At 33.2% G+C, this 106,932-nt stretch overlaps 1 protein-coding gene and 1 non-coding gene across 2 annotated transcripts; both read left to right on the forward strand.

Moving 5' to 3' along the window:
* The first annotated feature begins 4,468 nt into the window (after positions 1 to 4,468).
* On the forward strand, positions 4,469 to 87,179 carry LOC114328766 (probable citrate synthase 2, mitochondrial). Its single transcript, XM_028277727.2, has 7 exons — positions 4,469 to 4,666; positions 52,973 to 53,134; positions 57,497 to 57,883; positions 67,060 to 67,392; positions 73,180 to 73,383; positions 82,134 to 82,238; positions 86,330 to 87,179. The coding sequence occupies exons 1-7, from the start codon at positions 4,619 to 4,621 to the stop codon at positions 86,492 to 86,494; spliced, it is 1,404 nt and encodes a 467-aa protein (XP_028133528.1). The 5' UTR covers positions 4,469 to 4,618; the 3' UTR covers positions 86,495 to 87,179.
* On the forward strand, positions 72,451 to 72,589 carry LOC114328772 (small nucleolar RNA SNORA16B/SNORA16A family). Its single transcript, XR_003652220.1, has one exon. It is a non-coding gene; the product is annotated as a small nucleolar RNA SNORA16B/SNORA16A family (small nucleolar RNA).
* Positions 87,180 to 106,932: the final 19,753 nt, after the last annotated feature.

Raw genomic sequence — 106,932 nt, forward strand, 5'->3', positions numbered from 1 at the left:
AAAATCTGTATCTTAATGAAAATCTGTATCATAATGAAGTTCATTATGATACAGGTAGTAACATAATAATTGATATATTATAGTATGAGAATAGAAAAATATCTATCAGATGAGCCCACGAACAAGTTGATAGCATTAAAAACATGCTTCAAAAATTTTTCAAAATTTATCTTTTATTTTTCCAAAAAATGTTATCGTTTTTTTTTAATAACTCGGTAAATTTTAAGATATCAGATTCGCTTAAAAACCATTTGAAAGCTAAAACTAAGGGATTTTAAACCACGTTGAATATAATCTTTAAAACCCCTTACTTTTTTAAAAATAAAAGATTAAATTGCCCCGGTTACATGGTTCTCGAACCAAAATTTAAGCTGTAAACGTTTCTATCTCGGTTCTTTTGTACCCTACAGAAATAATAAAAACGGTAAAATATTTGGTACAGAAATTTTTTTTGGAGTTATTAGAAGAAAATGAAAATTACGATAATTTGAAAAATTTTGATTTTTTAAAATTATATCTTTTTCTTAAAAATATGCATTCTAAACCAGTCAAAATTGTTGAAATCATTACTTATGCTAATATAAAGAAACTCTTGCAAGAATTTCTATAAATTTTAATTTTTGTGGAAATGGTGTATGTTTTATTTTTCACTTTTTCCAAAAAAATTCGAAAGGGTTTCCTCTTTTTCATCATAACTTGCTTAATTTTGATGCTATTAACTTCTGGAGCTCACTTGATAAGTATTTCGAAGTACTTTGACAAGTGCTTAGTAGGTATATTTTATAAAATGCATCATTTTCCCGTTATTTAAGCTTGAATACTTAGATTTTCGTACTCGTCGAAAAAAATATACCTTCAATTACCCATAACTCACTTTGAATTAACATTAGTGTAGTTCTTTAAATGAGAAGTGTATTCAAATTTTTATTATCTTTAATAGTGGTAATGATAATTTTGGTAATGAAAAACAGCTTTAAAACATGCATTTTTACGAAAAAATTTAATCTTTGATCTTTAATAACTCAAAAAGTATTGATTTATATTAATAACTTTATATAACAAATTTTGCTTAGAATTTGTCCCTCTATCGATTTGTGGTATTATTTTTAACGAAATAATTTTCACCCCCGAGAAGGGGTGTCATCCACCCCCAGGGTAAAAACGCAAGTTGGCATCATGTCACCTTTGTTCCTTGAGGTATCCTCTAACTACTCACCAATTTTCATGAAAATCGATGGAGGTTCAACGAAATCGGAGGTGAAAACCTTCAGTGACTGCACTACTTACTACTTGTGATTTTTCTATTCCACTATATTGCCTAAAAATGAAACAAAATTGAATTAATCAGACTTTATATAAAGAAAAAATATAAATGTGGGAAAACAAAGGAGTTTTTGACTACTAGACAAATAAACCACCTTGAACGGACGTACGGAGATAAAGATAAAATAAACGAGCATGAAACATACATCAAAAACAGAGACTTCGGGAAATCCCAGATATGCAAACATCCCTGGGACAACGAAAACAGAGTACAATGGAAAGATGCATCAATAATAATGAAAGAAACAGACATGAAAAAATGAAAATTCAAAGTAGGCCTCATTCTACTCTACGAACAAAAATTTGTAGAAAACCTATTAGCAGTATGCAAACTTTGCAAAAAAATTTGATTGCCAATACTAAAAGAACAACAAGAACATACCGGACAATAGGGCTTTTCATCGATTGTCATTTGTTTCCAGCTTCTGTCATGTGTCACATAATATTAATATAGCTACGTCATACGTCTTTGGTTTGTATCATTGATAGATACCAATAACGTATGACGTAGATATATTAATATTATGTGACACATGACAGAAGCTCGAAACAAATGACTGTGAATGAAAAGCCCTATTAAAGGCAGTCGAATAACAAATAATCAACAATCTCACACTTGACACAATACATATGCAACACACCATACACGAACTAACACACATACAAAAATTAATAAACGTATTAATTACAACGACTACAGAAAGAAGTACCAGTTAAGAAGATATGGGAAACGAAGGTGCAGGGGAAAACAAGTAGAGGAAGACCTAGAGAGACGTGGAACGAAGTGAGGGCAAGGATTCTTGACAAAAAAGGAATATCATGGAACGAAGCAAAGGCTATGGCACAGGACAGGAAGCAATGGAATAGATTTGTGCACTGTTAACAGAGCACAAGTCATACCTACACCCGAGAGGATAGAAGGTCTAAAGATTATATATACAGGGTGTTTGGTAAAGAATGGGCCATAGCTTAACTTTAGATTCCTGAGCATAAAGTACAAAAGTTGATAATAACCGAAATACAGGGTGTCAAAGTTAAACTTTTATTTTATTTATTTTTGAATATTTCCTGACAGGCATGGGACAACAACACGAAATTTGGTAAGTGGTGCTAGCTGGTATTGTACAATCTACTAAATTATGTTAAACAAACGTTCCTGGCTACTACCAGAGGCGTACGACGGGGGAACATAAATGGTTGACCCTTCACAAATTCTACTATTTGCTTGGAACTATTTGATTGGAATTGCTATTTTAGTGCAATTTTTTTATTCTCCAATACTTTTTATGTAAAAAAACATACTCTTTATATTCGTAACGATAAAGCCATTAGTTTTCGAGATATTTGAAGCTAAAAACGAAGGAGCATAATACATTAATCAAAATAAGCGTGCCTTTTCATTTTTAACTTCAAATATCTCGAAAACTCATGGCTTTATGGTTACGAATGAAGATGAGTATATTATTTGCATAGAAAGTGTTGGAGAATCTAAAAATTATGCTAAAATAGCAGTTTCATCAGTGGCGTAGAATATGGGAAGGGGCGACCATTCACTTTCCCCTGTAGTACCATAAGGATATGTCAAATAGTTTTATAGTATCGGGCACACAAAATTCTTAAAGTTTTAAATAAAGACTAAATTATTAAAAAAAAGAATACTTTAAAATATGTAATTTGACATATCCGTGTGATACTTGGCAGAAAGTGTAGGCACTGCACACCCTACTAAATTATGTTGAATAATCGTTTTTGGCTAATACCAGAGGCGTACGACAGTACGACAGTAATGTGTCTTTAGGTCGGTACCATTTTTGGTTCATTATATTGTATAATAATTATACAAGACAAATGTTTTAAAGTCTCTAAATTCTACTAAATGAATACATTGTTAATACTTTATATTATGCTTGTTTTTATTTATATCATATGAGGATAATAATTACGTGATTCATAAGTTAATTAAGGTCGAATTATTTACGTGTACCGAGGACGTATCTTTCACGTGAATACTAATATATACATTCCCTAAAAGATACGTTAATCAACACGTATTTGCAACGTGAATTTCCCGAAACATTTTATTGCTATTTAAGGTAAATAACACGTCTATTGAAGACGAGTTATTCACGTAATTTAAAGACGTATTTTCAATGTGACAAATGTACCCAAAATTCACGTAATTAACACGTTGGTCTGTTTGCTGGGATGATACAGCTCAATTATATACCCTTTTTCTAAAACATTGAATTTTACTAGGTGGCTCTAATAATATGATCACCCACTGTATATTTATAAAAGTAGAACATTTGTTAAATGTATAAAAGGGAAAACCCTGTAGTTGGTTGGCTGTATATGGTAGGAGCAGTGATTTGGGAGAGAGGGGATATGACATAAGAGATGCTCTCGTGTTTACTAAATGGGACCACTTGATTTGACACTTTTGGGAAAGACAATATGGCGGCGGGCAGGTTTTTTATGTTATACGTGGAAACGTGGAATATATGTTGTTAACTAATTATTAAAATTATTAATTATAGGTATATATATTTATATAATATAATACAATTTTATAATTATATACTTTATATAGAACAGAATATACTGCTAAAGAGTTGTTCCGCCATATTGCCTTCCCCATTTAGCCCGTGAAAGCGATCCCATCTACTTCACCTCATGTCACATCCCCTCCCTCCCACATCACTGGGTAGGAGGTAGGGCACCACACTAATTCTGCCCAGGGGCCCCTGCCTTAAATCCGGCTCTGCTTAAAAGTAGAAAAAAGTCTAAAATTATTCTTACTTAATATTTTATTCTCTGATAATTTTAACTGTACTATATGCACTATATAATTTTAACTACTAATGACTAATTTTTATGATTGATGTGATGTTAAAATATCGGCAAGCTCTTAATCTTCAGAGAGGCATATTGAATTACTTACAACATTTTTACCGAACATGGGTAGGGACCAGTGATGTGCTCCGTTATCACTGGTAGGGAGTAGGTAGGGACAGTTTTGCGTATTCTGACAAAGTTCCGTGTCAGGCTGTAAGAGGAGTTGCATACTTCGTGGTTTCCAACGGGTAAAAGCATGAAAATCATCGATTCTCGATTCGGCATTCTTCCTTATCGCATTCGTCATTCGACATCATCGATCATGTGATCAAAATCTTCTACCGAGTGGTCTAAGCACCGATTTAGATTTTTGAACAGTTTTAGTTGGAGTTCCAATTGGGACGAATCTGTCGTTGGTGTTAGTTTTGTGAAAAAGGTGAAAATACAAAAATTACGAAAAATGGCATTGTTCCGTCGACTAACACCTACAAAATTATCAGAAACACCAGTAAGTTGCTAAGTTTTATACATTCTAACCTAACCTTACTTTATATTATTAGTATAATAATTACTGTTATCAAGTTGGCTAATTTTAATACATTTAAAATATAGGTAACCTTTAGAATGTTTTAGTTAACAATTATTCTAAAAGCTATTTTGTAGTCAGGCTTTATTCAATTTAATACAGAAATACTATCGAAATATTTTATACAGATAATATAAAATCTGTTACGTAAACTGTGTAGTAATATTTTTAAATTTCGCGTTTATAGTTCACATACCTAAGGGATTTATCAGCATTTTAAATTTAATTAAGTATACACATTTCTTTGACCCTATCGCCTTATATTTTGTGAGATTCGTACTAATGACCCCGTCCGACGATTACATAACCAAAAATATATTGAAGTTCATTTGCAATTTTTTAAATGATTTGTGATAATCATTGTGGGCATGTTTCAACTAACATTTTAATTTATATGGATGAAGTATGGTAAATTATCAATTTAAATCAAATTTCATGTTAAAATATTTTGGTTTTTCCATGGAAAGCATGCAAAGCATGTTGTAGAGGTCAGTTAACAGGGTCGAACTAGGACAAATCAGATATTATGTCAAGAGATAAGAGAAAAGTAATGTAGGAAATCAAATATTGAAAATGGAAATATTTCGGTTAAAGCTTTTTTTTTCAATTATATTTCACTCTAATTTTGCTTGCCATACTACTTTGATAATTCTTCCTTTTTTGGTGTTCTATTTTCTCCCTTTTTATCATCAAGATTGTTTTTCTTTTGTTTTATTGTATTCAATTCAATGCATAGGAATGTTGATGCAATAATTTGATCCAGGGAAAAGTAATATTTCATGTCTATCTGGTTCCAAAGATTTGCATCTCAGTTCTTATATCCTATCCCCTATCCCTTGTTTATGTCATTACCTTTTTTAAAATTTGGTAATGCTAATTTTTAAACAATTTTCACAGTGTGGTTGAAACATTTCAGAAATGTTGCACTTCTATGTGATATTTATTTTTAATCTGATTAAGAGTGTGTTAAGTATATGATTAACTTTAGTACATTTTAAAAGTGAGATCTTGTTTGTGGTTATTCTTGTCAGATCTTTCAAACTCTGTAGTTATTCTTCTTTTAGTACTGTATTTGCTTAGCAGGTGTTAGCTACCATATTGGCAATAATCACCATATTACTTAACTGTAACCTGGAAAGAAAAATTTGTTATTTGGCTTCAAATTTAAGTGAATTGTGGGAACGATAATTGACTGAAATAGATGAGGATTGAAAAGGCAGGATCAATCTACTTTGGACCATACATCAAGTTATGGTGCATGGAACAAGAGGTCCAGGCAGAAGAAGAATATCCTGGCTTCATAACCTATGAAATGACCACTACTGAACTTTTTAGGGCAGCAGTCAACAAAGTCAGAATAGCCATGTTAGTGTCCAACATTCGTAACGGATAGGCACCATAAGAAGGAAAGAAAAAGATTAGGTTGCTTGTGCATATCACTGGCTCAGATTTTTAAGACACAATATTCCTTATATGCTGTACCATCTTTAGATTTTTAAACATAGCATCTGTTGTAATGCACAAAGATACCAAAATCCTAGCTCCTATTCTTCTTTTCAAACATTAGAATCAGTAGGTTTTACATTGCAACCGGCTTTGCCATTCTGTGAATTATCATAAATAAATCCTCCTTCAGTATTCCACGGCAGGTAACAGCGGTAATCCTCTACAAGTACATGCCTAATACTACCTTTTATAGCCGATTCAATGCACTGAAGATTGCCAACGTTGTCAAGAAGATTCTCATTTAGTTTGTATTGGACGTACCCTTCCTACACTGCATCTCATGTCTGAAATATGGTATAGCTATGTTACACCAAAAGATTTTTGATGAATCTTTACAAAATATTCATACTTAAACCTTCCTTGTTCAGTTATAGAGTTAAGGCTGAATTTGTAGTGAATTTTGTGCAATTGTTTCAACTAATTCCTCCAGATGATGTAATGAAACTACATCCAAAGCTAAGATTTGGATGTAGTTGTAGTCAGTGCTTTGCAGAGGAAATCAGAGATTGAGGTCTCAGATCTTGGTCATACTCATACATTGTATATCTTAATAAGTGGGCCAGGTAAACTTTTTGTATTCCCCACTATCATTGCGTTGTCTTACTATAACAGAGTCAGTGGACTGATGATTATTCAATATTTTTTTAGCAATATCTTCATTTCTGGAGCTCTTCTCAGTAGCTAAGCGGGCTAAATTTCAACAATTTATGATGTGCACATCAGACATCTCACTAACTGAAACTAAACTGAAAAACACTACAACTAAAAGTGAAAAAGCTTTAGAAATACTTTGACAAGGTCAACTAAAAATAATTACTAAGATTACTAACATTAACTTACAGTTATCAGAACTTACAGATGCCTGTGGTATTCACCAATTTTTTGAACTATAGAATTTTTCAGTACGATTTCAAAAGAAGCTTTGCAAATTTTTTTAGATATGCTAAAAAAACTAATATCTACTTAGATAACCTTCACAAAACCATCAATAACAAAGCCATAAAATAATAGTAGAACAGAACATTTAAATACATATTACTTAAGTATAATATGTTGTAAATTGCGATATCCTATAATTATGATATCAAACTTGATTATTTTTCGTTTTCTATATTTTCAAATGGTATAACTGTAAGTAGCTGATACTATCGTAATTTTCAAATGATGAGATAGTGATTGTTATCTAGGTATGTATCTAAGAACCTTGAATTGGTATACATTTATATCAAGTATGATAAATAAATATTCAACTTTTTTTTTCTTTATGGAAGCTATTTGAATTAATTAATTTATTTTACATGTTTCATTTATTCATGATATCCTTCCAGAACCCTGGAATCATTTACCAGCTTTATACAGATCTAGTAGATGGGTACCATACTTTTGTGGAGTCAGTTCTTAGTCTCCAAAATGTGTTTGCTGCTTACTATCTAGTGCCTTGCAGTCATGTGATTGACTGTTTCAGATTCTATGCCAGAATCGGTAGCTTAAGTCTTCATGAAATAGCCTCTCTTGACCTGCACATGTACATTAAGAAAGACTTTTCTGGACTGCTTCAGTCTCCTTAGAAACCTCATAGCTGGTTAATTGTTTGTGCATGTTGTGCTAGATTGCTGCATAAAAATCTTCATTTTTTCCTGAACATTTCTACAACTGACCCGACCTCTCTGAAGACTTAGACCTGTCTGTGTACAAGTGATAAACCTGCAGTGTGGGTTGTGTGTTGTTTCTACCCATTCTTCTCATGGACAGATGTCCATTGGAAAAGCACTTTAGGCTTGTATCTGGGTACCACATGGTCAGAAATGGTCAACCATTCCGTATCCCTAATTACATTTATTATGCTGTTACTATCATGATCTAACCTGTACATTGCTCAGCTTCTGTCGTAATCTATATTTATTCTAGTCACGATTGAAAAGCTACTGTGAAAATCTTCCTCTCATTCGTTCTTATATAGGTCAAATAATTCTATTTGAAATTAAGTCTCATGTGAATCAGTTTAAGTGACTATCACAGGTGTTTCACAGACACTTTGATCAAAATTCAGTGTTACTTATCGCCAAAATGTATGATAAATGAGTGCTGACAGTGCCAGCTTATTTCTTAACTAAATCTTTGAAATAAGCTAAGATGCCACAAGAAAAGAGTGTGACAAGAATAGTCTTCATAGTTTGAGCGTTTTAATCGGACAATCGTTTTCAGCATTCAAATACTCTATATGTTTGATTTTTTATTTCTATCTATCTATCTATCTATCTTTGTGGCCCATTTTGTTCCCAGACCCCCCCCCCTCATGTCATTATGGATCCTAGAATGAAGATGAAAGGTAAATATTTCAAAAAATATATCCATATAGAATATGTTCAAATTAAAACAGGGGCCTAATACGCACCTGTCGCAATTTACCTGATTGTAATTTCAAATTATCCTTCATGAATTACCTTTTTTTACTGTTATGGTATAATTATTGTTCAATGCCGTAATTTACCAGAATTGATTGCATGGTCAGCATATGCTCCTCTATATTTGTAATTTTTTGCATTTTAATCAATAAAAGAATATGAGATGCATAATATTAGAAAGTAACTTTTAAGAAACTAAGTTTTCAATCTAATAGCACATAAAACAATATTAAATTACTCTACATCCCACCAGTAGCCCAGTCGGGATAGCATTTGACCTTGCATTAGGAGCTGCCCCAAATTTTATTTTTCTAATCTTTAGGGAGAGTTAATATTAGTATAAATTTAAAATCTCGACTGAATTCCGCCGTTGCGTTAGCCGCCATCTTGATTTTAAACGAGAACCGTTTTTGCTTAATATCTCCGCCATTTTAAATTTTTTGACAAAGCGTAGAAACTGAAATTGTTTAAAATGCGATTTTCTATAGTTTCATTTCTTATAATTTTTTTCGTGCGGTCGATATTTTCCGAGTTATGAGGGGAAAATAGTGACAGTTGTAGCATAATTATTGAATTATTGAATTATCTCGTTTATTGTTAGTTTTACAACAAATATATACCTATACAAAAATGAAGAGAATTAAATTTTGTACAATTTTAATGCCGTACATTTTTTTGATAAAATCAATATTTAAGGTAGTACGTATGTGGTAAAGGTGCGAGCGTAAGACCTGATTGATTTTGTAGCAATGGTTTTTGTTCAATATCTCCGCCATTTTCAACTTTCCGACAAAAAGTGTAAGAACTGAAATTGTTGCAATTACGATTTACTACAATTTTTCGAGAGAACCAGTGGCGGGTCTACAAGGGGGAAATGGAAAAATTCCCCCCAACAGGGTCCAAAATTAAAAAAAAAATTGTTGAAACATCACGATATATTAGCTGACATAAAACTTAAAATATTGACAGACAAATTCAACCAATCAAACCCGCTAGTTAATAAAATTAAGTGAACTTAATGCATATACTTAATGTCTTTTTATGTCTTTTATATACTTAGTTTGGTTGATGTTTCATTGGAAGTTTCAAGAATTGTATAAAATATAATTCTCTTTATTTTTGTTTATGTTCAATTATGTCGTAAAGTTAATAATAAATGAGACAATTCAATAATTATGCTTCCCCTCCGCTTCCAATATTTCCCCCCTTAACTCGTAGAATATTGATCGCATAAAAAAATTGTGCCAAAGAAATTGTAGGAAATTGCATTTCCAACAATTTTCTTTCCCACCATTTAGGTTGAAAAGTTGAAAATGGCGGAGATATTAAGCAACAACAGTTCTCATTTAAAATCAATATACGGCTAATGCAACCGCGGAATTCAGTCGAGATTTTAAATTTACACTACTATTGATCTCTGCTAAAGGATAGAATTATAAAATTTGGGGCAGCTCGGAAACAAAATTCAATTCAATAATTATGCTTCCCCCACCACTTTTTATTATTTTCCCATGTAACTCGGAAAATATCAACCGCATGAAAAAAATTGTTAAAAAGAAATTGTAGGAAATTTTATTTTGAACAATTTTAGTTGAAAATGGCGTAGACATTGAACAAAAACAATTGCTATAAAATCAATCCGGTCTTACGCTCGCGCCATTTCCGCATACGTACTACCTTAAATATTAATTTTAGCAAAAAAATGAAAGAGGTCAAAATTGTGTAGAATTTAATTATCTTCATTTTTGTATAGGTACATATTTGTTGTAAAACTAATAATAAACGGGATAATTCAATAATGATGCTCCAACTCTCACTATTTTCCCCTCATAACTTGGAAAATATCGACCGCACACAAAAAATTATAATTAATGAAATTATAGAAAATCGCATTTTCAACAATTTCAGTTTCTACACTTTTTGTCAAAAAATTGAAAATTGCGGAGATATTGAGCAAAAACGGTTCTCGTTTAAAATCAAGATGACGGCTAACGCAACGGTGGAATTCAGTCGAGATTTTAAATTTATACTAATATTGACCCTCCCTAAAGATTAGAAAAATAAAATTTGGGGCAGCTCCTAATGCAAGGTTAGGCCTGTTATTCGTCTAACCCGACTGGACTACAGATTGAAATTAATGGGATTAAAAACGGTTATTCATTTTTTACTTTAAGAAACTTTTTAAATAATTTTCTGTTATTGTACTGACTTTCTGTGTTATTTGTTATAAATTATTTTATTTGACTTATCAGTTCAATCTTCATGGTAAATCTTTTACTTCTTCCATTTTTTTTTTGTAAATGCAATAATATAATTTAGGCAGGTAATATAATTTGTCCGTTTATCACTGATTCAAATTTTTTTGTAAATGTCTGTCAGTCTTTTTTATTCTTATGTACTTCAGAACAGCCGTTTTCTTCTTATTAAATCATTGAATCTTATTGAATCAATAGGGAACTTTCATAAAAATTATATTTCAGAAATATTACTGATAAACTTTATTTAATGCTGTTAAAAGAACCCCAGTTTACAAAAAAAACTCATATTTTATTATTATGAAATAAATATAAGCAATTAAAAACTTCAGAATTTAATTCTTTCAACGGTCGGAATCGGTTGTGACGTCAGACAGTTTGTTCGTCGTCCCTATAAACGGGCGAAAGCGATAAGTATTGCAACGGTACATTATGTGATAAAATAATAAGGAATCATAAATTCGTAAAGAATTAGTATTAAAAACATAAGATTCTTTGTAATACTATGGTAAATACCTATTATATTGTATATTGCATTAACATAATGCATTATATTAGGTATTATATAATTCTTCTTCTTCTTTTTCTTCTTTTTATATAGACATTACTCTGTCTGTTTTTCAATGTGCCTCCATTAAGTTGTCATTCCATCTTTTTCGTGGTCTTCCCACTGATCGTCTTCCTATTGGGAAACCGTCTCTCGCCGTCCTTACTACTCTATTTGCTGTCATTCGGCTTATGTGGTCGTTCCATTCTACTCTTCTGTTTTTCACCCAGTTATTAATGTTTTCCACCAATGTGTTGTATTATATAATTGCAATATATTATTATTGCATTGTGTAGCACAATGAACAAGTGAACATAAAATTAGTAAGGTAAGCTTTCAAGGTTTGGTCACTTCGAGCAGAGAGCAGCAGGCTCTCCGATGATGACTCCAATAAGAGTCGAAAATCGTCGATTCAGAGTGCTGGTTTGCGCTCCCTGTTCTAAGTGAAAAATAATGATTGTTTTGCCTTCGCATTGCAACTGAATAAAAATGGTATACATTTTTATTTTAGTTTATATTAGTATTACTCCTATAGAGTAACTAGGTTCATTTTCCGTTGGAACTTTACCAAGCTGCAGACGGGGGTTGTGAATTGCAACTTTTTAGAATTCCCTCCCTTTGTCTTCACTGCAGCATCCATCTGCCTTGCAAATTTTAGAAGCCTTGGAGGTGTTACCATGGAAATGGACCAATAAGTTTTCAATTTAAAAATCTTTTAGTAATATTTTTAATATTTTTCAATATTATTAATGTTGCTATTAGGATTTAAAGCTTTACCTTTCAATTGCCAAATGACGCTAGTCACCTAATCCATTCACGTCAGTTGCAATGTGGGGATAAGCTTTCAAGGTTTGGTCACTTCGAGCAGAGAGCAGCAGGCCTACGCCTCTCCGATGATGACTCCAATAAGAGTCGAAAATCGCCGATTCAGAATGCTGGACTGCGCTCCCTGTTCTAAGTGAAAAATAATGATTGTTTTGCCTTCGCATTGCAACTGAATAAAAATGGTATTCTCCTTTTCATGAACATTTTTCAGTGCGTCACAAATTATAGAAAAAAAGGTAAGTCCGTGATAATACACATTTATGACATTTATTCTAACGTGACATTTTAGTTAAATCTGACAGTTGTCAAATTTTATTTTCAATTTGGAATAAAACCAAATCAATTGTGTCTATTGCATTTATAAAATGGTATTTTCTTTCATTTGTATAGTCTTATAAATTGTACAGATTATATTGATAATATTATTATTTTATTTAATAAATAATTCTTTTTTGATTATGGCGCCATCTATCGACAACTAGAATAATCACCGAACTAGAATAATTACCGAAGTATTCCCAGACGTGCCTTTTTTTCTGTCACATACAATTTAATGCGTTAGAGAGAAATCGAAAAACTGTGACGCACTGAAAGATGATCATGAGAAAAAGAATATACATTTTTATTTTAGTTTATATTAGTATGGGCCATTCCACGAACATACGCCTGTTTTGGATTACTTCGACAACGAATATTTTACTGTGCAGCATAAGAAGTACGAAAGTAAACGGCGCTAATAATTATTCCAATAAACAACAATGTAATTTGCAATTTACTTTCGTTCTTATTTTGCACAGTAAAATATTCGTTGTCGAAGTAATCCAAAACAGGCGTATGTTCGTGGAATAGAGTATACTACTCCTATAGAGTAACTAGGTCCATTTTCCGTTGGAACTGTACCAAGCTGCAGACGGGGGTTGTGAATTGCAACTTTTTAGAATTCCCTCCATTTGTCTTCACTGCAGCATCCATCTGGCTTGCAAATTTTAGAAGCCTTGGAGGTGTTACCAGGAAAATGGACCAATAAGTTTTGAATTTAAAAATCTTTTAGTAATATTTTTAATATTTTTCAATATTATTAATGTTGCTATTAGGATTGAAAACTTTACCTTTCAATTGCCAGATGACGCTAGTCACCTAATTCATTCACGTCAGTTGCAATGTGGGGATAAGCTTTCAAGGTTTGGTCACTTCGAGCAGAGAGCAGCAGGCCTACGCCTCTCCGATGATGACTCCAATAAGAGTCGAAAATCGTCGATTCAGAGTGCTGGACTGCGCTCCCTGTTCTAAGTGAAAAATAATACAGTTTTGCCTTCGCATTGCAACTGAATAAAAATGGTATACATTTTTATTATAGTTTAATAAAATAAGTACTTATTGAACTGATATGTAGATGAAAATAGAGTCTGATTTTATACTCACATTAAAATGATCCTCACATGTCTTCTGTGAAATATCTTTCTCATTTCTTTTGCATGCCTTTAACCATTTTAAACGACGTTTTTGATCTTGAGTTATACGAATAAGTAGTATTCAGGTCGTTTTATAAGTGGTATTGGAACACATGGAAACGATGCAATATTTATTTGTAATATTGATTTTGTGTTGCTTCCATTATTATTAAAGCACAGATAAAAAGAAATTATACATGAAAAAAATCTAACCTTCAAAACACAATGTTTTTAAATCAACGAACTGTCAATCTTAAATACAAACAATCTTCCAGTATTGCCATTTCTTTGTTCTCTTGTTCTGGAAAGAGCAGCGTGACGTCACATAGCGTGCTGCGCTTTTCGTGTTGGATAGCTGGCGATCACAACTTTAAATATTCATTGTAAATAGTGCTTTTCATCGATTGTCATTTGTTTCGAGCTTCTGTCATATGTTGTAAAATTCTGTGTATAATATTAATATACACGGATTATACGACATATGACAGAAGCTCGAAACAAATGACTGTGAATGAGAAGCCCTATTAAATATTGCGATTTGAGGGTTGATATTTGGTATGTGTTGTTTCTATATGTAGAGAAATATAATAAATAAATAAAAAAAATTGGCAAGTTCCCTATTGAATCATTCCTTTTTCATATCTTAAGGGTACGCAATTACGGGAATTAGCTAAATTATTTTTTCATTGCTGCGTACATCGTGCACTATCTCTAATTTGGTTTTTTACAAAACGCGCTATACTGATTGCCTTTTAGCAATCGGTGATACTCAACAAAAATAACTTGCGGAACCATCTTTTAACATTTTGCATAGAATTTTTCTTTTTTTGACTACGATAAAAATTTTTTTCTTTGAGTTTTTCAGATTTTGGCCTCATTCAGATTTTGTAGCTAAAAACAAAGGCAAGGAATAGAGTAAAAGAGGAAAATATAATGATAGTTATACCCTTTTTTTATTAAAAGAAAAACAATTTTAGTATAAAGCTTAAAGACTTTTCACCTGTTGACAGTCATATACAAACATTGTTGATATTAAAATATGTTCTGAAAAAACAGCCAATTTCTTAGAACGAAACAACTGTAGTATTTACAATGAAATTCTCACAGCCCAGAAAAATTAATTGTATGAAAATCAAATATGTACTTAATATATATTTTTTTAAATAAATAATGTTACGTGGTAGACAATTTTGGAAACGAGGCAAAATCGGTTAAGAGATAATTTGAGACATTTTCTATTACAAAAAATTCCATAGGTATTTAAACAAAGACGTTTGTTCGGAAATACAATGCATACGCTCTACACCTACGGTATGGTACAGCAACAAAATAATAATATGTATTATTATTTCTTGTTGGGTTTTTTGCTTCAAACTAGAGATACCCTGAGGACAGATCAAATACTAGGGACACCTAGTAGGTGTTGCTGCAAGCCACGTGTCTCCTTAATACAACGCTGTATACGTATACGAATTGCGTGTACCTATCTGTTATTGTTACTTATTTACAAAAAAGCATTTCCTTGTTGTTAACGTCACACACGCTCGCGATTTATAATCAAAAACAAATCTAAATGATGGAACTATTCGATTGATTTCTCTAGGGTAGGAAGGATATCGTTGAAACAATGTTAGTATGTTTCAAGGAAGTATTAATAGTCCAGGGCGCATCTGGTTTGGGATGGACGTTGAGAGGTGACTCAAATTTTTTTTCAGAAATTGCTTGAAAATAACTAAAATAATAATATTTGAGTTATCCTCCCACTCAAAATGATCCGGAACATTGTTTAAATAATCAAAATGTCAAAATATGAAGGAAAAATTCGATTTTTTTATTGGTTTTTTGAATATAATATGTAACTTTAAAACTATTCATTTCTGAGAAAAGTTGTACTGACATAAAAGTTGCGTAATAAAATTTCCTACAATATAGAATTAGTTACAAATTTAAAAATAGTCACCCTTGTTGCAAAATAGCAATAATTGCGAAAAAAAAACATAAAAAAACAAGTATTCGCATTTTTCGTTTTTCAACCATTTATGCTAGGTACACTTAGGACCTTCATATTTTACCCAGAAAAACTTTATGATATAGTAAAACAACACTGTAAATTTCATTAAGATCGGCTTAATAGATTTTGCAAAATAAATTTTGCAATCCAGCTTTCGCAAAAAAAATTCATTTTTTTAAAATGTTGCAGGACTGAAAATAAAGCAGATAGCAAGTTGAATTTTTTTTGCTTATAGAAGTGTACTGTACCTTTTATTATTACCACGGCGTAAGGAAATTTTTTAAATAAACATTAATTTTTGGTGCTACGCGCAGGACAGCGGTGTTCGATTCACACAAGTTGATTGTCACCAAAATTTCTTCCAATCTTTATCTAATATTATATTATTTTCTTACTCTATATTTTGTTGTATTTTAATATTTTAATTCTACAAAAATCAAACTAATTTTACTATTGTTTGTGAAATATTGTTTAAATAATTGCATATGTTTAAAAATAATAAACTTGTATTCTCTAAGTTAAAATATATGAACAAAGAAAGTTTTTGCTAAAAAAAGTGTTATTTCAAAGGATAGAGTATGTGTTTTTATTTTGCAATAAACAAATTTATTTATTTATATCGAAATGTAATAAAAATTAAAATGTATCAATCATTATCAAAGATCATTGTAATGCCCAATCAGAGCAAACTATCCGCTTTCCTGCGCGTAGCACCAAAAATTAATGTTTATTTAAAAAAAATCTGCTTGTTTACTGGCGCATTGATACCTCTATATGGAAGGTTGTCACTCCATATTTTGCGCTGTCGGTCGATACCGATTGGTGATTTATCTCCTGCTATTTTGACGTCACGTGTCTCCCCCATTCTCCCCATTATTATATTCTTTTTTTTTCTCTTTAATGTTAATTCGTTTATACACTGCATGTTACATTGTCTTCTAATGTCTTCACTCCTCTTTCGATCTTTCAGCGTATTTCCTGTAATTCTTCTAAGTACTCTCATCTCTGCCGTTTCTAGTAGTCTCTGTGTTGTGGCTGTATCGGGTCTTGTTTCTAATGCATATGTCATTATAGGTCTTACACTGGCTTATACAGTCCCTGGCCATATTATTATGACCAGCTATGAATTTTTACAAAAATCAACTGTTTCACTAAGTCCGTTTTGTTTAAAATATGATTTTTAAATTTAATGTTGTTATTAGGTCTGGATCCCGCGTATGAAAAAACAGTTGATTAATAGCAAGCTGAAAATGTGTTAATAGCTTAAGGGTGTCTAGTCGGATAAACTTTGATATATGGGAACACTGTAACAGGGGCAGTTTTAATTGTGGAACAGGTTAAAAATTTGGAACGGTCAGATCACGAAAACGGCACATTTATTTTGTCCGACAGAACAGACTTAAATTCTCATGCAAAAATCAGACCGCTATTTATCACCTGTCATAATTCCTGTCATTTGACATATTCTACATGTTCCACTCATTAAAACGCCCATTTGGTGATAAATAGCAGTCTGATTTTTGCATGAAAGTTTAATCTCTGTTCGGAGAGTTTAAGTCTATTCTGTCGGACAAAATACATGTGCCGTTTTCGTGGTCTGACCGTTCCAAATTTTTAACCTGTTCCACAATTAAAACTTCCCCTGTTCCAGTGTTTCCATATATCAAAGTTTGTCCGACTAGACACCCTTAAGCTATTAACAAATTTTCAGCTTGCTATTAATCAACTTTTTTTTCATACGCGGGATCCAGACCTATATGCAATGTTAATGTTATTCATTAACTATAATATATTTAATAATAAACAGCAATAAACTATTTGAAAATATTACATATTTATATTTTTTAAATATTTTGTTCAACTTCTTACCTTAATCAGATAGAAAATTATTTGGGAGCTTTTAAAACGAGAAATTTCCGATGAAAAGGTCACTAACGAAATTGTTTTGATTAAAGAACTAATGTATCGTTGAAAACACAATGACAAATTGAAGCAAAAAAAATTTAACTGCATTCAAGGTATGCCAAGACGAGTGCTAGCGGTAATCAAAGTTAGAGGGGGCTCAGCAAAATATTAAAAAAATACAAATATATGATATCTTCTAATGGTTTATTGCTGTTTATTATTAAATGTATTATATTTAATAATAAACACTAATAAAATATTTAAAAATATCACATATTTTTGTTTTTTCAATATTTTGCTGAGCCCCCTCTAACTTTGATTACCGCTAGTACCCCTCTTGGCATACTTTGAATGCAGTTAAATTTTTTTGCTTCAATTTGTCATTGTGCTTACAACGATATATTAGTCCTTTAATCAAAACAATTTCATTAGTGACCTTTTCGTCGGAAAGTTCTCGTTTTAAAAGCTCCCAAATATTTTCCATCTGATTAAGGTCAGAAGTTGAACAAAATATTAAAAAAATATAAATATGTAATATTTTCAAATATTTTATTGCTGTTTATTATTAAATATATTATATAGGTCTGGATCCCGCGTATGAAAAAAAAGTTGATTAATAGCAAGCTGAAAATTTTTTAATAACTTACGGGTGTCTAGTCGGATATACTTTGATATATGGGAACACTGGAACAGGGGCAGTTTTAATTGTGGAACAGGTTAAAAATTTGGAACGGTCACACCACGAAAACGGCGCATTTATTTTGTCCGACAGAACAGACTTAAACTCTCCGAACAGAGATTAAACTCTCATGCAAAAATCAGACTGCTATTTATCACCTGTCATAATTCCTGTCATTTGACATATTCTACATGTTCCACTCATTAAAACGCCCATTTGCTGATAAACAGCAGTCTGATTTTTGCATGAGAGTTTAATATCTGTTCGAAGAGTTTAAGTCTGTTCTGTCGGACAAAATACATGTGCCGTTTTCGTGGTCTGACCGTTCCAAATTTTTAACCTGTTCCACAATTAAAACTTCCCCTGTTCCAGTGTTCCCATATATCAAAGTTTGTCCGACTAGACACCCTTAAGCTATTAACAAATTTTCAGCTTGCTATTAATCAACTTTTTTTTCATACGCGGGATCCAGACCTAATAGTTAATGCATAACATTAACATTGCATAACAGAATTAAATTTAAAAATCATATTTTAAACAAAACGTACCTAGTGGAATAGTTGATTTTTGTAAAAATTCATAGGTGGTCATAATAATATGGCTAGGGACTGTAAATGCTTGACTTCATCTCAGTGTTAATATGTCGGTTTCGCCATAGTGTTATTAAGACATCCTGCCAGTCTATTTGAGTTTTGTACTTTATTTCTCACCTCTTTATTGAGGTCTCCGTAGCTTGACGATGTAATTCCAAGTTATTTTATTTCCATTACTTGTTCAATACTGATACCATCAATTCCTATTTTACATCTGATTGGTTCTTTACTGATTTTATTATTGTTTTAGTTTTCTGGGATGGAATTGTCATATTTTTTGTTCTTTTGCTCTTATGTTAAATCTGTGGACGAATCTTTGCAGACTATCTTCATCTTGGGCTATCAACGTTGCGTATTATGCGTAACAAAGTATTTTTAATGATTTGTTTCCCATTCTGTATCCTCTTAAAAAAAATCAAGACAATGACAATAATTATCCTTACGTGGACCAAGGAGGTAGGTAAGAGGTAGGCAAAATATATTTACCATTGACCAACTATTTACAGTTAAACAAATACTAGCCAAAGCATGGGAATATGACATGGACGTTTACAATCTCTTTGTAGATTTTAAACAAGCCTATGATTCAATATATAGAACAATTCTACCTAATATATTGGAAGAATTTGGCATACCATCAAAATTAATACGACTAGTGCAAATGACAATGAAAGAAACAGAAGCACAGGTATGTATTCAAGGACAGATCACTGATGCGTTTACGATAACGCAAGGACTGAAACAAGGCGACGGACTGGCTCCAACGCTTTTTATTAATCTTGTTCTTGAATATGTAATTAGACGGTTGACGGTGAGCGGAAATAACATACTTACAAACAAAACTACTCAATTAGCAGCATACGCAGATGATATAAACATAATGATCAGAACAATGAATGCAGCGGAAGAAACCTACGTTGAGTTGAAACAAAGTGCAGAAGCAGTAGGGCTAGCAATAAATACAAATAAAACAAAACTACTCATACAAACCAGATCAAATAGACCGGCGCAACAACACTTTATTGACGATATAGAACATGTGAATAGATTCACGTACCTAGGAATGGATCTGGTCGCAAGCAATGAAGAAGAACCGGAAATAAATAGAAGGCTTGTGCTGGCAAATAAAGCCTATTTCGCGATGGGCCACATATTCAAATCGCGAGACGTACACCGGAAAACTCCGGGTCTATAAAACAATAATCAGGCCGATAGTAAGTGATGGCTGTGAAACATGGGTGGTGACACAGAAATCTGCCAATGCATTAGATGTGTTTGAAAGAAAAATATTACGTAGGATACTGGGCCCAATAAGTGAAAATAACAACTGACGAATTAGGTATAATAGAGAAATATACGAGCAATATAGCGAACCAACTCTAGCACAATACACTATACTGCAGAGATTACGGTAGGCAGGGCACGTGGTCCACATGCATGAGAATAGAATCCCCAGAAAATTGCTAAATGCAAGAATTCAGGGAAAAAGACCTGTTGGAAGACCAAAAAGAGATGGGAAGACGAAGTCGATGAGGATGCCAGGAACTTCCTGGGAACGCGTTCATGGAAAAGAACAGCGGTAAATCGAAATGATTGGAGAAGCTTGTTGAAGGAGTCCAAGGCTCGATTTGGGCTGTAGTGCCATTGGATGGATGGATGGATGGACCAAGGGTGACTTCAGATGGTAATAATCCGATCGTATGCATGAAAGATACGAAGGCCTCGTTGCTCAGAGTTTTCTTTTGAAGCCCAAAACGGAATTTAACCTTCAAAGACAAGTTCACAGATTTATTGCAAGAGGAAAGTAATTTAACATAATGATTTTAACTCAGAAAACTAGAATAATAGTAATCAGTAAAGAACCAATCAGATGCAAACTTAAAGTCGATGGAGTTAGCATTGAACAAGCAATGGAAATAAAGTACCTATACTTTATTTCACGTTACGAATGGAACGTTGGGCTTATGCAGATCAGTGTTGCCAAACCTCTCAGGCACCATAAGAAATACGTAGCCCTATCTCTGCAATGTTCCGTTCTTAACGTGAAATGGTCTATAGTCTATAGAACTATGCAGCTATGTAGACATCTAAAAAGAAGTAAGAGATCAAGTACAAAGAGCAAATAGATTAGCAGGATGCGTTAATAATACTATATAGCGTAATCGACACATTAACTTTGCGATGAAATCAGACCAGCAAATAAGGCCAGTATAATGACGTACGCATCAGAAACAAAACATTTATTAATGTTTTGCGCATTGAGAACGATTTCGGAAGTGGAAATCAAAATAAACTTATTTTAAAGTAAAATTGTGGCTTATTCCCAATAAAGTAAATAATAAAATCATGTTGTCCAAATTTGATTGTTTTATCATATTTTTCAAATGCTACAAAAGATGACAGGTCAAATAAAAATAATAAGTTTGGCAACAATGTTAGTCTCTCCCCTCAAATTCCTCCCACTATTAAATTTTGGAGTAGGTATTTCAGGCAACTAATATTGCTATGTCGTTTTAAATATATGTCTCTCTCATTTCCTACCGTTGTAAGTGCATACCCACCTTAAATTTTTGCCTTTAGGGGCACAAAATAAAATCAGATACGTTCCCTTCAAAAAACCAATAGTAATAGTAGGGGAGCAAAGTATGCTAAATGTGCAGTCACTCGAGCGCTTTGGGGACCTATTGGGTTGTGAAGAGTAGGTCCTAAAACCAAAAAAAGTTTAGTAGTTTTTCATTTTAGTGGGGACTTTCCATTTTTAATTTAATTTTCCATTTCCAACAATCTTTTTTTAGATTATACCGCCATCTATCCATAATTCGAAGAAAATTACTTATCGAATAAAAGTTACTTATTTTTACGAACGGAATCCAAATCTGCAATAAAAAATGGGGGCTTCCATTTAAGATTTTAAAGTAACCCCCCACCACACCTCCGTGGGGTCGTGTTTGGTGTTATTCGATAGATTTTTAAAAAATATTGAACACGTATTTTTTAGTTTTTCGATCTAACGTTCATTTCGCGAATTATTCGCTTTTTTTTGTGAAACTTTTTTACTCGCCCATTTCCTTACACCCCGCTCAAATCGTTAGATTTTTGAAATATACACTGTTTTGTATGTCCTTAACTTACCATATCTTAATCTGACAATTTCGAGTACTTTTAAGGATAATTTTTTTTTTCGGGCCACCCTTAACGAACTCCCCTGTGTTAAGAGCCAATATATGGTAGAGGTACATCTGTAGGGCACCAGGTTTCTCCCCATATGATAATATGACGCGCTCGAGTAACTGCAAAAATCCCCGCCTACCATAAGAGACAACGTAACCAAAAATATAAAAAAATTATTGCGGACAAAATGTGTTGCAAATCAACGCGTTCTCGCCTCCAGCTCAAAATTAAAAGGATTATTATTGTGCTGCTGATAAACTTCACGATAAAATGACTGAATAACGAAACACTATTAATTGTGATGACATTGATAAGAACTCATGTGATTCAAGCTGTGGTTTTAGACGTGAAGGCTATTTGGAAAATTCTCTTTATCCCTACAATAGATTTATACATCAGAAACGGAGCTTCCTTTTAAGTTTCAATGTCGTAAGTTTTCTGCTAAACCAGCTTCTCTATGACAATCAACAAGATTCCAGACAAACAGGACAATATCAAATTCAAGCTGAAGATCAGATTGATATTGTCACCCAATTAGTTTCGTTAATACAAAGTGATAATTACCTAAATCTCATAGCATAGTCGACATTCGTCAAATGTGGACAATTTGACTATCTTTAGTAGTATTATCTATCTATATTATATACTATATACATAGATTGAATGACATCCTAGTACCCGACCGCTAATCTTTTTCAAGATTATTTATATCGCGTATTAATACCAGGTATTATACTGCTTAGTCGGTCTTGACGGTCCAGTTAGCTGGGGCTCAGTCGATCGACAAGTTTAGTGGATTTGCGATTTGCGGTCGCTGGTTCGAGCCTCAGCTAGGTCATGAAATTTATAAAAGGCCAACGCCGTAGTATAAAACTCAATAGAGTCTACGGCTTGGTCTGGAATAAACTGGCGTCTGATCGACCTATGGAGGAGCGGTACGGGAAGGGATAAGGGCTTCCGGCTTGGTGATACTCCTCCATAGATCCCTACCGAAGGGCGTTGACGCCTAAGAACGGTGTATACATACATTATACTGCTTAGTTCCGCAATATCCCAGCAGTCGGGGAATAATGTACAACTTATTTAGATAAATTTGTTGAATGATACCTTTGCGAACGTACTTTTGTAACTTTGTACCACCGATGTGGTACAAAAATCACTAAAATTGAAATGGGAATACGCTGGACATGTAGCTAGGAGCGATCTTAACAAATGGCACAGAACAATTCTAACCTGGAGACCATACGAACACAAAAGACCCAGAGGCAGACCTCCTATGAGATGGACAGATGATCTGAATCGAACTGCCGGGAAAAATTGGCTACAAGTAGCGTACAACAAAAAACAATCGAAAGAAAGACTTGAAGAGGCTTATGTTCAGATGTGGACGTGAATGGCTAGACGAAGAAGAAGAAGACCTTTGCGAATATGTTATTTGGGATATACACATAATTTAGTGTTTCCTTTTTTAGAAAGTTGCAAAATATATTCTGATTAACATAAATTTACGAGTCACGTTGTAAAAAAATTCCGCAATACACATATACCTACAGAATACATAAGCGAGAATTAGTAAAACTCATTTCGGATTTAGGAGTAGCTTTGAACAAAACATACCCGACCGACGTGTAATCAGTATGGATTACCTCTTTGCTTCCACGCTCTTGGTATTGACATTCAAGTTGTCAACAAGCATGCCAGCAATAGTGTTTAACCCAGCCTGAGAGACTTGCACACCCCTTGAAAATGACACTCGGGTGATACAATTTATTGGGGAGAGGAGGATTAACTCCCTTGAGCGGGAATCACTCCACCCCGCCCCAATGTTCCAGACTATTCACTTCCCCCCGATAGCACTCTGATGCGATATAGTGGCTCTCTATCAGCAAAGTGCTTATCGTGTGGGAGTCCTGGGTATTTCGTGTGTGTTCGCACGAAATCCTACCCCTGCCAGCTACAATACAGGCCAGCGTGAGGCTCTCTATTTCTGCTATCTCTAGTGACTTATCATCGATCTGTATTGATTGCTTCGGGCCCCAAGTCCCCGCTCCGGGCTAAGTCCAGTTCGGTGACTAGGCGCTCGAGTAGAGGTCGCCAAGTTCTTGAAAATTTCAAGATCTTGTCTTGATTTCAAGACAAGAAGTAATTTTAGATTTCAAGACAAGACAAGAAATTGTATGTCAATACCAAGATTTCTTGTCAAGAAAACAAGAAATCTTGAAATATCTTGACTAATAATCAAAACTCTAAAACGTATTTATTTGTAAAAAAGATAATATATTTTAACTTAGCATAACATATTTTAATTTATTAAATACGGCTGATTTATATGATTACATACGCAAACATTTTTTAATATCTGTAAATGCAGTCTGGTTTTTGCTAAAACGATTTACAAAAATGTAAATTAAAAACAATAGGTAAATGATAAGTTTTTATCTAAGATACTTACCTAATCCTGTTGAAAATAAAATTGCAAACTAGATTTTATTTTAAATAACAAATAGCACATTTTTAAATCGGAATTGATAAGCCATGAATTAAAGCAGGTAACACTTCTTATGGAGTCAACGTCACTTGTTATCAGTGGTGTCATGGCAAAATTAGCAGTGCGGGAACGCAGTGCCGGAACGCACTGCTAATTTTTGTTTACAAAACCTAAATTCTCTATTATTTTTTTTTCTTTTCTTAACCAGTGCGGGAACGGCGTTCCCACGCGTTCCCACACCATGACACCACTGCTTGTTATTGAAAATAACTTGGCTGCTCTTGAAAATAGCCTTTCCGCAGGTACAGATGTTGCTGGCGTTCCGAGAAAATCCTTGGCCATTTTCGATAATGACGGGTAGATATTTTTGTGTCTTCTCCACCAATCAACTATATTCTCAGACCTAGACATACGTCTTTTGACCTAGGCTCATTTAAGTATTTTTCAATTCCATACTTCCAAGATTGTAAGTTATCATTATCAGCTTTCTTAAATAGACAGGTAATATCTAAATCAAATTCGTTATCTTCTTTTTTAGGGCTAATTGATGGCTCTGGTATTGGATTCTGTGGATCATTCTGGGATATATTAATGCAGTTAGCTTTAAATATTTCTTCAACTTTTTTTACTACTTCTGATTGTAAAAGCTTTCCCCAAGATGAAGAGGAAAATGCCTCTACTTTATGTCGAGGATCCAAAATAAGTACTATACAGTATATCCAATTAGTTTTGTTGTATATCCAATGTGTTTCACTATTTTATCTCTCGCAGTTTGAATGTAGTAAATTAATTGCTCATCGGTAGCGTCTCTATCAATTTTATTATCAAGTCCATGAGCCCACATTTTCAGTGTGTCTGAAATTAAGTTTATTCCAATTACCAACAATGGGAGTGTGCAATATTTTTCCCCTTCGAATATTGAAGAAAGTTTTTTAAAGCTTCTCAGATAATGACAAAATTTACTGACCAGAACTCATTCTTTATTCTTTATCTAATATCTTGCAATGATTTAAATTTGCAAAATACACTTAGACCCCATTTTAGCATCTTGAAAGCTAAATGCCACCTTTGTAGGCACATCTAATTTTGGCATAGTCATCTTACAATTTATGGTCTCGCAAGCACTGTAATTTTAACTTGCATTTATTCTGAGTTTTTTATTTCTTTTACAAGGTATTTAGAGACAGCAGACAGCTAAGGAAGTCCAGGTAGAGAAAGCTTTGGAAATCCTGGACCGTTAAGTTTAGAATATGTTCGAAACATACAAAGTGTTTATTTTCTTGGCACACAACGCAATAAAAGGTCGCCGGGGAATCACCGGACTGGGTAATCAAGAAATTTCAAGATCTTGAAATTTTTTGAGTCAAGACAAGATATACGATGTCAAGACAAGATTTTTTTAAATTTCTTGATTTTTTCTCAAGACAAGACAAGAAGTTGTTATCAAGACAAGAATTCTTGTCTTGCCGACCTCTACGCTCGATGATGTGGGCCTCTCTAGTCCGTTTTTTTTTTTTGGTTTTGTTAGTATTTTTTGTGGCTTGCGACTTTCGTTAATAGTTTTGTTAATATTTTTGGTGGCCGAAGCAGTTTTTTGTAGATTTTTTTTAAAGGGCTATAGATCGTGTAAAGCTTTTCGCAGCGAATAATGGGAAGAAAAGCGATTTCCTTCCCTTACGATTTATTTCTGATTGCAATAATTATTGGTGTTTTTATAGTCTTTTTTTTACGTATGCCGTTGGTATTGTTTGTTTAAAACAAAGGTTATCTTGATTACGTCATCCAACTTTGATATTTATATCGTTTAAATAGAATCGCTTTACTATTGTGGATTATAATATAAATAAGGTTGTATAATATATTATGGTTATGTAGCGTTTATTGCACATCAACTTTATATTTTCAAAAATAATTTTACCAAAGTTCGGCTGATTTATATCATTACATACGCAAACATTTTTTAATATATGTAAATGCAGTCTGGTTCAGTCACTTTTGAGATTTTTTCATTGATAATAACTTTTATTTTGATATGTACTTTGTGTGGTGTACGAAATATTTTTATTTGTGTTAAACTTATCCTGTGGTATTGTATGACGCTATAGAGAGATCGTTATCATTTTTATAAATTGAAATGTTTTTATATTTTGAAGGATAAATTAGAATTACGAATTACTGATCTATGTGCACCCACAAAAGACGGTGATGTTCACGAAACTACAATTATAGAAAGAATCATTGAAATAAATGATACTGTGACAAACTTGGAGAGAGAAAGACTTTTAAATAAATTTTCCAGTTAATGGACTGGATATCTTACTTACCGCCATTTACATATTTTGAATGGAACTGCTAAATTATTTGAAAATTCCGAAGTGGATACGAAACATAGCGCCATCTATCTTAGATGGCAGAAAAAGACCTCACTGTGTGTCTAATCTAAACTACCTATAGGAATATCTCCAATGTTTTAGCGGTTGTTAAAACCATGTAGATTTAGGAATTCTGTAATTATTTCCCTAGAGAAACTGGATAAGAAGAAAAGCGGCCTCATGATGATGAATAAAAAATAATTAAGTATATAATGAACTCCTGTAAGTAGAAGAAGAGATACAGACCTCGAAGATCGTGTAAGATGAAGAGAAGAGGCAGTTGACAGAAGAAACCTGATCGAATCCAGTGAAAACTATAAGAAACTATAAAACTATAAACTATAAATTTTGAATCGTTTGAAAACTATGTAAAATAATTGTTTTCGGAAAAAACTTTTTCTTTGGATTACATATACCGTTGCCAAAAAAAAGTATGATTAAAATTTATTCACCAATGATAGTGTAGACATTTGAAGAAACGAACAACATGAATTTCAATATCCAAGACAATAACGGACAAACTAATTTCATCCTCCCGAGAATGAAGTTTACTGCCCGACGCGTAGCGGAGGTCAGTAATCATTCAAGGGAGGAAAAGACAATTTACTCCCATGTTATACATATGATTTTTCCACCTTCCTCAAATAAGTCATTTTTTCATTTTTAAATAATTTATTTATGTAACTAACTGACAAAATTTATTAGAGAACTAAAACTAACAAGTGGGTACATTATAGCCGTCAACTGTCAAGTATAAGTCAAATTATTAATGTAAACATTGTTAAATCAAAATAACAATTTACTGTTTTTTACAATTCTACAAAATACAACGTGTTCTATAAATAAACGTTAAAGTGTATAGATACTTGCGTAATAGATAATAGAATATTGTACAGGGCGTCAATAAGTTATTTCGTCAATGACATTCCATGACGTCACTTTTACTTTTCCTCCTTAGAGAGGAAAAGTACTTTTACTCCCTAGAGAGGAAAAGTACGACTTTGCTCCCTTAAATCAGGTTAGGAAAAGTATACTTTCGGTAGAGGTAGGTCGAAAACATTTTTCTTTAAATCTTTTTATCACCGTGATATTAAAAAATATCGTAAAACTGAAAATCCAAATAAAATGGTGTTGTTTATCGCACACCACAAAAGTATATTAAACATTAAACACGTTGCATAAATTCGTTTCTCATCACTGTAGTCATAAACAATTTTCCGGATTTCGAGTATGTATATCCCAATGAATGACTGATTTATGCAAATCGAAAAATATGTTTTAGTACATAATAAAACCCGTGTTTTACAACCGTACTGGTATAATTCGGATGTGCTTTTCAATATAATATTCAGATGTAGCACTAGAAAATTTCAAATGTAGCACTAGAAAAGACAGTCAGATATACATACTGAGTTATATAATAAGGCTTTTCAACAACAGTCATTTGTTTCGAGCTTCCGTCATGTTTCGTATAATCCGTGTATATTAATATTATACACGGATTATACAACATATGACAGAAGCTCGAAACCAATGACAATGAAATTTATCGAGGAATTATGATATACACAATATTATACGTTTATAAAAATCTTACCAAGTCATGTTCGGTCACTATTCACTGTTCGCGTTTTGATCAACCACATATGATGGTTACACACTCGGATTAACTGTTTTTAACGAGTTCGTGATTTGTCACGTGAAATTAGCGTCGTATATTATTTGCGCAGAGAAAAGCGTTTGTTCAGCGGTAATTGAACCCAAAGAAAGGTTAGAGTTATTAGTTGCACCCAAAGAAAGATACAACTGATATATAGATGTTTTTGCCTTCAAGCAAAGAAGACAGTGACGGAAAACCGGCGCCGTGGTCGACAATTAAATGAGTCTATACGCACTCCTGTTGCTTTTGCGGGTCAATAGTAGAAGCGTTTGAATCCAAAGAAAGGCTCACGCTCTTAGATTGATGTATCCTCAGCGGCGGATGACAATCAGTAGAGGCTGAGATCGATTCGCGCGTTGACATCTCCCAGCATTGTCTCTATTGGTAGGGATGACCTAGGTACTCACTGTTAATCAGTAGTAGGATATTAGTAAGGGTAGGCTTAAGAATTATTTAAAACTAGGGATTGTATTTATGGGTTTCATACACTAAAAATAAAATATTATTTTTTACATGTGAAAAATTGAACACATATGATACTTCGCCATTACCAAAAACTTCGACTGAAGTAGCGATTACCTCCTGCTCAATTGCCCCAGAAAATTTGGGCCCTACATCAAACGAAGTGAGGGTAACCAGATATGGTGAAACTGTAACGTCTGTACCCAGATTGGGCGGTTACAAACGGCGTCTGACCCAGAGTGGGCGGCCGAAACTCAAGCCAAGAAATGGCATGAAGGAAGGCAACGGGATACCACCTTCATTACTTATTATCCCAAGAGAATCACAATGACGTCATTTAATTATAAAATTTCCGGAGTTATAAACAGTTCCCCAATCGGATCTCCGGGGGGAACACAGTTAAATGATAAAAGCCTAACCCAATTGAACTTACGAAGTAAAATGAAGATCGGAACATGGAACGTGCAAAGTTTGTATGAAGCTGGGAAGCTGACTAACGTAATCCAAGAAGTAAAGAGATTGAAGATAGATGTCTTGGGGATAGCAGAAACATGGTGGCCAGATGTAGGAAGGTGTGCTGTCGAAGGGGCCGTTATGTACTATTCTGGAAACCAGGATAAAAACCATAGAAAGGGAGTAGGTATAATAATCACGAGCAAATTATCTGCATCAGTAATACAGTTCTTCCCACTCTCAGACCGTATGGCCTTACTCAAACTGAAAGCCAGTCCAGTCAATATCAACATAATTCAGGTTTATGCCTTAACATCGGACTCAACAGAAGAAGATATAGAAATGTTCTACGCAGAACTTAAAGCAACTGCTTAGTAACGTGAAGAGACATGAAGTAAACCTCATAATGGGCGACTTTAATGCCAAGATAGGGAGAGGTAGAGACGACGAATTAATAGGCCCGTACGGCCTGGGAGATAGAAATGACCGAGGCGAACGACTATATCAATTTTGCCAAGAGGAAGATATGAAAATATCTAATACCTGGTTCAAGCTACCACCTAGACGCTTATATACATGGAAAGCCCCAGCGGACCGCCCCGAGAGTATAGTTCGAAACCAGATCGATTACATAATGGTTAACAAAAGATTTGGATCATCAATAACTAGAACTTGTACATACCCTGGCGCTGATGTTCCATCAGACCATGTTCTTCTCTTAGCAGAAATAAAAATAAAAATCACTAATATGAGGAGACCTAAACCAGAACCAACAATAGACTATGCTAAACTTAAATATGAGAATACCAGAAGAGAATTAAGTATGAAATTAAACAAAGAATACAAAAGTAGAACTAGAAAGAGAAGTTAATTTGGATAACACATGGAGAGCCATAGAGGAAACAATGACGGATACAGTTAAAAAAAGAATTAGGTTATAAACAAAAAATACAAAAGAAAAGTTGGATGACTGACGAAATCCTGGCAATGTTCGAAGAAAGAAGAAAACATAAAAACCAAGGGAACCGAGACAAATATCGAGAACAACAACAACGCATAAGAAGAGAGATAAGAACGGCAAAAAATAAGTGGCTAAAGAAACAGTGTGAGGAAATGAAACAGTTACAAAAACAACATGATGACCACAACCTACATAAGAAACTAAAGGAGGTAGCTGGAATATACAGAAAAAAGAAATTTTCTAACTGAAAATGAACAAGGAAAAATGGCACAAGATGGTAGAGAGAGGAAACTCATATGGGAAAAATACATCAAAAATCTCTTTTCAGACGAGAGGCCTGAGATAGAAGTGGTTCAGGAACAAGTGATAGATATTAACAACCTATCTGGTCCCGAGATCACAATTGAAGAAATTACTAGAGCAATAAATACCTCGAAAGACGGGAAAGCAGTTGGACCTGATAAAATTCCTGTTGAGTTACTCAGATTGTTAGATGAAGAGGGAATTACGATACTCCAAAGATTTTTCAACCAAATCTATAAAAAAGGAAAATTCCCTGTCCAATGGCTTGTATCTACCTTTATCCCTTTGCCAAAAAAGAACAACGCAACAAAGTGTCAAGAGCACCGACTGATAAGTCTGATGAGCCATTCTTTAAAAATATTCCTCAAAGTTCTTCACTACAGAATCACCACAAAATGCGATAAGGTTATTGGTTGCTCACAATTTGGATTTCGAAAAGGCCTGGGTACCAGGGAAGCACTAGTTGCAACCCAAGTGCTAGCTCAGAACTGCTACGATCAAAGGAAAGATGTAATGATGTGCTTTATAGATTATGAAAAAGCCTTCGATCGAGTACAACATCATAAACTCGTACATATACTAAAACAACTCGACACAGATCAAAAAGACATTCGTTGCATAGAGGCTCTTTACTGGAATCAAACAGCTGTTGTCAAGGTGGATAATGAAACAACGCAAGCTCAAAAAATTCTCAGAGGTGTAAGACAGGGATGCATTCTCTCCGCACTACTGTTCAATCTATATTCAGAAAGTATCTTCCAGGAAGCTCTTGAAGAATGCGAAAGCGGCATCAAAGTGAATGGTACCTGGGTCAATAATATACGATATGCGGATGATTCGGTCTTAATAGCAGACAATATAGAAGACCTCCAAAACCTTCTTAATAAAATTGGAGAGCATAGCGAGAACATGGGACTTAGCATCAACATAAAAAAGACAAAGTTCCTTATAATCAGCCGTCAATTACGTCAACATCAAAATGCAAGACTAGCATATAACAACCAAGATGTAGAGCGCGTAAGAAAGTTTAAGTACATGGGAACCTGGCTATGTGAAGACTGGATGTCGGATATGGAAATTAAATGTCGGATAGAAAGACTTTGACCTAAACCTAAGATTAAGATTCACAAAATGCTATATATGGTCGGTGCTCGTATATGGCATGGAAGGATGGACTTTAAAAATAAACACAATGAATAAGCTAGAAGCATTTGAGATGTGGATCTATCGACGAATCCTTAAAGTTCCCTGGACTGCAAGAATAACAAATGAAGAAATCCTGAGAAGAATTGGTACAGAACGACAACTGATGTGCACAATTAAACAGAGAAAAACGGCATACCTGAAACACATAATTAGAAATGAAAGATATCAGTTTCTGCAAACTTTAATTGAAGGAAAGATCGAAGGAAGAAGGGGAGTGGGCAGGAAGAAAATGTCATGGCTCCGTAATGTCAAACAATGGACAGGACTAAAAAACATAGGAGACCTAATACATACTGCAAGGGATAGAGAAAAATGGTCAAACGTGATCGCGAGCATCCATTAGTGGATTGCATAAGAAGAAGAAGAATCAAACGAATAAAAACCAAAGTAATGACATCGATTACACATAGCAGAATTGTAAAACGAGGTTTGGGATGTGCATTCAACTGACGATCATTATGATGATGCATGTAAAATTAGTTATTAAGAGTCAAAATACAGACTGTTTAGTTGTAGATTAGATATACGGCCTATAAATGGCAACACTGCTTCCCCGCTGCCCAACTTGCCGGTGCAAGTATGCACTTAATTCGCGCCAATTCATACAGTTCAGTTTTTTTCAATAAAATCTATGGAATTACTTCTACATGTAAACAATCTAAATAATTATTACAATGTTTTCAAAATTATCTAATATTCCCCGTAACCGTGAGTCATCACTGTCATCACAATGATCTAAACTGATCTTATTTTGTTATAATTTTTATATATATCTAATATTTCGTTAATACCTTTAATGATAATACCTAAGTTCAAAGTTAGTATGTATAAGATTTTTCTTCATTCATTATTTTTTGTGTAATCATATTCTAATCTAAGCGATGTTAACAAGGTTAATTCATTTCTACAGATTCTGATAAAAATATGAAATGTAACAAGTAAACAAGAAAGCTCAAACAAAATCCCCGCTTTTTAACATTCAATTAACCACAAATAAAAACAAAAAAAATACATAAATTTATATAGCCTGAAGTAAAACAAAACAACAATTCCCTGATTTAAAATTAATCAAGTTTGGATTTGGAGATTTTTAATGTTTTATTTTTAGATAGGCGTGTGAAGTGGGAATATTTTAGAATTTAGTTAGATGATAGCTAAAATACGTCTGTTAGCTGTTACGTCATAATCAAGCCTGAAATTTAAATTCTGATTTAATTCATATTAATATATTATAATATTATGCTGTTTGATAACTAACCGAAATGTTAATGAACCGTTTATGGTTTTACCTCATAATTTTTTGTATATTATAGTAGGTACCTACATCTATAAACTGTCGCAAGTTTTTCCAGTTTTTGAAGTTTTTTTTATATTGTTATTGAGAAAGTCAGTCATGTTACTTCACTGATTTAAATGTAAACCTGAAAGCCAAATTGGAAACTAACAAAGGCACTATACTAGACTCGGAATTCGGCTAGGTAATTTAACCGAAAATAACAAAATTCAGTTTGGTAACTATCGATATGGAAAGATCAATGGAATCTTTACTGCTTAACAAACCCCACAAGATACACCACTTTACAACCAGTGATTCCACAAAGTACCTGGTTTAAGAGTTTTAAAGCTCAACGTAAATATATAACTACTATAAATCGACTACTTTTTGGGCATGCTTGCTATCCAAGTCATTTATATAAAATAAATGTGATTGAAGACGATAATTGCAAACATTGCGGAAAGAAGGGTGATCTTGATCATATCTTTTTTGAATGTACTAAGTTTCAACAGCATTCAAACTCTCTCTATAAAAATTTAATTAAACTTGATATGCATGCACCATTCAATATCCAGTCTCTGCTGGCTACAGGCTCACAACAAATATACAATATCATTATAGATTTCTTGTCAGATACACGCACGATTCTATAAGATTTGTACGCGGGCATGATATTTTTTATGATTTAAGTTCAGATTTGCATCGTTTTTTATCATAAATGTTTTATCACGTTATCAGAGATCCATTATTGTTTTTATTGTATTATTATTGTATTGTAATTTTTATTGTATTATTGTTTCTGTTTAATTTTGTATTAGGTATAGGATTGTATATTCTTTATTGCAACTGGCTGAATGACTAATGTCTATGCCATTAAATAAAAAAAAACATTGTGTTGCCAAACAAAAGGTAAAGTTATTAGCTTACTAAACTTTATTCTTTCTTATGTCGTCTCTACAAACAATTACGTTCGGATAAAACGCAGGGATACCACGAAGGATAGTTGAGTAAGAGGAACAAATCAGGGGCAAGAAGACATAAATATAATTAATCTAATAGCATATTTGCAAATAACACTAAAGGTAGCATTCCGCACCGAACGACCGAGACATGCGACATATAGGCGAGACCGATCGTGGTTTGTCTATGTCTTCTGCCAATACATTTATATCAAGATCGTTCTGCAGTCCAAGACAGAGACACAACAAACGACTATTGCAAAGCAGTACAAGCAGTAGTGAAGTCGGTCACTGCGCGCCATTTCTGTTTTAACACTGATTTGTACATGGTTTCTTGAGCTTGGTTTCTTGCACATGGTCTAATCCTATTCATGTATTGGTATGAGATAGGCAGGTCATATGTCGTCTGTCTTCTTTATACTCTCTTATACTTCTTACGGAGCCTATCCGTTCCGGATGTTGGCGATCAGCATGGCTATCCTAACTTTGCTTGCTGCTATTCGGAATAGTCCGGTTGTATATGCATTGAACCACTTTCTCAGATTTAGAAGATATTTCCAAGATATTTTTCTTCTCCCTGGTCCCCTCTATCCGAATACCTTGCCCTGAAGAATAAGTTGTAATAAGCTATATCTCTGTCCATTCTTCATAACATGGCCAAGATATTCCAATTTGCGCTCCTTGGTTGTGTTAATAATCTCATATTCCGTGCCCACTACCAACATTGGTCACACGATCCACCCATCATCATCATCATCAGTAGCTCCCTTTTTGGGTCCTGGCTTGTTCTAGGATTTTCCGCCATTCTGTTCTGTTCCTTGCTTTGTTCTTCCAGTGGGTAATCTCAAATGTTTCAGATCTTGTTCCACTTGTTCCATGTATCTAAGTTTGGGTCTTCCCTTTCCCCTTGACCTTACTGGTGTTTGCCTCATTATATGTTTTGGTGTTTCGGTCTCCAACATCCGTTGAACATGGCCTATCCAGCACAGACGTCCGATCTTTATGGATGTTATGACGTCGGGTTCGTTGTATGCTGCGTATAGTTCAAATTATATAAGATATTATCTTCTGCGCCATACGTCATTTTCTTTCACCCCCTTATATATGTGTCTGAGGATTTTTCGTTCAAACGTACCTAATAAGTTCTCATCGTTTTTCGACAGTGTCCATGTCTCTGATCCATATAATAACGACCGGTTTTATCAGGGTTTTGTATATTTTGCATTTGGTTTTTCTCGTGATGTTGTTAGATCTTAGATGTTTAATTAGTCCATTATATGTTTTATTAGCCATTATGTATTCTTCTCTTAACTTCTTCGCTGACATTGTTATCTGCGGTAACTAGTGAACCTAGATATGTAAAAAATTTTACGCTTTCGATGTTATAGTCTCCTATTGTTAGATTCGGTAGGTTTCTTTGGCCTGTCGATTTGCTGGCCTTCATGTATTTGGTTTTTATTTCATTAATATTAATATTTCGATCCATTTCGTATCCATAATATGTATGTGTATCTGTAACACCACTTCTCGAAGACCTTGAGTTCACTTCAGAAACTTCAGAAAGTGTCCAGGCCTCTACTTCGTATAATAACGTAGAAAATACATAACCTCTGATGATTGAGTTTTTGGTACCAAGTGGTAAATTGTGACTTCTGAAAAGAGACTTCGTCATTAGGAATGCGGTGTTTTATTTCAATAGATTGGTTCCATTTTGGTTGTTTATGTTGGTACCAAGGTATGTGCAGCTGTCCACCCTGTCAATTGGTTGTTGGTTAAATATAGTTGTAGGTTAAGTATGCTCTATTATATTCTCATGCTATTTAAAACACATCCGTCTCCTTTAGAACTCATGGAGAAACGATACGTATTTATAATTTTTTGTGATAACAAAAGTCGTGGTCTCAGAAGAGTTATATATTGATATTCAAATTCAGACCCTTCTTTCGCTAGCATTGTTTGAGTTGTCATGCTTCTTTTTGTCAAAAGCCTATTCTTAGTCTAGAAAACACAAACCTGCTGGTCTAAGTTGGTTCCGACACTTTTGCTGATGTGAGTGAAACTGAATACAAATTTTCGGAGCATTAACTATCTCTTCTTAGTCAAAGTATTAAGGGTCGATTGTTCAATTGGAGATTATCTTCAGATTAAAAATAATCTTCAATTAAACTTAATATTGCGTTGTCCAATGCAAGTTTAACACTTAACCATCTGTTAACAAGAGATTATCTTAATCGCTCAAAAACGAAGGACTAACGGTGTTCACTAAAGATTTGTAACCTTACTTTCTTGTTTTAAATTAATTAAATATTTTCAAGAAAATTCCAAATTGGAACAACCATAGTTATTGCACTAGCTAGATATGTATGTATGTATTTTGAATTGTTCTTTCTATAAATTTTCAGTCGTAGATAAGATTTGTAGTAATAATGCAGTAATAATCTATTACAATTTCGTGTCTCTAATAATAATGGCTATTTCTCTTTTATTTTGATGACAGAGATATGACAGAGGACGAATATTTCTTAGCTGTTTTTAATATAATTTTTTTGACTTCAAAAAATGTGTTTATTAAAAGATTTATATTATTATAACCCAGTGATATGCACATATAGCCAGTACAAAAATAAATTAGATCTCTCAGTGACTCAGCATATAGTACTTATGTTTTCTACAAATTTATGCATGATAATTATTAATTATTTATAAATACATATTTTCAGAATTTTTTTTCGTTATGTGTAAAAATCAGGTAAAAACAAATTGGAAAAACTTATGAAATTTTTGTGAAGGAATAGGAATTATTTTTATAAGCTAAAAAATTAACATTACTATTTAAACATGTTTATTTACGCAAAGTTAGCAGTTGTACTTATAATACTTTCTTCCATTTTAAATATGTTTAATAATGTAAATTAAAATCTCTGTCAGTAGTAGTTGACATGTACTAAACACTACATGTCAAGAATCATTAACTTTATAACACAGAACACATTTTTATGTACAATTTTCATGTTTGTTCCAAGTCGTTAATTAATAACTGGCAACGTTGTCGCCGCTTCAGTACTCGGGTTTAATAAATCCGAAAGTTAACTAACATTGAACAACCTCTTAAAAAATAATCTTTAGATTAAATTTAATTGTGGTTTACTTAATCCATGAGTTAACTACTGATTGAACAACTGGCCCTTAGAGTAATTCTAGGAAGCCTCTATTTGTCTTTGGTTTATCTGAGAAGCTTTTCCTTTGGTTTATCTTTAAAAAATCGCACTCCTTGTCTTTGTTTCTGACTATAATTTCCATCTCAACTGCATATTATACCTAATAAACATTTATGTCTATTCCTATACCTACTTAAGACTTGTTTGATCACTTGGTCTCAAGGTTCATTCTTACACTAGTTTAAATAAATCTGATAGTACGATCTGAAAATTTATTTATTGTGGTTTATAAAAAACATTAAAACCTATGAATAAAAAATATGTGACCTCATATTTGAATTTTTTCCTCAAAACATTTTTAATCAAAATCAACCGGTTTTATGACACCTACTAACAAGATCTTTTTGGAGTCATTAAAATGTTAATCTTAAATTTTATATTCAATTTGAGACTCCAAAAATAGTGTTAATAGTATTTTATATGCTGTGTGTACTTATCTTGTTATATACTCGTGATATAACTCACCTAATTTGTACTATTTATGAAGCTTGGTCATAGTGTACACGTACACTTTAGATAGACTATATAAAAACATTTTTTGGTGAAAGAACAAACTGACAAGAAATGTCCTGCAAAATATATATTTTTGAATATTTTAAATATATTGTAATGCTTTTAGTCTAGGTTTAGACTCAGGGGTGGGCAAATACTTTTAAGCGCGGGCCAAAATGAAATTTCCAAAATGTCTCCCGGGCCGGAGGACTATAACGCGTAAGTACACTGCACCCGCGAATGTTTTGGTGGAGTTTTTTCCCTGTTCAAGAAATTTTTTTGACAAAAATACTATCATTACTAGTATGATTTTAAAGCATTTGGACAAAGAAATTTGACTGCTAATAATAGATAATAGTAATAATAAATTATTGTCTTACTTGGGTGTACACTTCGCGTCAAAAAAAACTGGTACAACTCTTATAACCGAAAATCGTGTTTTTCAAGTTGTGTAAGTTGATCTTATCACAAGTGTCATTCTAATTTCTAGGGCAACGTTGACAGTTCAACGAAAATATTATATCAAACTAGGTAAAAACGGGGCTGTGCGACAGACCGCATTTTTTAATATACTAAAAACTAAAACAATTGTAATTTTCCGTCATCTCAATTAAGTATCCATACATTGATTCGTGTTTTATTATAATTTATGAAAATATTTCAATTCAAAAATATTGATAGATAATAGATCTTGACATGACTTTAAATTATTATGTTTAATGTCAAATCGAGAGGTGTGATTGGTCTCTCGTAAATTGAAGGACAAAACTGCATTAAGTTTGTGTAGAATAATAAATAAAAAACACTGGAATGAACAAATGTGGAATTTAAATATATGTATTACAGTTCGAAATATACATTTTAAACGTTATTTTTTTGTATTTAGATTTAGTGCAATTCCGTTATCTGTGATGGCAACAACGACGTGATTCACGAACAATAATTGTCAGTCTGAACACAGGTTTACATTGGGAAAAAAAAGTGTACCAGTTTTATATGACGCGAAGTGTACATGCAAACAATAATTTATGCCCGCTAATAGTACATTGTTTACCGGGTAGGAAAAGCTTAACATTCCTGGACGACTGTGAAGATTGCTACAGCAACACAGAGTCCAGGAATGTGGCTTTTCCTACGAGGTAAACATACTATTTTTCCGCAAATCGTTTAAAATTCGACAGATATTGATTGATTTAAAAAAAAACGCGATAATTTTATTCCCAAATAAATGGTGCTTTGAAATTCCTAATAAAATTACTTGGGTTACTATGGAAACGTATTGAGGTTGAATTGTCAAACTTGACGCTTATAAATTTAATTGCTGGTGTTCTCGAAAGTAAAATGATAAGTGATGATGAAATTTCCATTCCTGGGACTCCTCCAGAGCTGGTTGAGGCAGTGAATACTGCTTCATTAGAATTATTGCCAAAGAAATCAAGAGAAAAGTACGAAAATGCATACAGACGTTTTATGGATTATCGCATGAGTAAAAATACGAGTTCTTTCTCAGAAAATGTTGTAATGGCATACTTCCTAGACCTTTGTTTAAAGATGAAATCTTCAACATTATGGGCCAATTATTCAATGCTGAAGTCAACCCTTGCACTTAAACACAATGTAGATATATCTACATACTCAAAACTTCGTTCTTTATTGAAACGGCAAGCTCAAGGTTATAGGGCAAAGAAATCTAAGATTTTAACGAAGGAAGAAATTGAAAAATTTATCCAGGAAGCTCCAGATAAAGAAAATTTAATGATTAAGGTAATTTACAAGGTTTTAATAGCAATGTGTTTTCTATCATTTATGTAGAACACTAACAACTGTACGGAAATATCATTTCCTTACAGTAAGGAAATGACATTTCCTTACAGTAAGGAAGTCCGGACTTTTTCTTCAAGAAATTTTGACAGGAATGTCAAAATTTCCTGGCGATTTACGGAAAAATATATTACATATTTTTTAAAGAAATATGGTCCATTATACATATATTATATTATATTAAGTTATAACAAATCCAGATAAAAAAGAAGATATTTAACAAGTGGGCACAATGAAAAAACTTTTCTAGTCTAGATTACGAAAGATTTAAATCCGAAATCAGAAATTCGATCAAGTAGAGAGCAATCAAGATTAGCCTTTTTGAAGATGTAACCAAAGAATAACCTTGAGTAACCAAAGACTCGATCTGGAAATCCGTTATCGGATGGTAAAATCTTATATCCACTCTATTCTTCTTTATAGTGCCGAAGCTTGGCCTGTTAATGTGGACTTAATGAGAAAGCTGGAAGCTGTTGCGACGTGGTTTTTTAGGAGAATTTTGAAAATACCGATCATATTATGAACTATATGGTGTTGTACAGAATAGGAAGAGATAGAGAACTTTTGACCACCATTAAAAGGAAAAAGGCAGCATATTGGGGACATATACTTAAAAATGATTAGTACGAGTTGTTGCAGCTGATTATGAGGGGTAGAATAGAAGGAAAAACCGGTCCTGGTAGTCGATAAATAATATCCTGATTGAAAAACATTCGCGACTGGACCGGGTTAAACACACAGACGCTTCACTCAACGAAAAAGGTACGTAATATCAATAAAAATGTTAATTCAGACAACAAACGCAATACTTAAAATTTGTCCAATTCTTGGTTTTATTGGAACAACAAAGCGATGTTTATCAATTCATTATTTTCGTTAGTTGAGCCAATGTATTACGTTTATTGAATGGATGAACATTCATTATGTATACCATAATATCAGTTTATTGGTATTACGAATTTTGTTCACTTAGTCAACGAACACTATTTATTGATATTACGAACTTTGTTCACTGAGCCAACGAACACTATTTATTGAAACAACAACGTCGTTAATTGACCGACGAAGACTATTCGTTGTGTCAATAACAGTGTTATTTCTCCTAACGTATTTCGTTTATTTCTACAATTATTTCCGTTTATTGTTACAATTAATTCCGTTCATTCCCACAATAAATACGGTTTTTCTTACAAGCAATTCTATTCATTCTTACAATCAGTTTCGTTCATTCCTACTATGAACGTATTTTATATCGATAATTACTGAATGCATTAGCCCGATGTATGGTATTAATTGATTAATAATAATTTTTTAAATTCCCCTTTTTTTGTCCTTAACCTAATTGACTTTACACTGTGTGATTTCTCATATGATTTCACTTATACAGTGCACTGGAATGAGTGTTACACTCCCCCCACCCCCTTATTAACTTATTTATTTTTAGCACGTAAGCAAAACGCTCGGACAGGTCGATTTTTAAAATAATCAAAGTATATTATAACATCAATGTTTCGAGCTTTACACGATCCCTCTTCAGGTGACAGGCGTAATTTTGATTTTTTTAAATGGGAAAGTACGTCATGTGACAGCTCATTTTAAAGCGTTTGAAATAGTGATTCCAAAAATGTATAACACTTTAATCCTTTTTGAGAGCGCAGGTGCAAAATTTCGATCGAATTCTTTTTAAACGCATTAATTTTTTTGAAATCCTGAGAAAACTAATAAGTATTTTTGAAAAATTTAAACGCAGAATAAAAGATTACATTATTACCGAGGGCAGAAAGTGCCTTAGAATAAACAAAAAGTTTCTTTTGAATGGTATATTTGAAATTAAAAATCATACTAAATTTTCGCTTTTTCACCACTGTAACTTATTAAAATAATCATTATAGAAGTTCTCAGGGACTTCAGACCCTCGATAATACTGTAATATTTTATTCTGCGTTTAAATTTTCAAAATATTTTACGATAAGAGACACACGAAAACTTCCTTCTACTACGGACTACACTTGGAAACGAAATATCCGGCACTTCGGTACAGGTAACAGCATTGTTTAACAAAGAATTCTTTTTTAAACATAGAGAAGCTAGGGGTATCACGATAAGGAAAAGCCGTTACATTTTAAATGGTCAAGCAAAACATTTATTGTCTCAACAACTACGATTATTGTCACAATGAAGGCATTGATTGTGGGTATTAAACGCAGTAGTAGATTGAATAATGTATTTGTTGTCTCAACAATCAGTTTACATCTTTACAATAATCATATATTACTCTATATTAACAACATTTGTACATTGTTTTAATGAAATCTGTACGTTGTTACGATAAACCAAGGTAATTGCTTGTCATGTACGAAATCAAGAAAGTGAGTTGCTGCCACAATTAACATTATTTATTAAATATACGAAACTAAGTTATTGGCTGAATAAATTGAGTGTTATTGATTAATGTACTCTAGTTATCTTCACAATTATTATTCAATCACTGTGACAATAACCAAATACATTCGTCAGTGTTCAAAAGTTCGTTGAAACAACAAATTAAATTGTTGTTACAACGAAATACTATTCAATAATCACTGTTAATCAATATTACGAACTAAATTTTTTTGAGTGTTTTAAGAACAGCAGAAGATAGAGACGAATTCGCAATGGTTATAGCCAACCTTTATTAGTGGAGTCGGCACTAAAAGAAGAAGAATATTAAAATATTGGTCATTAAATCAGTCAGTTAGTGAAAGATTTTATTTTGCTATTTCTTTATAGCTTAACGATTTCTACAAATTAATTTAAAATGATGTTATACGCACACTAATACTAAGAGAATAACAAAAATTGCCTGTTGGATTTTTCAATGGGCCGGATAAAATAAACAAAAGGGCCGGATCCGTTTTGCCCACCCCCTAGACGATTTAACTGTGTACTTTATCGATGACATTTGACCTTAAGATAAAGACGGTTTTAAAAGTCTTGGACTGGAATTATTTTTTCTGGAAGTTTCACCCTTAATTTCGGGAGACATTTTTCAAAGGCAATGCGGAAAGCACACCAGTCAGTTTTTCTGGATCATACACTTGAGGATTATCTTCACTCCAAATACGACAGTTTTGTATATTGACTTAGTCCAGCAAAAGTGAGCTTCACCGCTAAACATAATTCGCTTATAAAAAGCGTCATCAACGTCAATCTCGCTTTCAGCCCATTCATCGAATCTAAGCCTTGTTAGCTGATCGTGTAGCTTCAATTCTTGCACGAGTTGGATTTCGTAAGCAAGCAAACCAAGATCTTTCCGCAAAATCTTCCATAAAGTTGATGGACACATATCCAACGGCTGTGCACTATGGCGGATAGACCGTTTCGGATCTTCCTCTATGCTACGCTCTTCAGCAGCAACAACTACTTCTGTAGGCACTGTGGCACTTAAGGTAAATGTGGTGCGTAAATAACGTTCCATGGTTAATCGAATTATTTGCTCTGGAAGTGGACGTAGCGCGATACGTGTATCGAACACAACCATGATTTTCAAAATAAATTTGCACAATTTGGAAGCTTTGTTCAGGCGTCAGTCTATTCATGCTGAAATGCCAAACCAAACTAAACATAGATCACTTGACAGCTGCTGTCAAAATGGTCGCCACTTAAAAAAAGTGTTGCCAACTTATATTTCTATACCTCTAAAAAACACCCATTGCCCATTGCAAATCTAAAAGTGTCATTACACGCAATTGTTTACCTTGGTTAAGTACTCCATTGTAATTGTTTATGTAGTTCATGTAGTAGGTCTTCTTCTTCAAGTGCCGTCTCCTAATCGGAGGTTGGATATCATCATCACTATCTTTACTCTATCCACCGCTGCTCTAAAGAGTTCTATAGAACTGCATCTAAACCAGTCCCTTAAATTCTTTAACCATGACACTCTCCTTCTTCCTATACTCCTTCCGCCTCTTATCTTTCCCTGTATTATCAGTCTTAGCATTTCATATCGCGGTCCCCTCATTACGTGTCCCAGATATTGTAACTTTCTTATTTTTATTGTGTTTATTATTTCGCATTCTTTACCCATTTCTCGCAGTACTTCCGTGTTCGTTTTCCTCTGTGTCCATGCTATTCTAAGCATTCTTCTGTAACACCACATTTCAAATGACTGTAGCTTATTTATGTGTTCTTGCTTTAATGTCCAGCTTTCAAGTCCATATTATAGTATCGAGAACACGTAGCATCTCAAAGCTCTTGCTCTCAGTTCTAAGCTAAGATCTTTGTTGCAGAGAACTGTTTTCATTTTTACAAACGCATTTCTTGCTATTTCTATCCTGGTCCCTATTTCTGTTGTTTGATCATTTTTCTGTGAAATCCAGGTTCCTATTGTTTGTTTTGTTCAGTAGTAGTTGGAGTTGTTCAGCAGAGCTTGCTATAATCACGGTGTCATCTGCATATCTTATGTTGTTAATAGATCTTCCGTTAATTATTATTCCTTCACTTTGAGATAGCAATGCTTCTTCAAAAATGGCTTCACTATATGCATTAAAGAGTAATGGAGACATAATACATCCCTGCCGAACTCCTCTCCTGATTTCAATTTCTGGACTGGGTTCGTTATCTATTACAATTTGTGCTCTTTGATTCCAGTAAAGGTTTGTTATTATTCGTAAGTCCCTTTTGTCTATGTTTTTTGTCTTTAGAATTTGGACTAATTTTTCATGTCTTACTTTGTCAAAAGCCTTCTCAAAATCAACGTAACAAACATGCACATCCACATTCATGTCCATGCATCTTTGAGCTAACACATTAAAAGCAAATAACGCCTCTCTGGTTCCTAGTCCGTTTCTGAACCCAAACTGACTATCATCTATTCCTTCTTCTAGTTTTTTGTTTATACGACCATGTATTATTTTCAAGAATAATTTGAGAATGTGACTTATTAATGATATTGTTCTGTATTCACTGCAATCTTTAGCGTTTGTATTTTTAGGGATAGCACAAAAGGTTGAGAGTAACCATTGTTTTGGTATGTTTCCTGTTATGTACACTGTGTTAAACAAGTCTACGATAATGTCTAAGGTTTCATGATTTATACATTTTAAGCTTTCTACTGGGATTTGGTCTGGACCTACTGCTTTACCATTTTTGCTGTTTTTTTAATGCCGATTTAATTTCTTCTTTTAATATCTTCAAAACCGTATCATCTTCTACTTCGACTTCCATCTGCTCTGTTCTATTGTCTTTGAACAATTCATTTATGTATTCTGTCCATCTCTTTAATTTTTCGTTAGTACTCAACACAAGTTTCCCATCTATATCTTTTAGTATTCCCGGTTTTCTTTTTCTGTTGATCTGCGTTAATTCCTTAATTTTTTTATGTGTGTTAAAATTATCATGTCTTTTCTGGTGTTCTTCTATTTCTGCGCATTGTTCTTTTAACCACTGTTCTTTAGCCTGTTTAATTTTGGATTTTATTTGTTTATCCACATTTTTGTACATCTGATTATCTTTGTTTTTATGCTGACGTCTTTCTTCCATTAAATCTAAGATTTCCTCCGTCATCCATTGTTTCTTTTTGTATCTGGTTGGTGTAAGAATTTCTTTTTGTCATTTGTCTATTTCTGTCTGTATTAATAACCATTTTGTCTCTGTTTCAGTATTTTGCTGGATTTGTTCTTTAACATTCATTAAACGGTTATTAATTTCATCTGTCAGGCGTTGTTTTATGAGTGGGTTTCTTAGTATGTAGTATTTCTTTTTATGTAGTAGGTAGTCAAGTAAAATATTTTTTTTGTTGATTCCAAGGTTGCTGTTTGATTTAGATGTAAAGTAGTTTTCAATAGTAAACAGAATGGATGCTTAATATGATGCTTACGATTGATAACATATCTCACACTCAAATATTTACAAATGAGATAACGAATAGAATTTATCATACCACTTTCAATTTTTTTTAGATACACATCTAAAAAACAATTCTATTCAATGTTAAATCTTGATTACAAAATAAAGCATAGTAATACCTTTGAGTTGTTTGAACTTTTAATAGGTAGTTAAATGGAACAATCCTTTGTAATCATAAAAAAAAACATTAACAATAACATTTGCAGCTAACACAATCACATACATATTCATTTTTACGTTTGGACATCTGTATGATTTAGCTGAAAGTGAACGAAAGTGAATTGAATGAATACGGAACAGGGTACGTACATAGTGATAACCTCCTCCTCATTCCTTGAGCCTGTAGAGAACACAGCTTCATGTAAAGATTTTCCCACCAGAGTCTTCATTTGGTCTACCCATCGTGTTGGAGATCTTCCTCCTGGTCTTCTGCCTTCTACCTTTCCTTCTACTACCAATAGTTGCTGTCTCCATTGGTTGCGATCTTGTGCCAGATGGACAGCTTCATGTAGAGATTTTCCCACCATGCTTCATCTGGTCTACCCATCGTGTCGGAGATCTTCCTCCTGGTCTTCGACCTTCTATCTTTCCTTCTACTACCAATAATTCCATGGTCCCCGTTCTTCTGATTATGTGGTTGAAGTAGAGTTCTTCTGTAGAGCATCATTTCGAAAGCTTCGCTCTTAAAAAAATACTTATCGATTTTTTGAAAGTCCATGTTTCAGCTGCGTATGTAGCAATGGGAAAATATTTGCATTGACCCCTCTAAGCCTAGTATTCCTTGGTATTGTTTGGTCTTTCGATATTTTAATTTATTTATTGCGGTTCGGCCCCTTCACTGGGCATATAACATCCCAATGAGTCTGACTCTTTTTCTCTCTGTTGAAGTTGTTCTGGAGCTATTTTCTTGTGGCATTTTTGCAATTAATTAGTTTTGATGGGAAATAAGCCACAATTTTACTAAAAAAATGATTTTATTAACGTTTCGACGCCCAAATCGGGTGTCGTTGTCAAAATACAAAAATTATTAATTTAATAAATTGTTACATTAATAATTTTTGTATTTTGACAACGACACCCGATTTGGCGTCAATTTCTCTGTTGAAGGTGTTAATACTATCTTTACAAGTGAAGTTAATCGTTTAATTGAATTCCCAAATGGATGACCGACGATTGACAATCGAGTCTTTCGATTTTTGGTGATACTGTTTGTCTTCATTACTATTGCGCAGGTCTTTGTACATTATTGTCTGTTTTTCTTGGATTAAGAGTTGTCCTAATTCCAATATCCTTAAGTTTTGCGGAATATGTGGTGTGGGATAACAAAGTGGTTTATATAGACTAACTAAAATATAGAACCTTGTGGAACTCACATTTCTAGGATAAATAGTTCCGTAGAAGATGTGATCTGTAATGGCCTTCCTTGAAGTGAATCAACTTCAATGGCCATTTAAACTCCTTCGTCCAATTTCAATGTTTATAACGAAGATTACAAAGTGAAAATAAAGGTGCATACTTAAATTATTCGTTTTGTTAAAAAAATATAAAACGTGCAACAACAACTAATAAACAACACATTCAGTTTTTTATACAACTGTAATTTAATAGAATTTACATTCTCATCATGTAGCTGTTTACCTTGTAAAGTACTTATTCGACTGAATCGAATAAAAATAATTCCACTTCATTTTAAAAATTATTCCAAATTGTCTACAAATAATTTTGATACGACTACCATTGGTACCATTCAAATTTCGGATAAAACCGCAATGAAAAAACAAATTAGTCTTGTCTTATCTAAAATTGATATACTGAAAATTTACCGAAAGTAGTCATGAATCAGAACGTTTGTTAGATAATTGTGGGCACAGTATCACCTAATTTCATGTTGGTCTACAACATTAACATAATAATATATTGACTTAAAACATGAATCTCAAGGTAAAACTTCGAATGATTGACTTTAGTTAAAATACCATAACAAATAAATAAAAATAAAATAAAAATCACTTATTTGAAACTTTTAGACCAGGAAATTGGAGGGGTCTGGTATTGTCTTCGCATAGATAGACGAGGTTTATTAAATATCGGTGATCAGTGAGCCTCAAAGACTTGTTACTTTAAAATTTAATACCACCGGGTCATTTGAAAAGAAAATTATTTATTTTTTTTATAATATCGATTCACAACGTTCTTCGACGTCTTCCGATTTCTAATCTCTATCTCGTTATGTCATTCCATAGATCGTCCTCCAGTTCTCTGTCCCTGATTTCTCTATCAACTCCAACTCCAACTTCTTCCTGGTCTGCGCCTACCTCTTGGTTGTCATTCGAGAATTGTCTTGGTATGCTATTCTCCGGAATTCTCCTTACGTGTCCACACCAGCTGAGTTTTTCGTCCTGATGTCGTCAACAATAGTATGTGTAACCCCCATGATTTCTCGAACTCTCTCGTTTGTTATTCTGTCGCATCTAGATATTCCCGCCGAACGGCGCCAGAAGTCCATTTCTGTTGCTCTAAGCATTTTCTCTGTTCTGTCTTTTGGGGCCAAACTTCGCATCCATGTGTGGTGGCTTTTTATTGTAGTGTTGTGTATTCTTTTATTTTCCTTATGTGTTTTCCTTTTTGTTTTCCTTGTGTTTTTATCCCACAGTCACAGTACGCTGTTCAGTAAGTATATGCATTTCTTTCCCTGTATATTTCGTTTCCTAATGGCTGCATCTAATTTTCCGTCCTGAGTGATCTTTACTCCCAGATATTTGTAGTCTTCACATTTCTTTTTCCTCTACTAGGAGGCTATGTTGGTCTCCTCCGATACTCATGTAATCAGTTTTTTTCCATATTCACTTCTAAACCCCCACTCTGTAAACTCTTATAGTTTTCACATCATGTAACTACGATCTTCAGATCCCTGTGCGATGATCACCTGGTCATCGGCAAAGCACAAGGTTGTGTGTACAAAGTGTACAAAGTTGAGTCCGTTAGTGGTATGCCCATATTCGTACATTTTTTCTTCCATATGTTGAGTGCTGCTTCGAGGTATATTTCGACGGCGGGTGAACTTTCGACACCAAATAGTGTTTTTACCTGGGGTAATCGAAGGGTCAAATTTTATTATAGGAAATTTTTAACACCGCGCCTAAAGCAGGTAGATACCCTTGTAATTACTTGGGTATTCACTATATTATCGTCTAATGTATTTGCTGATACCAAATACATTAGACGATAATACATACAACTCTTGACATTTCCCTTTAATATTGTGGAATCAAGCAAAATAGCGCCATCTAGTGGTATGGGTTGTAACCAGAAACTATGCATTTAAAAGGAAGGTATTTTTATAGAATTAAATCAAAATACAAATTTAGTTGTGATATTTTCTTTAATTTCATATTCTTACTTTTTAATTTACATAATTTTTCCTTTTTGCTATCGTTAATTTTATTTACATACGCTTTTATTAAAAGATCAAAATATTTATCTATAAAAGTTTTGTGACAATTTGTAGGTAAGTACCTACATACATTTTGGAGAGTTTCTTGTAAGTAACATTTTAATAAAATTTTATCTGAAGCTCCCTTTATAAGTTAACCTAAATTTCACACTATCAGATATGTATCCTTAGCCCTAATAATAGAAAATAAATTTCCTATAGTCTGGGGTTAGCCTTCTTGTAAAAAGAAATTGCAGCTAAACGCCCTCTCACCGGTTGAATGGAGGCAAAGTAATACACTTTTTACTTAATTTTGTTGCCATCCTAGGTATTTGCTGAGAATCCATTTTACCGAACCTATTTTATAAGACATTTTGTGTAAAAATACAAACACAATTTACCAAGATTAGCTCATTAATTATCCAAAAATTAACAAAATTAGATTTGTATGTTTACGTTGAGAAAACGTAGTTCAACTCAAGTCGGCAGAGGCGCTAGTGGCAACGTGCTTCCAGTTTTCTGTAGGAGTTGGATGTATTATCGTCTAATGTATTTGCTGATACTTCGCTATCAGTTGTCACCTGTTCATGTCAATTTCTAATCTTACATTAACAAATTTCTAATGAACCCCTAGAAAGTATTGCCTAATTTAAGTGTAATTGGTTTTAAATTTGTTTATTTATATAATATACGTAATTCTAATCGCTTATTCCTTCCCATAAAGGTGTACCTCTAAATAAGCACTAAATAATAAGTTTTATTGATAAATTTTTCATACCTGTAGAAGGGGGATTAGCCATCATGTGAAATTATAGTTACATAATAAAAAAAACTGTCTCAGTTGGTAAAGAAGAAAGTGCTTCTTCAGGATAAGTGTTATTTTCATATCTTCAAAAGGTGACATATAGCTCTTAAAGAGTGATCCTTATAATGATACAAGTGAGTACTACTAGTCTTATTCCAAAGTAGGTAGATTTATGTATTATCTGATATATTTCCCGTTTGAGCTCAAAATACAATAGAATAATAAAGTTATTTATTTACTGAAGACAAATGTGTGCTAAAGGACAAATCTTGTGACATTGGTTTAGAGTTTAGATTAAGGTGGTAGGCTCAAAATATTGGGCCAATGCTATTTAAATGCATTTATTTTCTTCGAATCCTGAGAAAACTATTTTAAAACAAAAAATTTAAAAATTAAAATTTAAGAAAAAAAAATATTTTTGAAAAATTTTAAACACAGAATGAAAGATTACATTATTACCATTCTTTTGAATGAAATATTTGAAATTAAGTCACACTAAATTTTCTCTCTTTTTTTTTTCACAATAATGTAATCTTTCATTTAGCGTTTAAATTTTTTAAAAATACTTCTAATTTTCTCAATATTTTGCGCCTACCTAAGGTATTAAGATAGGTCATTAATGTTTATTGGGTAAACTTACATGTTTGCAGGACATATTATGTAAAAAATTCACTATACACCATATACTATACACGTGAACTTCGGTGAATCATTCGGAAAAGTCTAGGAAAATTAGTATAGTCTCTTCTACGAGGTTATTCAAAATCTGCAATAAAATATGGGGGTTCATATTAAAGATTTAAAAGTTCCCCCACCCCATCCCCAGGGGGTAGGTTGTCACCATGTTTGGTGTCATTCAATAGTTTTTTGAAAAATATCGAATGCGTGTTTTTCATTTAGAAGTGTATTTCTCGAGATATTACACCGATTTCATAATTTTCCTAGGGGATAAGGATAAATCGTTTTTTTACGATTATAGCGCCATGTGTCAATAATTCTAAAAAATGTCTCGAATAATACTTACTTATTTTTGTATAAGGAATCCAAATCTACAATAAAAAAATGGCGGTTCCCATTTAAAATTGGAATGGGGAGTCGTGTTTGGTGTGATTCGATAGATTTTTGAAAAAACACTTGTTTTCATATTTTCGATCCGATGTTTAATACGTTCTTTGGCGGTAAAATATTGCAAAACCTCTAAATTTTAAAGAACTGCTTGGATTGACATAAAATTTGGCATACATATAGCTAATAAGTCAAAGAAAAAAAGTGATATTGTGCCGATGTGTGCTTTTGCCCTAGGGGTGACTTTCACCCCCTTTTGTGGGTGAAAAATATATGTTCGAAATAAGTCCGGAAATGGATAAAATGCCTAATTCTAAGCAACTTTTGTTCTATAAAGTTTTTTCATTAAGTTAATACTTTTCGAGTTATTTGCGAGTGAATATGTTAATTTTTCTATAAAATAACTACGTTTTCAAACGGTTTTTCGCAAATAATTCAAAAAGTAAGTATTTGGTGGAAAAAAAATTCTTATCAAAAATATAGCACGTAAAAAAGTGAAAAACTTGGTGAATATATTAGGTCACTGTATCTAGTAGAAGCAGAGTTATAGCTAATGAAAAATAGGTTCATATTCGTCAAATTCCAAATCGTATATTTTAACGTGCCATAACCAAAAAACGAAGCACTTTTTTGGGGAAAACTCATTTTGACTTTTTTTAAAGTGTTTAAAAAAATGCTTATTTTTGATTTTAAAAAAATTTTTAGCATCAAAAGTAAACAAGTTACGCTCAAAATAAAGTTGGTCCCTTTTTTTTGGTAAGAAATCGGGAAAACCACCCCCTAATTAGCATTTCAAATGAACTTAATTGTTATCACTTCACAAGTTTTTTACTCACGTATGTATTGATCATACGATCTGTAAGTTTCATCGGTTTAAAGTCCTTATTTTTGAAAGAGCTGTAGTTAAGAGGGCTTGAACGAATCACTTATCACGAGTGTATGCAAATTTAGAAACACTGAATCTTGACCAATTTTTGTCTTACAGAAAAACAAAAAATTACAAAATATTCAGAAAAGTAAAGCCGACTTTTTTATTGTTTAAGACTTTTGGTATCTTTGACAATTTTTAAGTTATTTTGAAAAAAAAGCATTTTTTTCAAAATTAAAATTTATAAGATTTTACTTTAAAACCAATTTTTTTTTTTAAATAAGCACTTTGCATCGATGAAACTTACAGATCATATAAACACAACATAAGTAAAGTAACTTGTAAAGCGGTAACGATTAATTTCATTTAAGTTGCTAATTAGGGGGTGATCTTCCTGATTTTTTTGCCAAAACAAAAGGGACCAACTTTATTTTGAGCGTAACTTGCTTACATTTGATGATAGAAATTTTTTTTATAAAAACAAAAATAAAGATTTTTTTAAACACTTTAAAAAAGTTGTAATGTGTTTTCCCCAATAATGCTTCATTATTTGGATTGCTTTCCCTAGGTATAGGGACCTAATATATACACCATTTTTTTCACTTTTTTATAGGCTATAGTTTTGCTAAGAATATTTTTTTCGACAAAATGCTTACGTTTTGAGTTATTTGCGAAAAACGGTGTAAAAACGTAGTTATTTTGTTGAAAAATGAACATATTCACTTGCAAATACTCGAAAAGTATTGATTTGGTGAAAAAACTCTATAGAACAAAAGTTGCTTAAAATTAGTCAGTTTATCCATTTCGGAACTTATCTTGAACATATATTTTTTCACCCCCGAGATGGGGTGAAATTCACCCCCAGGGCAAAAGCACACATCGGCACCATATCACTTTTTTTCTATGACATGTTAGCTATGCGTATGCCAAATTTCATGTCAATCCAAGCGGTTCTTTAAAATTTACAGCAAAAACCGTGAAAGAATGGACTAGTTCGTTTCGCTAAATATTCGACCGTCCCGCTACCTTTGACACACCCTGTATGTATAACATCGTTTTTTAAGACAACATCTACAAATTTACATTGATAGACATATTAGATGCACCATATTAAATTACGAAATTTATCTAATTTACCTCTATTTGTTTCAGAAACTAAAATCTCAAGTTGCAGTCGTCCTCAGACAGCTAAGTGATAGTTCAACGGACCTCAAAGCTGTACTCGCAGCTAAAATACCAAAGGAACAAGAACGGGTCAAGAATTTCCGTAAACAACATGGAGGTTCTAAAGTCGGTGAAGTTACCGTTGACATGGTAAGTACAAAGATAGTTCTTTCATAGTTTAGAGCAGCGGTTCTCAATCTTTTTTGGCGACGGAACCCTTTTGGAAAGCAAAATACTTGACGGAACCCTACAATAAAACAATAGTTTTTACAAGTGTATTTTTTATTAATAAGCATAATCAAATTCCAATGTAACAGTTACTTATTACTTACTTACATATATGTAACAAGTATAATAATATAATATAATATTAAAATAAAAAAATCTAACTAATGGGAGGTATGAAACTGTTTTTTTATTTTTCATCAATTGGTTGATATCAGTTTTAATAGATGACATTTGAAGTCTCATATTAGGTTCGGCGTCCAGTTTATTGCGGTATTTTGTTTTCGTGGCTGCATATGTTGAGAATCTTGTTTCGCACAAATATGTTGTTGGGAACGGTAGAAGAATATTCAGAGCCATTTTGGCAAGCATTGGATATTCATCACGGATTCTGCACCAAAAATCTTTCGAGAGGCGTCGTTTTAAACAATGACTCCATAAATGTGTCTGATGACATTTCTAAAAGGGATTCGTATATCTCGTTTGACATATTTTCGGGCTTTTGTAAGTTGGGTTTATGAATCGATGAATTCAGTTTCATTTTTGTGTTCTGTTCTTCGGGAAAATACTTCTCAAAAGATGCACGCATGGAAGTGAGATATTTGACCAATTCTTCAAATACATCATCTCAGAACATTTCTGAGTCCGTATCGCTAACAAACTGAGTGATGTAAAGCTTTCTATTTCTCTCTTTCTGACGCTAATAATTAAAAAATCTAATTTTCTTTTGAAGGCAGTTATTTTGTTACAGACCTGGAACACTTTTGTCTGTTTACCTTGCAATAATAAATTTAAATCGTTCAGTTTTTGAAAGATATCCGCCGTAAAAGACATTCGGAACAACCAAGTTTTATCATACAAACGGTCTTTCAAATTGAAATAACTATCTGAAAGAAACATTTGTAACTCGGTTCTAAGTTCAAATAGCCTTGTTAAAGTTTTACCCCGAGACAGCCATCGCACTTCTGTATGGAGCATCAGTTATATTTGCTGCCATAATCTTCACACAAAAATGAAAACAATCGGGATTGTAGTGGTCGTGATTTGATAAAATTAATTCTTTTTACTGCTTCATCCATAACTAATTTTAGATTTGACGGCATTTGCTTCATCGCAAGTGCTTGTCTATGCAGGATACTATGGCTAGAGCTATAATTAGGAGCTTTATTTTTTATTCGTGACACTAGTCCTGCTGTATTACCTGTCATTGCCTTGGTCCCATCTGTGCAAATGTCTGTACATTGCCCCCTTTCCAACTGAGATTATTTTCCTCAAAAAACATAATTATTTTATTAAAAATTTCCTCTCCGGTTGTGTTTGTGGGCAGCGGTGAACACATAAGCATGTTTTCATCAAAAGAACTTTCATATGGATATCTCACGATAACCAGCAAGGTAGCCAGACCAGCGAGATCAGTAGACTCATCTATTTGCAAGGCGAATCGTGTTTTTTGTAGTAGGTAGTTCTTGTTTGACGTAGCTGGCCAGATCATGAATACGCAGTGAAACAGTATCGTTCGATAGTGGTATTTACAGTAGAAAGATGCTTTGCAGATTTTTCATCGAGCATACATTTTGTTATGTCTAACACACATGGTTTTATTAAATTCTCAGCGATATTGTGCTCTTCACCTGCTTGTACAATGCGATAGCTAACTAAATATGATACCTCTGTGACCTTTTCATTAAAAGTTTGGGTTACATGCATCATTGTTTTTTGACTTTCCAATAACTGTTCTTTTTTACGTATAAAAAATTATTTATTCTTGTTTTTAGAATCGGGGTGTACAGTTTCTAAATGTCGGCGCAACTTGGCAGGTGCCATGGATCTATTATCATCATATTTCCTCTTTTTCGCCTTTGAAACCGTGGAACTTGACGTCGTTGCATAATCGTCTTGACTGGTAATTGCTGTATACTCCGCGCGTACTACTTTCGAACATTCGGCTTCGGTAGAAGATGTTGTTGCATCACGTTTAACGCCTTTAAGCCAACGTTCCATTCTTCTTTATTAAAAACCACAAAATAACGTACGATCACAAACAACAAAAGTACAAAATTGATACAATCAGAATACAGCAGTAGAAAAATAAACACTTTTTTTCTAGCAGGTCGCTCCCAACCCTAATTGTCGACTGACTACTGAATAAAGACTAAGTCACACCAAAGAATGCCCCAACCAACTTGTTGGGGTATCCTTTGGTCACACTAAGTCGTGTATCGGCGGTGACAGGCTAGTAAAATTGTATGAGGCAACAGGAGGCAACTAAGTTCGACCTGTGGTTCGACTACGCCTCGTGAATCGTGCTATGCCGCGTCAGAAAAGTCGACCAGAGAGAGGTGTTTTGATTTTTTTTTCTAAATTCTCGCGGAACCCCTAAAGGGGTATCGCGGAACCCTAGGGTTCCGCGGAACACACTTTGAGTATCGCTGGTTTAGAGGAATAGTTTAGTTTTTGATTTATTCGCTATCGAAAGTGTTAGTTTTATAATGGTTTTATATCTAAAAAATCAACGTTTTTCGATGGTATACTCATTTACGATTCACTCAATTTTTGCCTTAGTACAGATTTTATCAAACTAAGTTCTTGGGAATTAAATTACCTACAATTTCATATTTAAACATTTTTTCGTATCTCTGATGCTAATCTTTCTATTCTGAAGAAAATGGCATTTTTTACCAAATTGCAAACATTCGTTATTCGCTTTAAACTTTAGTCTTTTAAAAACTGATCATTCTAAGCCAGTCAAACTTCTAGAATCTGTTAATAATACATAAATAAAGAAGAATCAATAAGGCAAGTGGCTAAAAACACCGCTAACTTACATTATTATGCTTTCAATAGGATTTCTGCTTTTTTTTTTTTTCAAAAAAATATATTGATTTTTTAACCGTAACTTTTTTATTTTATATCTTAGAAAGTTCGTTAAAAAAGAATTTTGTAGGTTTTTACAAGATCTATTTATAACGCTATTGATATTAAATCATTTTAAAATGCTCAGTCACAAAAAGAGGTGGCATTGAAAGGGTTGGTAAAGGTGGTTTTTGCATGATATTACAAATTTTAATTGTCAATAGCTCACTCAATTTCTGCCGTAAAAAAATTTTTGCAAACCAAGTTCTTGGGAATTAAATAAGCTACAATTTCATATTTAAATATTTTTTCGTATCTCTGATGCTAATTTTTCTATTCTGAAGAAAAGAGCATTTTTTACCAAACTACAAAAACTTGTTATTCGCTTTTAACTCCATTTTTTTTAAACTAATCATTCTAAGCCGATTAAACTTCTAGAACTATTAACAATACATAAATCAAGAAAACCAAATCAGGTCATGACAAATTTTAATTGGGGTGGTGATTAGGGGGTTGTTTACGTCCCGTCCTTTGACTTTGAAACTACAATATTTATCATTTGACGAAGAAGAGCCAACATATAATAAAGTATAGCTCGATTACTATTGGTCTTAAAGAAAATAAAAAAAAACGGTTTTGTTTATTTTTTCAAAAGGTACATTTTTGTTAAGTAAAGTTGTTTTGATAAAACGAAAATTTTGAGTTATTAGCAGAATACTGATAAAAACATTGATTTTTTCGATATAAAACGTAACACTTTCGATAGCGAATAAATCGAAAACTATTAATTTTATCAAAAAAATGTATAGAACGTTTTTTGCTTATAATGAATGTTTTTACCAACTCTTGCGGTCAAAATATAATAAAAATTTCCACCCCCCAGATGGGGTGGCAACCACCCCCATGGTAAAAGCGCCTTTTGGCATGATATAGATTTTGATCTCTGGACTATTCACTACTTATTCTCAAATTTTCAAACAAATCGATCCATTCTGTAAAAATTGCGAGGTTTTGTCCTATTTTAAGCTTCATTACCTGGACTAAAAATACAAAAATTTGAATATCTAATCAAGTAAATTCTATTTTTTCTTCAATTTCTTCCTATAAAATTCGTGAAATATTGGTTTTTGCTTTAACTTAGCAAGAGAGTTCATTTCATTATTATACTCCTTACATTGTTAAAAATACTTATCTGAGGTTCAATTATCATGCAAGTAATTGCTTTTGCAATTGAGGTTTACTCGCAATTACATAATTGACAAAAATAAAAAAACATTACTTTAAAATATACTGTTAACAACGCATTTCAACCACATTGAAGTATTTCATTGTCACCTTATTCAAAATTTATCTCCTTTGATGTCAAATAACTAACTGTGATATATGAATTTAATTTTACACTTCTTTAATGTTATGTTCTCTGTTCCATTACAGATGTATGGTGGTATGAGAGGAATCAAAGCCTTAGTAACGGAAACCTCAGTCCTCGATCCCGACGAAGGCATCAGGTTCAGAGGCCTTTCCATCCCAGAATGCCAAAACGTTCTCCCCAAAGCACCAGGCGGCAGCGAACCACTCCCAGAAGGTCTCTTCTGGCTCTTGCTCACCGGCGACGTACCTACCGAAGCTCAAGTTAAAGCACTATCCAAAGAATGGGCCGAAAGGGCTGAACTGCCTTCACACGTCGTTCAAGTCTTGAACTCACTGCCGACGTCAGTACATCCCATGTCACAGCTTTCCGCAGCTATTACCGTGATGAACAGCGAAAGTAAATATGCCAAAGCTTATGCCAGTGGAGTACACAAGTCAAAATACTGGGAGGTAAGTCGAATATTAATGTTTCTCTAGAAATATTGTAGTTAAGTATTTATTTCCTATTCAGTATCATCCCGACTGAATTACATTTTCTTTTTGAATGTCTGCAACTTATCGCTTCTTTTGTTTAGAACTTTTGCTTTAAAAGTTTTTCAATAGACGGTTTAATTCCACTACCACTACACCAATAATTGCTACTTTCAAACCACTCCTACCACTTTCAAAAGTTCGCAGGGAGATGGACTGGCCCCCAACATTGCTTAACCTGTCACTGGATTATGCGGTTAGGCAAATGCAAACTGGACGAGGAAACCTACTACTGATCAACCGAACGGTTGAACTGGCTGCTTGTGCCGATGATATTAATATTATGAGTAGAACATCAACGGGAGCACAGGAAACATACGCAGAGTTAAAAACGCAAACAAAAAGGCTAGGTGTGGAAATTAACACAGAAAAAACAAAAATAATGATACAGACGAGAAAAAATATAATACACATAATACATATACGTACAGAATTTATTTCGGCGAAGCGATGACGGTCGCGAATTCAATGCTTTTCCCCATCCAAAAAGTGCACAACATCGCTAAAGAAGTTTTCACTTCAAAAATCCTATAATTCACAATAGTATTTACTTTGAAACAATATCGCTAAACAATTTGAAAATAAATGACCTAAAAACTCAGACTATTGATAGTACAGTAGAGCGTCGATTATCCGAACATCGATCAACCGAACGACCGGTTATCCGAACTCCCGACTCCCGCGCCTCGCACTCGAGTTCCCAGCAAGCGTTAGTAATTAACCCTTAAAATATCTTCAATTTTCTTCAATATTGTATCCAAAAATATGTTGTTGCAAAGACTGCACTTTTTTGTTTAATTGCTAGTTGTCATTATCAAGATATAAATAAATATGTAGGTATATAAATAGGGCTTTTATTCACTTGTGGATAAAAATGTATGACTATATCAATTTAGTTCGATTATCCGAACAAATCGGTTTTCCGAACACCGATGTCCCCCAATTAGTTCGGATAATCGACGCTATACTGTAATTTAGAGCATGAATATAATATTCGACGTACCTCTAATGTCTAATTGCACCAATAAATAAAAGATTTTTAGAAAAATCGTTAAAATTTCCGTTTTTTTAATTGACAGTCTTTTGACAATTATTATATTTTAAAATAAACGGGCAATCCGAATCAATCGTTTATTTGTTGGTGCAACTGGACATCAGACTGTCTAAGGTACCTAAACAAAAAGATTGCCTAAGTTAGACCAAGGCATTTAGCACAAAATAAATTGATTTGTAAATACTAGCAACTATTTAAATAGAGACTTACAACTTTTTGTATTGTGTTCAGATGACGTTAGGAAAAAAGTCTACTATGCTAAAATGGGTGTAAATGCATAATTGCACTTTAAAATGCATAAAATGAATCCAAAAGTGCATAAACTTGTCAAAATAAGTATTTAAGGGTCAGATTTTGTTATTCAGTTTGGGGTCACTGAACATGAATACGCAATCAGAACCGACCACCCGATGCTCCTGGTGCCCAGAGTTACTGCTAAGGTACGTCATCTGGAGTTTCGAATGTTTTCTGCACACAATTGATGCAAACAGATTAGTCGGAGGTTTTTGGGATCGCTGAACACGAATACGTCATCAAAACTGGTCCCCGGAGAACCTGGTGCCCAGGGCCACTGCTGAGGTACGTCATCATCTGGAGGTTCTAGGGTTTTCGGCACTAAATTGATACAAACAGATTACTCGGGAGTTTTTTGGAGTTGCTGAACACGAATATGACATCAGAACCGACTATCGGAGAACCTAGTGCCCAGAGTGCTTGATATGCACGTCATCTTCTGTAATTTCGAGTGTTTCCGATACTAAATTAACGCAAATAGATTACGGGGGGGGGGGGTTTGGGGTTGGTGAATACGAATATGCCATCAAAACCGACCTCCGAAAACCAAAAACCCTCAAAATTCCAAAATATCACGTACATATCAGTCTCGCTGGGCACTAGCTGCTCCGAGAATCGGTTTTGATATTATATTCGTGTTCAGAAACCTCACAACCCCTCAAGTAATCTGTTGGTATCAATTTAATGCCGAAAACTCTCAAAACTCCAGGAGATGACGTGCCTTAGCAGTGACCCTAGACACCAGCTGCTCCAGGAGTTGATTCTGATGACGTATTCGTGTTCAGCGATCCCAAAAACACCAGAGTAATCTGTTTACATCAATTGAGTGCCGAAAACACTCGAAACACCATAAGTTGACGTGCCTTGGCAGTGACAGTGGGCACCAGGTGCTCCAGGGCTCAGTTCCGATGCAGTATTAGAGTTCACTAACCCCAAAAACACCTTGTTTAATCTGTTTGCATCAATTTAGTGCCGAAATCCCTCGAAACTCCAGAAGATGACGTGACCCTAGACACCAGGTGTTCCGGGTGTCGGATCGGGTGGCGTACTCGTTTTCAGCAACCCCAAAAACCGCTCGAGTAATCTATTTGCATAAATTTAATGCCGAAAATCCTCGAAACTCCAAAAAGATGACGTGCTTTAGCACAGGGGTTCCCAAACTGGGGGGCGCGCCCCCCCTGGGGGGCGTGAGGACATATCAGGGGGGGGCGCGAGACAAGTTGAACATTAAATTAAATTTAGTTATTTTTCTAAAATTCAAAATTAACCGCTTGTTAAACTGTATCTGGTAACGCAGAGTAAGCAAAAGATATCTCAAATACCTCTTTTTGACAATACTGTGAAACGCCGCCTTGATGATATATGACCGAAGACATACAAAACCAGGTAGTTGATGCAGTAAAATAATCGCCATTTTTTGCTATTCAGCTAGACGAGAGTACTAACATTTATTATCATATTCATAACACAATGTTATCAGTTAATTGTTTATGTTCGGTATATTCAAAACGAAAGAATGAAAGACGAGCTACTCTTTTCTACAGAGTTGGAGACTGGAGACCACGACAAAAGCTATTAATGTTATGAAAGCAGTGTGAGAGTTTTTTGACAAACATGAACTATCTTGGCAAAAACTGATCAGTTAATGTACAGATGGCGCAACTTCAATGCTTTGTTTTCGTTCAGGCTATTTGTAATTAGTAATAGAGAAAAATGCTGATGTGATTGGGATACATTGTTTTATACATCGACAAGCCTTGTCAGCAAAAACCCTTACAAATGAACTTATGGCTGTCTTAAAGTTGTGTATTAAATTAGTGAAGTACATAAAAAACAGTGCGTTGAATACTCGACTGTTTTAAACTCTTTGTGAAAATTTAGAAAGTGATCACAAAACACTGCTACTTCATACAGAAGTACGATGGCTATTAAAAGGAAACATGTTGGCAAGATTATTTGACCTTTAAGATGAAGTAATCACCTTGGAACGTCAAAAGCAAAATGAGCTAAACATGGCCTTCAAAAAACATTGTACCCAAGTAATATTGGCCTATTTGTCAGACATATTTGACTCGTTGAATAGCCTTCACCTAAAACTGCAGGGTGGAAACTCAAATATAGTAGCTATATGGAGATGGTGGTCCAACTCTGAATCAAATATAAACAAAACCTGCCTTGATCTTTTTTATCAAATATAGTAGTTACTCATTGTGATGGAGGCTTAATTACTGAACTTTGGAGGCCTAAAATATCAGCAAACCCCTGAAATTATTCAAATTTCTCTAAAGTAGAGCCAATCTCAGAAGAAACACGCTTCAAGGACATTTATGAAGGACCAAGTTTAAAAATCCAAATATCAAACCATTTGGAGAGCCTAATTGAAGAGTTCCGAAATACTTCCCAAACACTTGTGACAATTTTATTTACAGAATCCATTCCATGTCAACTGATCCAATCGGGCGTATACTAGTTCGCTCCGGCGGTCAGATTTTAATACCCCACAGAAAAGGGGCATAGGTAAGTTCGCTCCGGCCATATATTTCTTAGAAAATACAGTTGAATAATGTCTTTACTGGGTACACAATGAATAATAATGAATAGCCAGGGTCAGCTTAAATAGATAATGTTGCCTTCATAAAGCAGATACTTTGATACATTTTATTAATAAAATTTTTAATAAATATTTCTCAAACTTTGTATTGGGCAGATTGTAATTGCGCGCAAAGGTCAAAAAGGAGAGAGACATAACCCTTCGGTCCAAACCTAACTTACGGGTATTAGAGTGAGAGAACCGCAGTAGGTATTTGACCGCTGCGCGCAATCACAACCCACCCTTTCTAATACGACAATACTATCATTGTTTAAAAGAATGAGTCTTTTTAAACAATGCTACCAATGCTGGTTATTAGCGCGCTTATCACTGTATTTATATAAATAGGTAACCACCAATATTTTATATAATTTCTAATATAAAATACAAAAGTCACAGTACCAATTTTCCTGATATTAATTTTCCTAGAATAGAATAGATAAATACTTAATCCGCTTAACTACGGGAGCGAACTAGGTTATGGTTTTCGGAGCGAACTAGTATGTAATTAAGAGGGTTTTTTGACCATGGGAGCGAACTAGTGTGCTCCGATCCAATCCATAGACTCCCTGCCTGAATCACTTCAAGAAGATGCTTTGCAAATAAATCCAAATGATTTTTTGAATGATTCCTCTGCCAAATACTTTGTTATAATGGACAAACCTTCATTTTAGTTAAAATATTTCAAAGTGTATTTTAGTGTATCACGGGAAGCTCTTCATTTATATTTGCCTTTTTCAGCACTTTTGTGCGATTTGTGCGATTTTCAACACTTGTGGCAATTAAAACAAAGTATCGGAATAAACTTGATGTTGCTAGTGACTTGTGCTGTGAGCTTACTAAAACTCAGCCACGAATAGGCATACTAGTAAATAAAATGAAAGCACATCCATCTCACTAACCAACCTAATCTATTTTTCTTGTATTAATAATTTTTGTATTTTATGGAAACTGATATTATTGTATCTTATGGCAGAATAAATAAATGTTTTGTTTTCAAGCTAATACTTATTTGTTTTGATTTTGTTACTATTTAGGCGCATACAATTTATTGAAAAGGGGAGGCGCGAGAAGCTTTCATTTCAACAAAAGGGGGCGTGGTACAAAAAAGTTTGGGAACCCCTGCTTTAGCACGTCTTTTTCTTGGCATCATCCTGAACACAACGCAATAGGTTGCATGTTGCTAGGTGCTGTATTAGAAATCTATTTATTCCGGTGTTTTTAGTGCTAAATACCCTGGTCTAAATGGATTAGATCGTTTAGTAATGACTTGTTAATGATAATATCTAGGATACTTTCAATAATTTATGATAAGATAAGATCAATAATGATAAGATAATTATTTGTCCGTCAATTTTAGTTCTTTTTAAAGATGTTTAATCATTAATGATTAATTTTGCGGTTTATGTTTAGAAAGTTGTGTAGTTCTACGTCTGCTTATGAGAAATTGACGATGACGCAATTTTTAGACAATAGAGTCACACAATCACCATAACTGAAAATTATGTAAATAAATAATTTATTTTTATTTACTTCAAAATAATACTCCAAACAAAACACAATATCAAGGATCTTTGGCTTGTTTGTGGTTCTTTGTTACTTACGATGTTGTTTCTTGGGTTACTTTTTCACTTGTTATTGAATGTGCCATATATTTTGCGTTAAACAATTTCTTTAGCCTAACTTCGACTCTATTTATTCTGATGTTCACTGCAAAGGTGGGACACAAGCTTTTTGCATTTTGTTTACTATTTTGTTTCACATCACTCGGCACAGTTTTCTGGTCCACAAGAAGTGTTACCCACCACCTTGTCTCTTTTCATCTTGTGTAAAAATTTATCTTCTCTTCGCTATTTAAAAAAGTGTATATTTTTTTGTTTGTGACCTATGATTTCTGTTTTAGTCTTAGGAGCATGCTGACCTGTGATTTATATTTCCAACTATCCTCCCTCCTTAGGGAGATTTTCCTAATGGTCGAGAGCTGGTGAATTTATTTTGAATTTTTTCTTTTTCAAGTACTACTCTCGCTAATCCAGTTCTTGTTACATAATCATATCAGAAACAAGACAAACCAGAACTACAGCTGCATCTTTACTTATCTAACATTTTAGTTCACTATACAATGATATGTAACAAAAATACAGGTCATAAATTAAAGTACATATTCTGGGACCAAAATTAGTTCGAATTAACCTAACTTACCTTAGTACAAATATGCACATAAAAAAAGTTACAGCCCTTTGAAGTTACAAAATGAAAATCGATTTTCTCGAATATATCGAAAACTAATATTAGAGATTTTTTTATTGAAATTTGACATGTGGCATTCTTATTGCAGGAACATCTTGAAGAAAAATTATAGTGAAATTTGTGCACCCCCTAAAAATTTTAAGGGTTTTATTCCCTTAACCTCCCCCAAACTTTTGTGTACGTGCCAATTAAATTATTATTGTGGTACCATTAGTTAAATTCAATATTTTCAAAACTTTTTTGCCTCTTAGTATTTTTTCGATAAGGCAGTTTTTATCGAGATGCGGCTTCTTTTTTAATATGTTTACATAAAAAAATTATGGGGGTTTTGTGCCTTTAAACCCCCCAAATGTTTGTGTACGTTCCAATTAAAGTATTACTGCGGTACCATTAGTTAAACACAGTATTTTTAAAACTTTTTTGCCTCTGTATTTTTTCGATAAGGCACCTTTTATCGAGATGTGGCTTCTTTTTTAACATGGTTCAAAGTATACCTAAAAATGGAAATCATAAATAAATTTTCATATTATTATCAAGTCTCCATAATCGTACTTAACCATATACAAATATGTGGTGGATTTGACAAATATTCAAAATATCTCGATAAAAACTGACTTTTCGAAAAAGTACTAAGACGCAAAAAAGTTTTTAAAACATTGTGTTTAACTAATGGTACTCCAATAATAATTAAATTGGAACGTACACAAAAGTTTGGGGGGGTTTAAAGGAACAAAACCCCTATAACATTTTTAAGGAGTGTCCAAATTTCACTATAATTTTTTCTTAAGATGCTACTGCCATAAGAATGCCACAGGTCCAATTTCAATAAAAATTCTCTAATAGTTTTCGATATATTGGAAATAATCGATTTTAATTTGGTAACTTCAAAAGGGCTGTAACTTTTTTATGTGCATATTTGTACTAAGGTAAGTTACGTTCAGTCGAACTATGTCGAATGCTGCCTACAGTCGAATATGTGATTAAATTTATGACCTGTATTTTCACACCCTGTATATTTCGCTAATAATACTTATCGCAAGTGATACGTCGAGCTTAGTCAGTCCATTTTCTCATATATTTTATTCAACATTTATAAAATTGTGGGAAATCATCTTACAAATACAAAAAAATAATTGTCTAAATGTGAAAATGGAACCCACACCTTTACACGAATCTTCTATGTTTTCAGGAAAAGACAGTAAAATTATGTAAGAAATGGATTTGCAGTTTAAGGTCATGACATCCAAGATTTTTTAACTTGTTTTGTAAGATTAAACCGATAACATTCATTATTACTAAACAGTCATTATATTATTCATCTTCGCTGCTTGAGCATCTTCAAGTTGAAATCTTAAAGTCATTTTATGAGTATCTGGCCCAACTAAAACCGTTTCTTTAGTGCACATGTAATAAGCTAGTAAAACCTTCACGAGCATATTTAAAACATGTACCATCTTTTGTCAAGGCTTTTACAAATTGTTTTAAAAACAGTTAAATTAAATACATCATCATCATTCAGTCCCAATCTTCCACTACTGATCATATATTTACACCATATACTTCCAACCCATTGTCATATGCGGCCTCATATCACCTCAGATATTTTTCTTAATTTTTGAATTCATTTGTCTAAGTCTAAAATATTACACGTCCAATATTTTATCTTGCTTGGTGTCACTATCAATCTAAATTTAGTAGCTGAAGACATACGTTGATTTCATTTCCCAGATATTCATATACATTCACCAGTTCTGTTTCTTTTCCGTTGATGTTAATATGCTGGTTGTGTACTAAAGTCATCATGTTAGTCCTAGATATGTTTATATATGTATTTAAATCAACGTTTTCAGTTGTTTCAATGGGTTCATATACTATCTCTTTTGGTTTTCCCAAATATTCAGCTCTAATGACTGCGAAACAATAGTTCTATAGATATTTCTCATTTAGTTTAATCCTCTTTATTTTCCAGTTTAGGTTTTTAAACGCTAGTTACTTAATCACATGGAACAGTTAAGTTAGATTCTATAAATACGGTTAAAACTCAATTGTAAGACTAAAAAACTAGGTTATTTTGACTAAAACAAAACAAGTGTAGGTATCTAGTTCCTAAACTTTCCAACCTAATAACTTTTTGCACTTTCTTATCAATATAATAGATACCACTCCAAAAACAGAAGAATTAAGCTAAATTGTTTAGGAAATTGGTCGGTATTATCTTTGTAATTCCGTCTGCTCTAAATCAACTGTGTTTTACAAATTTCTTCTTCTGACTCCTCAAATTCTTCTTATATTCTATTCTAGTGTAATGACCATACAATATTGATGACCCAAAGTAATGCTCTTGTATAGTATTTTTACTACAAAAGCGATATTACGTAGGTCAAAATTTTTGACGTAAGAGAACTGTCAAAACATTAGAATGTGACTTTTCATTATTGCCATGGTTATAATAAGCATGGCAATAATGAAAAGTCACATTCTAATGTTTTGACAGTTCTCTTACTTCAAAAATGTTGACCTACGTAATATCGCTTTTGTAGTAAAAATACTATAATCTCTACAAACAGTTTTCCTTTTTTTTATATTATTAATATAATTTCATTTTGTTTTATACCATACTCTGTATTAGAGTACAAAAATGATAACGATTCAGATTGGTAATCTGAGATGCATTGTTGGAATATTTTCCTAAGCGTCGCCCGTTTGGTATTTGCGTACCTGGGTTAACAGATTACTTGATTCATTGTCGACACTCATTTCACTCATTTAATATGTATTTGCTTATTTAAATTCTTAAGCATTTTGTGGGATCTTAAGACAAAGTGAGGTGGTTTGGTGTTTATGAATGTTTATGAATGAGCTTATATTATGTACCGGATGTTATTATATTATAAAATTTAATTTCAGTACACATATGAAGATGCCATGGACCTCATCGCAAAACTCCCCGTAGTAGCAGCCACCATCTACAGAAACTCATTCAGGGACGGTTCCGGAATCGGCGCCATTGACACATCCAAAGATTGGAGTTATAACTTCACAACTATGTTGGGATATGATGATCCTAAATTCATCGAATTAATGAGATTGTACCTGACCATCCACAGCGACCACGAAGGTGGCAATGTTTCTGCTCACACTGTACATTTAGTAGGCTCAGCCCTCAGCGATCCCTACCTCTCATTCTCTGCTGGTATGAATGGATTAGCTGGTCCTCTTCACGGATTGGCCAACCAAGAGGTAAGTCAATACAAAGTAACTATCTAGAATAGAAGACAGTTACAGTTTGCATCTCAATACGAGACATTCACTTCAATCTGAAACACTGCGTATTTCTATTGGGCGATACCAATTGCAAAGACTGCAATTCAACATATATTGGGCAAACACACCAGTATCGACTTAGAAGGGTTGTTGCAAACAAAGTGTACAAACACTACAGCCCAGCTAAGCATTCTGTGGAAAATAGCCATTATTTTGATTTTGAAAAAAGCAAACTACAACAAAAGATGTATATTGGAAATTATTCGCATAAAAAAAGATCAAAAATATATTAATGATAAGACCGATACAAAAGCTCTCTCCAAGATATATCACAACTGAATAAATTGAGTTGTTCGTAAATGCACTATTGGCAGATACTTTAAATACGACCTTGAACCTTTCCTAGTTTCAAGTGTCTGCCATATGGAGATGGAGGTAATGTAAAAATATCACTTTTGAATTCCATCGCAAACAGTGCAAACATAAATATAAATTGTAATAAGTAGTGTAATAATTATTGAACTATTATGATAAGAAAGAGTGAAAAGCTTCAAAGATATTTTAAAGATGAAGCGTCTAAGCAGAAAAAGTGAGGAAGATTAATAGAGGCATGTAAGATTAAAATTTGACAGGATAGAGATAGCTGCAGAGAACGGTTGAAAAACTATTGGAATATTTATTTGAAGTGATGTACTTATATAAGATATCTACATACATATAATAAATTGGATTAGTGTTTAAGGTATTTACCGCGTCCTAGTTTCTACACAAACAAATGCATTCTTAGCAACTGCTATAAATGGCAATCTTTGATATTCATTAACACTCTCTAATATTTTCATCGTTAGTAAATGATCAACAGTGCTGAATGTCTTTCTAAGAGCGTAGGCGCAAAATTTCGGGCCAATGCTTTTTAAATGCATTAAATTTTTTCTAGTCCTGAGAAAACTAATAAATATTTTTTTTAAATTTAAACGCAGAATGAAAGATTACGTTAATGCCGAGGGCCGAAAGTCCCTGAAAACTTCTATAATGTTTATTTTAATAATAGGCCTGGATCCCGCGTACCAAAAAAAAGTTTATTAATAGCAAGCTGAAAATTTGTTAATAGCTTAACGGTGGCTAGTCGGATATTTTTGCATGTATTATATAAAGTTTGCTAATGAATAAACTTAAAAACAATCTGCTAGTTTTCACACTTGTCAGGATGACACGTTCCACAATTAAAACTTCCCCTGTTCCAGTGTTCCCATACATCAAAGTTTTTACGATTAGACACCGTTAAACCGGTTAAACTATTAACAAATTTTCAGCTTGCTCTTAATCAACTTTTTTTTTGGTACGCGGAATCCAGGCCTATAAGTTACAGGAGTGAAAAAGAAGAGAAAATCGAGTGTGATTTTTAATTTCATATATATCTCATTCAAAAGAAACTTTTTGTTTACTCTAAGGGACTTTCGGCCCTCGGTAATACGGTAAATCTTTCATTCTGCGTTTAAATTGTTCAAAAATATTTATTAGTTTTTACAGGATTCGAAAAAAATGAAGAATGCATTTATTATCGGTCTATGAATTGATCTTCGGTCGATGATCTTTTGGTACATTGTATCAATAAAGTGTCCTCTCTCTCTCTCCTCCTCTCTCTCTCTCTCCTCTCTCTCTCTCTCTCTCTCTCTCTCTCTCTCTCTCTCTCTCTCTCTCTCTCTCTCTCTCTCTCTCTTTCTCTCTCTTTTCCTGATTGGTTCAAATCAAATTTTACGGCTAGCCTGGTGGTTAATATTTGAGCGAATAACGTGCAGAAAAAATTTAAGACACTTTATCAGATAATAGTGTTATTTTCTCCTCAGGAACTAAGGCTGTGGTCGCCAATAGACGCTGTAGGCTGCGTACAACGTCACGCCGTAGGAAAATTGTTCATTTTCATGATTTTTAATAAACTTTGAAGGACAAAAACTATCTTACAACCGTAAATGAGTAGTGAAAAAAGAGTAATTCGAAGAAATTACTGGGTGAATTGAAGTGACCACTGACTTCATAGGCGTAACCAGGGGGGGTTTTGGGGGTTATAACCCCCCCCCCATTGGGATGTACTTTGAGCTCTATACGCTTAACACCATACCCTTCAGAGACCTTCCAGTAGTTGTAACCCCCCCCCCCCCCTTAGGATCATCCTGGTTACGCCTATGACTGACTTAGCCGTAGCCGGTGGTATCCAATAGACTCCGTAGGCTGCGTACAACGTGTATTGGAGACCAGCGACTAACATTTTTGTTTTGAAATATAAAAATGATTTATCAAGGCATGAGGACATGGATTTCTGGGGCAACATAACATGAGTTTAACATGCCCTTGAATTTCCCACTATCTACATTCTAATAATAATTGTTTGATATTTTGACTGATATCTCGAATTGTTCACAAACTGTGACTTGTCGAGATTGAAACTAGCACGTGAAGATAACGTTAAACTTAGCCTACTTTATCTCTAAAATTGCCAATGTCATGAACACTAGTCAAGCGAGAAAAATCTTGAATTAGTGTCACGTGAAAAAGAACAATTCTATAAAAATACGTTAATATAAATATTGTAATATAATAAAAGTCATATCTGCTTTACTGGAATAATAACAATATAATAATGATAAATTATGTAAGCATGTAAAGGTCACAGCAGCAGTTCACATTATTAGTGATATAATCGATATAATTTTGCATTTATCTAGGATTCCAGATGCAAATTGAATAAATGTTGCAAATTTTTTTATCCAATTTTGAATATATGACGTAAACCACTAAAGCCTTACTATTTTGTTCCCTTTTCAGTTGATATTCATCTCGAAGTTTTCTTGCTCAAGCCATCGTTTTGTCGTCATTTTAAATTGAACTGGGACTTGTAACCCTTCGTGTTTTGTGGTTGAGCAGTTTTAAGCAATATTTATTATTATGGGCAGTTCACCAGGTGAAACTAAGTTCTCCGAAAATTATAAAATTTTTTGGAAGTGTATGAACAGCATACATATTTGTGGAATATTCATTTTTGACGAGTTTCCACATGCTAAATTTGTTCTGAAAGATTGACAGTTTTTCTGAAGCGCCAAATTTTTGAATACTGACAATCACGTTTTTAATCCAAATATAGCCTCTTCGCTATCATATCTTTTTTTTTTCTGCGCGGCTAATCATCTCGTCAATAATATTTAGAATCAAAGTACACCCGGCACGGATTCCAAATTTCATTTCCTCGATTCACATATTATAACTACTGTGTAAACGGCCGCGCGAAGTCAGATGAACGAAGACGAATTGAAAAGGATATACCACTATGCAAACTTAAAAAAATGAAACTATCCATTGGTGCCACCAATTGCATGCATGTATAAACTAGCTTTTAGGTACGATAGGATCGATCCTTGCCAGTATACTTGATCTTTAGACGAAAGATTTGTAATCTTTTTCATATAGAATTTAAAAGTGCATAAGTACCTCGGTTAGGAGTTTCTACATTATATTGAAATTCAACCTAATCGGGGCATTTGAATCAGTAAGACTATTTACCACCCAAGTGTGTATTTAAAAAAAATAAATATGCATTTGATGTTGCATTTAGTAGTTTGCTAAAAAGTATTATTTGTTCTGCTTAAATTCCAAACAATTAATTGCTACCAGATGTTTCTCATTTGGCAACAAAATTGTTTAAATACTTCATTTTGATCACTATAATGTGGAGGGATCCTATATTAAATAAATACATTACATAGTAAATATTATCACGAACCAAAAACTTGATCAGAAACCTAACCGAAAACCGAAATTGCTAGGACACTTAGAAAGTTTTATTTCTCGCCTCAAAATTATATGATATTTATTGAATTATATTAAAAATACAACTTTGTTTTTCCCAAGAAACTTTTGTATCCAACATTATCAACCTGTACGCGTCAACAGTTACTGCTAGCACATTTCAGGTCGTTAGTCCATCCGATTAGTGGACTGGCTGCCTCTTCTCCGTAGTGCTAGTCTTAGTCTCCACTAGACAATACGTTTTGTCCACTGTTTGTCAGAGAATCTGACGACGTGTCCTGCTCAATTCCATTTTAATGACGTGATTATTTAGGTAGTGTCTGTTGTTTTTCTTCTACGACGTATTTGTTTGTTTGAGGTTTCTCAGAGAAACACTTGAACATCTGGCACTCCATAGCCATCTGAGCCATGCGAATCTGGTTTTCTACATTTTTATTCCGGTTTTAAAGACGATCTCATCTACGAATCTCAAACGACTGAGATTCTCTCTATTTATGTTGATAACATAGTCGATTAGATCTGTCTTCTTACAAGTATGTGATAAAAGCATCGTGAACAGCTGTAGAGAGACAGTGTCACATTTTGTCTCAATATACCAATACACATTTAATATGAATCAGTAAAAGGTTAACTAACATAATCAGTATGAGAATACTGAGAAAAGTTAAAGAAATGCTCAGAGAGATCGAAAAAGGAGTTGACATTAGAAGCGAATATCACGTACAGTTTATAAACGAATGATAATAAACAGAAAAAAGAATGGAATCACATACAGTCGGAAAAATGAAAGAATACCCATGAACGAACATATAAAACACGCTGTATTTTCCTGTCACCGTGTCACAAAGGAAATTGTCCAGTGCAAGTACATGTAACAAAAATTATTACATGTACTTGCGCAGGCCAATTTTTTGTGTGACATGGTGACAGGAAAATACAGCGTGTTTTATATGTTCGTTCATGGGTATTCTTTCATTTTTCCTACTGTAAATAAAATTAAGGAACAAGACATAAGTCACCAATTTGTAGAAGTATCTGCCACCTCGCAAAACATGGAGTCACAACCTTCTATAAAAGTATTAATTCTGTTTATTATAAGTTGTGATCATGACAAGTCATTATCCTTCGTGTGCTGTTTATATTACCTTCAATTCTTGTATAAACCCATCAGAAACAGATGGATTGCTAGCTCAAAAAGATCTTCTAAAGCCAAACCAAACATTGTTCTTCCACTATAGGCCTTATCGAAGCTGTGCTATTCTTCTTTTTGAATAAGTATAGTCAAAATGTGGCCAATACAAAATATTCTACAATAGGTCACTGGTTGCTTATATCAATAAACAACTCAGTATTACCCAAGTAGAATACATTATATTTTACATTTTACAATAGAGGGTGTTTGTAAATTAATGCCTGTTAAATTATTATTATATTAAAAATTAAAGGGGGCATTTTTATTTTTGTCTTATTGTTTGGAATGTAAACTTTTATTTTATCATGCAGTTACTTCACTAGTTGTGTACAGTGTACACACACAAAATTATTTTAGACCTTTATTTCAATATAAATTTCTATTTGGATGGCATAGATGTCATCATAATATATAATGTACATTGTCTTGGCATTTTTATCCTACATGTACTGTATTGTTATGATAATATAGCGCTACATAAGTTACTACCAAAGTTTTTTAAGGGTAAACACTAAATAGCAACATAATTCTAAAAGTTATGGTTTATTCTTATTAAATATATTAGGTAATAAATAAAAAAAGTCGTACGATGTAATAAACAGTTACAGCTAACACCGGACGGCATAACTTGTAAAAAAGAATAAAATAAATTGATTTTCGAACAATGCTGTAAATTTTCATATTTTATCACTACAAGGATTTTTTTAAATCACTTTGTAACTGTCACTTATAATAATTTTATTGGAACTTAATGATTCTGATTTTTTCAGGTACTTGTCTGGCTCCAAAAATTGCGTCAACAAGTCGGTGACAGGGCGACAGAAGACCAACTCAAAGATTTCATCTGGAAAACTCTCAAATCCGGACAAGTCGTTCCTGGATACGGACACGCCGTGTTGAGGAAGACTGATCCTCGTTATACTTGTCAAAGAGAATTCGCGCTCAAACATTTACCTGACGATCCATTGTTCCAAGTAAGTATTATGTGTGGCTTCATCATCATCATCATTGGCTCGACAGCCCTTTCTGGGTCTTGGCCTGTTCCAGGATTCTTCTCCACTCTGATCTGTTTCGTGCTTATATTACCTTCCTTATCTCTACACATCGTCGTTCTCGGTTTGAAGTCTTTTCTGCTTTTGTTCAATTTCTGATAAAATGTTCTTGTCTCTGTCGATCTACTTAGTTCTTGCAGTTCTTGAAGTTCTTTGTTCATATATTCTCTCTTTTTTCTTCGGTGAGTTTTCTTTTCTTCTTTGCGTAGTTGTTTATATTCTTCCTCTGCTTGTCGGGTTCTGTGCCCCTGTTGCATCAGTAAATATGCTCTGTTTTTTTTCTGTCTGTTATAATCTGACATTCTTCGTCAAACCAGTCATTCGTTCTTGTTCTTCTTTCTTTACCTTCTATGCCTAATACTTCTTTAGCTGTCTCTTTTATGATTTCTCTGCACTCTTTCCACTCCTTATTTGGGTTTCATGTCTTGGTCTGTTTTCTAGTTTGATGCTTATCTTTTCTTTATACTCTTTATTTTTGTTTGTTTCTTTGAGTCCTTCTACCTTGTATCGTTCATGTTTAGAGCCTCTTTCCTTTTTGATGTTTGAAATTCTAGCCCTTACTCTACTTTCGACCAGGTAGTGATCAGAATCCGCATTTGCCCCTCTTCTGGTGCGGACGTTTATTATATTCGATTGGTGTCTCGAGTCTACAATAACATGATCTATCATATTTACTGTCAGTCCATCTGGGGACTTCCAGGTACCCTTGTGTATATCTTTGCGAGCGAAGTATGTGCTAGCAATCACCATACTAAGTGATCTTGGTAGGTTTATTAACCTATTGCCATTGTCATTTGATTGCTCATGGAGACTGTGCCTACCTATTGTGGGTTGGAATTGCTGTTCTCTTCCAACTTTGGCGTTTAGGTCTCCATAGATTATTTTTATATCATTTTTGGGTATAACTGATATGCGGACTCTAATTCATCATAAAACTCTTCTTTAATTTCATCTACTTTTTCTTCTGTCGGGGAATGCGCATTAATTAGACTGTAGTTAAAGAAACATCCTTTAACTCTTAAAATGCACATTCTGGGGCTAATGGCTCTGAAATCTCTTATAGTATGTTTTTACTCTTTTGTTTACTATGAATCTAGTGCCCAAGACGTGATCTTTAGGATCGCAGCTGTAGAAAATCGTATGGCTTCTGTTTTCCATTATATTGTTTCCAATCCACCTCATTTCTTGTATGGCAGTTATGTCTATTTTGTATCTATTTAGTTCATTTAAGAGATTTTGGAGAGCTCCCAATCTATACAAGGTTCGAATATTCCATGTCACAACCCTCAAATCGTATTCCTTTTTCTCGCACAGTCGTCGTCGTTTGATCAGTCCGGCTTTTCTTCCTTTCACGTTCATAACTCGTAGTTTTTCTAGGAGGATGTAGTTAACCTTCAGCCCAACCCCCTATTCATCGGAGGACCAAGACTCCCTTCTTCGTCAGCCCTGACCCCACCTTCCACTGGTGTTGGTTACCCAATCTCCAGTGGGGTTGCTCAGGTTACCGGTGTGTACCAGCTTGGAGGTGAAGATAGGAATTGAGTAGGAGAGGCTAAGTGATGCCAACAGGATACGACATCATGTATTGCGCTTCACTACCCCTTTATTATGTGTGGCTTAAAATCACGAATATTACTATCTGTTTCATGCATTTACATATGAAAAGGTTTGACTAAACGTGGGAAGGTTTCAACTCTGTTTTACCAGGTGTTTTTGTGAAGTAATTTGTACATACGAGTTTAGAATCTCAGCTTTGTCTTATGACAACTGTTTGATAATAAAACTTAGATTTATGGATTTGAAGAAAAATATATAATTTCAGGAAATTTACGATTTGATCTCACAGCTTAAAAAACATTGTTCAGGAAGGGATGAAGGTAGTATACGGAGAACCTTGAAGGTGATTACTGGTATTTATTATTGAAAAGTATTAGCTGTCTAGTAGTGTCTAGATCAGCCTAATGAGTTACTTTACGTTCTCTACTATTTATTCAGCTGCTGTGGACGCCCGTAGTTCAGCGGCGTGATACTGGCTTCATAAGCCAGAGCCCACGAGTTCGATTCTCGGCATCAAAAATCCATTTTCATTTGTAAAAATGATACTGATACGAGCCGTTCACCGTGCTTCGGAGGGTACGTTAACCCGAACAGTCCCCCTGGGCTAGTGTACATTGACACTAGTTACTTGAAACAGGGTTAAAGATGCAATTGGCGCCGGAACAGTCCGAAAGGATATCCCCGGCAAAAATGCCATACGATATTATTGTTATATTCAGCTGTTCCCAATTGTTTTCTTTGTTATTATCAGGTATTTTTTTATATTCATTTTTACTCCATATTTTTCTTAGAAATTGTTTTTTTTTTGTTTTATCAGTAATTGGAGTTGTTCAGCAAAGCTTGCCATAATCACAGTGTCATCTGCATATCTTATGTTGTTAATAGATCTTCCGTTAATTATTATTCCTTCACATTGAGATAGTAATGCTTCTTCAAAAATAGCTTCACTACATACATTAAATAGTAATGCAGACATGATACATACATGCCTTACTCTCTCCTGATTTCGATTTCTGGACTGGGTTCGTTATCCATTACAATTTGTAATCTTTGATTCCAGTAAAAGTTTGTTGTTATTCGTAAGTGCCTTTTTTCTACGTTTTTTGTATTTAGAATTTGGACTAATTTTTCATGTCTTATTTTGTCAAATGCTTTTTTAAAATCAACGTAACAAACGTGCACATCCACATTCAAATCCATTCATATTTGAGCTAACATATTAAAAGCAAATAACGCCTCTCTGGTTCCTAGTCCGTTTCTGAACCCAAACTGACTATCATCTATGTATTCCCTCTTTCAGTTTTTTTTTTATTCATACGACCATGTATTATTTTCAAGAATAATTTGAAAATGTGACTTTATAATGATATTGTTCTATATTCACTGCAACTACTTATTTAGCGTTGGTATTTTTACGGATAGCTCAAAAGGTGGAGAGTAACCATTGTTTCGGTATGTGTCCTGTTTTTACACTGTGAAACAATTCTACTTAGACAAGACGAAAGCCGCGGGTTCGTTGGAAAAATATTCCCATGAGATATTTTTGCATAATCATATTCGTGAGACATTCCAGAATAAGGTTCAAGAAGTCGCCCACGTGAAAAGTTGTCCAAATTTTTTTTTCAATTTTTTTTTTTATCAAATTGCAAAAATCACTATTTTTGGCTCGGACACATATTTTTTTCTCTAAACTTGCTCGTTTTCGAGTTATAAACAATTTAAAATTGAAAAAAACGAAAAATGGCGATTTTTAAGACTTAATAACTCGGTTAAAAATTATTATTATGAAATTCAGAAAGTGACCAAATCAAAGATTAAAGCCACCACTACATGACCCTGAAGAAATTTGTCTCATTAATTTATTACTAAGCTGTTATTTTTAATTATTAATAATGAGCCGTAAGTATGTATTGACGCGGCTGTAAATGTGAGTGCGAGTAAGATGCACCATTGACTGCCGGATTGGCATCTCATGCACTCATCATTGCCGGCCGCCTAATACGTGCATGGCGCTCATTATTTTTACTTAAAAATAACAGTTTAGTGATAAAATAATAATGACAAAAATTTCTTCAGGATCTTGTAGGGCGGGCTTTAAACTTTTATTTGATCACTTTCTGACTTTCATAATAATAACTTTTAACCGAGTTATTAAACCTTAAAAATCGCGATTTTTCGTTTTTTTTTTTTCAATTTTAAATTGCTTATAACTCGAAAACGAGCAATTTTAGAGAAAAATTATAAGAGACCTTTTTTGTCCAAAATGGTCCAAAAAACCTAAAAAAAATGTGTCCGGGCCGAAAATATTGATTTTTGCAATTTGATTAAAAAAAATTGAAAAAAAAATTTGACCACTTTTCACGTGGGCGACTTCTTGGACCTTATTCTGGGATGTCTCACGAATATGATTATGCAAAAAAATCTCATGGGAATATTTTTTTCAACGAACCCGCCGGTTTCGCCATGTCTAACTATAATGTCTGTGGTTTCATCATTTATGCATTTTAAGATTTCTACTAGGATTTGGTCTAGATCTACTGTTTTACCATTTTTGCTGTTTTTAATGCAATTTTAATTTCCTCTTTTAGTAACTTTAAAACCATATCCTCTCCTAATTCTATTTTCATCTGCTCTGTTCTATTGTCTTTGAACAGTTCATTTATGTATTCTATCCATCTCTTTAATTTGTCGTTAGTATTCAACACAAGTTTCACATTTGTGTCATTCAGTATTCCCGGTTTTCTTTTTCTATTGTTGTGAGTTATTTTTTAAATTTTTTATGTGTATTAAAACTATCATGTCTTTTCTGGTATTCTTCTAGTTCTGCGCATTGTTCTTTCGCCTGCTTAATTCTGTATTTTATTTGTTTATCCACTTTTTTGCACATCTTATTATCTTTGTTTTTATGTTGACGTCTTTCTTCCATTAAATCTAAAATTTCCTCCTCCATCCATTGTTTCTTTTTTATCTGCTTGGTGTTAAAATTTCTTTTTGACTTCTATCTTCAAAACCATGTTTCTACGATATCAGAGAAAATGTTTCCAGAATTGGTTTCAACGCAAGTGAAAAGTTTCAACCTTATAGGCTAGTGTTTCGAAAAGCAATGAAACTTTGTTTCGAATTTGCTTGTTCCTTTCTCGTTGTTCATAAAAATTTAACAGTCTACCCTCAAAAATAACATTTTATTTTTAACCTGTCGTAAATAGCTAGGACAATAATAAATTGTTATCTATTTACTGTATACAAACAATAAAGGGAATCCGGCGAAATATCAAATATTTGATCGATTGATTTGAAATTAACAAAATATTGTGGTGTGATAGGAAATAAACTTAACTGGATTGATACCGGAGTGTATATAAATTAAACAAAATATTTAACTCTTGAATATTTCCTATCTGTCATTTATTTCCATTGTGGACAGAACATTCAATAACCTTAACTATTTGCAATTATTTCTAAAATAAATAACACACTAATAATAAATAAAGTCTCTCAAATGCAATTCACAATAATAACATTGATAGTAGATCGTGAAGTGGTAGATGTATTCAGGAATTTTTTTGTAATTGTTCTGGGATTATCTCGTTCCAAAATAAAATGTCCTTCAGTAATTTACTACGAAATCCAATATTTTGTATACTCGGTTCACTGATTGCAGTCCCAACTGTCTATTAATATTCGTAATTATTTTTTTGCTGTTAGCAAAAAGCTTAAGTGCTTTTGCTGAAAACTTTCAGTAACCCCTTGGTCCATTGTATGTTGAAGGCTTGTTACATTGGGAGGCAGAAAGTACAGTTCTATTCCAGTCTCACCATCACATTCCACTTCATCCGGCTGGGTAGGCGCATTGTCGAGGACAAGAAGTGCGTTTACAGAAAGTGTAAAATTTAACAAAATTTGTTCCAAAACTCATTCAATGAGTTTTTACTTTAGGCACTAATTTACAAACAAACCAGTCCTTGAACAAATGGAATATATCTAAGTCGATTTCTGGGACGAGTAGTACACTGGAAGCTTTGACATGGTCGCAAGGTTTTTCTTACTTCGCGATGACAAAAAGTGGTAATTTATGTGTATCTCAAGCATTGGAACAGAGAGCCACTATTATCCTTTTCTTGCTTACCCTATGGCCTTACCCTTCTATGTTTTTCGTGGCAATGAAATTGCTCCCAGTTTCGTTGATGTTGTATAGCTATTATGGGCTTAGGTTATAGTCGGCAGCAACTTTCTCTAGTTTGTTTAAAAATTCGATTGAAAACACTCCAAAAAAAAGAACGCTGTGGCTATTTTTCCAACGTGAAAGCCAGCCGTCACTAGTCGCAAATTTTCCTTTCTTGAAGTTTAGTCTGTAGGATAGCCGCCCTTTCTTGTAAAATTTTGGTTCTGTTCTACATGATTGCCAAAACTTTATCCGAGATCCAAGAACTTTATCCATTATATCCATTTATATCTGCGTACAAAAAATCTACAGCTTTCCTGTTTTGACGTCAACCCTTTATAACTACAAGATCCATACAAATATTGTTAACCGATGCACTTTTGTCTAGGCGTTCTAGTGCTTTAAGTCGTTGTTCAAATGTCACAAAAGTATACTTACATTTAGCACTCATAATGATACTACAGTACTGTATATACACAACACAGAGTAGCGGCACATCACGCAACAACTCAATATCTACACGAACGTTTCACTCACGAAATGGATCACAACTTATGTCTACACTCAATCTAGTACCGAAAGCAACTGACCTTATTAATTAAATAAATGAATTAGTCTGCTCGGTTGCTGTTGCACGCGTGAGTCATATCCAGGTGGCCAGCTGAACCAAAAGGAGTCTACTGCATATAAAATTATATATCAAGTTGATACTTCTATGACAACTCATTTTAACGTCATTGACTTATGTCAATGTCAGTTGTGTTTTTCATTGATCGTTTGAAATGAAATTATGTAATATGGAAAATAATAGTTTTTAATTGCAACTGGTAGTGATGTTGAAAAAGTAACTATTCGTTACAAAGTACTCGTTACTTACGAATACCGAAAGTAACGATTACTATACAGAGAGGCAAATCGATACTTTGATTACTCTGATTACTTCTTACCAATCGTATCAGAGCTAGTAACGACTATTAAGTGCGTTCGCGGGTGCTTGTCGGCGACTAGTCGGTGACAAATTAGCAGCAAAACGCATGCGCACTTTAAAATGATATAAATAATATCGTTAATAGATAAATATACAAGGTATATTTACCTAGTATAATTTAATAATTAGTTATTAATATTAATTAAAAGTAAATATACCTTGTATATTTATCTATTAACGGTATTATTTATATTAAGTGAGGTTAGAAATTGTCGGCGACAATTTGTCCACCGTACCCGCGAACGCAATTAATGTATCTACTTTGATTACTCTGATTACTTCGATACTTCATACCAATCGTATTAGAGCGAGTAACGACTATAGGGCTTTTCATCGATTGTCATTTGTTTCGAGCTTCTGTCATGTGTCACATAATATTAATATATCTACGTCATACGTCTTTGGTTTGTATCATTGTTTATATCAATAACGTATGACGTAGATATATTAATATTATGTGACACATGACAGAAGCTCGAAACAAATGACTGTGAATGAAAAGCCCTATTGTATCTACTTTGATTACTTCGCTACTTCGTACCAATCGTATCTGAGCGAGTAACGACTATTATATCTACTTTGATTACTCTGATTACTTCGTACCAATCGTAACAGAGCGAGGAACGACTATTATATCTATTTTGATTTCTCTGATTACTTCGTATTTCGTGAAGTTCGTTATTATATCGGAATATCTATCGGTACTCAAATGCAAAAGTAACAAAAGTGATCATAGTAATCAAATCATTTTTATCCCTTACACAGATCGGTGAAGGTCGTTGTTATATCGAAATACCTATACAAACCTACCTACTGAGAAATACGATTCTCGATATGATTACCGGTACTTAAATACAAAAGTAACAAAAGTAATCATAGTAATCAAATCATTTTTATTCCTTAAACAGATCGGTGAAGGTCGTTGTTATATCGGAATACCTATACAAAATAGCTACCTACTGAGAAATACGATTCTAGATATGATTACCGGTACTCAAATACAAAAGTAACAAAAGTAATCATAGTAATCAAATCATTTTTATTCCTTAAACAGATCGGTGAAGGTCGTTGTTATATCGGAATACCTATACAAAATAGCTACCTACTGAGAAATACGATTCTAGATATGATTACCGGTACTCAAATACAAGAGTAACAAAAGTAATCATAGTAATCAAATCATTTTTATTCCTTAAACAGATCGGTGAAGGTCGTTGTTGTATCGGAATACCTATACAAAATAGCTACCTACTGAGAAATACGATTCTAGATATGATTACCGGTACTCAAATACAAAAGTGATCATAGTAATCAAAGTAACGAATACATACTGTAAATGATTACTTTATACAAAATACCTACCTACTCAGAAATACGATTCTCGATATGATTACCGGTACTCAAATACAAAAGTAACAAAACTAATCATAGTAATCAAATCATTTTTATTCTTTAAACACATCGGTGAAGGTCGTTGTTATATCGGAATACCTATACAAAATAGCTACCTACTGAGAAATACGATTCTAGATATGATTACTGGTACTCAAATACAAAAGTGATCATAGTAATCAAAGTAACGAATACATACTGTAAATGATTACTTTATACAAAATATCTACCTACTGAGAAATACGATTCTCGATATGATTACCGGTACTCAAATACAAAAGTAACAAAAGTAATCAAAGTAACGAATACTGTAAATGATTACTTTATACAAAAGTAACGATTTGTAACGAATACTCGAAAGTAACTATAATCAACATCACTAGCAACTGGGCTGTAATGTATTTGGTATTATGTTTATATGGGATTAAGCTACAATTGTTGGTGTAATGAAAGTTACAAATGAAATTATGGTCCCGATCTTATATGGACTCTAGCAATCTGTGGTTGAAAAACATTGTTTAAAATTATGTAAAATATTTATCTCCTCTAATTGTAATTTTTGTTTTCTTTTAGTTGGTCTCCAACGTATACAAAGTTGTTCCTCCAATTCTCCTTGAACTTGGAAAAGTCAAGAACCCATGGCCAAATGTAGATGCTCACTCCGGTGTTCTCTTACAGGTAAGATTTAAACCAATTTAATATTATTAATTTATTATGTAAAATACTTTTATAAATGTGCTGAAGAAATAAAATTCAGACTTACACTCTGTTTTATTGAGTCAAAAGGACGACCGAACCGGTTTCGGACACTACAATTTACTGTCCATCTTCAGATCTCTGTAATGGTCCACTCAAAATGACGCCGTTTCAAGGAATATGGTAGAATAGATGCGTACAGAGAGCTAAGCAAACGGTTCACGCTAAACGCGACACTACACAAACTTAAAGTTTAAAATTTGCACTGGTGGCTTTTTTGGAATATGGAGAAAAGTCCCAAGATGTAAGATGTCTTGTTTAGTGTGTGAACCGTTTTCTGTGTATTTTATATCAGATATATCTGTGTTCCTAATTTTTATCCAAAAGATCTCACAATTCTGCCCCATAGTATATTAATAACAGGTGGCTTTATTTCTGTTATTTCCTGAAAAAAAACACCCTAGATACTATCCACGTCTGTGAATTTCGTTCCACTTTGTTACCCATATTACATCACGGTCATTATAATAACAATAGTCTCCCGTTTTATACCGCTAACGCGGCTTTGGGATTATAGCAGGGTGTATTCTGATATGTCTAGGGCCTACGGTATACAAGGAATGTAACAGGGCCAGTGGTACGCTTCAACCGCCTATTATTACCCCTGGTTTTACCCAAGGTCATTTATCTTCACGGTCATTTCCCAAAAAATATTCAAAAAATTAATAAATAACACATATCTTCAAAATATGTATACCTCTATACTTTAGTTCATGTTAAGAACGCAATGTTTGGCTCATGCAGATCAGTGTTGCCAAAACTCTCAGGCACGTCTCGCTATTAGACTGCCGATATACGATTCATTCTCGATACGACGGTGCGCTTCTATCGTCCATAGCGTCCCTATCTACGCAACGTTCCGTTTTTAACATAAATTGTTCTACAGAATAAATAAAAATAACCTTGTAAAACAACTTGTAAAAATGTACACCAATTAATTTTCTTAAAATTAAAAACAATAGCTTTCTTCCCAACCACCTCCTCAAGATACGTCCCACTGTTTCGATTTGTAATGAAGTTGAAAACCACTAGACAACACCATAGTATAAATGAGCGCTTAGTACGCGTCTATTCTACTATATTCTTTGAACTGGCATCATTTTGAGTGGACTATTACCGAAGACCTGAAGGTGGACAGTAAATTGTAAAACAGATGGTGCAGTGACTTAAGGTTTTCACCTCCGATTTCGTTGAACCTCCATCGATTTACATGAAAATTGGTGAGTAGTTAGGGGATATCTCAAGAAACAAAAGTGACATGGTGACAACTTGCGCGTTTACCCTGGGGGGTGGATGCCACTCCTTCTTGGGGGTGAAAATTATTTTGTTAAAAATATCCCCACAAATCGATAGAGGGACAAATTTTAAGCAAAATTTGTTATATCAACTTAGTAAAATAAATCAATACTTTTTGAGTTACTAAAGATCAAAAATTTGAATTTTTTGTAAAAAAATGCATGGTGTAAAGCGGTTTTTCATAAATAATTCAAAAACTATAAGTTGTATCAAAAAAGTTATTATTACCAAAATTGAAGATAATAAAAAAACGAATAGATTCTTTACTTGAAAACCCTTTAGAATGAATTAAAAGTGAGGTGATTGAATGTATATTTTTTTCGGCTAGTACTCAAATCTAAGTATTCAAGCTTAAATAACGCGAAAGCGATGCATTTTATAAAACATACTAAACACTTGTCAAAGTACTCAAGAATACCTATTAAGTGAGGTCCAGAGAAAGTTAATAACATCAAAGCTAAGCAAGCTATGATGAAAATCAGAGAAACCTTTCGAATTTTTTAGGAAAAAGTGAAAAATTAAAAATAGGTACGCTTTTTCCACAAAAATTAAAATTTATAGTAGTCCCTATAAGACTTTCTTTATTTTAGCATAAGTAATCACCTCAAAAATTTTGACCGGTTTAAAAAGCATATTTTTGAAAAAAAAATCTGAATTCAAAAAATCATAATTTTTCAAATTTTCGTAAAGGACATCGCACACATCTTATGGAAAATATAATGTCACTCAAATTCAATAAAATTTATACGAATAGATTCGTTTTAAATTAACGGTCAAATCTTATCATTGCGCCAACTCTATATTTTCAATAATAAGAGCAGAAATTGATATAAATAAATCTGAAATCAAATGGGTACGTGCATAAGTTAGAGAGAGAAAAAATATTTTAAAACACCCAAATTGTCGGTACTCCATAAATCAGCGGATTAGTTTCACTAATCCGCTTAGGCCCAGCGGGGGTTTTAAGCTCTTTTGAATAGCACCCAGAGCAATAGTGATGGTAACTGACACTTTTACTGACTCAAAAAATGTGATTTCGATAAACTTTAATTGCAATTTGCTCCGTAATTATACGTAATTAAGAGTTGGCGCAATGATAAGATTTGACCGTTACTTTAAAACGAATCTATTCGTATAAGTTTTATTGAATTTGAGTGACATTATATTTTCCATAAGATGTGTGCGATGTCCTTTCATTTTCTTTTGAATAACTCCAAAAGTAATCGATATACGTAAAAAATTATACAAACCCAAATTTTAGTATTTTCTTTAGCAAATATTTTACTTTTTTTATTGTTTTTGTAGGATAAAAAATAACCGAGATAGAAACGTTTAAATCAAAAATTTTACTGCGCGAACCATATAACCGGGGCCCGTTAACCTTTTATCTTTAAAAAGATAAGAGATATAAAAGATTAAATTTAATACTATTTTATAGCCCTTTTTTCTTTTTTATTTGGAGTTGTATGACTACGGGCCCTTCAAGGCTCATTCGCCGATTCACCAATTTTGCTCATTTATTTTACAGTATATTTTCCTATACCTATCTACTTAACATTTTCTATCCTACTTATTCTACATACTTTATAAGGAATGACCACTGGTCAGTGGGAATACCACATCAGGCAAAAACACAGGTTTACTTATATAGATTTTAATTTCGGTCTTTACGTTAGTTAGTTTATAATTTGATTTTTATATTTTTAATATGTTCTATAAATAATTGAATTAATTCTGTATTATTAATTTGTGATAATATATATGTTAAATGTATTGGGTGTGTTATATTTTTACAACTGTATAATTTACGTATAAACATATTTATATTTATTTGTATTAGAGGGCAATTTAAAATCATATGTTCAGCATCACCTATTTCTCCACATTGACAATATGGATTGTCTCTTAAATGAATTTTTATAGCCCTTGAAACTGCCTTTTAACGGTTTTAGATAAACCTGATATCAAAAAAATTGATGGAGGTATTCTTAAAAAAACAGTAACATTTTTTTGGAGCATAAACTTCTTCGAGAGCTCATTTGATAGATATTTCTGAGCACTGTTCCAAGTGTTCAGCAGCATAGGTCATAAAAGGCATCGTTTTCCCGTTATTTAAACTTGAATACTTCTATTTGAGTATTCACCGAAAAAAATATACATTCAATTACCTACAACTCACTTTGAATTAATAGTAAATGGTTTTTCAAGTAAGAAATTTATTCGAGTTTTTATTAGTTTCCATTTTGACTCTTTTTTTGTAAAAAGTTATGGTTTTTGAGTTATTTATGAAAAGCTGCTTTAAAAGATGCATTTTTTCACGAAAAATTAAATTCTTTGATCTTAACTCAAAAAATATTGATTTAATAACATGATGTACCAAATTTTGCTTAGAATTTGTCCCTCTATTGGTTCGTGTGGTTATTTTTAATAAAATAATTTTCACCTCCGAGAAGGGGTGGCATCCACACCCAGAGTAAAAGCACAAGTTTGCACCACGTCACTTTTGTTCCCTAAGATATCCTCTACTCACTCACCAATTTTCATGAAAATCGATGAAGTTTCAACGAAATCGGAGGTAATAGCTCATACCCACTTTCAGTGATTGCACTAAAATTGTAAGTAAGTCTGAATTTTATTTCTTCCACCCATTTGAAATGGACACACATAATATGCAATCCATTCATCGCTTTTTATAAACTTTTATTTCTTTCTTTCAGTATTATGGACTTAAAGAAATGAACTACTACACCGTTCTCTTCGGAGTATCGAGAGCTCTTGGTGTAATGGCGTCACTCATCTGGGACCGCGCTCTCGGCTTGCCCATCGAAAGACCAAAATCCATGTCAACGGATGGTTTGATGAAGCTCCTTAAGGCTAAGTAAGAGACTGGAAGAGTCGATTCATCGTTAACATTTACAGCGGCATTGTAGTTTGAACTATTACTTGAGAGCCATATGTATGAGTTTTAAGTGAACACAAGACCAAAATTATCACAAAACGCAGATACATTTAAAGAAGACGTAATTTTATGAATATAAGGGCATTTTTGTTGTATTATTTGCATTTTGTGACAATTGTTTTGTACATATTACTCCAATATGTATTTTTTTAATATTTAAGAATGTTCGTGTATATTTTTGTTACTACTTGAAGGGTTTATTCATTTTTATACGAATTACGAATTTATAGATAATTTAGGCAACCGGTGTCTAAATTTTAACTTTAATTATAAGTGTTCTTTATTTAACTAAACAATTGTTCTGTTTATGTTCGATGAACTGTTCAAGTAGCTCTTAGGTTCTTCTAGGCTCTCAAGTATCAGTTTCCCCATTTTTGTTGAACATTAGTATTTTATTTATTTATAATTGTACAAAGGAATTAGGTGTACATTTTATTCTGAGTTAATTTATTTCTCTCTACTACTTATTCTCGGTACACATTTTAAAGTAAATATTATAAAAGAGACTTTCTTTGTTAAATTATTTAAACTTTGTAAAAATTGTCCAGATGTATTTGAACATTATTTTGTTTTTTATTTTTTGCAGAAGTACAATCACTTGTTCTGTATTTTTTGTTTTTTTTTTGCCCAGTTGTTTTTTTCTTAATATTCCAACCATTAGGAACATCGATACCAAACACTAAGATGTGAAAGAATGGGAAAACAATAAAGAGTAGAGTAAGACTGTAACTCTTGTGGCATGCTACATCTTTGGATATAGTACTTATAGCCCGATCAGGGAACAAAATTTTACGAAAACCTCCAAAAAAATAAAGGAAGGATGAAAATTTGGGAATAGGTAGTTGAAATTGTCTATTATTATATGAGAAAAAGTTTACAATTCTACATCCCCTCCATTTTAGAAAAATTGGAAAATACGGGGTGAATAATATTTTCTCGGGGGTGAAAACATATACATTCAAAATAAGTCCGGAATTGGATAAAATGACCAATTCTAAGCAACTTTTGTTCTATGAGTTTTTTTTTCTAAGTCAATACTTTTCGAGTTATTTGAGAGTGAATATGTTCATTTTTAACAAAAATAAACATGTTTTTGGACGGTTTTTCGGAGATAACTCAAAAAGTAATCATTTTAGCGAAAAAAATATTCCTAGCAAACATATAGCTTATAAAAAACTGAAAAAAATGGTGTATGCATGAGCTCTGTTGACCCAGCAGAAGCAGAGTTGTAGCTAATGAAAAGTAGGTTCTTCTTCCTCAAATTCCAAATCGAATATTTCAATGTGAAATAACCAAAAAACGGAGCACTTTTCGGGGAAAATTCATTACAACTTTTTTAAAGTGTTTAGAAAAAGGTTTTTTTTTAAACTTCTAACATTAAAAGTAAGTGAGTTACGCTTAAAATATTGTTGGTGTCTTTTATTTTTTGGTATAAAAATGGCGAAAATCACCCCCTAATTAGCTTCTCAAATAAAATTAATCGTTACCGCTTCACAAGTAACTTTACTTATGTATTGTTTATATTATCTAAAAGTTTCATTGGTTCAAAGTGCTCAGGTTTAAAAAAAATTGGGATTAAAATAAAACATTTTTTTTTAATTTTGAAAAAAATGGAATTGTTTGTGGAATTAACTTAAAAATTATTAGTAATACCAAAAATCTAAAAGAGCAATAAAATGTACGTTTTGCTTTTCTGAATATTTCTGATTTTTTGTTTTCTTGTTAGACAAAAATTGGTTATGCTAGGGCTGTTCAAAATTTGCCTAAACTCGTGATTAGTTACCCGTTCAGGCCATTTTAACTACAGCTTTTTCAAAAGTAAGCACTTTGAACCGATGAAACTTACAGATCATATAAATAATACATAGAAAAAGTAACTTGTGAAGTGGTAATAATAAAATTTATTTGTGGTGCCAATAAGGGGGTGATTTTCGCGATTTTTTACCAAAAAATAAAAGGGCCCAACAATATTTTGAGCGTAACTCACTTACTTTTAATGTTACAAGTTTTTTTAAAAAACAAAAATAAACCTTTTTCTAAACACTTTAAAAAAGTTAAAATGAATTTTTTCCTAAAAGTGCTCCGTTTTTGGGTTATTGCACATTGAAATATTCGATTTGGAATTTGACGAAGAAGAACCTACTTTTCATTAGCTGCAACTCTGCTTCTTCTGGGTCTACGGACCTCATAATATATACACCTTTTTTTTTTCAATATTTTATAAGCTATATTTTTGCTAAGAATAGTTTTTTCGCTAAAATACTTTTTGAGTTATCTCCGAAATATCGTCCAAAAACACGTTTTATTTTGTTAAACATAAACATATTCACTCGCAAATAACTCGAAAAGTATTGACTTAGTGAAAAAACTCTATAGAACAAAAGTTGTTTAGAATTAAGTCATTTTATCTAATTGCGGTCTTATTTTGAATGTATATTTTTCACCTTAGAGAGGGGGTATTCCCCTCCATTTTTGTAAAATGGAGGGGATGTAGAATTGTAAACTTTTTCTTATGTAATAATTGACAATTTCAACTACCTATTCCCAAATTTTCATCCTTCCTTTATTTTTTTTTGGGTCAGATTGTTCTTTGATGGGGCTATTATTTTCAATCCAAGACAGTTTCAATAAGAAATGCTACATTTGTAAGTAAAACAGGTTATTTCTTGCACTATATACACATTTTCTACGTACAATATATACAATTCGACGGTAGGGATGAAACGTAATGAGTAATAATAGTCTCCCTTTTACCCCTGGTTTTACCCAACGTACTCATTTTATTCAGGCTGAGTCGACCTGGGATGTTAGACATTTTTTTAAAATGTCTAGATATTCTCGGCTGGGATTCGATCCCCGGTCTTCTGCGCAGAAGTCAGACATCCTGCCACATGAGCTATCCGGCCCTTTAATTATCCAAAAGGATTAAAAACTTCAGAACGTTTTCGGTCTTATCAGACCATCACCAGTGACAACATCTTAAAATCTATGTAGCCACATTTCAAGGTCTAATAACTCATATTACATACTGAAAATCTTTTATTTTGAATAAGTTGTGAAACGAGGTCGATGTTAGAGGAATTCACTTTAAGCGAACATACAGATAACTGCCGAAAAAAAAGGGCATCAGGACCAAAAAAGAACAATCTACCTTATTTAAATCGTGTCGTTTTTGAGTGGCTCATAGATCCTCGAAATTTCTTTTAAATGAGACCCTCTTCTGATAAATACCGGTTCACTTGTAGTGAGGATGTGGATCTACCCTAAACTGTCACCTTGTCATTGGTGGACTTTTATTTGTCTTTTTTGTTACTTTTTATACTTATGACATCAATGAAATATAATTTGTATATAGTAACATATACAATTTTAAGTTCTTCAACTAATAATTATGTTAAATTTCTACCAAGAATAACTCTGTGACCTTTCCGATTCAGCGGATTCAAGAACAGTTACAATGTACAGCTGGTTCCTAAAAAAGCTGATACGACTCTTAAAGCGTATTTTTTAGAAAATTGAGCAGTGTATTTTGAAGGATAAATACTTATTATTTACATACTGTCACTGCCAAATCTTAAAATTGGTCAGATAACTTATTCTGTTCAACCTCAGAAAATGGCTCCACATGCTAGCAAAGAACTAAAAGAAAGAATTGTAACGAAATTAGAAGATGGTTGGTCACTATCTACCGTACAGAACCATTTTAACGTAAGCAGAACAACAGTTTTTAATATCAATAAGAGATGGAGAGAACAAGAAACTCTCGAAAGAAAGCAAGGTTCTGGAAGACCAAAAATATCTACCGCTAATGAAGATCGTACGCTTTTGGAGAGATTAGAGGAGAATCTTTTTGAAGACGTGAAAACTGCAAGAATTCAAAATAATATCAAAATTTACACCTTAATCATTAAAATTCATGAATTAACATATGTAATCAGTTTTTTGTTATTTGTTTGTTTATTTTATTATTTGTCTGTCATTAAATGTAATATAATGTCAAACGAATCAAATATACTGCTCAAAATGATCAAATCTTAGTAAGAGTCGTATCAGTTTTTTTAGGAACCAGCTGTACATGGTACAGTTACAAGTTAGAGTTCATCATACACGAAGGCGGTAATTGACAATTTGTTTGAATCACTTGTCAGTGCACATTTTTGCGTGAATTTCAATCAAAATTGTTGATAATTCGGGCAAATGGCCTATTTAACAATAAACTCTTCAGATTCCTGTGGTTCACATAAATCGTTGATGAAATATCTTATCATTCGTTACGTATTATAATAAAAATCTTGTTGCATTGGTTAACCATCTTGTTCAAAGAATATTTATGGATCATATCAATGAAACTCGAGAGACCTATTCATCCATCTCTACTTCTCCACCTCAATTCTACAAATATTTAGCAATTGCATTCTGCCTTCTCAGTACTTTTTTTTTGTAAAATAACGTTCAACCATTATTTTTTAATTTTATATAACTTATAGTTCAAGTATCAGTAATACATTTTGGACTAGAAAGAAGAAACGGACCAATACTTTTCTTACATCGATAATTTTTTATCACACAATACCTTTTTTCCGTAATACTCACAGTACATGCTTAGGTGACTCTACTGTGATAGATTTTTGTTTTTTATTACAATTTTTGTAGCAAATGCTGCTTAAATTAGACCCGTAGTGTTTGTATTAGTTTAGCTGTTTTTTTTTTAAATACATACTAGGAAAATGACAATACGTGAAAAGTTTGTAAACAATCGTATTCAATAAAGTGATTGATCGTTAGATAATGTGTTTAATTCACCACTCTCAGTATTATCACAACATTTCAAATTGTTTCCCTTCCACCGCATTATCACGCAACCATGATAGATAGTTTATTGGTAATAATAAAAGAGTATTTTTACAGGTCAGATATAAAAATCAATATAGTCACTATGTACACATAAATATAAACAGTGGCGAAGCTTAAGAATAGACAAGGTAGGCATTGTCTACCCAAATAGAAAAATCCCCAGAATATTTTTAGAAATGTCTTTAAAAATAATTAATATTAGCCAAACATACTAAAAGCCTGCACTATTATTACAGAAAAGTTAAAACTAAACTGAACAAATTATAAACCTTTAGGACGAATAATCTTTAGCGCCTACAGGGTGTCCCGGAAAATAGTGCGTTCCTTAAAGGTTTCGGTAGAAGGCACCATGTAGAACAAAAAACTCTTATAACATTTTTTTCTAAATGCAACCGTTTGACCAAAAAATTAAAATGTATTTTGGTAGGCAAATTTAAATCTGACAACTATGTGCAGTACGCAAATTTAAGCATAGACAGTCCCATGTAAATAAATAGATAGAAGATAAATAGTAAACATATAGTTTTAAAGAATCCTGTTTAGTGTCAATGCCGAAAATGTTTTCGAATAGTGAGTGTATTACCTATTATGTTATTACCTATGAATGGTGTTTGTGAAACATCTATTCGGTATAATAATTATTTTCAAGTACGTACAACTTAGTTATTTCAGTTCACAAGTAAACAAATTACTGAGACATTATCTGGTGTATTCAAGTTCCACTGTAAACTATTAAAACTATGTAATTCAGTTAAAGCCCTCAGCAATACTCAGCATTCAACCCATTTAAACCTTACTAAATACATAATACTAGTTCAGTTAAAAGATGTGTTTTTATGTTAAAAGATGTGTAATTCGTTTAAAATTATGCAATAGGTATTTCAATACATTTCAAAAGAGAATAATTTTAGTAAACAAATAGTAAATACATAAGTATTACCTACTATTAGGTTGGATCATTTTAAATACTGTTAATCACAATCACAAACGAATTCTTATTATGTTATTATTCCGTAGTGCGTACGATGTTGCCAGTTTATTAAAATTTCCAAACATTAAAATACAGGTATATGGAAAACAATGTTAACTTTTTTTTGGAAACGGTTAACTTTAGAAAAAAATGGTATAGGACCTTTTTTTTCCAAATTGTGTGTTATCTCCATACCTTAAAGGAACGCACTATTTTCCGGGACACCCTGTATATAAGGCGCGTTCACAAATGGTATGGTACGTTTAGCAGTAAATGGTTGACTTCAATGGTCAATACTTGTACTGGTACTTCAATAGTATAAAAGGCCCGGTTTCAGGTAAAATTTAAATATGTTTGAATGTTTGTTTTTCTATATTCTTAGCAATTAAAATATATTTAATTTATTTTAAAACTCATTCGAAAAGATTAATTTCGGGTATATAAGGCAAAGCAAAATATTTTACATCCGTTTTTTTTTGTTTTTGTCGTCATAATTATTGTAAATTTTGTGGATTATTTTCTATATTATAGGAGTACCGTCTAGTCAGTGTTAATTGTCAAAAGACCAACTCTGTCTACCTCGGTTGCTTATCGCTCCGGGTGGGTCTTAACAATGGGCCAGGTCAGATAAATTTAATAATATTTACGACCGCACTAATTGAAGTCCACCATTTACTGCTAAACAAACCATAGACAAATACGTTCCAAGAGGGTTACGTACCGGTAATCGGTTCGGGATCGAAAGAAAACCGGTCAAGGGCGATTCTGCGCATTAAAACAGTCCAATCGATTTCTTGACGGTTCAAGGGATCGTACAAATGTGTCGTCTTGGAACGAACCTAAAGATAATAATATATTTTAACCGATAAACGCGGGGATCTCTCACAGTCCGACCCACGGTACACGTACAGACGGTATGCAGAGGCGCATCTTTCTCGCTGGTATGACGTCACGCGCGAGGAGAATGATTGGTAAATGCATATAATTTTACGTTGCAGTTTTATCGAATTTAAAATGATAGCGTCTGACTTTTTGATTAGAAATGATTGTAAGAGAAAATAGTTTTATGTACTATTATTATTCTAGTCTGGGCTGATTATCGAGAATAGGCCATTTTTGGGAAAAGTTATTTACCAGCAATTTTATTGCTGGAATCGAAGCTTATGATTATATATATTAATAATATAGGTATGCAAAGTCCGCAGATAGTGTGCTACTTTTTTTATTAACAAAATGGCGCCTCCAGATCTTGTTTTTTTTTCAATTTTTGCTCCATAACTCCGAACATTTTAACTTTACACACCAAAAACAACCTAATAAAAATTCACCGAAATTAAATTCTGCATAAAGACATGTTTTTCCCGATCTGCTCCGACGAAAATTTTCTCCGGAAAATACGGGTTTTCCCAACAAAATCTTTAAATTTCAAATAAAGTTTTAGATAAGAAATTATCTACCAATAATTAAATAACTCGGTAACATAAAGGTTTTCTTGGTTTAGATTATAGTTTCAGAAGCCGGTGAAAATTAAACGAATATTTTAGCAACAATTCAATTGTTAATTAATAATTTACGGTCGCAATAATAACCAAAATAATTATGATACACCGATCAAACTTTGAAATCTTATAAATATAAGATGCCTATTTAAGATTTTGTCGACAAAATATAAATTTTTAATTTTTTTGAATAATCTTTAAATGTTTAAAAAATAGTTATAAACAAATTAACGTTTCTCAGAAAGTTTTTATTATATTCTAATTTTAAAAAATAGGTAAAACGCGTATTTCAAAGATCTTGAAAATGAATGCTTTAAAACTTTTTGCAACCATTTGCAAAAAAGTTATGAAATAGCAAAGTAAACATACGATTACTACGTTGTTTATAATTTTTTTAAATTCTTTCAAAGCGTAAAAGTGAGTTTAAAGTACAAGCTAATTACTTACAAAAAATATCGATTATTAGTTTAATGGTTATATTTTAATTAAAGATTATAATTTTTTTTTGTAATTTACACGCGCGAAAGTAGACTAATACAGTACCGTAGCTAATAACATTTTCACTCAAAGCGACGACCGCCCGCGACGTACAGTAGTTAATAAATAAAATTAAGCTCCGGCTCTGTATCAAGCCTATTTTCGCGCTAAAAATTACAAAAAAAAAATATTTTTAATATTTGATTAATATATAACCATTGAACTAATGTTTGATATTTTTTGAGAGTAATTAGTTTGTACCATAAACTCACTCTTAAGCTTTGAAACAATTAAAACAAATTATAAAAAACGGAGTAATCGTATGGTTATTTTGCTGTTTCATAACTTTTTTGCAAATGGTTGGAAAAAAATTTTAAAGCATTCGTTTTCAAGACCTTTGAAATACGCATTTTAAGTATTTTTTAAAATTATAATATAATAAACAATTTCTGAGAAATGTTAATTTGTTTACAACTATTTTTGTTAAACATTTAAAGATTATGCAAAAAAATAAAAAAATAATATTTTGTCGACAAAATATTAAATAGGCATCACATCTTTATAATCTTTCTAAGCTTGATCAATATCTCATGATTATTTTAGTTGTTATTGCGACTGTAAATTGTTAATTAACAATTGAATTGTTGCTAACATATTTGTTTAATTTTCACCGACTTCTGCAGTTATAATCTATACCAAGAAATCTTTTATTTCACCAAGTTATTTAATTATTGATAAATAATTACTTGCCCAAAAAACTTATTTAAAAATTCGAGATTTTGTTGGGAAAACCCACATTTTCCGAGGAAAATTTTCGTCGGAGCAAATCGGGAAAAACATGCCTCTATGTAGAATTAAATTGGGGTGAATTTTTATTTGAGTATTTTTGGTGTAAAGTTAAAATCTTCGGAGTTATAGACCAATAATTGAAAAAAACACGATTTGGGGGCGCCATTTTGTTAATAAAAAAGTAGCACACTACCTGCGGACTTTGCATAGCTATATTATTAATATATAGGATCATAATATTCGATTTCAGCAATAAAATTGCTTTTAAATAACCTTTCTTTGCACTTTACTAATTAGACCAGCGTATTATAACTATTTTTTTTTCAAAATTTAAAATATGCAAAAAAACAAAAAATTTATATTTTGTCGATAAAATATTAAATAAGCATCTCATCTTTATAATCCTTATAATTTTGATCAATGTATCATGATTATTTTGGTTATTATTGCGATCGTAAATTGTTAATTAACAATTGAATTGTTGCTAAAATATTCGTTTAATTTTCACCGGCTTCTGGAATTACAATCTATACCAAGAAAGCTTTAATATCACTAAGCTATTTAATTATTGAATAATAATTACTTACCTAAAACTTTATTTGAAAATTAGAGATTTTGTTGGGAAAACCCGCATTTTCCGGGGAAAATTTTCGTCGGAGCAAATCGGGAAAAACATATCGCTATGCAGAATTTAATTGCGGTGAATTTTTATTTGAGTTATAATAGTCCAGGATTACTAGGGCTATCTTCTCCCGGTAAGGGTGGTTAACCCTTATCCGAGGGGTGGAATGATTAATAGTCGTTTCACTGTTGAAGTTGTTTTATTATACTCGCATGAGTACAAGCTGGTAGCAACCTACGTAACGTCGTCTCGCGGAGTGTAGATGACACTATCTTTTAATGTGAATAATCTTACATCTAATAAAATAGAATGACGAATGTGGAATGTGTAATGAGGATTCCCTTATTATGTTTTGGTTGTATAAATATATTTAAAAGTGCAAAGTCAGCGTCGACCCTGAAAAGTGTTTATAGTGGCAGTTTATAGTAGTTTATAGTAGTTTGCAGTATTGTCTTAATAACCTGATGAAATGTTTTCTCTTTTAAATTGTCAGGTAATTAAAAAACATTTTCAAGAAAAGAAAACATTGATGTTATAAATAATACTATTCGTTATATCGTCCTACCAAAAAAAGGAAAAAAAATGCAGACATTTTATAGAAATATTTATTGTAAGATAACAAAAAAAAATAAAATACTATTATTTTTTAAATTGGTCATTTTTGACATGTTCTTCTCTAGGCTCCTTTGAGCATTTTTAAAACTAATTTTTCTATTTAACTCTCGTAGCCTAATATAAGTTCGAGTTTTAGTGAAATAAAGGACAACAAGGCACTGATGTAGTTGTTATTTGTGACATTGTTTTATCAGCCAATTTGTGAAAAATGTTCTCCTCTTTAAATAAAGAGTTACCATGCATCTTATTGAACTCTGTCTCCAGTTTCAGAGCCACTTCCCACAAATCATCATTTGGATGTAAAAGAGAACCTCTAGAGACAGCTTGTATCCAGTCAATCGCTCTATTCATGTCCATACCTGCAGTAGAGTTTTCCGACGAGTATTTATTTTTAAATTTGTATGCTACAAATCTTGCTACATATTTGAGTGGTTCCTGACTCTCTTTCTCCTTCACCTCTAAATCTTGGATGAGCAGCCCTATTTCGTTTTCGATAAATTCGTCTTGTTCTGGTTCTGAAAATCTGGTTCTACAAAAGAATCTCTTTCCGCATATTCTTTTATTTCGAGCGGCTCGTAAATTTTTCCAATGTTAAACAACATTTTCTGTGTCAAGCAAACTTCTTCCAATTCTGGATCAGATGATATGCCCTGATAGTCCTTAAGAATATCCAACAAACACTCCTTATTGAATCTGTTGTGTTTCGATTTTCTGTGAAAATTGCTGTCGAATTTTTACCCAGAATGTACCATCGAAGTCTGTACCGAAAGTCGAGAGGAGAAGGGTGATCATTACTAGCACCCATGCCTCGAATATACGCAAAAAAGTTCTCAAGAACATCTTGGTTTAACCTGGAAGTTAATATATATTCTACATCTTGTCTGCTCTTTAAATAATCGTACATTTGAGACATGGATCTACTTGCAAGTAAAATTCCTTTTTGAAAGGAAATCATTTTTTTGTGCTTGCCGACTCTCACAGACAATATCTGTACCGAAAGCATTCCTTTCTGGACAGTTGGTAAATTTTGAACGGGAGTTGAACAAATCGAACCAGTCATTGATCAGTTGGAACATATCAGAGGCTTCTTGCCAAAAGCTATTTTTCGGCATAAGACGACTCTCTCCGCAATATTTTATGGCTTTTGCCACTGAGTTGGATAGAAATTATCTGTCTTTGGAAAGCTGAAGTATTTTATTTTCGTACCTTTTGTACTTTTATTACAGTTTTTGCAATTATATACGGCACAATTCGGCATTGTAAATTTATGCCAGACCCACACGATACCAAAAACAATACAAATAATAAATTGAATATTAACACGTTCAATAATTGTAATTAACTTGTAATTAATGGTATACAGCCAGCTACAGGAAATCTTTCCTTGTGGATGTTCAATAATGTCTAATAATTAAAAGTAAAAAAATATATTCTCCGCTCCGTAAAACTTTCATGTGCATGTGTAAAGAATTTCACAAATGCATGTAAAAATGTATGTAAGTCAAGTGGCTAAGTGTGTGGGTTCCTCGAAGCTGACGTCGTGCGCGAAACGGACGGAATTTAGGCGCCAAAATCGGCATACCGTCTGTACGTGTACCGTGGTCCGACCGAGCCCGAATGGTTGACGATCGCGAAATTTATGTCCCGAAGAGACAAATGCTGATTTGTCTATCACAGCGGACCAAATTAAATATTTGATATGTGTCGCGTGGGTTTTCAACAATATGTACATACTTATTTGATTTATTGGCGAATGCTTTAATGCATAGCTTTATGGAAATCTTATTTAATTTTTTTTACTCGTCTCGGTCGGACAGGTGATTTAAGAGGGTTTAATAGATATATTTTTTTAATTTTATTTTTTAAATAGTTTATCATGGATTCAGTTGATTTCGACCTCGTCGTGTTTTTAAAAGAGAACCTGTTTTCGGCGCTTAACTTAGAAGATAAAATTAAATTGAAAAATAGTCAAAAACGACTAAATTAAGTTTATCACAAAAATATGGAAAAACAACAATACATTTCAATCATAAATGGTACGAGAAGTTTACATGGCTTTGCGGCAGAGAAACTGAAAATAAATTGTATTGTTTTCCTTGACTGTTATTTGGAGACGATTCATCTTGGACTAGAAGTGGAATAGATACCTAATATAAAAAAAAGAATGTGTATGTACTTTGTAAGAAGTTATACTTCTATTATTTTATTTAAATATTAAACTAATTTATACTTACTACTTCTCAAACATTTTTATTAAAATAGTGCCAAAAATTAAAATAATAAAAGAATAAAACACACACAAACACATTAAAAATGCCACAAATGATTTCTGAACATTAATTGTCGGAAAATGTCTTAACTAAATACGTATTTTCTGAAAATAAAATTATATAATAAATATACTTACAATCATAAAATGTATAAAAAAATAAAAGTTTCTATTGGGATTCGAACCCAACTTACCAGCGCGGCTGGTATTGGCGTTGTATTGGGGTTCACTCGCATTAAACGCTTCGCCACGGAGACAGTGTGTCATTATGTGCGAAGATCGACTAACTAAACGGATTAAACTTTTGACATTTTTGAATTATGTAAATCAAATTATTTTGATTTTGAATTGAAATGATTTAGAATTGAAAAAATACAACCAAACATAGAGTAAGAAAACAATATATTAGGTGAATATTGATAGAAATTTTGATGGTAATCAAATTATGTAAATAAAAGTATTACATACTATGTATTTTGGTAGGTTCAAATAGGTAGGTACCTATGATACATTTACAATTATTACGTACCTGTTGCTTTAAAAACTATTTAAAAATCACTACAATTATAAACTTTTTTGTTTCTGTCCTCACAACAATAAAACTAATATATTATACATTTGTTTACCTTCATATTGAACAATTATTTATTATTGACAGATCATTTCAACACCCAATCAGAGCCCGTATAACGACTAATAAATTTCGCAATCACTTGCATCGTGCAAAGTGGCTATGTTCAAATATCATAACAAAATTTGATCAATTATTTTTAAAACACTTACCAGTGTAAGATTCTTTAGCTTTGAATAAGCGAGATCGTAGATCGTCCCGGTTGATTGTTGTTATCCACAGTTCTCTACGCCTTCGAGCTAATAGGTTTTTTATCAGTAATTTTGCGGCACTCATACTAGTCACAGTTTGATGGGCTTTCACATTGGCATGCAACAATCATCTCTTCTATGTTAATAAGTCCAAAAATATAATATGAAAACTATTTAAAAAGGCAGTATAACCATTAACTAACTTTTTGTTTGTTGTTTCTCTTCTTACAAATTTTAAAACGCAACAACCATACATAACCAAACCACAGTCCCACAGCTGTGCCACAGCTGCCATATTGGATAATTTTTCTCATGTCATTTGAACATCCAATCAGAACAAAGTTGTAATGCGGCTGCGCCGGGATCAAAGGTTTTAATGCTATTAAAATTCACCCTCATATCGCGCGTAAAGAAGTATAACTTCAAAAATTTGTGGACAAAACTAGCAAACACGCTACCTCAAAAAAACATATTTCGTCACGTGAAAATGTTCCATTTGCTGGGAAAAGTTCGAATAGATCATGCAATTTACCACAAAAAAATAGATGCTCAACGTCACAATGAGCGTGTTGTTAAAAATCGCAAAATTTTCGGTCGTTTAATAGATGTAGATCATTAGTGGCTAGTAGAAACGTTTCGGGACCTCAAATTTCTATTCCTTAAAGCGGGATATTCCTGTAACCGTCTTGCTTTAGGGGAATTATCCCATTCGCTTTGCCATTTTATCATATACATCATCGAAGTATACGGCCCATAAAATAACAAGCCTCAAACAACAAGGGAAATATTTTATGACGAATTACAACAAGTAGTAGATCAAGTTAGAGGGAAGATGATAATACTGGGGAATTTTAACGCTCGAATAGGTAACCAAGTAATACCCGGAATTAAGCAAAAACACAATGAAAATGTTAAAAACGAAAATGGAGAACTGATGATAAACTTCTGCACGAATAACAAACTTAGTATGTATAAACAACACATTTTTTGACCACAAAGACCAACACAAATATACATTCAATAACACCCGTGGACAAAGATCTATGATAGATTATGTTGTAACAAACAGAGATATACATCCATCAAAAATAATCGACGTAAGATGCCTCAACTCAGCAGATGTAGGTAGCGACCATAGCTTAGTATTATGTAAAATAGGAATCATTATAAAATATTTCACACCCAAGAGGGCAGCACCAACACAAACAAAAATCAAAGTCGAAGGACTACATACGGAATATACAGGAAAATAATATCAGAGAAGATTGCTGAGAATGGAATATTACAAAACGACAACATCGATAAAAGCTGGCAAAAACTCAAAGATAACATAATCAACGCTGCAACAGAATCACTTGGAGAGAGAAAAGTAACGAATACTCACATATTAAAGAAGAAAACCCCGTGGTTTAGAGAGGAAGTTAAGATAAAATGTGAAGAAAAGAAAGCCTTTTACAATACAGAACGAAACAAACACAACAGGCATACAACCACTACAAACGAATCAGAAACGAAACTAATATTTTAGTGAGGCAAATAAAATGGGAGCACTGGCAGAGTTTCTCAAAACAGATGGAACACGACTACTACGGAACACAAAAAGAAGTATGGAGAATGATCAGAGGACAAAGAAAGGAGATGAACGAATTAATAAAAGCGAAGCACATTCAGAAGGAAACATGGGCAGACTACTTCCGATCTCTATTTGCTAAAGGCGACGATAATGAACCACCAACACCTAAGTTACAACAAACGAAGAACTCCTAAAGTACAAGATATAACTAAACAACTATTAAAACTAATACAAAAGATAATAGAACAAAACAGAATACCACAAGAATGGAGATCAATCATCCTAATACCCCTTTTCAAAAAAGGAGACAAATCGGACCCGGAGAATTACAGAGGAATTAACTTATTAAACACAACATTAAAATTAACAACCAAAGTGATATCAAACAAATTGAATGAAATTATAACACTAGCAGAAGAACAACAAGGTTTTAGGTCGGGAAGGTCATGCACTGACGCTATATTTATAATGAGGCAATTTCAAGAGAAATCGTTGGAATACAACAAACCGGCATATTTATGTTTCGTGGACCTTAAGAAAGCATTTGACAGGGCACATTAAATATAGAGAGGTACCTCTAGGAATAATTCAAACGATCGAAAACATCAACCAGAACAACACAAAAAAAGTAAAAGTGGACGATGAATTAACTGACCCAATTGAAGCCGCAATGGGATAAGACAGGGGGATTCCTTGAGTCCTTTATTGTTCAACCTGATCATGGACGAAATAATAAAAAAAGTAAGAACTAAAAAAGGATACCAAATGGGAGAAAAACAACTTAAAATAATCTGCTATGCGGACGATGCAATACTAATCTCTCAAAGTGAAGATGATTTACAACGTATTCTGCACCAATTCAACATAATCGCCAGAAAATTTAACATGTTAATTTCCTCACAAAAGACAAAATGCATGGTTATAGCAGCAGATCCAATAAGATGTAAATTGGAGCTGGACGGTCAGATAATAGAACAAGTGATGGAGTTTAAATACCTAGGCATCACACTATCTAGCTACGGAAGGCTCGAAACAGAAGTGGAAGATCAAGTGAATAGAGCAAACAGAGCCGCAGGTTGCCTGAATGACACAATATGGAGAAATAAAAATATCGAAAAATAGATGAAAGGCAGAATTTACAAAACAGTCATCAGACCAATGACATACGCGGCAGAAACACGACCCGACACAGAGAGGACAAAAAGATTGCTCGAAACAGCGGAGATGAAAACCCTTCGAAAAATCGATGGTAAGACTCTATGGGAGAGAGTTAGAAGTACTGATATACGACGGAGATGCAAGGTGTATAACATTAATAACTGGGTAAGAAACAGAAGAATGGAATGACCACATAAGCCGAATGACAACAAATAGGATAGTCAGGACAGTGAGACCGTTCCCCAATAGGAAGACGATCAGTGGGAAGACCACGAAAACGATGGAACGACAACTTTACTAGAGGCACATTGAAAAAACAGAGTCATGTCTATATAAAAAGAAGAAGTTTTGCCGTTTTCTACAATATATTACTTCTAATTCTCTTTTTGTTCTTATTTCTATTCCTATTAATTGTATTATTTTTTCATAATTTTCTTTTCTTTGCCAATATCTACATGCACGTTTTTGTGCTTCCAAGTGTACGGGCATTACACCAGTCAAAACTGTTGTTGCTGTAGTACTGAAGGCTCCTGTCATTCTAACAAGGAAACCTCTCTTTGTGCTTTATTTAGTTTTCCAATATTTTTATTATATCGCAGATAGCTGTGCATTTCACACAGCCAGTCAAAAATACAACACCATTATACCTGTGTCCGTATATGGCCACTGGACTGGGAGAAAATTTCACTGTGGCCGGATTTGGTACACATGATCGTTAAAGTGTTAGGGAACACGTTATTAGAAATATTATTTGAATATGTTTTACCGCTGTCACAGCATAATAAATGCAACAGCAGTGACACACTAGAAGGCGGGAAAAGTTTGCGCACTATTACTGCACAGATCGTCGGCCATTTTTCGCGTAGTACCAGACAGTGTAGAAAATCGACAGTGTTGCCGATTTGTACATAATTATCAGATTTACTCAACTTTTATGACATTCATATTTTTTAACATAATTTTATACGTATGCCTGTGGGAATTATGTCAATAATTGGGACATAACACAAAATATTGACGATGAATGGCGATTGTATTGTTAATCTTTTGCAGAAATTCCAGAAAATATTCAAAAAGAATCGAATCTCTTACGGGTAATAAAGTTAGTACAATATAACTGATACTGCAGCATTGCAGAAATAAAAAAATTACGTTTTCTTAGATATCGTTGTCTGTCGACGTTTAAATGCGATCTGTGAGCAAATATTAAATTAGTGTTAGCAAAAGTGAAGGAGTAAAAGAATGGTTACTCCTTTCAAACAGACAAAAAATGTTAAATTATTTTAATCACATAAAGTCTTCATTTTCACAAGATGAGGATGAGGACAGGGCCTATTTTACCACTAGGCCCATGAGGCCCCTGCCCCGGGCCCGCATTTTAATGGGGCCCAAAAAGATCACTAAAAGAACATTTTTATTGAAAAAACAAAATACATTTTCAAAATTATTTCATTTTACAAACAGGAAATGATAAATGATGAATCAATGTAAAAAAATCAATAAATGGTGGTCATTGATATTATGTACAACATTTCAGTGTACTTCAGCATTATTTTAAAACTACTTGCAGAGTACGATCCTTTTTAACCTTTATGTTACAGACAATTTTTATATAGGTATGCCCACTACCTAAAAGGTACACCAGTACCTATAGCTTTAAATGGTTTTATTGTTATTTTTAAGATTACTTTATAGTGCACTGCATTGTAACCCCAACATCTGGCAATAAGCAAATAACCTTACCAACAGTGAAACCCGTTACATCTAAATTTTGACACCCACCCGAAAATGGCTGGAGTGTAAATCGGTCAAATTTCAATATCTTCAGTTGTATTCTACTTTTTATAATTATTACTGTGGTTTTTGAACAATTTTGTGTTTATTATGAGATATTATTTAAATTTAAAATGAAAAAATAAAACATAAAATAAAAACATGTCATTAAAATGAAAAATCGACTTGTTTTAGACTTTCTTCAGAAGGCTTTTAGTTTAGGACTTTAGGAGATATCCAATTTATTCCATACTTTACAGACACACTGTACATTGAAAGTACATATTTGTAGTCTGAATTACTTATTCTCAAACAAAAGTATCAGTCGTAGCAGAAATAAATGAATTAGAAAAAGTATTAGAGTATCAGCTAAAATATTGACAGGCTCGTTAAGGAAAGCTCAGCTCGTTTCGAATTCAGCTCGGCTCGGCCCACAAAAAATTTGGCTCGGCTTGAAGCCGAGCCGTAAGAAACGAACCGGCTTGAGCTCGACCCGAGCTAAGCTCGAGCTTGTGACCATCCCTATTACAAACATTTAAGTGGCAGTGAAAAACGAAAAAAGCAAAAAATAGAACAGGAACGGCAGGCACAAAAATATGCAATTTTATTATATTTTACACCCCACAACAGTGCGCAAAAAGGAAGTTCGTCCTCCCATTCTATTCTTCTTCTTCTTCTACGGCACTACAGCCCAAATTGAGCTTCGACCTCCTTTATTTTTTGCCTCCACTCTTGTTTATCTCTCGCTGCTCTTCTTCATACACGGACTCCTAAAAATGCTTGTGCACCGCTGCTTACTGCGTGTCTTCCCAGCGCTTTCTTAGTTTTCAACCGGTCTCTTTCCCTGCATCCTAGTGTTCATTGCTCTTTTTGGTAGCCTATCTTCTCCCATTCTTATCACGTGTCTGGCCCATTGCAATCTTTTAATTATAATGAAATCTGACAGGGATGTTTCCTTATAAAGTTGATAAAGCTCGTTGTTGTATCGAATTCTGAAGATTCCGTTTTCCCTCACAGTTCACAGGTCCCAGTATTCTCATCAGTACTTGTGAGTTTGTTTTTGGATGTTTCTTTCAGGACCCTTGCTTCACTGCGTCATATCATGCTATTGGTCAAATTAAGGTTTTGCAGATTCTCATCTTTGTATTTCGGTGGATACTTTTAGACCGAAATAGCACATAATATAACATATTATGGGAGAGGGCAAAATAAGTTCCGTATTTCTCCATCTTCTGATCCGTCTACATGCATTTCTACTCCAAGGTGTGTAAACTTTCCAACCGTTTCAATGCCATCTTTATGTATAATTTTTCGTGGGGCCATATTAATTTATTCCCGTATGTATCAATATTTTAGTTTTTTCTGTGTCCAGACCTAGCCTTTTCGTTTTCGTTTTTAACTCTGCTTATGATTCCTGTGCTCTTGTTGATGTTTTACTCATAATATTAATATCATCGGCAATTGGCATAAGCGGACAGTGTCAGTAGGTTTCCTCGTTTTGCATTTACTTAACGGCATACTCCAGTGCCAGGTTAAACAATCTTGGGGCCAGCCCATCTCCCTGCTTCAATCCCTGCGAGATTTTGAAAAAGTCTCTCCGGTGGTTTTGTACTCGTACACATGCCCGAGTTTCATCTTCATCCATTGTGTCTTTAATGAGTGCAATTAGCTTGGGCGGTATTGCCAATTCAGCCAATATATAGTATAGTCATAGTCTCTTCCTTTTGACTGAGTTCTATGCCTGTTTTAATTCTACAAACACGTTGTGAACATCTATGTCATGTTCCCATAATTTGCTCAAGACTTGCTTGACTGTAAATATTTGATCCATTGTCGACCTTCCCCGTCTGAAGTCTCCAATAATATATTCTGCTTCTGCTAGTGGTTGGAGCCGCTGATTTACAATATACTCTTACGTGAGGACTTTAATATTTGCTGTACATAGTAGAGACATTCCACGGTAGTTTTTGCACTTTAAACAATGTTTAATTATTTAAATATAATTTTTATTTATTGTTAGTAAAAGTTTAAATCTCTGGTGCAACTATACTTCTATTAAATATTTAATGCATTTAAAAAAGTTATTATTATTATTACTATTAAATTTTTGATAGGGGCCCGAAAATTATGTAGTGCCTTGGGCCCGATTTGAAGTAAAATAGGCTCTGGATGAGGAAATTTTATTTGAAAGCGTTCCAGATGAAGTTTTATTATAGTATAATATATGATATTACATATAATTTTGTTACAAATATTTTTGAATTAACAAGTTTAACTTTTTTCTTAATGTATTTTTATTACCCTTAGAAACTACCAAGATCAAAAATTTTAACATAATTTTTGGCAAAATCTGATCATTTTAGCAGTGGCTTAATATAATTTCATATAGTGACATCGGCAACATTGATGAACGAACACATCACATCACCACTGAGATGTACTACGCGCAAAATGGCGACTCTGTACTTTTTAACTTCAAAGGCGGCATCGGGGAGTGTCCTTGCTGGTCTCGTTTATTATGCTGTGCCGCTGTCTTTAAATCCGTCATTATTTTTCCGAAAAATTTTGTTACATAAGTTATTTTGAAAGTAAAACTATTTTCATAAAAAATATTCCATTAAGGCATACCGTCAAAAAAAGAATAATTAATAATTCAATGCACTTAGTCTATCTTGAAAGACTACGGAGTTGGTATTGTAGATGTTTAACTGTTGTTCTTTCGGTTTTATATGTGTCTATTTGATCAAAACACTGCCCTGCGGCACTCCGGTTTTTATGAGGTGGTAGACAGACTTAGTGGAAATCGTAAAGAAAACAAAAAAAGCTGTAATTACAATTTATTACGGAATGTATATTACCTGCCTTATCATATACATACGAAGCAAAAGCTAAGATTTCAGCTAATCGATTACAACAAAAGTAAAATAACACAGTATTTAT

This window comes from Diabrotica virgifera, chromosome 1 (assembly GCF_917563875.1).
Source record: "Diabrotica virgifera virgifera chromosome 1, PGI_DIABVI_V3a".
In the NCBI taxonomy this organism is placed as follows: domain Eukaryota; kingdom Metazoa; phylum Arthropoda; class Insecta; order Coleoptera; family Chrysomelidae; genus Diabrotica; species Diabrotica virgifera.

Coding starts and splice junctions, on each gene's coding strand:
- LOC114328766 (XM_028277727.2), top strand. CDS start 4,619: ATGGCATTGTTCCGTCGACTAACACCTACAAAATTATCAGAAACACCA. Junction 4,667..52,972: donor CAAAATTATCAGAAACACCA/GTAAGTTGCTAA, acceptor TATTTGTTTCAG/AAACTAAAATCTCAAGTTGC. Junction 57,884..67,059: donor ACAAGTCAAAATACTGGGAG/GTAAGTCGAATA, acceptor ATTTAATTTCAG/TACACATATGAAGATGCCAT.